Raw genomic sequence first — 121,896 nt, forward strand, 5'->3', positions numbered from 1 at the left:
AAGCAAAAGGATTTCAAGCCCAAATAGTTTCTGCTAACAAAATTATTCCTCTCTTAAAGGATTCAACGGGGCGGGGGTGGGAGTGGGGGGGGTAAGAAGATGTGCTTTTCTGAAGATGTGCTTTGCATAGATCCTGTCTACAAAACTTTATCCTTTCCCACTTCTAGCATAGTTATCAAATCAACAAGTATCTATGGAGAACCTACTATGTTCTCAGATTTGTGCAAACTCTCAGCAGGATACAAAAGAATATGACAGCATCTGCCCTGGAAGAGTTTATAATCCCATTAGGATGATGAGATTAATATGTATGAAACAAAAGAAAACAGCGTAAGATAATATATCATTATAGCACTATATAATAATAATAATGATAATAAATTATCATTATTAATGATATATAACATATGTAATATATCATTAATAATGATAATTTATTAATGATAAATGCTATGGTACAGACAAGGCCATAAGTTTAGAAGAGAAAAAATGAAGGGTGGTGTAGTCAGAGAAGGCTTCATGGAATGAGTGAAGTTTGAGATGGATCTTCAAACAATGGGAAGATTTGGAAAAATGAAAGAGAAGGGAAGCGGCCATCAGGTAAAGGAAGAGCATTCATAACAGAGTGGAAGGAAGAGAAACGGAATAGTTATGACCCAATAAGTAGAATGGGCAGTGTGGTATAATGGCTAAAGGGTTGGCATATAAGTTGGGAACACAAAAGTTCAAGTACTGACCCAGACACACACTAGGTCTGCAATCATGGGCCAATCACTTTAACCCCTTAATGCTCCAATATTGCAAGTTGGCAAACGAGACTAGATGGCACGTTGCACTGGTGGAAAGAGGAGGAGGTAAAGGAGAGGGAAGAGAAAAAGATAGAGGAAGGGAGGAGGAGAGAGGGGAGTGGGGGGAAGATATGGATCTAATTAGCACTTCTACTAAACTGTAGGCTCTGTGAGGGTAAGACAGTTTCTTGTTTATCTCTGTATTCCACTCCAGTGCTTAATTCAGTTCATTGGACACAGTAGATAACAAAAGCTTGTTGAATGAATTTTATAGAATAGGCATCTGAGGCCTCATAGGTGATAAAGTTGGATAAATAGAGTAAGGATCAAATCACAGATATGCTTGAAAAACAGAGAAAGGAGTTTAGAAAATCCAAGTCAGGAAGTTTTCAGAGGAAGCCTAAGTTATCAACAGCCATCTGGGAAAAAAAATGCTCAAATCACTAAAAATTAGAGAAAGACACATTAAAGCAACTCTCAGGTTGCTTAACCTTAACACCTTAAACCCATCAGATTGGCAAAACTGACAAAAAAGAAAAATGGCAAATGCTGGAGAGACTATGGGAAAACAGGTACATTAATACACTCTTGATGAAGCTGTGAACTGGTCTAGTCATTCTGGAAAGCAATTTGGAACTATGCTCCCCAAAACTTAATGAACTTCGTATCCTTTCCTGGTGATATCACAACTATGTTTATACCTCCAAAGAGATCAAAGAAAGAAGAAAAGGATTTGTGTGTTCAAAAATACTGGTAGAAGTTCCTTTATGGTGTTTAAGAACTAGAAACTAAGGTAGTACCCATCAACTGGGGAATGACTAAACAAACTATGATATGTGAATGCAATGGAATACTATTGGGCTGGAAGAAACGACGAGAGGTAGATAGTTTCAGTGGAGCATGGGAAGACTTGCACGAGTGGAGTGAACAGACCTAGGAGAACAATTTATAGATTAACAACAACATTGTAAAGACAAACAACTCAAACACTTGCTCGACAGTAACCAATCATAGTTCCAGTCATGACTCATGATGGAACATGCTACCCACCTTCTGATGATCTGCCCTGTCGGGACGCAGACTGAGATGTGGACAATGGTGGACAATGTGGACAATGTTTGGCTATGCATATTTGTTACATGATTTTATTTTTCTTTCTTTTTATGGGGCTGGCGGGGGGAGGTGAGTGGGAGAGAGAGAAAATGGATTTTTGCACATTGAAAAAAATTTATTTTTAAAAAAACATTCTGGCCAAGCCACAGATTTATTACAACTCAGGAGAAACTTTCTCGCTTTAATATGATAGCTCCACAAAGAACTGGAAATTAAATGGGTGCCCATTAACTGGGAAATGATTGAACAAAGTATGAATGACAGAATGGATATTTCCATAGAAACCTGGGAAGACTTACATGAACTGATACAGAGTGAAGTGAATAGACCCAGAAGGACCAATATTTTAAAATGCTACTTTCCTCCTGTCAGAGATGATACACTAAATGTGCAGCATGAGACACATTTTTGGACACGGACAATATGGGTATTTGTTTTACTTGACTTTTATTTGTTACAAGGATTTTTTTCTTTTTTCCAGTGGGGTAAAAAGAGAAAATAAATGCTTGTTAATTAGAAAAATGATAATTTTTAAAAGCATAGTCATAGTCTAAGATTGAAGGCAGACTAAAAAAATTTTTAAGAACAGGAACAGAGAATCTGCATAAACATATTAATATTACCAGAGCAGAGGGTGCCCAGAGGACTAGCAACCTGACAGGATGGACTATAAAATGCTAAATAGAAAGTTGTGCTCAAAAGTAGGGAGAAATAGAGTGAGAGGGCAGGTTAGGCCTAGATTACAGAAGGTTTCTGAATGTTAAGTTATGTAGCTTGAACCCTTTCCTGTAAATAACATGGAGCTAGAACCAATGGAGCAGTTTTTTAAGCCAGAAAGTGACATAAAATCAGTGTTTGACACAGATTAATCTGCTAACATTCTGAGGCTTGTTGCAATTAGTACAATGTCATTTGCAAAAAAGGAACATTTGGAGAACCTCACCATCAGTAGGAGATCCTTCCAACATTCTGAGGCTTGTTGCAATTATTACAGTGTCATCTGTAAAAAGGAACATTTGGAGAACCTCACCAGCAATAGAAAACCCTTCTGGAGCCCCAGACACAAAATAAAGTATTCTCAGGGAAATCTACAAATAATGTATAGGAAACTGGTCTAACCAACCACTTTGGAAAACCACAGTGGATGAAAAATGCACCAAATTATATAGCTAACAAAATCAGATCCAAAATTGAGCATAAGAATCATGTAGGGTTGGATTTGGGCAACCTCACAGCACTTTTAATGATTTCAAATTGTCTGCTACTGTAGCATCACTACTATCTCAGTAGGGCAAAAAAAGAGATCTGGGCCCCTCTCCCCCCAAAAAAAATCATGCTAGGGTTGTGATATCACTTCAGTTTATAGAATACAATGACATGACAAGACTTAAACACTGATAAACTGTGATATGTAAATGTAATATAATTATTAGTGTACCATAAGCAATGACAAATGAAGGATTCAGAGAAACTCAGGAAGACTTGTGTGAACTGATGCAGAGTAAAATAAGAAGAGGCAGAAGGACAATTTACACAATTACTACAATAATTTAAAGGAAAACACCATTGATAAACATCAGAATTCTAATCAATGCAGTGACTAATCATGGCTGAAGAGGGCTGATAGTGAAGCATGTCTTCTTCCTCTTACCAAGGAGGTGGTAGAAGACGTACAAAATGAGGTATACGTTGCCAGAGATGTCCAATGTGTTAGTCTGTTTTAACTGGCCTGTTTTTGGTACAAAAAGGGTTCTATTGGTTGTGGCTGTGGGGGTGGAGGGAGCAGGAAGAAATCATCAGGAAATGACAATGATGTTAAAAGAAAAAAAAGACCTCAAAAGAATATTGATTCTATTTTTAGAATAAATTTTATTGATGGTTTTGTTTTTACTTCACAGTCATTTCTGCCCCCACACACACACCACAGTAATTGAACTCTACCTTGTAATAAAAAAAAAGATTTCAGCAAAAACAAATGTATATAACAATGAATTCAACATCCTGCCCTTATAGTCCCTGCCTCTCTGTTAAGAAGAAAGAGGTATCAGCAATACAATGATCCAAGACAATCCCAAAGGACGAATGATGAAACATACTATCCACATCCAGAGAAAGAACTGATATTGACTGAACACAGACTGGAGTATGCTATTTTTCACTTTATTTCTTTCATTTTTTTTCTTTTATTTGAGTCTCCTTATACAAAATGACTAATATGGAAATATTTTACGTTATTGCACATGTATAACCTATATCTAATTGCTTACCATCTAAGGAGGGGAGAGGGGGGAGGAAGGGATAGAATTTGGACCTCAAAGCTTTAAATAAAAGCCATTTAAAAATTGGGGGAAAAAGGAAAAGGTATGTTTCATTATCTGTAGAACATTGATTTAGGGGAGAAAAAAAATAAACATTGCAAACAACCCAAAGTGAATGGTAAGACACAGTGGCATTAAGCAGGATGTCTATAGTTCATTAGCAGTGATAAATTTTGCACAGAAAGTCATGTAAAAGCTACCATTGAGACCGTATAAATAGAAGCCAGTCGTGAGATGAAAGTGAGTGATCACTTCGGCAGGGCACTGACACCTCCAAGACACAAAAGAAGGACTTCCATCCCCTTAGGCAGATCTTCTTCGGAGGATTTAGTAAGAACTCTGGACAAGCATTATACTGGATAAATCACAGATATTTGAAAATATCAATACTATCTGGTAGCAATGTGCAGGATAAATTGGAGGGGGAGAGACAGGAGACAGGGAAACTAATTCAAAAGCAATTGCAAGGGTCCAGTTGTGAGGCACTGGGGTCTAAACTAGGATGGTAGCAATGGAAACAGACCAGCACGCTAAAGGCATTGTGAAAGAAAGACCAATAGAACTCAGAAAATAATTAGATTGGGGCGAAGGGGGAGTCAGAAGGGAAGAGAAAGAGGGCTTGAGCACAGGTGACTAGGAGACAAATAATGCCACCTTCTCCAGATCATTTCACAGATGAGGAAACTGAGGCAAAGAGGATTAAGTGACTTATAAACATGAAAGGAAAAGAGAGAACTAATTTGGGGTGCTTGAAGCACATCCAAATAGAAACATTAACTGGGCAATCTGAGATGTGGAACTGAGGAGGTTTGAGAGAAAGAGATCTGGATAAAAATATAAAGTCAGGAATCATGAACACCCCCAAATTGTTTGAAGCCAGTGAACCTGACCCCTTCTTTCTAGGGAGTTTAGGGTGAAAGAAACAGCTGTTCTAGCCTTTCCCCAGAAACTTGCTCTATGGTACTTTTGCCTGCATTCACAATCATTAGACCATTTTGACATCAATCAACATAATAATGTACATAAACACAGAAGCAAATATGATCCAACCCATTTTACATATGAGCAAATTAAAGTAAGGAAAAGTAAAGTAAAGTACTGGGCTTGGATTCAGGAAGACCAAAGTTCAAATCGGGGGTCAGACACTTACTAGCTGTGTGATTCTGAGCAAGTCACTTAACCCTGTTTGCCTCAGTATCCTCATCTGTAAAATGAGCTGGAGAAGGAAATGGCCAACCACTCCAGTATCTCTGCCAAGAAAACTCCAAATGGAGCCATCAAGAGTCAGATATGACTGAACAACAACAAAGTGAATTGGCCAGAATCATGTCATTAGCAAATCAAAACTTGAATGCCAAAATCACAGACTCATAAATCTAGACCTGAAAGGATCCTTACAGGTCATACACACCAATCCTCTCATTTTACAAATGAGAATACTGAGGCCCAGAGAAGTTAAATGGCATGTCCAATGTCACATAGATAGTGAGTGTCACAAACAGGGCTTGAACCCTGGTCATAAAACTCCAAAGTCAGGGCTCTTACCACGTTACTACACTTAGTCTCAGTTCTCTTCACTGACCAGGACCAAGAGAAATCAATCATTGAAGCCAAGCTCAAGTCCCATATTCTCTATTAAGGAGGACATAATCAAGGAATGGAAAGACTGTTGAATTTGGAATCAGAGTATCCGAGCTTGAATCCTAGCACTGCCTCTCTACTACTTTGGTGACCTTAGGCAGGTGAGCAACCATCCTTTCCTCATCTGTAGAAAGAGCAGGTTGGACTAGGTGACCTCTAAGGTCCTTTCTAGGTCTATATCTATGATCCAAGTCTTCCCTGACAACTCCAGCCCTCAATGATCTCTCATCTAAAAACTTTCAGCACTCATTGTACCCCACAATTTTGCAGTTAATCACTTACTAAAATTAGTCTCTAATTGCTTCATATGTCTTGGTCATATTTCCATAACAGAATGACAAATTCCTTGAGGGTAAAAACTATGTTTTCTAATATTCATATCAACTAACCAACAAAAAAAGTCTATTAAGCCTTCATTCCACATTCAGCCATCATGCTGGGGAACACAGAAATAAAAGATTAAGTCCCTGTCTTCAAGGGCCCTGCCAGCTTTCTCCCACAGCACCCGACGCTGTAATCTAGGCTCTAGAGTTGTAAGATATGTTAGAGATCACAGAGTCTAATCTCTTCAATTTACGGATGAGTAAACTGAGACCCAGAGAAATAAAGTGACTCACCTAAAGTCATGCGCTAGTAAATAAGTTTCAAATTCAGGTCCTTTGACTTCAAATCCAAGTTATTTTCCAATATACCCTGTTGCCTGGCTTCTGACACTAGGTTCATAGTAAGAACATAAATATTTGTTGATTGATCCTCTACTTGGCTTTGTTGGTTCTGGCATCTTTTTTTGGCATAGGGCAGGCCTGCACAACCTGCGGCCCTCTGTATTTTTTGCCAGCTGCCAGAAATCCTTTGGTATGCTACAGGTTGTGCAGGCCTAGTATTAAGCTTCTTGGGGCCATGGACTGTTTCATTTTTGTCTTTATATTCCCACTGGCTAGCACAATGCATATAGTAGGCACTTAATAAATGCTTATGGAGTGATTATTGCCCATCCTCTTGTTTCTCCTCTAAGTCCCAAGCTGACCACAAGATGAAGGTCTTATCATCCTTATGTCACTTAACTATGTTTCATTCAAATATTTTAAGGTCAGACTGAAATTCGACTTCCTGCTCCAGTCACAGATCTATGTTGAATGTTCATAAATTACTGCAGCAGGCTTTATTTGCTATAAAAACATGAATTTTTTTTGCTTCTTTTCAACTGCAAAATAATCAATAAATAGAATCCAAATGAAGAATGCCAACATTTAGGAGAACAACTCTTTCATGGTTTTCTTCCTTTTGGGTCTAATTAACACCTCAGGGATCAACTGTGGTGTTACATTTTACCAAACTAAGTCAGTTGAGATACGAATTCTAGTTTTCTCCTATTATAGGTGAGATAGCATTTCAAAACATGTTTAAATCCTCAAAAACCCCAAAATTGAAATTGTTAACAAAACAATCTTTAATGAATAGCATCGACTTGATCCAATTACAACGCATTCATTTCTGCATAAATTTTCCTTGCTTCTCTAAAGAGTGCTGTCATGCAGTAACCATCAAATAAAGCAAAGAGTACCCCATGAGCAGAAGCAGCTACCTCTCTGGCTCTGTTTCTTCCTCTAATGAAAAAGACATGCCTTTTGGACAATGACCACCCAGCCCGTGAAAGTTTCGTGAATCACTTTCAGAGTAGATGACACCTTTTCAATTATAATATTGCTATAATAAACCCCCACTGAGCCATAGGGCATGAAGCCTACATCCAATAAATGGCACCTATCTATTCCCTAATTATGTTGCAATGTATTCTCTTCCTCTATTGATGAAGATAAAATATTCCTTTAAGTCTATGGCCTCCTGGGATGAGGGGGGCTGAGAGACTCATCTCTAAATTATAATTGTAGTTCTGGACTCTGCTAATGAAGAGCTGAGCGCTCTCAAGAAAGACAGCCACCTTCTCTGTGCCTTCAAGCCTTTCATCTATCAGACAGGAAAGAGAAAAGGTTGGATTGATTTGAATCAGAACCAGGGAACCCCTGGAGGTGCCTACCTTTGCTTGCTATTCAATTTTTTGAGTTGTGTGATCTATCTGGAACTCAGTTTACCCACCTGTAAAATCCCATGAGAGGTAGTTCAGGCAGTGGATAGGGTGGTGGACTGGAAGTCAGAAAGATTTGCTTTCAAGTCTTACTTCTTAACACAACCTGGCTGAAAGACCCCAGGCAATTCATTTAACTGATAGTTGACCCAAGAAATTCCCTAAGATGAACAGCAGGTGAGGCTCTACCTTGATGAAGAGTATTTCATCATTCCAAGTTCCTTACACCAATGAAATCTCAGGTCTAGTCTGAAAAATAAAGAGGCTACGGACTTCAAAAATGCAGCTGTGAGAGCTGGGTACTACCCAGCACCTTTTTTTAGGCATATAATATTATATTATTATTACTGTTACCACCGCTCCCTTCCTACTCTGCCAGAGGTACTATTTGCCAAACAATTTGAGAGTCCCTGGTGGAAGGACATAAATACAACTTTCTCTTCCTTATCCATAGCAACAAGAAGGCTGGATCAATTAAACCTACGGATATTCCCCAAACTTCAACTCAGCCAATAGCTTTTACCATCAAGCTTTTCATCAAAGCTAGGCATAAAGAGATTGGAATTACCAGAAGCATCTTTGTTTAGGAGTAAAAAGCACTGGACTCAGATTGGAATCCTTCCCCTCACACTGACCCTCTCTGAGCTTCTACTACTTCTCCTCTAAAATAGAGATGCTAATACTGGGAGCACCTATCTCAGAAAGTTGCTGGGAGAATCAAGTGAGATAATAAGGTATATAAAGTACTTGGCAAGACTTAAAGAGCTACAGAAATGTCAGCAACAATTACACCCAAGAGGGACAGCTTGGGACCATGGAAAAAGCATGATGGCTCTGGAGTCAGGTGACCTGGCTCCAAATTCTACCCCTCATTCTTACTATATGTGTGACTTTGATTAAGGCCCTTAAGCCTCCTTGAGCTTAAATGTCACCATCTATAACATGGCTAGGTTAAACCAGGTAGCCTCTGCAATCACTTCCAGTCCTAGATCTATGATCCAGGTCATGTTGTGTGGGGGTCTGAGCATCTGTGACAGTGTCCTGCATACAGTAGGTACTCCATAAATGTTTGCTGTTGAGGAAGAATAAGGAAATGGTCAAAAGGTTTCAAAGCAAAAAAAAAAAATCAATAGCATCTAATCAATAAAATCCAGTATACATACTATTGGCCCACCCTACCTCGGAATTTAGCCAAGGGCTGTTTGATGGAAAGCTTGGAGCACAAGTCCCAGACCAAGCCCTACATTAAGTGGTTCTACCTTCTACCCAAGGGCCTTGCTCTCTCCTTACAGTCCTAGATTAGGGTCTACTCCTTGTTCCTTAAGATACACATCCTGAGCTTTCCCACATCTGGATCTTTGCTCATTTAATTAACAGTACCTGGAATGCTCTCAAATTTCTGCACATTGAACTACTCTTCCTCCTTCAAAGCTTAGCTCAAATCCCCATCTTGTCCAGCAAGCTTTTCTCCATCCCCTCCTCTGAAGTTCTATACCACTTAAGAGTAGCATTTAACTACAATATAAAGCAGTCCTTACCCTTTCCATTAATTCATAAGATTTGGAGCTGAAAACCCCTAAAAGGCAAGGACTAGGTGATAGGTATCTCTATCACGCTAGCCTATCACTGGTATTTCAAAGGAGCTGAATCAGTATTTGTTTAGGTCAAGAATGATTCTTGAATCACCAAAATAGTTAACATTTCTATGGTACTTCAGAGTTTACAAATCCCTTCACCAGTAACAAACAGTGAGGGCAATATCACCTCATGATTCCCATTTGTTGTTGTTGTTAAGTCTTTTCAGTCATATCCAACTCTCCATGAACCCCTTTTGGGGTTCTCTTGGCAAAGATAATCGAGTGGTTTACCATTTCCTTCTCTAGTTCATTTTACATATGAGGAAACTGAGGCAAACAAATTAAGTCACTTGCTCAGGATCACACAGCTAGTGCCTGAGGCCAGATTTGAACTCAGGAAGAGGAGTCTTCCTGATTGTAGGCCCAGTACTCTATCTACTGTGCCACCTAGCTGCCCCATGATTCCCATTACTGATGAGTAAAAGGCGCCTCAGAGGGGTTCTGACTTGGCCAAGGCCAGAGAGATAGGATTCAAACGTAAGGCCTTTCATTCCAAGACTGTATTCCGTTCTCTGGATTCCCAGGACAGCATCTGTCAAAGAAATAGCACTGCCTGAACCCCTTAACCCATCTTCATCTAATCAAGTGCAGGTCTAACATCACACAGATTCAGCCTTCCAAAGGTCCTCATTGGAGTCAAAAGTTAACTAACACAACTCCATTTCCATTTAAAATTTTAAATTTATAGTCTCTTAAGAGACACTATTTTTTTCACTTTTTTTCTACATAATGTTGGATATATCCGGACTGCATTCCCCAAAATATGTGTTGGTTAACATGTGTGACAAGGTCCAGTGCCTCAGGGGATCTCCAATTCGGTTCTTGTGGAGTATGGTTAAATGACCTCTCCACAAGGCCCGCAGCTGTTATCCCCATTAACCTGAGTTTGATTAGACTGTGAAGACCTAAATGAAACCCACCTGCCTCCTATTCACTGAGACCTCCTCCAGAACAAAGAAAGCTGGAGTTCAAACTCTTCTACAATAAAGTCAGAAGTGAGCTCCCAAGACATGGGCTTTTTAGCCCCTTCCCCTCCACAGAGTTCACTCATTCCTCAAAGGAAACAGCTTTTGAGCCTTTTCCCTAAATCAATCCCACCCAACTCACAAGCAGACTCCCAGCCCACCTTTCTGCCCACCCAACCTCCTCCAGAAACCTCTGCTTCTCCTTCCCAAAGGTCACAGATTCCCTCTGGATGAGAACGGCCTCTGAATCTCGGTCACTGCCTTTCTAGTTTCAGGGGTACCCCCCAAATTACCAAGATTCAAAACAAACCCCGCTCACCCAACCCAAGAGACTACTATTCTCTCTTCTCACCCCTGGGACGATGCCGGCGCTTAACCACTTGGTGACTCTAGCTAGTCTTTCAAAAAGGAAACATGAAGGGGGCGGGGGGAAGGCATTTGGGCCTCAGGAGAGGTTTCTAGAGGGTTACGGGGAATATCTCCGGATAGTGAGCCATGGAGCTGAGATGTCCAGTTAAGCGGAAGAAGCCAGGGCAGCCTGGAGCTGCGGAAGAGCCCGCAGAGCTTGCCAGCTCTTTGCTGTCAGAGACACAGAGATGCCTGAGTCTCAAACACAGACCCGCGTTTGTCCCCATTAGAAACATTCTGGGTTCAAAATCGTTATTACTTCAATGCTTCAACTATCCGTGGTCTCTTCTGTATGGGGAGCTCCCTTCCCCCAGGAAAAGATCGCAACCCTTCTGTGCCTTAGTAGGCGGTCTTCACGAGTAGCTATGGTCAAAAAAAAAATGTTTTTTAATCACCCAGTGACTCACCTTCTGGGTTATTATTGCAAAATAAATAAATCACATTTGGAAAGCCGGCTTCGTTTTGGAACTCTTAGAGAGATCATTACCCCTTTACCCCCTTCTCCAAGTAACACCCCCACTACAGAGGGGAAAAGTTAGGAACTCGGGATCCACTCTTCGGGTCCACAGACAGAGACTGTTCTCAACCCAGTCCCAGAAAGCCATTTTCTTTGGGGATAGATGGTGCTAATGCCTCAGTTCCCCGCCCGAGCTATTACTCCGAGCAAACCCGTTCAACTCTGGGTCACCGTTCTAAAAGGGTTTAGGAATCGGGGTGTGGGTCAAGGCAGGAGAGAAGGAAAGCCGGCAGTAAGGAGACGGAGTGGGAGGGGGAGTATTTTTCCTCTTCCCGCCTGCAGAAATGAAGCCACGGCACGGACCTCCGGGATCAGAAACGGGCAAGGTGCCGCGTTTCAGGCACCCCGGGAGAGGTGGCTCCCGACACCGCCTGGGGACCCGCGTCAGCTGTGCGCCCAACCTCCGGAGGCGCCCCAGCCGCCGTGCTGCCCACGGGGGACCACGGGGCCGCACTGCTGCCAGGGTTCTCTCCCTCCGTTCCTTTCCCCCACGTGGAGGGAAACCTCAACCACCCGCACGCGGCTGCGGGGACGCCCCGAGTCTGGGCGGGTTCTCTGTCCCCACAGCCGTGCTCCCTGCTTTGCTGGCTCACCTCAGCGCTCCCAGACCCCAGCCGGACCCCCAGGCTCCTCCCCAGGTTCTGGTTACAATCCCCAACCCTACCCGCAAAACTCGAGTGCCGCATCCTGGATCGAGGAATGAACCTGAGAGAGGCGGCAAGGGCACGAGTAGGGGGCATGGGTGCAGGGCAAAGTTAAGTCTGGGACCAAGCCCCGGGAACCCTTTATTCCTGAGCCGGCTCGCCCGCTCCCCGTCACTTACCTGCCCCGGCGGCTCCACGCCGATCGGGTCTTCTCCGGAGTCAAGGCGCAGTGGCCGGGAGATGAGGCGAGCTCCGAAGCCTGGTTACTGGGAGTGGAGACCGCGGACTCTTTGCAACCAGCCCTGCGAGCTGGAGGCTGGAGGAGCGGCGGCGGCTGCAGCTGTTGCCGTTGCTGCCGAACAAGCCCCCACCCCTTCCCTCGTCCCTCTGTCCCTCCCTATGCCTCCCTTCCTCTCGCCCTCCCCTATCCTCTCTTCTCTTTTTTTCTCCCTCTTTTCTTCTCCCTTCACGATTCACTCTGACCTTCCTTCTCTATTCTTCTCTCTCCCAGTCTCTTATTTCTGTTCCTCTCCCTTCTCCATCTCTCTTCCTTCCTTCTACCCTCTCCAGCCTCTAAGGGTTTGGAGTTGCGGGTGTCCAAGCAGCGTCTACTCAACGCTGCTGGCTAGTCCGGCCGAGGGGCGGGGCGGACTGCACGTGGGTAGGCGAGGGAGGGAGAACCTAAGTGAGCCCCGCGTACGACCCGCACCTGAGCCGCAGCAAACTGGAGTACACGAGGGACTTTGATCTAGATCAGGACAGAGAACGAGAAAGGGGGACCAGAAAATAGAAGGGAAAGGGGCAGGACATCATTAACACGCTAGGAAGACTGGTGTCAAAGCTAGAAGGTCCAAGAATGGGATGGGACAGAGAAGCCTTGTTTTTCCTCATCTATAACTCTCTTTTTCTCTGTTATTTCCTTCCCCTCCCCCACCCAAGCGTCAACTTAAGCCTTCTTTCTTTTGCCTCTGCACCAACGTTGTCAATGTCTCTCTTGCCTCATCCCTCCTCCCCTACTCCCATTAAAAAAAAAAATGAAGATTTGAAAGAGCCTTGGGATCATCTACTTCAATTCCCTAATTTCAGTGTCAGCCCTAGATGCAAAGGGTCTAGCCTGCCCTGCCCAGTAGAACCCAACTAAGAATTAGGCTGACTTCTCAGTTCCCTACCTCTTACCAGAGAACTGGAATGACAAGGAAAGAAGACACAGTACTTTATAGAAACATGAATAGCTGCATGATGCAGTCTTCTTGGTTAGCTTTCTCTTTCCCCTTGGACCAAAAAAAAAAGTAAAATAAAAAACCTGAAGGACTAAAGTAGGGATAATAGGACTTTCCACATCAGCAGCCAGAATTATTTGCAAATAAAACCTACAGTTCATTGTGAGGCTTTTGGGAACAGTTTCTGTGCCTAAACATTAAGTCCTCCGAAGTCCACCTAGAGTCCACATAAAATCTCTCTCTGGATAGTACCCAAGAAGGGCCCCAGATCACTTCCCTCTCCCTTACACCCCCCACTATCCCCAAAGCAGTGTCCAAGCAGGAAATATTCAGGCAACAGAAACATCGGGAAAGAAAAAGTCATACATTATAGTCATCACTGTCCTTTAAGAGTTTGTGAAGCCCAAGGTTGCCATCTGTCCCATACTGCTAAGCCCTTCATCTTTCCAGGTTGGAAACAGAGCCCCAGATGGTACACATAGAGTGGAGGAAAGAGGACTTCCTTCACCTCAAAAATAGGCCCTCCTTCTCTTGCAGTGGTGTCAAACTCAGATCACTGTGGGCTGCATTTTGACTTAGAAAACCATAAATTAACATTATCTTTGGTGCATTATATTTTTATTCATTCTGTTAAACACTTCCCAATTTTATTTTAATCTGATTCTGGCCACACTAAGGAATTTTGGGCTGCCTACAGCCCAAAGGCTTTAAGTTACATACCTCTCCTCTTGGAAACAACCTAGAATTCTAAACAGGACTAATTTCTTCCAATAAGACTATGGATTGTGAAAGTTCCAAAATAATAAAATGATATCCCAGTTGAGTTCCATCTCATGGATAATTCAGTCAAATAAATGAACCAGTACTCTGGGCTCTTTCCACCCAGCAAATTCTTTTCATCCCAGTAAGACCAGGAAATGTGTCTGGCCTTTAATTCCAAACTATTTTCCATAGCATTATGATATTGTAAAAAGAAAGCTAGAGTAGGAAGTAAAAAGCCAGGCTGGTAGAATGGATAGAACACTGTATTTAGAGCCCAAAGCGCCAGCTTTGGAAAGGAAAAAGAAGAAAGATATGCCTATCTACCAAACTAGTTACTATATAAAAAGTAGTTACAACATAAAAAGGAAAAATAGCAGTAGCAACACGAAATCCAAGAAAGGAGCCAGCAATAAAGTTCATGGTGTCAAATGTCTACACACAAAAGCATAAAGTATGAATAACAAACAAATCAAAATAGATATCCTCACACAGGGAAGCAAACTTGACCTCATGGGTATAGCTGAGATGTGGGAGGTTGGGACCCGTGACTAGAATGTGTCTCTGGAATGGTATTGCTTATTCAAAAGGAAGAGAAGAGGCAAAGGGGAGAAGACAGACTGACATTTACAAAAAGGAGACATATTCATGTATTTATAAAGTGTTTAACAGAACAACAGGAAAGATTGATAGATGGATAGATAGATAGATAGACGGATGGATGGACGGACAGACAGATACAGACAGATATAGATATGTTACCTATTATTGTTATTATTTATGTGATGAAATCCTGGTACCAGAGGAGTAGAAATATGATAGAGAATATTTGAGTGAAGATCAATGAAATAAGTAACAGAAGCAGCATTGACATTGGAGTAGGCCATAGACCACCTGGACAGAAAAAGGAAATAGATGATGAGTTTGATAAGTAGATCACAAACTGACAGGGAGGTATGACATAGCAATGATGAGGGATCTCATTTATGTAGACATCTAGGGCTCTCTTTGACAAAAGCAGAGCAGCTAATGGTTTCTTCATTTTTCTTAATGACAATTACATCCTTTAAAAGGTAGAGGAAGCAAAGAGGGAAACTATGATTCCGGACCTGAATCATCAATAAAAAGGAATTAGTAGCTGAAGAAGAAATAATGAGAACCTGGTGGAAGTGATGGGAGAAGTAACTCCCTCAATCTTGGAATTTGTAATAAATGAGAGAAAAACTGGGCATAGTCTGTTATGTACCCTAGATTTTGTGGGAACATATTAGAGGATTTAGAGAAAAGATTAGAATCCTATTCTACAGGAGAAGAAAGCTCAAGAACTAATAAGCTAGCATTTATTAAATGCCCACTATGTGCCAGCCACTGTATTAAGTACTGGGGAATACAAAGACAGGCAAAAAACAGTCCTTGCTCTCAAGGAATTCATAGTCTAATGGGGAAGCAATTTTCGAATAACTATGTACAAATAAGATATATACAGGATAAAGTGGAGGCAAGCTCAAGGGAAAGACATTAGGATTAAAGGGGATTGGAAAGGGTTTCTTGCAGAAGCAGGGACTTGAACTAAAACTTCAGAAGCCAGTGAACTAGGAGACAGAGATGAGGAGGGAGAAAGTTCCAGGCATGGAGGACAGCCAGGAAAAATGCTCAGTCAAGAGATGCAGTATCTTGTTCAAGGAAGCAAGGAAGCCAATGTCACAGGATGGCAGATTAGGTGGTGAGGACAGTAAAATGTACAAACATTGGAAAGGTAAGAAGTAGCCAGTTTATATAAAGTCAAAGAGAATGTTTGTTTTTTATTTGATCCTAGAGGTAATAGGGAGCCATTAGGAAGGATGGGAAGCTCACAAGAATGAAATTTTGAAGGCACAAAGAGACGTCCAATGAGGAAGAAAAGGAGACATCTAAAGAGAACTATACAGATGAACTGAAAACTCATAAACAAACTTGTATTTTAAAAAAGACATATAAAAAAGAGGGCAATAATGGTGAGTCACAGAGTAGGAATACAAAAGCATAGCTCAGCCCTATAAAAGTAATGCCAGGATTGCTAAAATTCAGAATGAGATAAGATTGGTGGAAAAATGTTAGACAAGAAAATGGGGAAAAGGGGAGTTTAAAACTACATTGAGAAAAGAGGAAGATCAAAGAGGGGATAGAATCAGTTTGAGTGGGCAGAATAATGTTCATGGAAGACTGAAAGAAGGGAAAAATAATTAATTCTTATTCTCTTGCTTTTTCTACCATGGAGAATAATTTATCTGTTGGAAAAGACAGACCAAAAATGACTAATAGGGAAATTCAAATAAATGGGGAGATTGTAAGCAAAGATCTAAACTGCCCTTGATAAATTCAAGTCACTAGGCCCAGATGAATTGCAATCCAGAGTGCTGAAAGAAATGACTGATATGATTCCTGAAGCATCATTAGTGATATGTTTTTACTTACATGTTTATATATTGTATTCCCCAGAGAGCAGCGATCATTTTTAGCTCTGTGTCTCTATCACCTAACATAATACCGTAAACACAGTAGGTGTTTAATAAATGGGGGGAGGGGTTCATTGAATTGAATTGTTGGTGAGTTTGATAGTCTTGGCAAAAGTCTAGAATGTATTATTAAAGGGATGGCTAATGATGGTCTAGAGAATTAAGTTGAGCTTGCAAAAAACCATCTTGACTTATCAAGAACAGGCCATGCCAGACTATCCTCATTTCCATTTCTGACAAAGTTACTAAACTGGTAGATTAAGGAAATGGGAATAGGGAGGACTTGACCTGTGATTTCATGGGAATTGAGAATTCCCAGGTAATGAAAATCTTTTTACCAATCCACGTTGGCACCATTTCTGCATCTCATAGTCTTAAAGAGTTGTCTAGGACATTGAAACGTTAAGTGATTTGCTCAGGCCTACACGGCCAGTATGTGTCAAAGTCAAGACTTGAATCCAAGTCATCCTAACTTCAAGGCCAGCTCTGTGGTTAAGATTTACTTAGATTTAAGAAAGCATTTGCATAGTTTCTCAAGCTATTGCTGTGGACAAGAAAAGAGGCATATGAACTAGAAATGATAGATGGATTTGGAATTGGTTGAATGACTGGGTCCAAAGAGACCCAATGTGTCTGTGGAAGGTTGTCTCTAATGGAATGCCTATGAGGTCTGTGCTTGGCCCTATGCTGTTTAACCTCCTTATCATTGATTTGGGTAAAAGAGTAGAGAACAAAAATAGTTTCTAGTCCCCACTCCTCAAATTACCTTGCATTTAATTTATGTACATTTTGTGTTTACTTACATGTGTTTGTATTACCTCTCCCACTAGAATATAAGCTCCTTTATTCTGAGAGCACAGCTCCTAGTGCGTAGTAGGCATTTATTAAATTCTTGTCAATTAATTGATTGCACAGCTTAGCAAATTTGACAGCAGACGACACTAAGCTAGGGAGCTAACACATTGATTGAGAGAATCACAATCCAAAAGCATCTCAGTGATATGTCATCAGCTATACAAATACAGGATGGGTGAGGTACGGTATTTTAGCAGTTCATGTGAAAAAGATGTGGGTGATCCACAGCACATCACTTGACATCTTAGCACTTAGCACAGTGCCTGGCACATAGTAGGTACTCAATAAATAAATAGCTGACCAACTGATCTTTGGGGGCTCAGTTTCCTCACTGGCAAAGTAGGAATAATACCTGGTCTACCTAACTCACAGGGCAGTCATATGGAAAGCATTTAGTAACTTAGGAGGTTAAGTGGCTTGTTCATCATTTCATTGCTAGTAAATGTCAGAGGTGAGTTTTGAATCTGTGTCTTCCTGACTCCAAGTCCAGCACCTGAATCTAGTCCTATACCACAAGCTCTACATGTGTTCAAAAACAGGGAGAAGTAAGAGAAATGTCAGAACAAAACCCACATCAAATGATTTTGACAATCACCAATCAAATCCTTGATTAACTTGGTTGTATTTATTAAATGGTGTTCAATATTTAATAACATTGAATATGTATTGAATATTTAATGAGATTGGTTGAATGTTGTTTGTGTAAGAACCTGAGAAATGCTGATTGCTTTAAATCAAGAACTGAGTTTGGGTCATTCTCAGAAACTGGTGCTATAAATCTCTTTTCCACATTTTCACAGGTTTGTCCCAATCATAGGCAACATCATGATTTTTATAATTATTATTATCATTTTTTTCTATTTGCTGTAAAAATTAATGCAACTCTTCTATTGGATACTTTAAAAAGGCACCAAGCTTCCCTGGACCCATCTAAACTAAAGGTGAGTTTCTTGGTTTCTTTTTTCTGCTTTCAACTGAAATGGGGACTGACTCAGATCTTATGAGATGCACCACCCGTTTTGAGCCCTTAGCATTCTCAGCGGGAACAAAGAGATCTGGAAGCAATTCATAGAGCGTAATTTGCCCAAGACCCTGGAGAAAAGAAACAGTAGCACTATTCCTCCTCTGTTCCATAACTACTGGTGAGCTGTCCAGGCACAGTACATGAGTTTCCACATCTTTCTCCAAAGTAAAAAGAATCAGTTGCAAAATCCACCTTTCAGGGGTATCATGTGTATTTATGAGGTCCCTTGGAGAATTCAAGAGTTGGAAATCAATGAATGAACGAAGCATATCCATATGAGTATGTTTTTACATAGGTTACAGATATACTATTGATATCTTACAGCTAATAAGCAATCAGAATGCAATTTGACAATCGGCCAAAGTTAAATCATTGGAAATATTCCTCATGCCACAGTGGGATGCAACCCAGCAGGATGTAAACTGCTTACTCACAGAAGAGAGCAATGCATTCACCATCAAATAAACTCATCTTGCCATTGCACCTTGGCCAGATTCTGATTTCTTTCGATTTTGGGACCAAACCAGATGCAAATTAATGCTGCAAAAAATAAATAAATAAGGCATTAGGTAGAGGAGAAGCACTTTCTTGCTGAAATCAATAGGGCCTTGCTCCTTATTATATGCTGCTTGTGTTAGCTGCAACATACACTCACTGCTTCTGCCTCCTCAAAACCCACTCACTCCCCAGCCCTTTGCATTTTGGCTCATGGCCTCTCCAGTCTATGGAAGCTGCTCTCTCCAAGGTCACCAATGATGTCTTAATTGGCAAATCCAGTGGCTTTTTCCTCAATATTCATCATCCTCTTTGGTCTTTCTGCAGCATTCCGTACTCTTGACCAGCCCCCTCCTTCTTAGAGACCTTCTTTGGTTTTTAAATTTCTGTAACACTTTTCTCTGGTTCTCTTCCCTGCCTAACTTATCTATCTTGATCTCCTCTCCTAATTCATTCTCTATCTCCAACCTTTTAAGTGTGAGTGTGCCCCCAAAGTTCTGTCCTTGTCTTTCAGTTCATCTAATTCTAAATTCTGTCACTTGGTCATCTCATCCACTCCCAAGGCTTCCATTATTGCTTCCATGGTGATGACTCTCAAATCTGTACAACCAGTCCCAGTTAGTTACTCCCCTGAGCTCTGGTACCACATCTTTAACTACCTATGGGGCATCTCTTTAAGCATGCCTTGAAAATACCTAAGATTCAATACAGTCAAAACAAAATACATAATCTTCTCCCCAAGTCTTCGCAATTTCTCTCTTTCTATTGATAGCATTACCTTCCTCCAAATTGCAAAGGCCCCAAACCTCAGCCATATTTGACTTCAGTAAAATGTCAACTCCTTGAGGATAGAAACTTTTGGGGTTTTTTTCATATCTCCAGAACTTAGCGCAATGTCTGGCACATTTTAGATGCTTAATAAATGGTTAGTGAATTGACTCTTCCCTCTCTACACACCCTCCCCTCACTGAATCATTGACCATATCTTGTGAATTTTACCTCCACAATTTCTTTCACATATGGTCATTTTTCTCCATTCTTATTTATGGCCATTGTCATTTAGGTCTTTATAACATCTCACCCAAACTATTGTAATAGTCTCCTAACTGGTCTCTCTGCTTCTAGTCTCTCCCCTCCCCAACCTAGCCTTTATATAACAGCCAAAATAGTCTTGCGAATGCTCAGGCATTTCCACATCACCCCCTTATTAATAAGGAGTCCTAGTGGCTCCCTACTGAATGAGTAATTGAGTGAAAAAGCATTTATTAAGCATTTGTTACGGGCCAAGTACACTGTGTTAAATGCTGGGGATACAATCACAAAGGCAAAGACATCCCTTCTCTCAAGTGTTCTAAATGTTAATAGGGAAGACAACACGTATAGGCGATTGGTGGATAGGAAGTGACACTTTGTTCCAGAAAATTATAGGGATGGTAAAGAGGGCTGGAGATGGAAGAGATAATCATCTGCTAGTGGAGATTTTCTTCTGTTGCTTATAGGATAAAAAAACAAGCTCCTTAGCTGGACATTTAAGGTCCTTCATAATCTTGTTCTATCTGACCTGTATTTTCATATTTATTTTGCTATATTAACCTTATATTCTAATCAAATTAATATACTAAATATTCCTTAATCTGATCCTGTGCACTCTTATCTGCATTTCTTCCTCACCTTTGTCTATTACAGTTCTTATCCTCATTAGACTTCCAGTTTAGGTGCCACTTCTTCCATGAACCCTTCCCTGGTTTCCTGACTCCAAATCTATCACTTTCACCACCACATCTATATGCAAATCAACTACCCTCTCTCCAAGACTCATGGGAATTCTCTGAAAGAAAGGACTCCCAACAATCAGCAGCCTATATGCCAACCTAACTGAGCAAGGGAGTGATTTGGTCATTGACAACATCACACTCACAGTGAACTTGGTGGGCATTCCTTGAAGGGAGAACTCTTAGGGCTAAGTTATGTAGCAACCACCTTAAATTTGAGTTCACTCTCCACGGGGGCACAATGGTATATAATGGGGGGGTGGTATTTGATTTGGGGAAATACTATTAAACTTCATGCCTTGCCATATTTTCTCAGTCTGTTAATTATTTCCTTTTGTTGTTAAGACATTTCAGTCATGTCTGACCCTTTGTGACCCCACTTGGGGTTTTCTTGACAAAGATACTGGAGTGGTTTGTTATTTCCTTCTCCAGCTCTTTTTACAGATGAGGAAACTGAGGCAAACAGGGTTAAGTGACTTGCTCAGGGTGACACGGCTAGTAAATGTCTGAGGCCAGATTTGAATTCAAGATGAGTCTTCCTGACTCCAGCTCCAGGTCTCTATTCACTGCTACCTAGCTGGTCCTAATTATTTCCTATTTATCCTCTATATAGCTTGATTTTTATGTACTGGTTTACATTTTGTCTCCCCCATTAGATTATAAACACCTCAAGGGCAGGAACTGTCTTTTGCCCTTTTTTAATATCTCCATCACTTTACATAGTGCCTGGCACATAGTAGGTGCTTAATAAATGTTTATTGATTGATTGTAAAAACTAATTTATGTTACTTGACTAATTGATAATGAGGATGTGTCAACTGCTTAAGTTATACATTAGGGAACATGTCAAATGGGAGGTCATGAGTGATAGTATTAGAAGCACAATCATTCAAGGTCACCCTTACTGCACTAAGGGCAAAAGTGGTAGCTGTTCTTTGGGAACTCAACATGGGAGTACAAGTTCGAATTGGGAGAGTGAGACCATCATTACACTTTGGAAAGGATAACAGTAGGTCCTTAAGACAAGTATTTCTCGACCTCAGACACTTGACACACTTACTAGCTGTGTGACCTTGGGCAAGTCGCTTAACCCCAATTGCCCTGCCTTCCCCCCGCAAAAAAAGACAAGTATTTCATATGTTTAATATGATTGTACACATATAGCCTATACTTGCCATCTTAGAAGGGGAGAGGGGAGGGAGAGGGAAAAAATTTGGAACTCAAAATCTTAAGAAATGAATGTTTAAAACTATCTTTTCATGTAATTGGAAAAAATAAAATAAAATAAAATAAATACTTGAGTGTTTAAAAAAAAGAAAACAAGTATTTCAGGAAGGGTTAAATGCCTGGAACTTAGCAAATTATCTGTAATGGAAAGCTTCGACATAATACAAAAGAACCTTTGAACAAAATCTATCTCGGCTTTTCTCCACAGAAGTCTCTAAGATTCCTTCTTAGAGGACTCCATTGTACCACTATACTGACAATCTGCGGAATGCCCTATAGATTCTCTGCTTCACAGTAAAGCCACGAGAATTTCACTTCCTGAATGAGGCTATCCATCTGGTGACTATGAATTGTCTATAGTTGTGTGAATACATAAATGAATGATTGTGTCTCTCTATATGGGAAGGAGGGGGTGTGCATGTATGGATGCTAGAATTGCTAAAAAGTTGAAGTCCAGCTCTGTGCTCAAGTTTAGGCAGGAAGTGAGATGTTCTAGTCGACTAAGGCGTTACTCTTTTGTCCTTTGAGGACTTCGGTTTTCCTATCTGCATTGCGGAAATAATACTAATGATCTCTCTCTAATTTTAGACATACACATAGGGTCTTCACCAGGTCCTAGTATACTTTTAATTTTGTTAACCAGCTTGTAAGTACGGCTTAAAATATCCATACATGACATTTAAAAGCACCTTTTCTAAGGTTTAGGACAGCTATATTACATAGTTGCACATGATGTATTCATTTTTTTAAGGTCCTATTACAAATCAAATTTTTTTGTGGTAGGCAGGAAGGTAAATTGTATCCTAGAGCTAGCAGAACTGAAGTTCACTTTACATAGTGCCTGGCACATAGTAGGTGCTTAATAAATGTTTATTGATTGATTGTAAAAACTAATTTATGTTACTTGACTAACTGAACTATGCAAAGAAAAATCAAGATGTCTTTATATTTACTAGTCAGATTTTTTTCCTGTTATGCCTACACCCTATGTTATTAAAGAGGAAATTTGTGAAGTTTGAAAATCACACAAGAATTCTATGAAGAGCATTACATACATAGTACATATATATATATATATATGCTACATAAATATATGCATATATAGGTATTACAATAGATAGAACACTGGGCCTGGAGTCAGGAAGACCTGAGTTCAAATTTGGCCTCAGACACTTACTAGCTGTATGACCTTGGACAAGTCACTTAAAAGAGCTGTTTGCCTCTGCTTCCTCTTCGGTAAAATGTGGACAATAACAGCACCCACCTCCCAGGTCTGTTGTGAGAATCACATGAGATAATAATTGTAAAGCACCTAGCACAGTGTCTAGCACATAGTAGGCAATATATAAATGTTAGTTATCATTATTATGCATAGATAAATAGACATAGATATCTGGATCTATAATTTCATCGGTGTAGAGAACTCCTAGGGTTCAAACTCCCTCCATCCATGCAGATATGAAACCTGCCTGTAATTTTTACAATTCAAAAGCTGCCTGGATCAGTGAGGCCTTCTTGACATTAAAGCAGATGAGCTATCTGTTAGGCCACCGTCCTTCTTCTACGACATGCCTGTCACATAGCAAACATTTATATTAACAACGCCTCAAGACTGAGCACAGACTAATATATCTACAATCGGGAAGAACAATTAGCAAATTAATGAATTAAAGTTCTGCCTGTAATCATTTTTAGCTCATGGTTCTATGTTTTGATTATGGGATGAGTAAATAAAAGATAAAATTAAGCCTGGGGATTCTGTCATGAAAGGTAAGAGTGTGAGATCCAAATATACTTTCAGAAAACTGAAACAATTTTTCCCTTATTCCTGGGTGCTCATATCTATAATGATAACAGAACATCTCATGAATATCATCTCATGATTTAACTTGAAAACAAAAGGATAAATGCTATAAATAATATAATGTATAACAAATATGATATATAAGATATTTATATACTATATATTTATTATACTTATATATTATATAAAATATACCATTATAACACAATATATTTATATACTATATACTTATTATACTTATATATTATATAAAATATACCATTATAACACAATATATTTATATATTATATATTTAGTATACTTATATATAAAATACATCACATAAAATAATAAATAAATAAATAATAGGTTTACTAGTTGCTATATTTGGTCTTGAATTTCACACATGATCGCTGCATTTTGAAACAATCTTTGAAGAAAAAGGAGAACAAACTGGAGCCTTTGGGGCCCAATCTGTACACCTAAGCTAGCTGTCTGGATGGCCACTAAATCCAGCCATAAGCCTGATTTCCTCTTTCACAGGAAATGGAGCTTCAGTTAATAATCCAATTTGGAATAATTTGGAAGGCTTTTTGGAGAAGTTTTTGAATCAGTTGAGCTCATCACACATGGGTTTAATGTATAATAATTTGTTCTCAAATGCTAAGATTTTTGTTGGCAATAAAGCTTAAAGGAAGTGGAAATAAGTTTTCTATATGTAAAGCAGATTTATTCCCAGCTTCATATGGAATTGTTCTGGGTCTCAGCTTATGAATCACTCTGTGCTCCCCGCAATAAGGTGCTGTCCACACAGTCAGTAATGATAAATGGTTCGTAATTGTGAATCTGATATTGGTTTTCAATATTGAATTTATCATTCTGTCCTCTTAACAGATATTAAATACTTTTAAGAATTTGTACATTTGCCTGATCTATCTGTGATTTTTCAGTGTGTAAAATTTATTAGTTTTCTAGTTTTTGAGATTTTCAGCTGCCGACAACATCATTAATAACGCTGAGTAATGCAAATGACCTCTTTTAAACCTCGTTTCTTTCCACTAATCCACGACGTCTAAATTAAATCAAAATATATTAGACGTAGGGACCTGAAAAGCCAATGACTGCAGTGAAGTACCTGGCTGAGGCTCGTTTGAATGCAGCTCCCACAGGCCTGGAATGGACATCATATATGCTTCTTCTATCAATGCCCACCATCCCCTCCCCCCACAATCATACACACTCCCAAGAAGGAGAGAATTGATTCAAAGGCGGTACCTGGCTGGATGCCTATTCTGTCTCTGACTATCTGAGAGAGCTTGGGCTGCCTTCCCCTCCTCCCTCCACTGACTCAGTTTCTTCATTGTTAGTGATTGATGATAATAATAATGCTCCCTGTCTGGCTCCCTCTGAGAGCTAGGGGATGTGAATTAATGAGGGAATTCTGGCTAAACACTTAGCAATTTCCAGCCTCCAGAAAGGTTCTTTGTAAACACAGAGTATCATTACTTTCACTTACCTTTGCTCTGAGTAAGAGATCCATTCCTTCCTTCCTTTCATTTACCTTTGTTCTGAATGATTGGCTCATTACCAGAACAGGAAGGCTAAAAATCCTAGACACTCCTTTGAGTCAGCTTTACAAATTTACCTGAAAGAAATTAGGCTGGGTACAAGAGAAATAAGGCTGTGCAGAAATAAGGAATTAGAAGTTAAATGCGGACAGGAGGGGATGAGAAATGATGTTGAATCCCTGCAGTGCTGGAGAGTAGAAGGCAGTCCTAAGGATTTTGTGTCTGGAAGATTCCTTTTGATCTTCCTTACAAGGTTCGGTATCCTATGACCCCTGTGGCTATGGATGAGTTAAGGAACCATGTGGAGTAGAAAGGGCCTGCAGAACTGGGCTTGCAAGGTCAGGGAATGGATCTGCTACCAGCCACAGTAGATCTCTACGAACTGCACACACCTCTGTCAGCCGTACAAAAGGATCGATCTCCTTGTCTCTGCACATATACAGAGGGCTCACCCACCTGGGAAAGAAGCAATGGAAATAATGAGGGGCCAGCAGGGGTGGGCAAGCAGAGGGTCATGAAAGGGAATCAGGGGAAGCAGGCCCAATTAGAGAAAGATAAGCTTCAAATGGACACAGAACCAGCCTTATCTACAGGTGAGATTGGCAGCCAGACATGTGGTACAGGCTGAGAAGAACCCCTTGACCCTAAACACCTCCTGAATTTGTGCTGATGCCTGAAATCTATCTAACAATGGACTAATCACTTTATTCCATCAGAGAAAAAAACTTCAATCAAGTATTTATTACGTGCTTGGTATGTGCCAAATACTGTTCCAGGCACCAAGCATACAAATACAACGGATGAAACAATCCCTACTCACCAGGGTCTTACATTCTAATAGAAAAGAAAATAAGTACATATATTAGTATATATAAAATAAGTATAAAAAACAAAGAAAATAAATACAAAGAGAATAAATTCAAGTAAATACAAACTGTGAATAGCTCCAGTAGAATCAAGTAACTGTGACTTACAGAAGTGACCTGACATAAATAGCTAATACTATTAACTCTTTTCCAAGAGCTATAATTATTACAGCTTAAAAAAAAAGAACCTGAGACATCATTCAGTCCTCAATTTACACATGGAGAAAATGAAGGCAAAATTAGCTTTCAAGTGGAAGAAAGGAAAAAACTAGAGACATGGAGAGAGATATTCTGGGGGTAATAGAAAGAATACTGCAGCAGGGACCAGGAGTACTGGGTTCTAATCCTAGCTTTGATAATAACTTGCTGTGACCTTTACCAAATCATTTTGACACCCTGAACCTTGGTTTTTCTCTTCTGTAGCCCAAAGATAGGGACTAGATTTCATTAGTAGAGAGAGGGAACTCCAAGGTGAGGAAATTCCTTACGCCACTGTTATGGACATTCTCTGCCCTTATAGTCTTAGAAAGCCTGGAGCATGGAGAACTAATTTGTCCAGGACCACACAGCCACTAGATGTCAGGGGTGGGACTTGAACCCGGATCTTCCTGGCATCAAGGTTGGTTCTCTTATGCACTGGACCACTCTACTTCTTATCTGTAAAATGAGAAAACTGGAATGCATGTGCATTTCCAACTCCAAGGTTCTGTGGTCCTATGAATGCCTGAGAAGGAAATTATAATGAAATGTCAGTGTCAAAACTCACCAACCTGACTATTCGTTCCTCCTGGGAGGATTGCCTGTTCTGCTACAAGGAAGAATGTGTAGAGAGCCAGGCAAGCAAACCAGGATTGTTAGAAGACTTGTCCCCCTCACTCTTCCCTTCCTTCTCTCCTCTCCTCTAGGCAAGGGGTCATGGTCATATAAAAAGAAAGAGCTGACCTTGTTACAGGGCTTTAAGATCTGCAAAGTACTTTATAGAACAGAATGAAGGCCAGAAAGAATCACAGACAGACAGGACAGCTTTGAGTTATGTTTCAAATTCAACTTTTGTAAAAAGCTACATTTTGAATTCGTTATATAGGGTGTCCCAAAAGTCTTGATGCATTTTTTAATTATTAAGGCCTGAAATTGGACTAAAACTTTTGGAACACCTAAAAAGAGAAATACCTAAAAAGAGAAATAATCTTAACACAATACAGATTTGCAGTTTCATATGTAATATTCTGATCTACAACACACACACACATACATACATGGAAATGCTTGTTTTACTTAACGTTTGTTAAGTTGAGAATAAAAATTAAATAACAATTTTTTAAAATTTTAAGTACTTTACATGCATTTTCTCCATCTGGTCCTTTCAACATTCTCTAAGGTAGGTACTTCAGGTATTGTTATCCCCAGTTCAGGGAGGCTCAGAGTTGAAGGGAATATGCCATGGTCACACAGCTGGTAAGCATTAGAGGAAGATTCTAAACCCAGATTTCTAACTAAAAGTGTACGAATCAATTGGGGAACTGCTAAACAAATGATGGTACACAAATGTAATGGAATCTTAGCTGGCACATGTTATATCTTTAATAAATGCTTATTTCTATCCTTCCTTCCTTCCTGCTATTGTTCTGTGAGAAAATCATGAAGGGAATAATTTCAGAGAAACCTGTGAAGATTTTGTACAACCTGATACAAAGTTGTGAGCAGAACCAAATAAAATTATGCAATAGCAACAATATTGTAAAAACAAACAACTTTGAAGGACTTAAGAACTCTAATCAACTCAATAACTAGCCATGATTCCAGACAACTGGTGATGAAGCATGCTACCCACCTCCAGACAGAGAAGCGATGGATCTCGGGTGTGGAATGAGACATATTTTTTGGACATGGACAGTGAGGAAATTTGTTTGGCTTGACTAAGTACATTTGCTATGAGGATATTGTTTTTCTTTCCTTTTTCTTTCAGTGAGATGGAGGAGGAGGTAGAAGAGAGATAGTGAATTTTTGTTAATTGAAAAAAATTTCAATTTAAAAAAAAAACAGGTTTCTCCTTGACTCCAAGATCAGCTCTCTTTCCACCACACCAAGATAGATGCCTCTAGGTGAGGCTTAAATCTGATCAACAATTCACATTTCCTCTAATACTTTAGGATTTACAAAGCACTTTCCTCACAACTCAAAGAGGCAGACATTGTAGGCATTGTTAACCCCACTTAACAGATGACATGAAGCTAAATGACAAAGCCAGGATTTGAACCAGGTTATTTGATTCCCAAGTCTGAGGCTCCTTCTGAGCTACCTCTTTTAATGAGTCAAGTGCAAACCAAGCTAGTTGGCACATGGTAGGTACTTAACAAATGTTTAATTGAATCAAACTGAATTATCATACATATATGACTTGTCCTTTTTGTGCATTATCTATGCTAATTATTTAAACCTAGCATCTTTCTGACCTCCTTTCCCCATTGCCATCAGCACAAACTCTTAGAGTTGGAAAGTAACATGTCTTGATCTAGATAATCCTCCCTTGGAATGAGAGTGAGGTGGGGAAAGGAAAGGGGTACCTCAATTAGCATAAAAGGCAGAGCTGCAGGCTGATTCTAGAACACAACTTCATTATCACTTAATTGCCTCAATTCTGGCACATGATACATCCATACTCTGGAGCAGTACCAGCCACAACTCCAGACCAAGACCGATGTGAACATCGCACATTCACTGTAATGAAGACAAAAGAAGAATAAATTCCAGTTGCCCCAACGCTAGAAGCAGGTACCACTATTGAACTGCCCTTCCCAGATTCAGAATGGCAGAATTTCAGAGTGGGAGGGTAATTCAACAACCATCTATCCCAAACCAAGATGGAGAAGGAATCCCTCACTATAGAAGAAAAGAATACTGAATTCATGTCCTGGCTCTGACACTATGTGATATCTTGTATCATCATTGCCATAGATTCTAAGCTCCTTGAGGGAAGGAACTATTTTAATTTTTGTCTTCATAGTCCCAGACCTCTCTGTCATCAGTATAGGTGAGGAAGAATTGACTCTTCAAATGGAAGAATTTATGACCAAACAAGAGATAGAGAACATTACTGAATGCAAAATGGATAATTTTGATTATATTAAATTAAAAAGGTTTTGCACAAACAAAGCCAATGCAACCAAGATTAGAAGAGAAGCAGAAAGCTGGGAAACAATTTTTACAGTCAGTGTCTCTGGTAGAGGCTTAATTTCTAGAATATGTAGAAAACTGAGTCAAATTTATAAAAATACAAGTCATTTCCCAATTGATAAATAGTCAAAGGATAAGAAAAGGCAATTTTCAGATGAAGAAATAAAATCTATCTATCTATAGTCATATGAAAAAAATGCTCTGAATCACTATTGATTGGAGAAATGCAGATTTAAACAACTCTGAAGTACCATATCATACTTATCAGATTGGCTAACATGATAAAATATGAAAATGATAACTGTTGGAGAAGATGTGGGAAAGTTGAAACACTAATGTATTGTTGGTGGGAGTTATGAACTGCTCCAGCCATTCTGGAGAGCAGTTTGGAGCTATGCCTGAAAGTTCTATAATTGGGTATAACCTTCGATCCAGCAACGCCACTTCCAGGTCTGTAGCCTAAGAAGATCACAAAAACGGGAAAGGGACCTACATGGATAAAAATATTTGTGGCAGCTCTTTTTCTGGTGGCAAAGAGTCAGAAATTGAGGGGATGCCCATCAATTGTGGAATGGCTGAATAAGTTGTGGTATATGAATGTAATGGAATACTATTGTTCCATAAAGAATGATGAGCAAGAAGATTTCAGAAAAACCTGGAAAGACTTACATGAACTGATGCTAAGTGAAATGAGCAGAACCAGGAGATCATCTTGTACAGCAACAGCAACACTGTACAATTACCAACTTTGATAGACTTAGATCTCAGCAATGCAATGTTCTAAGACAATTCCAAAGGACTCATGATGGAAAATGCTATCCACATCCAAAGAGAGAACTATGGCGTCTCAATGCAGATCAAAGCATACTATTTTCTTTTTTTGTTGTTGTTTTTTCTTTATTGTGGTTTTTCCCTTTCATTCTGATTCTTCTTTCACAATATGACTAATGTGGGAATATGTTTAATATGACTGCACATGCATAGCCCATATCAGACTGCATGTCGTCTGGGGCGGGGGGGGAGGCAAGAGAGGGGGAGAATTTTAGAACTCAAAATCTTATAAAAGTGAATGTTGAAAACTAATAATAAATAAATAAATTCTAAAAATAAAAATAATAAAAAAAAAAGAATTGACTCTTCACCTTACACTGAGTCTAATTTCCTATCCCTGAGCCAGGCAGATTTCCCATTGACTTTCAATCCAATGCAAATCAAGTAGTGTGGGCACTTTGTCCATGGACCAAGAGCCAACATGTCAAAAGAAATGGATATCTATCAATAGGATCATTCAAAGGCAAAAAAGCTTAAAAATAAAACTTGTATTCAAAGGGAAACTGCTGATTCACGAAATGTCAGAGAGGTAATGATATCTAGCAGAAAGATCCCTGGACTAACATAAATTGACCCGGGTGTTACAAACTTGGAATATCTTGGGTAAGAGAGACCTAATTAGAGGTATCACTTTGGTCAAGTCACTTCACTCCTCTTGACTTCCCTTTTCTCATCTATAAAATGGGAGAGATATAACTAGGTGATTTCTAAGATTCTTTTTCAGGTGGCTAAGTGATGCAACGCACAGACCACCCAGCCTGAAGTCAGGAACACTCACTTTCCTGAGTTCAGATCCAGCCTCAGACACTTATTAGCTGTGTGACCCTGGGCAAGTCACTTAACCCTGTTTGCCTCAGTTTCCTCATCTTATAAAATGAGCTAGAGAAGGAAATGGCACTCCAGTATCTTTGCCAAAAAAAAAGCCCAAATGGGGTCATGAGGAATGGGACATGACTGAAACAACTGAATAACAAGATCCTTTTCAATTCTAATAGTCGATGATTTTAAGGTATTTAGCCACTCTGTGATTCATTTTCCCAACATGTAAAGGGAGGGTGCTGTTACCTTACTTACCTTTATAGTACAGAACTAGAAAATGGATTTTTAAGTGTTTTGAAAATGAAAGTGTTATACAAATGCAAGATACTCGTTCACTCAATATCTATTGACCAACCATGAGCTTAGCCCAGTGACAGGAACTATGGGAGTACAAAGAAATATAAAACATCATCCCTGCCTCAAAGAATATTAGTAGTAATAAATACCAATACTAATCAATATAGCATTTCTTAAATGCCTACTGCATACTTAGTTACCATGCTGTCTGCTCTGGGGAAATATAATAGAGTAATACATAGTCCCTCCCTGGGAACTTACGGTCTAATTAAGGAGATGACTTAAAAGAAAGAATGAGATTATGAGACAGTTTATAATAGACTGCTGAATCATGCGGTACAGATGGAAAATGCAAAATGAGTTCAGAGAACAGACAGATCAATGTATGATGCTATGACTATTATATGGAATTGTCTGAAAAGACTTCAGGAAGGGAGTAGAACTGAAAGCTGGGCCTAGAAGAATAGGTAGGATTTGGGTAGACAGAAAGAGGAGAGGTTATTTCAAGCAAGGGAGATGTGTATCCCCAACATTTAGCACATAGTCTTGTACACAGTAGGTGCTTAATGAATGTTTAGCAAGTAATCAGAAGCCTTATAAATATTCTAATGACCTATGGTTACCTTTCCAGCTAACCACTCTTTTTCATTATGAAAGGTAGAAACAAAATTTGGTACTGTCAGGATGGGAGCAAGAAGGAAGAGATAATAGACCCTATTCATTCATCTTCTCTTTCCCTTTAGGCAAGCACAGTTGGGGTAAAAACAAGGCAGATACCTGAAAAGCAAGAAGAAGATGTGATTAATGTGCCTCTCAAAGAACAACTACTATCACTAAGTGAGTTACTGAACAGAGATGGTAGCAGCAATAATATTGATGGCAGTACTGTCTTACATTTTTATGGCACTTTACCATTCAGGCAGTATTTTCATATATATCTGATCTTCACATTGACCCTGGGAGACACCAAGGGCAGATAAGGCTTAGACCTTGGATAAGTCACTTAACCTAGTAACTAGTAGAGCCAGGATTAAAACCTAGGGTTTCTGATTCCTAGTCCAGTGTTTTTCCACCCACCTTCAGGGACTCCCACAGCTGCCCACTTCCTAATCAATCAACAAGCATTTACTAAGTACCTTTTATGTGCCAGACACTGTAGGTACTAGGATACAAAGAATGAAACAATCCCTCCTCTCAAGAAGTTTACATTCTATGGGGGACACTAGATGTCTATATGTAACTTTGGATTGTTGAGAGCATTCTCAGAGCTTCCCCTCCTGATTCTGGCTGACCAAGCTCAGTGCACGGGAACTTTGAAGATGACCAAGCTTCCCTTTATTGGCCGTTGAGCAAGAAGAGCCAATGAATGACACAGTGGATCTTTAAAAAGAAGTAACAAACCACTTGCTCTTCTTTCCTGCTGAGTATGTGAGCACCCTTCAAGCCTCTCAAAGGAGATGTCAGAGAAGGGCTGCCTGCACTTCCCACCTCCCCCCACCCTGGCTATATGGCAGCTCCTCCCATGTGGCAGCTAGAGCAAGGGGTCTCAACTAGGTGAGCATGAGTTGGGTTGGGCTTCTGGCTACCTCTTCTGTTTTGTATTTGTTTCCTAGTATCAGTGAAAGAACAAAGACTTTGAGAGGGAGTTGTCCAGGCTTGGAGGTGCCCTTGTGAGTCTGAGAGGTCTGGAAGCCCTGCATCCATTAAGCAGAGCTGATCGGAAGCAAAGGAAATTTCTTCATTGAAGAAGATAACCAGTAACAAAAAGAGGAACCCAAGACCTGGCCTGGCTGGCCAGTAGATACGGACTTTGAAGGGACAGTATAGAGCCAAGGAGAAATGTAACAATGCCTATTCAGCAATCTCATAAGCTGCTTTATGTTCTAATGAGGTTTTACATCTCGATTTATCAGGAGAATTTAATAATAGCTCTAAGTTAAGCTACCGAATCCTGTTTTAAGTCTTTCTGTCAATACATGCTTGTGGGTGTTGTGTTTAGCATTTTCTTTTGCATTCTATACCTGATTCATAGCGTGCATTGAGCATTTTTGTAATTTTCCCTTTAGAGAGACCCTAGATATGAGGAGTGGGAGTGTAAGCAGCCAAAGAAAAAGAATCCCAGCACCTCTCACTATAGGCCTGACTGCCCTAGGACTGAACTGAGTCTGACTACACGCAAACGTCCAGACCAGATGGGTCCTTTAAGGGAGAAGGAGAGACTACAGTATTTCAACCCCTTGGGATCAGTAGCATTTCTTAGACTTATATAAGTACATCCAGAATAAATGCAAAATAAATACAAGGTAATTAAATACAAAGTGTTTAGGGAGTAGAGCACTAGCAAGTATATCAAGAAAACCTGTAAGTAGAAGGTAATGTTTGAGCTGCATCTTGAAGGAAATGAAGGATTTTATAAGACAGAGGAAGTGCTTTCTTTCCAGGTATGGGGAGTGGAAAGTCATTGACATAAGAAAAATAGGAGTGCTGTGTGCAAAGAATAGAGAGAAGACCAGTCCTGCTGGATCAGAGGGTTCAGGAAAGGTAGTTATATGCAATAAAACTGAAAAGATAGCTTAGGCCAGGTTGTATATGGGCTTTAAAGGACACCATGAGGAGTTTATGTTTTATCCTAGAAGACAATAGGAAGCCACTAGAGTTTACTGAGTAGAGGAGTAGCATTCTGAATATAGTCCTTGATGACATGTTGAGATATTCCTAACTCATGAAGAGGAAAAACTTCAAGCACTGATCCCCGTGACAAAATTTTATTTTCCATTCTTTCATGATCACCCTCTGAGGGAGCACGCATAACCACAGTTGTCTCATCACTTACCTAAGACAGGACATTGCTAGTCCTGATAATTAGACAAGGATTATTTCTGAACTCTGTCATCTTTCAAGAGGTTGGAACAACAAACTAAAACATCAAATTATGTGGTATGATTAGTAGGAAAATTAAAATTCAAAAATATATAGCTTCACAGCAATTAAATCTGTCCTGTTTTAAGCCAAGACCACTATAACTAAAAATAAGGGGGAATAAGACCAAAGGATACCCCCCACTGTCCTTAATTATAGGAGAGATGAGAAGGAAGCAGCTTTGGTACAACTTACTCAAAACACAACACTGAAAGGAAATGGAAAAAGAGAGTAATTAAAATCAAGACATCATTATTGTCTCTTTAAAAAACTGGTGGGCAAAATGACCTGATTGGCAGGAACACTCATGAGATTGTTTTTAATGTTCTAGCAGAAGTACGTAGTTCAAAGATGAACATGCAGGAGGACCTGCATCCACCTCCTCAGTTTTCCGTGATCCCATTCTCATGTTCCTTTGCTCTCAGGAAAAATGCAGTGGGGCCAAGGTCAGCCTCACTGCAAGTTCTGGCTTAGGATATCTAACTGTCTCATTTCTTCCCTCAGCCTCAATCACATGAAATGGTTAGATTTCTCTAGCCCACTTGGCATGACCAAAATATAATTACTACACCATCATGGTTATTAGTATCATCATTGCTGCTGTTATTAAACATTTATCGAACATCAGTAACGTACATAGAACAGGCACGAAGTATAAAGGAAGATACACCTCCTGCTTTGAAAGTAGGAATCTACACTTCTAACGGTGCATTTATATAACAGCAGGGGATCAGTGTCCTGTGACATGGCATTCTTTTCCACTGGTGCTATCTCAGTTTTCTTACTCAACTTCTGGCCTTCTGAAAATCTCTTGGCACATTAAATCTCTCATTGTTTTCAGGCGCCACCTGTGCCACTCATCTCTAAATTGATCTTTGGAGTCAAAGGTCATTAACACAGAGGAGTTACAGGGTGCAGTGGAGGACATGGGCAATGAATCATAGAACCTCAGAGCTGAACAGAATCACCAGAATTATCTCTTCCATTGACCTTCTGCTTAAATAGGAATTTCTACTACAACAGCCCTGGCAGTAGTCTTTCGGTCTTCCAGATGGTCTCCACTGATTGGGTACTCACTACCTGCTAGAGTGACCAGAGGTGAAAATGGTGTGATCAAATTATTGAGTTGAAAGAAAATAGGATATTTTGCCAGGACACACGGGCAATTTGGTTTCTTTAATTTCAAGGATTCATGATACGGTCAATGTAGAAACTCCCTCCACTGACATAAAATGTAATACACACACACACACACACACACACACACACACACCCCTCATGAGTGTGACTTGGATGGTCTTTAGGAATTACTGTGGCTAAAAAATTCATTAACCTACAGCCAACCTCTTGGTGAGCCTCTCTGACAGACATATAGTATCTCATGTGACAGACATATACTATCTCATCAGATTCATTCCCAAACCTTTCTAGCTTGATAAGACCTCTCATGGCTTGCGCTTTAACTGCATCCCTATTAAGAACCTGGGGCTACATCCACATGATGATGAACTCAGATCAGAGCTTGGTGGATGGAAGTGACTCAGATATCATCTTATTTGGAGTCGTTCTGTTTCGCCTATAGCACCATTTTGAAATTTCACACTTTACAAGCCATAAACTTTTCTTAAAAGTAAAAACTAGCACCATCATAATTTTTATTTGTTTGTGCAATTCCTAGGAACCCCCCACCAAAACACAAAACTCTTACAAAGTGTTCATGGCTATATATGAGTATTATCAGTACACATAGGTTTGTCAAGCAAAGTCCTACTTCCTGCTGTCATGTCGCATTTTACAGCTGCTAGGTGATATAAATGGAAGAATATATTTTACCACCTTGAGCTACATTTTTAGAGTAAGGGGAAAAAAACAAACAAAGCACCGTGCACTTTTATTGCATTTTAACCAACAGAATTTCTGAATGTCAATGAATTAGTCACTTTTATGATTACTGGCTGGCCGACTTCCCTTGTCACAAACCGAGAGCCTGAGTAGTGTACATGACTTGTATTCTCATGAGTACGGGAGGAGATAAATGACTGACATTGCTACCAGTGAATGATGAGATTTGTCTTTATCGGTGAAAATAAGGTCATAACTAAGCTCAGCTGTTGCCTATTATATGTACATTATAGCTATGTTTCTGTTTATAATGTAATGTGAGACAGTATAACATGTTGAGCTTGAGTCTTCCAGTGCATAAATTGTCCATTTTTAAAAGCTGCATTAAGTCTTTAAGGCCAACTAGGGTAACATTTAGTACACTGGTGCCACTCATCAATAAACTCCTTTACTTCTGATCTGTTTTTCTGATACCAGTCTGGGGAAAAGATCCTTTGGAGAGTCCTCTGGTTATTTTAAACAAGAGACTTTTAAATGACATAATGAACTTTTGTGCGGATGGGAGGCACAGGCTTACAAGTGCACACAGGAAACTCATCTACAACTTCAAGTTTTATATACTGGCCTGGGGCATGAGAAGTTAATACATAGATTGTATGTGTTAGAAGCAGGACTTGACTCCTTGCTTTTCCTGATTCCAGGGTCAGCCCATTATACCACATTGCCTCTCCTATTGAGCCATAACTGGGTTTTCTGAGAATTTAAAGTTTGCCCTCTCATTTCAGTGAATTCTTTTTAGCTCTTGGGAATGGAAAGAATGGTGTCCAGTTTCACTCTCTAACCTTTTCTGAAATGTTGAAGAATGAGCTGTATATGGTTCCCATCTGTGAAGATGAGAAAATCAAGAATATTTTATAAAACACAGGATACATAGACACTAAATCCTGGGAAGAATGATACTTTTGGTACCCAGGGTTTTTAAGAACCACCTCCAAAAACTACTAATGGAACTCTTTTTTATGCTCCTCCTTGGTCTGGAGATTTCAAATTGACTTATGTTGTAGCAGCATAATAAGTACGCCCACCCTTAGCTGCTTCTGCAAAAACAAGTACATGCAGGTGTTTGCACAACTCAATAAAGTAAAACGCTAACATCATAATCTGAGTGGATTGGCAGGCTTTTTAGATACAGCATAATACAAAGGAAAAAACATGGAAAGCAATGGTTTAGGGCAGGGTGAGGGAAATATACAAAAGAACCTAACTGTACAGAAGTGGGAGGAAGGTTTGTTGTTGTTCAGTCAGGTCTGACTCTTTGTGACCCCAATTGGGATTTTCTTGGCAATGACAGTGAAGTGGTTTGCCATTTCCTTCTCCAGCTCATTCTACAGATGAGGAACTGAGGCAAAAAAAGTTCATACAATTAATAAGTGTCTGAGGCCAGATTTGAACTTATGAAGATGAGTCTTCCTGATATCAAGCCCACTGCTCTAGCGACTTGGCCACTACTCCAGGAGAAAGGTAGGTAATCAATTACAGATTAGTGACACACCCAGCTAGTTAATCATATGCCCATACTTAGCATTACTATGCACAAGCAGTAGGGGGAAGTGAAGAGCACTAGATTGAAGACCTGGATTCTAGTTTCAATCTTGTGACATCTTTGCTATATGACTCAGGGTAGGTGACTTTACCTCTCAGTTTTTGCCCAAGATGGTGAAGTAGAGAAGCATTCAGCTGAGCTCTCCCAACATCCCCTCCAAACAACTTTAAAACAATGCCTCAGATCAAATTCTGGAGTGTCAGAGCCAACAAAAGGTCAGAGTGACATTCTTTCAGTCTGAGACAGGTGATCTTAGGAGCAAAGAGGCCCAATCCTTTGGGATTTGTTCTGTGAAGTTTGGATACAGTCAAAGGGACACACTTGAGGACCTAGAGGGCCACATGTGGCCTCGAGGCCATAGGTTCACCACCCCTAGTCTAAGACAGCGTAGGAGACAGGAAAGAGATCTGTAGCACAGGGGTGGAGGCTGACACAGCCCACATGGACAAAACACCGCTGGTAATACTAGGTGATGGCAACAGAAGCAGCAGCTTCAGGAGAGCTCAAGCCAGAGACAGTAAGGGGACCTGGTAACTGGTCAAAAAGAGATTATAGGGGACTCCTGGTGCTATCACAGGACACAGGACCAGATGCTATTTGGCAACTCCATTGCCTATACTATCTTTTGGGTCATAGAAGGGATCACTTTTGGTCAAGAGAGAGCAGAAACCCTGAGGGGCAGTTTCTTCCTCCCCCCCCCCCCCCACCGCAAGGGAGGAGGGGCCCTGAGGTATTGATCACAATCCCAAGGGATCAGGGACCCTTCCCAGGTAAGGACCAGAGTTTAGACTAAGAAATCACTGACTACACCTCTCCCCAGATCACACCCCCTTGGAAGAACCAAAAACTTCCAAACCCCCAGAACTAGCTCCAAAAACAGAAGTGTGGGAAAAGCCTGAAGCTTGAGATAGCGCCCCTTTACATAAAAATAAAGATCTAAAAAACTGGAGAAATATTAATAGATCACCAGTAGGCCAAGCCAATATAATATAAATGACAATCTACCTAAGTTAGTTTACTTATTCAGTGCCATACCAATCAAACTATCAAATAATTACTTTATAAAACTAGAAAAATAGTAACAAAATTCATCTGAAAGAACAAAAGGGCAAGAATAGCAAGGGAATCAATGAAAAAAATGTCAAGGAAGGCAGCCCAGCTGTCCCAGATTTCAAACTATATTACAAAGTGGTAATCATCAAAATAACCTGGTACTGGCTAAGAAACAAAGTAGGGAATCAGTGGAATAGATTAGGCACATAATACACAGTAATAAAGGACCATAGTAATCTCGTGTTTGACAAACCTGAAGATCCAAGCTTTTAGGGTAAGAATTCAACATCTAACAAAAATTGCTGGAAAAACTGGAAAGCACTTTGGCAGAAACTAGGCATAGACCAACATTTCACACCATATACCAAGCTAAGGTCAAAATAGATAAATGATTTTAGACATAAAGGGTGATATCATAAATAAATTAGGAGAACATGGAAAAATGTACCTGTCAGATCTCTGAATAAGGAAAGAGTTTATGACCAAATATGAGATAGAGAAGATTACAGGAAGTAAAATAGAAAATTTTGATTACATGGAATGAAAAAGCTTTTGTACAAACAAAACTAAAGTAGCCAAAATTAAAAGGAAAACAGGAAATTGGGAAAACATTTTTTATGGCAGAACCAGAAGAATATTGTATACAGCAACAGCAATATTATAAGGATGATCAACTGTGAAAGGCTTAGCTACTCTGATCAAGACAATGATCCAAGACAATTCCAAAGGACCCATAATGAACAATGCTACCCACCTCCAGAGAGAGAACTGATGAACTCTGAATGTAGATTGAAGTGTACTTTTTTATACTTTATTTTTATTGTTTTACTTTGTGTTTTCTTTTGCAACATGGCTAATATGGAAATATGCTTTGCATGACTATACATGTATAACTTTTATCAAATTATTTTTTCAGTGAGGGGTGGGGAGGGAGGAAGGGAGAGAATTTGGAATTCAAAATTTTAAAAACAAATGTTAAATTATTTTTATATGTAATTGGGGAAAAATATAATAGTAAATATTTTAAAATAATAATCATAAAACCTTATATTTGTATAATACTCTATAGTGTTCCAAAGTACTTTCTATATATATATTACCTCAGTTGATCCCCACAATACCCCTGCAAGATGGGTCAGGCAGGTATTATATCTACCTCACAAGGACTGTTATAAGAAAGCACTTCATAGACTCTAAAGCACTATATAAATATTATCTATCAATCAACAAGCTTTTATTAAGCACCTACTCTGTACCAGGCATTGGGCTAGGTAAGGAGGATACAAAGACAAAACACTAACAGCCCCTTCCCTCAAGACATCAGTGCTATGATTATTTTCTGGATAAAGAAAGAGAAACTGAGATTAATTTTTTTAAATTATTTCATTTATTTCATTAAATATTTCCCAATTACATGTAAAAAAAAGTTTAACAATCATTTAAAAAAAATTTTAGTTGCAAATTCTCTCCATCCCTTCTGTCCCACCCCACGCCTTGAGTTTAGTAATTTGATGTAGATTATTCATGTGAAGTCACGTAAAACATATTTCCATATTAGTCATATTGTAAAAGAAAACATAGACCAAAAAAAAAAAAACCCTCGAGAAAAAGAAAGTTAAAAAAAAGTTTGCTTCCAACTATATTGTAACACCATCAGTTCTTTCTCTGGGGACGGATAGCATTTTACATCATAAGTCCTTCAGAGTTGTCTCAGATCACTGCATTGCTGAAGATAGCGAAGTTATTCACAACTGACCATCTTAAAACATTGCTATTACTGTGTACAATGTTCTCCTGGTTCTACTCATTTCACTTTTCATCTGTTCATGTAAGTCTTTCCAGGTTTTTCTGAGAGCATCCCGCTCATCATTTCTTTTTTTAAATAAGTTAATTATTTATTTTTAGTTTTCAACATTCACTACCATAAGTTTTAAATTTTCTCCCCCTCCCTCCCCTACCTCCTGATAGTATGTGATCTGATATAGGCTCTACATATACATTCCTATTAAACAGATTTTCACATTAGTCATGTTGTAAAGAAGAATTAGAACAAATGGGAGTAGCCATGAGAAAGAAAAATATAAAACAAAACAAAACAAAAAAAGAAAATAGTTTGCTTTGATCTGCATTCAGATTCCATATTTCTTTTTCCGGATGTGGATGGCATTTTCCATCATAAGTCTTTTGGAATTGTTTCAGGTCCTTGCATTGCTGAGAAGAGCTGTCTATCAAAGTCAGTCATCACATACTGTGGCTGTTACTATGTACAGTGTTCTCCTGGTTTTGCTCACTTCACTCTGCATCAGTTCATATAAGTCTTTCCAGGCTTTTCTGAAGTCCTCTTGTTCATCATTTCTTATAGCACTATAATATTCCATCACATTCATATACCACAAATTGTTCAGCTGTTCCCCAATTGATGGGCATCCCCTCAATTTCCAGTTCTTGGCCACCACAAAAGGAGCTGCTATAAATATTTTTGTACATGTGGGTCCTTTTCCCATTTGTATAATCTCTTTGGGATATAGCCTTATTGCTAGGTCAAAGAGTATGCACATTTTTATAGCCCTTTGGGCATAGTTCCAAATTGCTCTCCCCAATGGTTGGATCAGTTCACAACTCCACCAACAATGAATTAATGTTCCAATTTTTCCACATCTCCTCCAACATTTATCATTTTTCTATTTTGTCATGTTAGCCAATCTGACAGGTGTGATGTGGTACCTCAGAGTTGTTTTGATTTGCATGTCTCTAATCAATTGCTTATCATTTCTGATAGAACAATAATATTCTATCACAATCATATACCACCAGAAAAGAGCTGCTATAAACATTTTTGTACAAATCGGTCCTTTTCTCTTTTCTTTGATCTCTTTAGGATACAGACTTAGAAGTGTTATTACTGGGTCAAAGAATATACACAGCTTTATAGCTCTTTGGGCATAGTTCCAAACTCTGATGTGCTACTGCTCCTCCTCACCCTGGGACTGCCACCTAGGACTGTGACCCAGATCCGAGTATGGATGAAGCAACAGAGTCCTGCCCCCAGTGCCAGCAAAGAGACTTCTGTGATCTCCTTCTAACCAGTTGTTTGACCCCCTCACCATCTGTGGGCTGAAAGCTCCAGAAGCAGCCACTGCTACCACTGATTCAGTGGCTCCCAAGGCCTGCTCCTGGTGTGCTAGGGCCTGGTCTGTACGAGAGCCAGGTCTGCACAGGTATAGCCACCCCTGGACTATACTTCACTATTGCCCTAAAAATAGACCTTTCCTGCCAACCTTCTAAGTTGTATTTGGCTGGAAAATTATTTCATCCCATAGTTTTGTGGGTTCTGCCACTCCGTGATTTGTTTTAGGGCATTATTTAAAGGTGTTCAGAGAGGTTTGGGGGAGAACTCGGGCGAGTCCTTGCCTTTACTCCACCATCTTGGCCTCCCTAAGATTATTATTATTGTGCAGCTAATTACAGCTCCATAAAGTAGACCTTACCAAAAATCCAAGGTCAACTCTTTAAAAATCTGTTCTTTCCCATGTGACATAGTGATTCCCTGTTTTGCTTAAGGGAACAATCATGAAGAATGCCATTGATATCCACTGTGAAGCACAAGCCTCTAATTGCAATAAAAATCACATATATAGAGCACACTAGTTGGTGAGTTATTTATAATAATGGAATGCAGATAACAAGTTTTTATTTGTAGCTTTTTCGAATCACTGAGAAAAACTGCTTTGTTGCTCGATTTTTAATGTACTAGAAATCTAGGCGTAAAAGCAGTGGGTCACATTATTGAAGCAAAGAAACAGCAGGAGCTGAGGAGGTAGGGAAAGAAAGAAAGGTCCAAATAAATGTCCCTTTTAGGGGGTGAGTAATTGACGTCTGGGGTTAGGCCACGTTCCAGAAATCCAGACCAAGGACAGAGGGAAAAGAACCACAGCATCTCAAATGTCCACAGAGAGCCTTTGGTTTTAAGTCTCATCTGAAAGACACCCACACACTAAACTGCCTGGTATTCAATTTATTCTCTGCAGAAGAATAAAGGACTGAGTCAATGCTGCAAGGATGTGAACTTGGACTTCCAGGGAGAGGGAAGCTGCTGGTTTAACCACTAAACCAGCCCCTTCAGGCAGGGGAAGACAGACATTAAAGTACGTGGAAGGCAGTCATATCCTTTATAAAAAGAATGTTTCTGTTTTCATTATCATTTAGGACTGAAGTCAGTGTTGAACAATAATAAGAATCTTGCTTGAAAAAAATCCATGAAAATCACAGGCATACACAATAAAAACTCTATTATGGGCTTTTGTGCATATAAATAGTTTTAAAAATGAGGCTGCTAAGACTGGCATCTCAGAGGCAACTAGAGAAAAGTCATGTTTATATATTCCAACAGTTGTACCAGTCACAGATCTCAGCTTTCTCTATCAAAATGAGTTGGGTATTTTTTTCAGAATGTGTATCAGCAAAGACAGGTTGGGAGGAGGAGAAGGGAGATACTAATAGGAGGGAAAGGAGCACAAAGGATATAGACAAAAGACCAGATGTTCTAGGGGGGAACTGGAGAGAACCAAAAAAAAAACCACAAGATGGAATTAGGGCTGGGTTACTAGGCATTCTTTTATATAATTTGATTGTACATAAACTCAGGCTTCCTTCTGTGATTTTGCCTTTAAATAATAACAATTTAATGTGGCTTGGACGCCATCTTCATTGTTTTCCCCTCTATTTGAATTCAAGGCAAGCAACAATTAGTGTTCAGCTGGAACCTAATGATGTCAAAGCTGTTACTACCTCTATTGGGGCAATCCCATGTACACAAACACAATCTGGATATCTTCACGAGGATTCCCAATTTAAAAAAAGAGATAGAGAGATAGAATGAGTATTGTGCCCATTACATCAGATTTAAGGTTCACTACAAGGAATTTAAGATAGGCAGAAGAAAGAACTTCGGCATATTAGTGGTCGTTAAGTGCTAAAATGAATGATCAGGAAGAGAGTGAAATCTCCTTCTCTGCAAATCTTTAGCAGTATGGTCTCATCTGTCTGATGATCCTGCTCAGATAGGAGAAAGGACTGAGTGACCTTTTCAAGGTCCCTTCCAGACCATCAGCTCCCTAACACATATATGATGAGACTAGGACACACAGCTACCAGGTGGCTAAACATGAAAATACACACTCAAGGAAGAAATTATGAAATGAACATTTTGTTTCTTTACAAGTTTGAGCTGAAGGACTCACTTTGGTTTCCATTATGGCAAACTAACTGGTGGTTTGTTTGTTTGTTTGTTTTCTCTGCTTTCTTCTTTATCCATATCTTTTCTTCCCTTAATCCTCCGAAAGAGGTCACTTCTCAAGGTTCCTTACCTAGAAAACCTACCAGACAAGTTAGCATCACTCCCCACTAGCCACCCGAACCCCCACTCCTAGGTAAGTGATTTTCTGGGATTCCCTGGGCAGGGTCAGGGAGAGGACTGTGTTCCTTAACAGTAGTACATCCTTGAGTGTGCTACTCAGGAACTTCTTTATCAGTCCTCTTTACCCTCCCCTTCTCTTAGGCCTCTTTCTCCCAGTAATTTCAAGCCTTTAGTGAAATGAAAGGTACCTTTCCCTAATAAAAATCGTGAAGATCCCTGCTCTGCAAAATTTTGCTTTCAGAATCATTGAATTTGAGAACTAGATGGGACCCTAGCCATATAGGCTAACCCAGGGGTGGAGAACCTGCAGCCTCCAGGCCACATGTGGCTCTCTAAGGCCAAACTTCGAAGTTTGGATTCAGTCAAAGGGCCGCACCTGAGGACCTGAAGGGTCACATGTGGCCTTGAGGCCACAGGTTCCCCACCCCTGGTCTAACCCATATATTAATGAAATCCCTACTCTACACATATCACAAATGGTATTTCCATTTCTGCCTAGGAAAAAAAAAACTCAGGAGGTTCAGTTAGGTGGCACAGATAGAGTGCTGGCTGTGGAGTCAGGAGGACCTGAGTTCAAATCTGGCCTCAGACTCTTATTAGCTGTGTGACCCTGCGCAAGTCACTTAACTCCCATTGCCTCCCCCCCAACCCGAAAAAAATTAGATTAAAAAACCTCAAGACAGAGGACCCAACCAGTCAATTCTACTAGGAAATTCTTCCTGACATAAAACCTAAACGAGCCTCTTTGACACCTGATCTCTGCTCTTGGTTCGGCCCTCTGGGACCAAACAGAACAAGTCTAATACTCCTTCCACAGGACAACCCATCAAATACCTGAAGATGATTATTGTGTCTCTTCCTCAGGGCAGGCTTCTCTTCTCCAGGCTAAATATGCCCAGTTCCTTCAACCAATACTCCTATGACATGGACTAAAAGCCCTTCACCATTTTGGTTGCCCTCCTCTCAACACTCTCCAACTTATCGATGTTTTGTGGTTGGTTTTTTTTTTTTTTGGAGGGGGAAGGCAGGGCAATTGGGGTTAAGTGACTTGCCCAAGGTCACATAGCTAGTGAGTATGTCAAATGTCTGAGGCTAGATTTCAACTCAGGTCCTCCTGACTCCAGGGCCGGTGCTCTACTCACTGCGCCACCTAGCTGCCCCGAATGTTTTTCTTAAACCATGGTATCCAGAAGGAACACAATACTCCAGATAATTTCTGACCAAGGCAAATGTGATAGCAATATTTCCTAGGACCCTGCCACTTAGATAGGATTAGCTTGCCCTACACCCCTACCCCATGTAGTACTGGGGAGGAAAAAGGGGGATAAGCTTTTCTATAGCACCTACTCTGTCCCGGGCACTGTGCTAAATGCTTTCAAATATTATCTCATCTGAGCCTCACAACAACCCTTTGAGGTAGGTGTTCTTATTGTCCCTATTTTACAATTAAGGAAAGTTAGGCAAACAGGTTAAGTGATTCCCCCAGGGTCATATAGCTAGAAAGTATCTGAGGTCAAATTTAAACTCAGGTCTTCCTAACTCCAGGCTCTGTTTTGCCTCCTAGCCACCTCTAGATAGGCTAGGCTAGTTTTTCCTTAAAAGGTATCAAAACTGTCTTAATTGGCTCAGTGGACTAAGGCTCCGATCCCTCATACAGCTTCCTATTGGCCACAGCCACGAAGAACTTCAGCTACTCCCTCAGGCAGACAAACCATCATTGACAACTCAGAGGCAGGGAAATGGTGTTGATCTCAATTAAGACTCTACCCTTCTTTTTTTTTAATAAGTTAATTTATTTATTTTTAGTTTTCAACATTCACTTCCATAAGTTTTAAATTTTCTCCCCTTCCTTCTTCTCCCCCTCCCCAAGACAGTATGCAATCCAATATAGACTCTACATATACATTCCTATTAAACAGATTTTCACATTAGTCATATTGTATAGAAGAATTATAACAAATGGGAGTAACCATGAGAAAGAAAAACATAAAGCAAAACAAAACAAAAAAAGAAAATAGTCTGCTTCGATCTGCATTCAGACTCCATATTTCTTTTTCTGGATGTGGATGGCATTTTCCATCATGAGTCTTTTAGAGTTGTTTTAGGTCCTTGCATTGCTAAGAAGAGCTAGGTCTATCAAAGTCAGTCATTGCATACTGTGGCTGTTACTGTGTACAATGTTCTCCTGGTTTCTGCTCACTTCACTCAGCATCAGTTAGTGTAAGTCTTTCCAAGTTTTTCTGAAATCCGTCTGCTCATCATTTCCTACAGCACAATAGTATTCCATTACATTCATGTACCACAACTTGTTCAGCCATTCCCCAATTGATGGGCATCCCCTCAATTTCCAGTTCTTGGCCACCACAAAAAGAGCTGCTATAAATATTTTTGTACATGTGGGTCCTTTTCCCATTTTTATGATCTCTTTGGGATAGAGGTGGTATTGCTGGGTCAAAGGGTTCTACCCTTCTTGAGTATCCTTTCCATTTTATGCAAGTAAAAATCTCCTTTTGCTAACTGTTAAATGTTCCACATGTGCCTCCTTTCATTCCAATCTTGAGTCTAAAGCACCAGTCTGGCCTGATCCAGGCCAGAGTTGTTCAGTCGTTTTTCAGTCTTGTCCTACTCTTTGTGACTCCTTTTAGGGTTTTCTTGACAAAGATCTCCTTCTCATTTTCCAAGGGAGGAAATAGAAGCAAATAGGGTGAATGAAGTGACTTGCCCAGAGTCACACAGCTAGTGTCTAAGGCCAGATTTGAACTTAGGAAGATGAGTCTTGCTGACTCCAGGCCCAGCACTCTCTGCACTTCACCACCTAGCTGTCTCTACTGTACTATAGCAGAATATAATGGGATTATCATCTCCCTATTCCAGGAAGTTATGCCTCTCTTAATTTAACCTTATATTGAATCAGATTTTTTTTGACTGTCACATCACTCTGTGGACATATTAAGTTTGCAGTCCACTAAAACCCACAGATCTTTTTCAGAACAACTGTTCCCTAACCATGCCAATGTTCTAGCCTGCCAAGACTCCTTTGGATCCTAATTCTTTTATCTGATGTGTTAGCTTACCCTCCCAGCTTTGTGTCACCTGAAAATTTTGATGATCATGCCATCTATAGCTCTGTCCAAGTCACTGATAATGTTAAGCAGTACAGGGCCAACCCCAGATCCCTGCAGTACTCCACTAAGATCTCCCGCATGCTGACATAATGCCATTAACATTTACCCCTTGAATCCAAGCATATGACCAATTCCAAATCTATCTAGTTGGGTTATTATCTAATCTTCATCTTTTCAGGTCCACAAGGATAGTATAAGGTACTTTATCAAAAGCTTTGATAGAATCTAGGTAAACCATAACTGTAGGATTCCTCTCATCTCCTAGTTTAGTAACTCCATCAAAAACAGGAAATGAGGTCAGTCCGGCCTAGCCTGTTATTGAGGAAGCCATACTGACCCTTTTGAATCACCACTTTTTCTATCTAGATGCTCACTAGCCATCTCTTTTACCATCCTTACTAGAATTTTCCCAGCGGTCAAAATCAAGCTCATTGGCCTAGAGTTTACAGACTCTGTTCTCTTCTGCTTTGAGCAAATTAAAACATTTGCCCTTCTCCAATCTTGTAGTACCTCTCCTATTTTTCCTGTTTTTCAACTATCACTGAAAGTGACTCAGCAGTTACATCTTCCAATTTGCACAACCCCCAAGAATGTCTTTTATCTGGGCCAGGTGACTTAACTTCATCCAGGACCAATAGGTACTCTCTTACTGTCTCCTTACCTTACTATGTCTCCTTACTTCCTATAGGTCATTTTTGTTCTATCATTTCTAGTGCAAAAGTCATTCTCCTTTACAGATAAAACATATAAGAATTAAGTAGCCATGTCTTCTCTCTGTTATCATTTATCGTCATCCCATTTACTGTAAGCAAAGGTCCCATCCGGTTTTTTGATGCTCCTTTTTTTTCCAATAGAGTTGAAAAATAAAACCCATTTTTATTAGCTTTGTCTTTCACTGACAGCCTCAGCTCATTCTGAACTGTAGGCCCCCAGGACCTAATGCTTATAGGACCATGCCATGCTCTTAAATTCACCAATTGTTACCTGGCCTTGCTTCCAACTTCTGTAAATATGTCTTTTAAATCTATGTTGGTGATTTCCTAATAAGATGGCATTGTGAAAAGTTGTAGAAGAGCCCAGCTCTCCCAAACCCCAGTCCCACCCCCAGGAAAAATCTGAAAAATCATCCCCGCTAGAGCAATGATAAAGAAAACTGAAGAGAAACAGAAATAAGCTCCTACATCCAGGCTGGAACTACACAAAAGAGTTGCCAGAAGCTAGCAGAGGCTTGGAAAACCAGCATGAGCTCTGGTAAACAGGTCTAAAGTCTACAGGCTCTGAGAGACAGCACCTAGCAGGTAAGCCAGCACAAGCTCCTATAAATGGACCAGAAACCTGCAAATTCTGGGAGAGAGGCTACACTGGGAAAGCCAGTGCAAACTCCAATAATGGGGCCTAGAGACAGATGCCAGTCCTGTTCTTTTAGAACCCCTACAGGTTACTGTGCAATGAGATAGGTCCATTTGTGCACTCCTTAGAACAGTGGGAGCCACAACAGGAGACAAGATCAATTTAACTCCTTCCCCTTCTCTGAATTTTGAACTTCTACTCATCTTTTAAAACCCAATTCAAATGCCATCTTCTCCAGTAAGCAGCTAGGTGGCATTATGGATAGTGTGCTAGAATTGAAGGAAGACCTGAGCTTGAAGTCTGCCTGAGTCGGCCTACTAGGGGTGTGACCCTGGGCAAATAATTTAACCTCTTGGACTCAGTTTTCTCATCTGTCAAACAGGTTTTTATAATTACAGCACCTACCTCAAATTATGAGATAATAAATGAAAAGCACTTTGTGAACCTTAAAGAATTATATGAATACTAGCTATTATTATTATTAAGCTTTCCATGATTCTATACTCCAACTGAGTAATGACTTTTCTCCCTCTCAGATGTCATACAGCACTTTGTACCCCTTTTAAGCTATTATTTATTAACTATATGATTATCATTTTTGTATGTCACATCGTCCTACTAGACTATATATGAGTTCTATATAGGCAAGAACTGTGTCTTATCTATACTTTAAAGTTTCCCTGGGCTTAGTATGTGGGAGGTACTTAATACAATGTTGATAAATTGAACCATGTTACTAGTACCACTGATTCTTCCTTTGACATATAGCTCCCATCCATCTCTTTCTTTTCATTTCTACCACAGTCTTAGTGACATGATAAGACTCTTTTCTGATCATCTTATTACCCAGCTCAAAAACCCTTACTAGCTCCCCTAGGCCAATAGGATGAAGTCCAAAGGACTAAACCTGGCATTCCAGGCCCCATGATCTGGTCCCAATTTCCCTTTCCAGCTTTATCACTTACTACTCCCCTACTCCAAGCCAAATCAGTAACTTTACTATACCCAGAACTCAACTGAAGTTTTCCTTCTTCAACACTTTTGCCTAAAATCTTTCCTCATCTTCTCAGTTTATATAAATCTCCTTTTAAGAACTAGCTTACCTCCTAACTCCTCAGTAAAATCTTCCTGGAAAATCTCAGCCTAAAGTGATCTCTCCCTACTCTGAAGGCATAAGACATTTATTATCTGTATCATTTGGTGATTTCTCATCTTCTCCCTTGTGACATTTTTCCCACTGTTGTCTTATGCTGCTATTTAAGTATCATATCATTTAACTTTTCATGTGATAGATGGATAAGCCTAAACTGGGGTGGGTGGGGGGACGGGTTAAGAGATCACGTCATAGGAGGGTAGGAATCATGACACAGGATTTAGAGCTAAAAGCATCCATATCATATTTCTTTGCACCCCCACAGTATCTAGCACAGTATCTGTACATAGCAGATGCTCAATAAATATTTGTTGATTTAAGAGTGGGAAAACAACAACATTCTTTTCAGCTTGTCTCTTTACATATGGCAATCTCCTCTGTGGATTTCAGGAGAAGGCTATCTATCAGACTGGTCCTGGGGCTCAGGCAACCATCCCTAAATCCCAAGGAAAGACTTTCAACCTTTTTTACCTCCTTAGCTCAAAATTCAGATTAGAAGTTCAAGAGCCTCACAAAAACACGAAATTCTAAAGAAGTCCTTGTTCAGTCATTTCTGACTCTGTGACTCCATTTGGGGATTTCCTTGGCAAAGACACTGGAGTGCTTCGCCATTCCTTCTCCAGTTCATTTTACAGATGAGGAGACTGAGGCAAATAGAGTTAAGTGACTTGCCCAGGGTCACCCGATTATTAAGTGTCTGAGGTCAAATTTGAACTGATGAAGATGAGTCTTCCTCTATTCACTCCACTACCTAGCTGTCCTTAAAGAAGTCCTAAGTTTAAACCAAAAGATGATGAGACTAATTTTAACAGATGACATTTATCCTCGAAACTAGGATCAGAAGAATACAATCTAATTTTTCACTATCTAGCAAATATGTACTTGTAAAGTACATAGCTGTAGGCACACACAGACACACACTAACCCATCTGAAATAGCGTTAACTTTATTGGGCAAAATTCTGAACTCCATTCACGCAGTCTATGGAAGGCAATATTTTGATGAGCCGAATGAAGATGGATATATGGACCTTAAGTCCCTTTACTTGCTTGGACAGAGAATGACACTGTATCATTTAATTTTTCATCTATTAGATTGAAAGCTCCTTGAAGGCAGGACTCATGTCATGTGACCTACAATTATGAAGTTATGGAACAGCTATGTTCCACGACTTCACTTTTATATTGGTCGTCTAGAATTTGTACTACATATTTCCATAGGAATAATACTATGATTTTACAGTCAAGCTCTAATTAACTGTAATAATTCATCTCAGTCATAGACAGATGATGAAATGTACCTCCCTCCCCTTGTTAGAGAAACAGAGGAATACAGGAACAGAGTGTTGCATATACTGACAGTGTCATTTGATTTTACTTAACTGTTTCTCTTTGTTACAAGAAAGAGTTTAAAAATGGGGGCGGGGGATTGGGAGATATCAGAAAATAATTAGATTGTAAAAGCAAAAGGTATTAAAACTTATTTTAAAAAAAGAGAAGGAATACTATGAATGTTAGGTTCCCAGTTCAGCTCACAAAAGCCTTTGTAACCCATCATGTACCTGCATAGTGCAATAAAGTTGCTTCATCTATACCTAATTGCCCTTTATAACATTGTTTCTATGCAGCCTATCTCCCCTCCCTGTTGGCATGATGGGAGAGAAGTGCTATAGATACTCCTAAGTACTAATATCTTATTAAAGCTCCTCATCTGCATCAGAGAAAACATCCATGAAGCACTGAGGCTTCACTAGAAGTTCTGAATTAATAAAAAAAGGCAATTGCCCCTCAGAGGATATGATTTTCAGACTCAATCACCTCTCTAGTAGATGACTTGTAAAGGTGGCTGTTGATAAATCAGGGACCACTTAGCTACTCACTAGAGGCTCTGCAGTTCAGTGATGAATGCTGAACTTGAATTTTAGAAAGATCTGAGTTTGAATTCAACCTCTGGCGCTTGATGATGTGATGATGGGCAAGTCACTAAATTCCTTTGACATTCAGTTTTCCCATCTGTAAAATGAAAATAATACTGGAATTGCTTTGTGGGTCAAACAAGATAACGTTTACAACGTGTATAATGTAATTTGTAAACCTTAAAGGGATTTCAACCTGTGATTTCATTGACAGAGAGAACTTATGGGCAAGGAAATGCCCTCTACCAATATGGGTTGGCACCTTGTAAGTAATTTACAGTCTGAGAGGTCAAGAGACTTGCCCAGCATCACAGAACCCGGATATATCCGAGTCAAAACTTGAACCCAGATCACTCTGGCTTCAAGGCTAGCATCTATCCTCTGTCATGTTGCAGTTAACAAACTTTAAATCACTACAGACATTTTAACCATTATTTGTCATTGGTTTAAACCTAATTACTGAATATAATAATATTCTTATCACTAGAAATTTGCAGGCCAGCCATAAAGAAACAATTTGAATATTGTGGAAACACAATCAGGATAATACAAGATCTAGCAGCTTCTACATTCAGGGATCGAAGGGTTTGGAATATGATATTCCGGAGGTCAAAGGAGCCAGGATTAAAACCAAGAATCACCTACCCAGCAAAACTGAGTATAATGCTCCAAGGAAAAATATGGACTTTCAATAGAAATTGCAGTCCACAAATGAAATGGAAAGAACAAAACATAAAAAAGAGAAAGAAACTGAAAGCAATGTAATTAAAATGCACAAGCTTGGTGCTGAAGAAAGGATAAGAAAAAGTACTTTCCTCTCTTCTTTGCATAGGTGGGGGACTGTGAGTGTGGAACATTGCATATACTGTAAGATTCTGATGATATATTGGTTAGTTTTGCTGAATTGTCCTTTTTGCCTTTTCTTTCTATTTTATTTTTAATCACTTTAATTAATTTTAATTACAAGCAGTGTCTCACTGGTAGTGGAGAGGGGAAAGATACTGGTATGTGAAAATGACATAAAAACAAAAAATATCAGCAATTTTTAAAAATTTCATAGTCCTTATTTAGCTGTTACTTGAACTGTTTTTTATTTATTAATCTAATCTTTTAAAACGTATACTGTGGGTAACTTCTAAAACTCTGGAAAAATTAAGAAAATTACCCTGAAGGGGAAAAGGTATGCTTTAATATGGCTTACTAAATATTTAATTATCTTCAGAAAATAACTATTTACTTTCTATATAATAACTTTTCTTACCTTTTATGTAATCTGCTAAACAACAAGTATTCATTAAATGTCTTCTTTAAGAGAGACACTATGTTAGATGCTGGGAAATAGTCCCTGCCTTCAAAGAGCTTAAGTTCTAAGGTGTAAATTCACAATAGCAAAGAGCAGCTCAGCAGAGGTATAAGTACATGGGGATGCCTCGAAAAGAGCAGAAGAAATTCTCAACAGTGGGAAAAGAACCTGGAACCAGATGACATCACCAGACAAGTAGAGGATGCCAGTTGGACTGCAGATAAATAATCAGTAGCATTAGAAGCAGAAAGATGTTACAGCAAGGATGCTGCCCCAGAAGCATGTTACCCTGGTTATACATGTTCTTTGGCTACATGCTCTCCGTGTATGAGGTATTTCTTGAGAGAGTATATATGACCTTGTATGTGTAGGGTCATTTACTTTGCTATGTTGATTAATTAAACGTCTTTTGCTTTGAAGTAGTATGTTCTCAGAGATATCAGCAGGGGCTTATAAGCTATGAGTTTAACTGCATGCTAACCCAAAGCATGCTTTGAACTTGGGGTTGCTTCCAGGGAATCTTAGACTACATACATAATCATATGTAGTAAATATGTGAATTCATGATACCAGAATAAAGGGTTAAAGTAATAACCACCAAGGCCAATTCCAACTCTAGGTAGATGATTCCACTAAAATACTGTGGGTTTTTTAAAGCTTTTACAAATGATATTTACTTCAAAGACATAGCAAGAACAAATGTGCAAACATTTCCCCCCCAACACCTCAGTGAAACATTCTTTCTTATTTCATCTAGGTCTCTGGGGAAAGTGGGATGAGACTTAGCTTAGTTCCCGCATAGCACCAGAACCACCAACTTAATGTCCAAAGGTGAAATCACTGCTGAAATGATCCTACCCTCAGCTACTTCTGGGAACAGGGGTAAGACATACACTACTAGAATCCCAAGCCCGAGGTACTTTCTGGGCTTTCAGAAGCTTACTCTACAGATGCTTATGCACTAGCAAAGTCAGGGCTTCCAGATTAATTTACTTCACCTACAATGAAAGAACAGAAGGCCCATTTTCACAGGGCTACATGTTAGTCTCAGAGGGAAGAAGACCCAAGACCTCTTCTCTTACAACAAACCTCTTCTCTCAACAAAGCTTTCAGCAAAAGTGTCAAAGCAAGAGCAGGAACAGACTGAGAAAGCAGGCAAAAGAAAGACTGAGGGTCTCGTTAGCTAGTGCTTCCAGTTCTGGCTTTATACCCAAATCAAAAAGCTTCTCCTAACCTCATAGTTAGTAGACCCGAACCACGTGCAGAAGGTCTAAACATGCTCCAAAGTCCTTCCCAGGCAACTCCATCCCACATCATCACAAGTCTTGCAGAAAAGGCTCCTCACACTCTCTCACGGGGGAAGACATCAGGGGTTCCCTCTATATATGCCAGTACCCACTCACTATCCCCTGTTTAAAAAACTTATAGATCTCAGTAAATCACTAGGGATGGTTAAAATTGTCATTGTCCACAAATACAAAGTTATGCAGATTCAACAAGAAATATTTTGCAAAGTTTACCAAAGACTACTGATTGCTTAGTACCCAGTATGGGCTACCTTGGTGCTTGAAATGCTTTCCCCAACCCAAAGGCAACAAAGCAAATAACAGTCAAAGAAAATCAGCTTCTGTCTCAGAGGGAAGCCTGATCTTTAAGAAGCTTCCCAGGCTACTTACATAGCGTATCCCTGAAAAGATTTAGGACCTGGCTTCACCTGGAAGTCAGTCTCTTACTTTCAAGGGAGAAACCAAATGTCCTCCAACTTCTTCCATGATTTTTCCTCAATGCAAAAGGTCATCTAACTTAGGCCAGGACAAAATTTTCTAAGTGTCCTTTTCTTCATGGGAAACCCTATATAGAAATTTTAAGGGGTTCCTGTACCATAGGTAATGCCCTTAGAAGTCCAAGAAAATTTCCTCTGGGTCCCTATTTCAAAGAATACCTAAAATTTCCCCTTATATATCCCTGTCAAAGCAAAGACAATTCTACTGGAGTTTGAGATTTGCCCTAAGAACAGGGCAAGTAAGCTCTAAGGAAATAATAAAAAAGGTCAAATGAGCAATATAGGCAAGGTTTTGAGAAAAGGAATTAAACACAAAATGTTGATCAACTGAGCTTTCTAGGCTTGCAGGCAAACCTAGCCCTACAGACTTGCAAAGGCAAAATGATCTCAAAATAAGGAAAGCAATCTAATCTGTTTAAATGCAGAAGGAAAACATGAACATTTCTCTACTAGGCACCAGTGTTTTAGTAATGCAAAATTCATACTTCCCTAGTTCTCTTATTAGTCTCAATATTAATACGTGTACAGAATTCAGTAAAACATGAGATATCACTATTTAAGCACTGAACAAATCAACAAATTCCAGTTTGCAAATGACATCTCAAATGGAACAACACACACTGGAAAAATAACTGTACACACAAGAAGAGAGAAATTCTTTTTTTTTTTTGGCCAATTTCTCTAGGATCCTGCAAACTGGGGCATTCAAAAATGAAAGTCTAGGGTGGAGAATCTGCCTGAGGTTCCTGCAAATATAAAAGACTTGATTTTATCCCAGATAAGGCCTTAGATGTAATAGGTGTATTCTGTTCTTACTATCCCAGAACCAGGCTGGCTCCTCCTATAGGTACCCCAAGAGGTTGGGGGCATTTCTTAACCAATGTCATTGGCTCAGGCCCTTCACTGTCCATATTCCTTTAGTGTGAGCCAACAGTGACACAACTGTGACACAACAGTGACACCATAGTTCTATTTAGTGATTGAATATCTATTAGCTTTTAGAAAGTGATATCTACTGCAAAGATATAGCAAGAATTAAAGTATAAACATTTCTCCCTAAGCCTCTAGGGAGAATTGGCTCAGATTTAGCTCAGTTCTTAAATGGCATTGCTCCCACCAAGGGTGTATCCAAATGTAGTGTTGCTGAGTTCTTGCTGGTTTGGATCCCAACGATCACTTCTAAAGGTCACTCCATGCTCCTTGGGGCCTTAATACTAGCAAGATTTGCTACAAAACCTGCTGTGGACTCAGACTCCTGGAATGCTGAACCCTAGGTAGCTCCTAAACCTCCAGAAGCTCATTCTCTCGACCTTTTAAACCTCTCAAGGTTGTAGTCACTGATCCCTCCATCTAAGAGAAAAAACAAACACAGAACAAAGGATCAGCTGTAGCCCATTTTCATCGGTCCACATGTCAGCCTCAGAGGAGAAAGAAGGTGATGGCCTCTTTCTTTATAACATTGTCTCTTACTAGACACCATCAAGGAAGGAGTAAAACCAAGAGCAGAGATCCACAAAGAGAGAACAACCAAAAAGAATGCTAATCTACTGTTTTCAATCTGGTAAAAGTTAGCAAATTTTATATCCATTAAGCAATGGATTTTAGGATATTTTCAATATTTGCACATAAATTTGAAATAATAGCAATCTTCAGTGATATAAATTGTGGTCTTAAAGAAGTAGCTTCCTTCTTACCCCCTGGATAAGGGATTTAGACTTGGGAAACAAGTAAGTTCTCTTTTCCCAACAGTGATCCCTCAAGCTGATTAAGGAGCATAATTTAAAATTTTGAAAACAAATTAAAATGCTTTCAGTTCTCCAGGTCTGGAAATATGGGACCTCGAAGGCTAAAAAAGTAAATAGAACTAGAACCTTATGGTTCAATAAAAAGTATGTAAGCCCCAAGCTCTTTTACATTCTAGAAAGAATATTTATTAATGTCATATCTTAAAATGTCAGATTTAATAGAAAATATAGAAAGAAAAGTCTTTTTAAAATGTTACAAAGAGTTTCTTAATCATGCCTTTGACCCTATTTCAATTCTTCACAAAAAATGGTGATTTATACTAGCATTCTCCCAGAGTTGATCACAGTAACTATCTCTCAATGAGATTAGCCTATAATGATGATATTTTAAATTTAAAATTAAAATCTTTTAAGACATATCAGGGACTCCTATCATCTGACACTGTGGGTTTGTAGAAGGTTTCTATCTCTGAATTAGACAGTTATCACTCATTCTTAGGAGTGGAACAGTGAAACAAAAGGTGTGAATCTCACAACACTTTTTTTCTGTACATATTGCTTTAACTACAAAGAACAGTGGGCTTGAGTCTTTGTAATGTCTTCCTGATTATGTTCTGGGCACAAAACAAATCAATTCTGCTTTAAATGAATATAATATGGGTTGGTGTAGGTAAGGTTTTGTTTTAAATTTTCTATCAGCCTGGACTAACCAATCTAACTTGGCCTACATGGACATCATTACCTCTAGCTTTACACTTGTATGGTCTCCTGATGAATGGAATGGCACTCTGATTTCTTCTTAAGGACATTTTTTCTGCTGTTCTACATTTCTAATATTCCAACAAATGTGATTGTCTTAAACATAGTTTATGAAGTTCAAAATGTTTATTTTAAATCAAATTACAAATCATACAGGCTTGTTTCCTTTGGCATGAAGCTGTGGTAGTAGAATTTTGCATATGTATCAGATTTTTAACTTTCAATATTTGCTTCTTCTTCCTTTACATACAGACACGCAGAAATTATTTAAATGAATGACATTATTTAATGATTAAAATTGAACTAATTTGTGAAAATATCCCTCCTGTTTTTAAGGGTCTTAGCTCTCCGATGTTTCCAGGAAGTCTTCTATTCTTTTCATTATAGCATGCATTTCTTTGTAAGCCACAAATACAAGAATTCAGGGACTAAAACACAATATCCATCTTTTCCATTTCTAATCTCTCCATTATCTTTCTATTACAAGATTTTAAATGCATTAGCTGTCATTACAAGATATGAAATGGAATGCAGGTTTTTAGACAGCTATATTCAGTAACAAAAAACTAAAATGAGTTGAGAAATTCTGTGCAGTAGTCATCAAATTAAATTTAACTATGCATAGTGACCATGTCATAAGAATGACAAATGAAAACTTAATTCTGTCAAATAACACCAGTACAAAAAATGTAAATGAAAAATAGGGATGTTCATATTTTAAAAAATTTTCAAAGGCTAATCACACAACTGCATTTTCCCTGCACAGTAACATGTTTCAAGAGCTTGAGACCCACACCTCTCACCATTTCCCTTAAATTCAATGAATGAAACTCAATTCTAATTAATTTTGAAGCAATAATATTTCTGAGCTTCTTGTCGAAAGGCACTGTTAAAATATGGAAGGTTTCTGGAAAAAAAAAAACCTGGAAGCATTCTGATAGGAATAACCTACAAGCCTGAATGCCTTCTCAACAAGAGGCAGTAAGGGAAGTTAGCAATATAACCTCAAAATCAATGAAATAGCATCTCTTAGTGGTGTAGAAAGAAATTACATTATAGAAAGAAAAAAAAAGTAAATTGCACAATAAAAATCCTGCTGAGATACACAACAATTTGCACCCAGAAAATAATTCTTTTTTTTTCTTTTACCATTTCCCCCACCCAAAAAAAAATACCCCTTAAGCAGAACATTTTGCAACAATCACTGCAAAGTGGATTATGGGAATTCATAGTGCTTTCAGAAAGCCAAAGGGGAGTTATTATATCTGTAACAAAAAGTGAAAATCAAGGATTAACATCTTTTAATGTATATGAAATTAAATTACCCTTAATACAATAGAGTCATCCTAGCAACCATTTCCTCTTTAAATGAATTTTCTGCTGAGCTGGGACACAAATGAAAATAACCTTTTTTTGGATAAATTTGGATATTTTAGCTATTTACATGGCACTTAAACACTAACTAGTTGGTTGTAATACCCAACAAATTCTGAAACAGTAGCTGAGGCCCAGGAAAGTTAGAGCAGCCACATAGTGTGTGCTGTAGAACCAGTACTTGAATTCTGTAGGTCCTATTTGTCAGTGCTTACAGAGTTCTGCTGCTGGACTTCATACAAAGATAATGTTTTCATGCCTCCTTTCTTCTGTTTACTATATGCCACTACACATTTGGCAGCCTGTTCAAAATATCTTTGGGTTGGGCATATGATCAGCTTTGAAAAGTTTTGGAGAAAATTCTATGAGCTTCTTCAATAACCCATTCAAGCATTTAAAGTTTCGCCATTAGGCATTTGTTCTTCACATTCAACATCCATCGATATCACCTGAGTAAAGAGTTTCTGCAAGTGTGAATCAGTGATATTTGGCCCAGCAGGTTCCCAAACAGGGGTTCATAACAAAAGATTTATGTGAATTAAAAAGAAAAACCTGATAACTGTATTTCAACGTAGTTTCCTTTATAGTTCTCTATTTTATTTTATGCATTTAAAACCATTACTCTGAGAAGGGGTCCATATGTTTGATTAGATTACCAAAGGGGTCCATGACATAAAAAATGTTAAGAATCTTCAACCTAAAAGAAGCTACCATACTTGGAAGCCTAACCCTTTCCCCTCCTACAGATTCCTTTCTTAGAATCAAGATAGAAGAGCGGAATTGCCAAGGGCTGAGCTAAATGAAGATACCCAGAGATCCAGTAAGAATGCAGAAGTCTTCAGCTATGCACAGGATTACTGAAGGCCAGAATGTTCTATTAATTGATTTTTTTAAAAAAGGGAGACAAGAAATTGTGAGCTAAAGACTGTCAGTTTTGGTATTTGGTTTGGAAATAAGTTCTCATCCTATCCCATGAAGATGGTAAATTTAATGGAAATAAGCCTAAGTCCCTCAGGAGCCAATAAGTTCTTTGCCTACCCTTTGAAAAAATGCACATCTGGTCACCACTCATAGTATCACCCTTCATCAGTAGAAATTCAGAAGCTGTTGTTTGCTGATGACTGCACTCTTGAAACACATATGCAAGTAAGAATGCAAATGATTAACAACTCCTTTGCAGAATAAGCACACTGACGCTAAGCCTGAAGAAGAATCAAGTCATGCACCAGAAGAACCCATTCCTAGTCAACGATTTTCATCAGCAATATGGAGTGAAAAGCTGTCACTGAATTTTGCTATCCTGGCATCACGCCGTCCAACAATACACTAACTGACGATAAAGTCAAAAACCGAAAATTGAATCAAGATGATCAGTATGTCTTTTGTGGGAGCTGACCGATCATGTATTGATATGGCACCATGCTACAGATCAGACTAAAACTGCGCAATCATGTCCATAGGACTATAGAACTTAGACCTATCACAGAATCCAAAATTGGTTTCTTGAGTAGATTAATAATCTACTTAATACATACATAATTTAATACATAGCAAGACTGGAACTAGAGCTAAAATGCTGTTTGAGAGTGAATTGAAATGAAGGTAACTATAAGCTGGGACAATAAAAGACACATTGTGGTTCAACTTTAACCAGTCACATAGGCATGAAATGCTGACTATACAGACCAACCAGTCTGAAACTAAAGGAGCAGAGACAACAGGATAGTTTATTTTAAGAAAAGCATTGTGTAATCTTCGAGGGAAAAAGAAAGACCAGTGTTTTCCATTTTAGATTGTAAATTCTTAGGAAGCAGGGATAGTTTTTCTTTAGCATACTCTGTATGGTGCTTTTTGGTGTAATGAATGCAGTACAAATGCTTAGTAAGTACTTAAAATCGAAGGAGTTTCTCTTTACCTGAAATCACTAATAAACTATTTTGTACCAATATGTGTACTTTTATGTTCTATCACCAAAAAAAGATGATGAAACATAGTGAAGCATAAAACTACATGTAATACTGCAAATTTTTTTGTTAGGTTTTTTTTTTCTTCATTTTTGCCTCTCTTTGTATCCCCAGTGGTAATAAAAGTGCCTGGTGTTTAATAAAATGCTTATTGACTTGACTTAGTGATTTCAAGTACAAGGAAACTCCAAAGATTTTGTTAATCAATCAACAAAATTATTATGCACCTACTGCGTATCAGATACTGTACTAAGTGCTGCAGATACAAAGACAAATAATCACTACATATTTATCAGAGAAACAAAATATGTGTGCATATATTTGTATGCATATGTGTGTGCATTTTTATTTACAGAATATGAACAGAATTCAAAATAAATACAAAGTTGCATTTATTTTGGAGGGCACTAGCATTCATATAGTTCTTTAAACACCATATAGCAAACTTTAAAGAACGCAACCACCCAAAGACTGTCTTATCTAAAATTTCTATCAACTCCATGCCTGGAAGGATTCTACATATATAGTAAGAATTTAATAAATGTTTGTTGAATGAATAAATGAACTAAATCTACCGATGATGAAATACTACCAAGCACATCATCTAAGTTCCAAACTGTTCTGGACAACCTAGAAACCCTTACGGTCCTTTTTTTTTTTTTAAATTAATGGAAAACTTTCACATATATAATAGACTATCTGGCCATACCCAGATAGTCTATTACATATGTGAAAGTTTTCCAAGCTTCCAAATCTTATATAGTAACACCCCCACATGACCCTCAGTAACATCTTGCTGTAGGACAAAGTAAGCAACTCAACAGGCACGCATGCTACCGTACTATCCACGGCTTTCACTAACAGGGCAAAGCTGAGAAGCCCTTCCACTATTCCAAACACAATTAGATGATGGTCAGCTGCTCAAGAAGGGTCTCCCCCAGGTGCCTAGTGACAAAGCTCAGTTTAGATTTGTGGTGACGGGAGGTGTCGCGTAAGGTGTTCCCTTAGTGTCCTAAGGTTACCCTGGGAATATTAGTTGCAAATCATAGCTACAAAAAGCTATAGACACAAGAAACTTCCACCGTCTCTCTCCCAGCATTTTCACAAGCTGTCTCTCGAGCCTGGAATGTTCTCCCTCCTTAACTCCCACCCCTGGCTTCCTTCCAATTCTCGGCTAAAATATCACCTTCTACAAGAAGTCTTTCATCATCTCCCCTGTTATCTCCATACATATATGTGTGTGTATACGTGTATGTGTAAATACTGAGAAAACAGGATATACATACATACACACATGTATATTTATATATGGAGAACAGCCTATACATACACACGTGTCTCCTGTTTGCATATAGCTCTTTTAATATTGGCTCTCCCATTAGAACGCGAGCCCCCTTAGGGAAGGCATTTTTTTTGTTTTTGTATCTCCATGGCTTAACACAGTGCCTGGTACATAGTTGGTGCTTAGTACATGTTTGTTGACTGTCTCTAATTAACACCAGTAGTAATTAACCTTCTTTTCCAAGAACTGGGAGCCTTTCATGTATTTTCTCCTCCCCTTTGTTTCTATAACCTCTTCTTTAAAGGTGGATAGAGTTGTCTCTCCCTGCACCCCCACCCCCACCGAAGGGAAGGTAAACTGAGGCACGGGGCTCCCTCGGGGTCGTGCTCTGGCTTGACCCCGGGCCCTTCCCACGCCCCTCCGCGAGGCCTCCAGACGGAGGCGGCGGCGGCCGTTGGGCCCCGCGGGGGGCAGCCGGGCGGCCTCAGCAGCAGCCGCAACGCGAGCTGCAGCTCCGGCCTCAGGCCCCCTGGAGGCGCCCCGCCGCGCTCAGGGCCGGGCCTCCAGAGGACGGAAGGGGGCGGGCCCCAAGCCGCGGCCTCGCCTCTTCCCGCTGCCCGGCCTTTGACGCCGCCATGCTGCAGAAGCGGGAGAAGGTGCTGCACCTGAGGACGTTCCAGGGCCGCACTGTGCGCATCGTGAGGGAGCACTACCTGCGGCCCAGCGTGCCCTGCAACAGCCCGCTGTGCCCGCAGCCCACCCGCTGCCGTAACGGTCAGAGCCGGGGAGGGAGCAGGAGGGGAGCTGGCGGGGGCGGGGGCGTTAACGCAGGCGGTGTTCCCGGCCTGCCTGCAACTGTGGCTCCCCCTGCAGGGAGGGCAGAAGCCGGCCGCAGTGTAAATACGGGGTCTGCGCCTCCTTGTGGCGGCGGGGACGCGGGATGGCTCTTGGGCCAACGACTGGCTGGGCTAAGTGGTAAACATTGGGCATGAGCTCGCCGCCTCCTCCGAGCTGGGGCCCGGGGGCGCCAGGCGGGACTGGAGCCTGGGTTGGGTGGGGGCGGGCCTGGAGCCTGGGTTGGGTGGGGGCGGGCCTGGGATGTAAACTTCGAACTCCCTTCGGAAGGGAATATAAACCCTGGTTCTGGGCTCCCCTTCTCGTAGCTTAGGCGTCCTCTGGAGGCGGGGTGGGGAGGCAGCGGGAAGCCAGAATGTCAACACTGGGCCTGCGCTCCTCCGCTCGCAGCTCTGGCGCCCCCTGGAGCGGGGGAGGGGAGGTGGCTGCTGGTGCTTTCTGCGGCAAAGCCTGGGCCCCCCTGCTCCGGAAGCTTCCCCTGTATTTCAACATAAATGGGGTGGGGTATTTTTTTCTGATTTTGTGCCTGTAGAAACATCAGTCTGAGACACAAAAAGGTTTAGGACCCCTGCTCATAGAGTTAATTACCATCTCCTCTCTCTCTCCCCCTCCCCTCCCTCCCTCCTCCCTCTCCCTCCCTTCCTTCCTCCCTCCACCTTCCCCCTCCCTCCCTCCCTCCCTGTCCCCGCCCCCACTGGGTACTTGGGTGTACCCGTTGTCTTCCTCATTAGAATGTAATCTTCCCCTCCCCCCACCCCCGCAGTGCCTAGCACGAAGTAAGGCTTAATAAGAGCTTGTTGATTGATTGATTAATGACAAGTCACCTCTTCCATCTGGGTTAGAGATTCCTGTTCCTCAAGAGGAATGGGTTTGACCAAACATTCCGTATTCTTGCTTTAAAGCCTAGGATTCTATGATCTAATTAAAGGCAATGGCCCTACTGTCCCCTTAGGAGCCATTGGTATTGAGTGCATTTCCTTGGGTGCTCCAGTGATGACTGATCCTAACCCTGCAGGGCTTGAAACCAGGGGAGAAATTCCCTTATTTTCTGAAGGCTAAAAGACCATCTCTGACTGTGGCAAGTTCTCCCAGATCAGAGACAAGGGTTGACTCTGCAAAGTCAGTTGGTGTGCCTGAGATGGGCCTTCTGTTGGCTTGAGGGCTCACACTTAACATAAAGCCATGATACCCTAGGCATACTCAAATGGCCAGCTAGGTGCCCACTTCCTCATGCTTTTTATGTATACATACCATTATATTGACAAGAGACTTGCAGAAGGTAACCCTTACTGTTAGTTTTTCCTAAAAAACTGTGGTCTTTGGTGTGCTCTGCAGTACCTTCTCTGGTTCGTTTTTAAGACCACCTTTCAAGTTTATAATAATGAACTTAATAATAGGTTTTAGAGTTTAAAGAACCTCAGATGTCATCTAGTCTGGCCTCCTCATATCCAGACTGAGGCCCAGAGATATTAAGTAACCAGCCCATGGTCACAAAAGCTGTGATAGAGCCCATATTATCATTCCTGTAGTGGAAAGTGAGGTTGGGGATGTCATGAGCCGCTGAATGCTGTTTGGAATCCTCCCCTTCAGGGCTTAGTGGAGCATTAATGGTCAAAGTCGGGTAAACCCATGAGTTAGACAGAAATTATATCATCCATTGCCATCAGTAATAGTTTATTCAATTAACACCTTCATGACCAACATTATACCCTGAAACATAAAGTAGAACTCCTGGCTTGAAATTATATTTAGAAATAAATTTTATGATTATGCATTTTATGATTCTCTGGAAATTGTCTTTTTCATTCACTCTTCAGATGGGTTCCAAGGCAGTGATGGGTTAACCCAGAAAATCAAAGTAATCCTAAAAGTTTGTTTATTTTTCAGAAAATCTATCAACTTCCCCCAATGTGGCTCTGGCACCATAATAAACCATGTTATGCTTTTATTTATCCCACCTTTAGAAAAATGAAGCTGCTAAGTTTACCTGGTCTTTGGCCCTCTACCAAAGCAGATCTGTCTTGTCTTTTAAAAACCATGCAGGGTAGTTAAGGTTGTAAGTTATTTTGTACACTGGGACTCTGCGACACGGCAGTGGCAATAAAGCAGCCTTGGAACTGTTGTCTCATCTCTTAAATTTTGAATTATGTTCCAGATGGGAAACTTTTGTCCAGTGATGTGACTCATTATGTTATCCCTGACTGGAAAGTTGTTCAAGATTACCTTGAGATTCTTGAGTTTCCTGAGCTGAAAGGTATTATTTTCATGCAAACAGCCTGTCAGGCTGTACAGCATCAAAGAGGACGAAGGTATATCATTTTGCATAATTATTTCCTTGTGATTTGAACTTATTAAATAAGAAAGGTTGGGAGGAGGGGCAAGAAATCTATTATTTAAAAGCAATTTTGGAACTAATTTGTTATTTATCTAATAAGGAATTATGAAAGGCATTTTTGCAGTAGTTCTATTTCTCGGTTTTTGTTTCAGCACATGACTGAAGCATAATCATCCGGCTCTAGCTGATGCCCCAGTAGGTTGGTGTTTTAAGGTTACAACCAGTTCAACCTTCACATTATTTGGTCTGCGTTCTTGCAGCAGAAAGCTGATTGGCAGTTTCTTTTTAGTGTCCTTAGCACTTTAATTCTGATATATAGATGGATAGATAGATAGATATAGATATAGATATATATGTACATGTATCCTTAGAGCTCTGTATATGTGTATGTATGTACATATCTGTATTCTTTCAAAAATTTGTAACAGTTTATTGAAGGAAAAACAGTTCAGTATTTTCTTTAAAGTCTATGCTTCTCTATTGCAGGTGCTTACAAATCATACCATCTAATAATTTATAGAAGGAGGCCTAAAATAAACTCATGTTTTGTTCTGAGAGTCTCACTGTAGCTGCCATCCACGATAATTGTGTTTGCTAAACAAAGGCCTTCTGGCAAAAGCCAGTCTATTTTCCTTATAAAAATATTTAAATGAAAAAAATAATTGACAGACTTTTAAAACAGAAATGTTTTAACAATGTTTTTGCTTCATTTAATGTTTTAAAAGGATTCTGTGATTGAACTCGGAGACTATACTTTGTTGAGAGATGGCATATTAGGGTTATATGTCCAATCTAATACCTAAAATCATTTAAATGTAGGAGATATTTATTCTTATTAAACATTGAAGTATCTTCATTACTTGACAGTGAAGGGGGTAAAGTGTTTTTATTTGTATATTAAAATGATAAATTGCCTTTATTACATGTCCTGTTCATAAAAATGTACATTAAGTAGATTGTGTGCGGGTTTTTCAGATAGAATATTATTAAATGAGTTTGAAGATGATTTTGTTCTGACACTAAGATAGAAATGTTTATACATTTCCAAGTTTAAATGCAGCTCCAGGTGTCATATTTCAATTTTTCCAACTAAAATCAATTTGTTGTGATCATTTGGATTGCTGACACAGTGCAGAGCCTGATAATCTTTTGTTTTTTAAAAATATTTTGATTTTAAAGGATTTTTAAAGCAATACCAAATCCTCCACATGTGATGAGTTTTAAATATAGTTTTCACCAAAATGTTTCTAAACAAATCAGTCTGTTGAAAAGCTAATTTGGTTTTCCAATGCTTGACACTGTTGTGAATTCTCTTGTAATTAGGATTTATGCAATAGTCCTACAGATACACCACAATCACTTCTAGTCCATATTGAGCACCTAATACTTGTACCGTCTTTGGGGAGGTATAGAAGGGAGACATGGACCTTACCTTTAGTGACCTTAAAATTTTAGCTGGGAAAACAATGGCTGGCAAACTCTGAGCTCTTCCTCCTTGTGACTTGGTTACTGTCCAGAGGCTTTCTACTGCCTCCAGGATAAAATATAAACTCCTCTGTTTGACTTTTAAAGCTCTACGTGACCTGGTCCTCCTGCTTTCCGGCCTCATTAGACATCACTCATCTCCTACACATCATGATCCAACCAAAGTAACCTTTGCTCTTTGTTCCTCCTTTACAATGCTCCCTCTCTTTGCTTCTGCACTGGCTGCCCCCCACCTGGAGTGCATTCAGTCTCTATTGTAGCCTCCTAACATCCTTTTCTTCCTTTAAAGACTCAACTCGAGCACTATCTTCTGCATGAAACCTTTCCTGATCACCTGTCCCACAACTACTAGTGCCCTCCTTCCCAAACTGCCTAATATTAACTACTCCGTGTGTGTGTGTGTGTGTGTGTGTGTGTGTGTGTGTGTGTGTTTATTCACTTTATATTTGTGCTGGAGGCTAATTGCCCATGGGAATTGTCTAGCCCTAGCAGCCAGCAGAGAGTTTGGAGCATAGTAGGTGCTTTATAACTACTTAATGATTGATGGATTGTTGAGATAAAATCCACTTGCTTTACTCCTATTCCACAGTTTCTCATTCCCATCCACATAAGCTCTACCCCTTCAGAGTTTCTCTACTGACTTCTCATTCCTTTTCGTTGTGTTCCTTCAAACCCCTGTTCTATCTTTAGCAAAGTTCCCTTCCTTTTAGACCTCTTCCTTTCACATTTTTTTCCATCTTCTTGCACTTATGGAAACCTGGCTCTGCCCCAAAGACACTCTATCCCCAACCATTCTCTTTAGTGTGAGGGGACTCTTTTTTTTCACCATCTCTCCTCTCCATCTAATCTTAGCAATTCTACCTCCATAATATCTATTGCATTTGTCCCCTGCTGTCCAGTTCAATTCAATAAACATTTATTAAGCACCAGCTGTGGGCATCTAGAGTCCTGGGCCTGGAGCCAAGAAGATGAGTCTTCCTGAGTTCAAATCCAGCCTCGGACATGTACTAGCTGTGTGACCCTGGGCAAGTCACTTACTCCCGTTTGCCTCAGTTTGCTCATCTGTAAAATGAGCTGCAGAAGGACATGGCAAACCATCCCAGTATCTTTGCCAAGAAAACGCCACATGGGGTTATGAAGAGTTGTACACAACTGAAAAACAACTGAACAAACTTAGCACTGTGCTAAATGCTGGGGGTACAAATAGGAAAAAGGACAGTTCTCGCACTCAAGGAAGTTACAATCTAATGGGGAGGAAGCTGGAAAGGACTGGAGGTGGGAGGCAGGACAGGACACCAGGATTGACCCTCAGGCAGGAGCAGGGCACAGGGGCATCTAATTCCACGACTTCAACCCAGGCAAGACCAGAGAGACTAAGTGAGGTGAGCTGGAAGTCCAGCTTTGGGAGGAGTTGGGCAGGCCCCTGTTCTGCCTTCCAGTCAGAGGGGAGAGGAAGCTGTGGAAAGTGGCATCCCAGGCCTGAGTTAGCCTCGTGGGTGAATTTGGAAGTGGCCAGTTTATCCTGGGAGGGGCATCTTGGAGTGTCCGCACACCCAGCCAGCACCCTCGTGTTTATTACCTTGCCTGAATTATTACAGCAGCCTCCTCATTGATCTCTGCTTCCAGCCTGTTGCCTCTCCAGTCCATCCTTTGCACAGCTTCAGAAATGATCTTCTTAAAGTGCCTCTCTGACCATGTCACCCCTCTGCTCAGAAATCTTCAGTGACCCCTCGTCACCTTGAGGATAGAATGCCAGCCCCTCAGCCTGGAAGGGCCTTTGCTTTCTTCTTCCAGCTCATCTTCCCTCCCTTATGTCGACATTCGTCTCCTTCACATATTCTACATTCCTGCCAAGTCAGCCTGTTAGCTGTTACCTGTACTGAACATTCCCTCTCTTGCCTCTGTGCCTTTCTATAAAACTGTCATCCCTGCCGGCAATGCCCTCCCTCCTCCCCTTTGCTTCTCAGCATCTTCAGCTTTCTTCCAGGCATAATAGAGGTTCCATAGCCGACTACAGCCTTTCCTGTTTCTCTAGTTGTTGAGCGCTCTCTTCCTCCCCAAATTATCCTTCACTGATACATCTATTTCCGTGTAGAATGTAAGCCCCTTAAGGGCAGGGACTGTTTGTAGTTCTTATCTTTGTGTCCCCAGCACCTTGCACATAGTAAGTATTTAATAAATGTTTATGGAATTGAATTGGACTAAAAGACCATTATATCACAATTTATAAACAAATACAAGCCAACACAGCAGCATCTAAGTGCTATAGGGACACAGAGCCAAAGAGTGATCAGAGCAGGCTTCTTAGAGGAGCTGAAGTTTGAGCTAGACTTTTTTTATTCAACTCTATTGAAGTAAAAGACATGGATTGGGGATGGGAGGGGAGGATCAACCTTAGGAGAAATGTTACAAGTTGAGGCCGAGAGACTAGGATCTGTAAAGTCTGGTGCTTCAGTAGCTCTCTTGCTTATTAAGCAGACTTTAGGTGTTTCATTTGCTCATTGCGAACCCCGTGGTTGATATTACTTAGAACATTTAGCTTTGCTTAAATTTTAGAAAGGTTAGCAGATTGAATGTTTATGAGAAGATGTCGAGTCCCAAGTATACACACACACACACACACACACACACACACACACCACTGTATTTAAGATACCCTGCATGGGAAGACAGGCTTGAAAAATTTCAACTTTTAAGATTCTAACTATAAGTTACCTTTACCTTTTCATATTTCTTCCAGTTTGGAATAGCTAAGGCTATGGGTGTGTAAGTATTTTTTATTCTTAATGGGTGACTCTTGTGATGCTTATAAATAATGCGTGTCATTTGATCTGCTTTGGGGAAACTTTTAATTCAGGGCAGACAAAGTTTTATTAATTATAGAGTCTGGAATGACCAGAAGTCAGGAAAGCTGGATTCTACTTTGACTTCCTCCTGACTGACCGCATCCTTGGCTATTCAGTTAATTCCTTGGGGACCAGGCAAGAAGAGTTTAGATAAGACATCGATCCATCCTTTCAAAGGAATGGCACCTAAATAATAATAATGATAGGTGGTAAAGTATACTGAACGTTGTCCCAGGTAAAACGGGGAGAGCAGGGAAAACTTTCCCTTTGTTGCCTTTTTTCTCGAATTTTAATTTTTTTTTCTCAATTACATATAGACAAAAATTTTCAATATTTTTTAAAATTTCAAGTTCCAAATTCTCTCGCTCCCTCCTCCTTGAGAAGGCAAACAATTTGATATAGTTAATACATAGGCAGTCATGCAAAACATTAGGGAAAACTTCCTTGAGAAGGAAGCTTTTGAATTGGATGTTCAGCAGGGGGTGAGAATCCACAGAGAAGACATTCCAGGGTTGGAGAACAGCGTCAGCAAAGCCCAGAGGCAAGCTTTGAACTCGGGTCATCTGACTGTGAATCCAGTGTTCTTTATACCATCACATATTGATTGAATGTAGTAGGAAACCATAGAAAAAGGGATGGTCTTGAGATGCAGAAATAACACTTGTTCTGGAAATCAGAAGGCCTGAGTTTTCATTCCCAAGAATCCTACTTACTAACTGGGTAACAGTGATGGCTTGAGGCTAGGCAAGTCAGTTAAGCTCTTTGAAACTCAATTTCCAAATATGTAAAAGGGTATAATAGAGGGTGGTTGTGAGGAAAGCTCTTTGTACTGTGTCAAATGGAAGATGCTGCTGTTATTATCATTAGGGAAACCTGCTGCCTTGAGGCCACATGTGGCCTTCTAGGTCCTCAAGGGCGACCCTTTGACTTGATCTAAGTTTGGATCCTGTCAAAGGGCCATGCTTGAAGACCTAGAGGGCCATATGTGACCTCGAGGCCGCAGGTTCCCCACCCCTGGTATAGACCTTAAATATCCTATAAGTCCATAATTTTGTTGCTATGAGTACTAATGCTATGATTCAGATCACAGCCCCTCTCTAAGTAGGTGGAATCACCAGGTCTGTTCTTGAATCTTTGCCAGATTTGTGAGAACTTTGCTCCACTGCCGTGGCCTTTGAAAACCATGGCATAGGACATCAGTGGAGGTTTAAGGCACTAACAGTGTCATGTGGCCATGTGTGAGGCCACATAGTGAGGCCTGTGACCTCCTTGGTTTGTCACCTAAAACCCTTTGCAAACCAGCTCCTGCCTGTCTATCCAGGATTATTATATATTATTTCCTTTTGTGTACTCTGCGTTCCATCCAAAGCGTCTTATTTGCCAGTTGTCTTACAAAGCTTCTCATCTCCCCCCTCCACACCTTTGCCTAGGTTAGTTGATCAGCTCTCTTGGAATAAACTTCCTTCTCACCTCTACCCCTTCAGATCTCTAGTTTCCTTCAAAGCTCACCTTAAGTTCTGCCTTCTATGTGAGGTCTTTCCCAATCCCTCTGACCTGCTAATGCTTCCCCCTCCCCTGAAATTACTGTGTGTATATGCATATGTCTATATATAATGTATATCATAATATACTTAACCATGACATAAATATAGAAAATAATCTGTATAATCATAATATGTAACATATGCATGTTATACGCACACACACTCTCTCTTTCTTTCTCTCATACGTGTACATGTTGTTACCTTCTATAGATTGTAAGCTTCTTGAGGGCAAAGACTTTAATTTTTGTCTTGGTATACCCTGTGCATCACCTAGGCATGCTGTGCCCGATGCTTAACTTGTCATATGGTAAAAGCTTAATCAATGAACTTCGACTGAGTAGATTGTTTTCTGATGATGCTCAGTCAGCATTTGTTTGAAAGAGAGACGATTAAGTATTTCATCTTTGCTTTCGGAAAAAGCTTTTTGTTTTCCCCAGTGTGGGTTAGTTGAGCAAGTATACGACCCAAGTGTTTTTCATACTGAACCAGGAGTAAATGCTAATTACCTGCCTTGTATAATTTATATGTTAATTTAACATCTGGTTTACTATGAACAATTCTTACATTTTTCAGAGAAATAATAAATTTTGTTTAAATAGCTATGAATGTCTCCATTCTTCTATTTGCTGTCTCCTGAAAAGGACTTTCTTTCTTATGAACTTGATCCATCCATCCATGACTACAGGCTTGACTTTCAGGTCTGATTGGCATGTCCTCCCTTCTTGGGAAAAAAAATCTTATGACCCTGTGTTAGTGTTCTGGAAAATGTAATTAACTCCCTGTTGTCCATACACTGGAGAAGCAGTGTGCTGGAGAAAGAGCCCTCCCTAGAACAGGGAAGACATAGATAGGTTCAAGGTCCCACATCTGACACATGCTGGCATTGTGACCCTGAACAATTCGTTTAACCTTTTAGTACCTCACGCACTAAGATTTATGGTCTTAGTCTCTAAGACTAAGTTGCAGAACACTTACCAGGCTGCATTGGTAAAAGAAGTTTCCCACTGGAAAATGAAATCACAAATCCAGGTCAAAAGTCATGCTTTACAAGGATGGGCCTGGTGACAGACTATGTGACTGTCAGAGGGCCAGCTGTGGCAGGTGGAAGATGAAATGACTGAAGAAACAAAGGCTTAATCTCTCAAGTATATCGATTAATTAAGCAATACGTGCCAATTGCCTAACAAACCAGGACCAGACCTCTTCAGCTTAAGAGTTGAACCCCAAATACAGGGTGAGACAGACTTTTATACATTAAAAACAATCAAAGAAGCCCAATTAATTAAAAGGAAATAATAAAGCATCAGGTAATCTGATTTTCAATTCGATGAAAGATTATGGACTTTCCAAGTTGGGAGGGAAAAAGCAAATAGGTACAATTCCCTGAATTCAGAAAAAGAGATGTCTCATTCCCCCCAAGTGTCTGTAAACAATTAAAGGAACATGGAACCAATAACTGGTTGATAACACAGGGCCATTTTCGGAGAAAACATATGGGTGACTTGAGATACACAGTGGTGAGAAAACCCTTCATCTCAATCTTTGGATCTGACTGTTTCTGGTCAGCTAACCTAGGTCCTTAGTTAAAGGTCTCATTGAATGGCGACTACTCTTACTTAGCAGAAGGCCTTTTGAATTGCTGTGGCTGAAGGATTCATTATTCTGTAGCCAGTATGGTGATGTGCCTCGAATTTAGTTATTCAACAATGAGTCTAGTCCAAATTCTGTCTTGTGAGAAAAATTTCTTCAACTGTGGAAACTGGGAGAAAACTTTACCTAGTTATTTGTTTTTTTGTTTTGTTTGAACATAGTCCTGTGTGGCTGGGAAACTGGATGATGCCCACCTGCCATTTAGAGACCTTTAACTCAGGACCAAAAGTCTCAGGAGCTAGAAAAGAGAAGAGCTATGCACTTTGGGAGACAAAAGGGCAAATATAACCATGAAACAGTAGCAACATATGTACTGTCTAAAAGTGCCAATCTAAGTAAATATTTGTTAATTTAAAAATAATTAGATGTTTTCTTTGAAGTGCCTTTTTCTAATTTCATTTTTAGCAAATGTAAGTGTACTAGGAAAGCACCTATTTCATTAAATTTTATTTTTCTCCTTTATGTCATAGACAGTATAACAAACTTCGAAATCTCCTGAAGGATGCCCGCCATGATTGTATTCTCTTTGCTAACGAGTTCCAGCAATACTGCTATCTTCCAAGAGAAAGAGGAGAGTCTATGGAAAAATGGCAGACCAGGTACAGTACTGAATCTGTATGGTTATCACTTTTTGGTATGATTATTATTTGCAGCCTCATGACCATTTAACATTAGGATTTGACCAGAGAATATGACAAGCTGAACCAGCACTTATTCTGTAGCCATAATTGGTACTGAAAAGCCTAAAACCTAAATAAATAAAGATTTTTAAATACTATTTCAAGGATTCATTTCAACAAACATTAAACATCTGATATGTACAAGGTGCTGTGCTAGGTGCTAGAGATTTTAAAAAAATGGAATATAGTTTTGCCCTCAAGCAGACTTATTTTCTCCTGGACAAGTACTTAGATATGCAAATAAATGCAAGATAATTTGAGGAGGGAGAGGCCACTATTAATAAGATGTAATAAGGAAAGGATTCAAATAGGAGGTGGCACCACTCCTGAAGTTTGAAAAATGTTAAGGTTCCTGAGAGGCAGAGGAGATGTTTTATGAAGGTATATAGAAGTGGAATGTGGCATGTTGAGTATGAGAAACAGCTACTAGTACAGTTTGAGTGGTAAATAGGGGGTATGAAGGAGAGCATTGTGAAATAAGACTGTAATAATAGATTATATCCAAATTGTAGAGAACCTTAAATACCACACTAAGAAGTTTGAATTTTATCTCAAAAGCAAGAGGGAGCCACTGAAGGTTTTGAACAAGGAAGAAACCTATGCCTTAGGAAGATGATTTTTAGCATCTCTATGAAGAATGGATTAGGCAGGGGAAGAGAATGGAGGCAGGAAAACCAATTAAGAGACTCAGGCCAGTGGGGAAGAAGATCTGAATTAAGGTAGTGACAGTGTGTGAATGGCGTTATAGAGCCAGACAAAAGAGATGTTGTCGAGGTGGAAGCAAGAAAACTTGATATCTTGATTTGGACGTGGTGGATGAGGGAGAGAGATGAGTCAGAGATGGCTTACAGGTGTCAAACCTGGGTGACTAGGAAGATGGTGGTACACTTAAAAATAGGGAAATTTAGAGAAGGAGTAGGTTTGGGAGGTAAGTGATGACTCTAGGTTTCGACGTGTCGAGTTTGAGATGCTAATGGGGGAAATATATGAAGCTGGTAGTTAGGGATAGGATGCAAGCCTGGAGTTCAGGAAAAAGGTTAGGTTTGGATAATTGAGAGGTGATAATTGAACTTATTTTCATGAAAATAGATGAAATCATGGAAAAAGTATAAGACAAAAAGAGAAGGGAGTCTGGGATACCTACTAGTAGGAGATAGGATGTGGATACTGAACCAACAAAGGAGACGGAGAAGGAAATGGTCATAGAGGTAGAAAAAAAGAATATTCATGAGGAGTGGGTAACCAACAGTATCAAAATCTTCAGAAAGCTCAGGGAGAATAAGGACTGAGAAAAAGCCACTGTATTTCACAATTAAGACGTCACTGAATGAGTGGTTTTAGTAGAGTGATGGAGTTAGAAGCTAGGTTATAAGAGGGTGAGAGTGAAAAGATAATGAGGAAAGGGGGGTAGTAAGTGTAGACTGCGCTTCCCAGGAGTGTAGCAGTAAAAGGAATCTTAAGGATCATAAGCTTGAAAAGATGGTAGGTAAAGGGACATTTGTAAGTATGGAAGTAAGTAGGAAGCCAATGGATAAGGAGAGATTGAAGAAGAGAAAGGGATGATCAGTTAGGCAAGCTCCGAAAAGGAATGGGCATGGGAGGGGTTAGGAAGAAGACACAAGTCGAGGGCCTAACCTTGGCAAAGAGAAGGGCTCCCTTATCTTCTGAGTTGGAGCAAAAGATGAGAGGATAGGTTAGTTGTCTACTACCAACCACACAGCAGTGAGAGCTCACTTGAGGTTTGATAACAAGACTTTGTAGTGGGCCTACTCTGCATGATTCCTTCAGAACTGTTCAGAATCTTGGGAGTCAGAGCAGAGAAGGTAGATGGTGGGGAGTTACCCAAGGTTTAGGATTGACAGGATATGAATGACAGAAGGACAAGATGGTGCTTTGTTGAACTGGTTAACTATAGTGTCAAGGCTGTGTAGGGAAGAAAATAAGATTAGAACTAGGGTAATAGATTGGGAAAACATGGAAGGAGAGAGGGATTAAAAGTTGTCATTAGGACAAACAAGTTTAGAAGGAGTGAGGTAATAGGAGAGGTGGAATGATAGAAGACTGTGATCAAAGGGACGAATTTTTGAGTTCAAGATCATGAAGATTGAACCAGTTAGGATTCACCAAAATATGGTTCACCATCATGAGGTATAAGGTATGACCTTGTCATGACCTGGCTTCTGTTTTTTTGGTTGTTTTTTTTTTTAACCTGGTTTCATTGGTTTAGGGAATTCCCATTGAAGAAACTCCCTCTATCAATGCATATCAGCACCTGCCTTGCAACTTAAAGTTTTAAATAATTTACTAAAAGCCCTCAGAGGGGTCCCAAGGTCACACAGCCAGTATGTGGCAGAGGTAGCATTTGAACCCAGGTTTTCCTGGCTCAGAGACTTGGCTTTTGATTTATAGTTGAATAAATAATTTAAAAGCTTCATAATCTGAGTGTTTGTAGCCATCTCTGAGTGGTGGAGCTAGAATGAAAGTGAAGGTCATAAGAGTTGAGGTATATATATACGAGGTCAGAGAATTTAGAGGCACATTCTAAGAATTTCCATTATACCCAGTAGCATGGAAGGTAAGACAAGCATTTCTACCGATCCTATCAACATGTGAGCAAATGACATCACAATTAATATGAAAATATGGCGATTGTTTATACTATTATAAATCAAAAGTCAGATCTGTCTTCCTCTACTTGACACAAGTCTAGTGACTGAGGCCAAAATGGGTTTCTTCATACGTGAATATAGCTTGGCTTACTGGTCCTTAAAGGGTGACCTGGAGACTCACCCCATGCTTAGTCCTCTATCCAGAGGACAAGATTATAAAAGATATAAAAGAGCAGTCACAGTTAAGAAGAAAGTTTACATCGGATGGACTAGGAAAGGAGGTAGACTTATAGTCCTTTATTAGGGAAAGGAAATGAAAAAAAAGTCCAACCAAACATCATAATAGCTGGTGTTTATGTAGAAGCTTAAGGTGGACAGTTATACGACTTCTCTAGCTACTCATGATAGCTCTGTGAGGTGATATATTGGGTGGATAAATTCAGTTGTTGGTGGTACTAGATATTTACCATATGCAAGCTTTTGCTGCTACACTTGTGACATTCAGATAATCAATTCAGATAATGGACGAAACCCACCTAGGCATTGCCCTCCCCTTGCTTGGTTGGCTACGGCTTATCGCTAGGATTTCACTCCCTCGGTTAATTGATTGGTACTGCTTTAATAAGCATATACCGCAAGCATGGCAGGAACTCTGTTAACAAATGGATATAGTACAGAATTTGAAAGGATCTGTCAGATGTTGTCACAGTCTCCAAGTGTACCATTAGAATTTAGTCCCACAGTAGCTCAGTGAAGCTGTCCAGCATGTGGTCATGCCTGCCCTTGAATCTCTACCAGTCCAAAGCTGATTCTGCCTCCAGAAACAAGCAGAGTCCAGGGATGACTGCACAGGAATCCCAACAGAGGACCATCTGAGGAACTGCCAGCCTGGGCACAAGGGCACTTTATAACATACATGAGCAATAGCCTTTGAATGCCATCTGAGCTCTTTGGTACATTGTGAAAACTATATGGCTTTTAAATCATGTGGACAGTTTTCTTGTTATATTTCCACAGCCCATCCTTGTGGTATTGATTGTTTTCTAATGTTGAATGGTATCAGTGTGTGTGTGTGTGTGTGTGTGTGTGTGTGTGTGTCACATAAGATTTTTTTAAGACCCTAATAAGTGCTTTGGGTATTTGAATCATAGATTTAGAGTTGGAAGAAAACTTAAAGGCTTTCTAAGGCTCCTCCTTTTACAGATAAAGAAACTGAGGCCCTAGAGGTCATAAGAATTTCCCAGTCACATATTACTTTTTGGAAATCTAAGTAAGAGTTAACAAACCAAAAATAAGCCAGTGACTTGCCCATGGTCATATGACTAGTTAGCTTTGGAGGCAAGAGTTAAATCCTGGACTTTCAAATCTAAATCAAGCAGTTTTTTCTGCTTATCTACTATATAGTGCCTATCATTTCAGAGCAAAATATGAAATTCTAAGCAACAAGCTGTTTTCTAATGTGTATGTGTTTGGGGGTGGGGGGTGCACATGGTTTATTTTTCTAGGAGCATTTACAATGCAGCTGTGTGGTACTATCACCACTGCCAAGATAGGATGCCCATTGTTATGGTGACAGAAGATGAAGAAGCAATTCAGCAATATGGAAGCGAAACTGAAGGTGTATTTGTGATTTCATTCAAGGTATTTCAGATTGTTATTTAGTGAGTGTGCACATGTGTATGTGCACTCATGTATGTGTGAGGTGTCGTCCCTAAGCAGTGCCCTCAAGGCTCCAGACATCTTTGGCCAAGGGGTGACAGGACAGGAAAGAATAGGGGAAGACACTTTGGGATTTTGTGTCACCCTTGCCCTAGTTCAGCCTGACACTGATGGTTCTGAGCAAGGCTCCCTGGACCCCATAGTTCCCCGGAAGCTTGCCCAAATTGAGAGCCCAGGCCAGCCCCACTCTGTCACTGTCAGCCTCTACACGTGCATCTCCACGGAGAACCCAGTTTTGGATGCCAAAACGAAAGGCTGAATAAGTTGCCAGTGTTGAAGGCGAGGCTTGTGTTTTTCACCTGCTCTTCACTCTTGGTTGCACACGAATGAATGGAGAGATTTGTGTGTGTAAATAATAGAATTGAAGTGTGGCAGCATTTGTTTGAGTCCATCATATCAAGCCACGGTAGGCATTGTTATTGACCGTCTGCCCTGGGCTGCCCTTGCACCATAGTGCCATCTCCTGGGCACTTTTGGAGGCCATAAAAACCTTTTCTTGTCGAGATTTTCAACCAAACAATGTTTGATTGCTGTCATTTTTGATGCAGAGTCTTGAACAAGAACACCCATTTTTCCTTGTCAATTCTCAGAGATTCTTAGTGAACCTTAATTGGAGATTTTAGTTGTCTTATGTTTCTGTTGCTAAAATTTGCCAATTGAATTTCCTTGCACTCCAAAAAACAATGTTCTTGGATGCCAAAGGATTCCAGGGGCCCTGGATATTAATGTTGGTGTCACCTCTTTTTTCTTCTGTAATGCATCATGTCTTGTTCCTGCAGAGGACAGTTGACTAAAATTACGTTTTTCTCCTCGCTGTGAAAATCGCCTTTGTAGTCAAGTGTTACAATGCAGTTTAATTTTGTACAGCTTTTCTTACACAAACCGTGTGACCAAGGGCTTCACAAAGTTGAACAATAGTAGAAGAAAAAAGAAACATGAGGTCAAGATGAGGAGGCTAGTAAGTTCTTTCAGGGGGCATTTGGACCTAGAAAATAACGAGGAAAAAAATTGCAAAGAGATTGGGCGCTAACGACAGAATTTGGAAGAAGGTTTGAGAGGTGAATGTGTTTAATACACTTAAGGATTGAGGACCAAGAACAAAGAAAAGTCATGACTTCTGGGAAGACCTAAAAAAAGAAAAGAAAGCAATTTCAATCAGACACCCAAATGGCTAGGAGAGATGTAGCATAAATTAAAAGGATAATATGGTTTGACTTCCTTATGAACTTAAATAGAGAGACCATATTGGGAGTCCAAAGACTTTGGCTAAACTTTGACTAAAAACTAAGACAAAATCACAGATTCATTAGATAGAGATAAAAATGTACATAGATTCTTTGTGGAAGCTGAAAAATATCATATTAGTGGGTCAGTCAATCAGTCAGTAAGTATTTATTAAGCCCTTACTTTGTGCCAAGCACCATGCTATGCTCTGGAGATACAAAGAAGAGCAAAGCCACTGTCCCAGCCCTTGAACTCTCTTTCTAATAGAGGAGACAACATGAACATAACTACCTGCATTTGATATATAGAGAGAGTAAATGGAAGGTAATTGAAGAAGGAAGACAGGAACTGGAAGGGTTTCCCTCAGCAGGTATCATTTGACCTGAGTCTTGGAAGAAGCCAGAGAAGCTGAGAGCTCTGGAGACGGGAAGGGAGAGCATTCCAGGAATGAAGGACAGCTAATGAAAAGGCATGGAGTCTGGACATGGAGCAGTGGCGCTGGGTCATACTGTATAAGGATGGGAGGAAAGTAGAAGAAAACCAGAAAGGCAGGAAGGGGCCAGAGTTTGAAGTGCCATTTGATCCTGAAGGCACTAGGAAGCCATGAGAGTTGAGTACATGGTGGGAAGGGAGTGATGGGTCAGACCTGTGCTTATGGAACGTCACTTTGGCATATATGTGGAGATGGATTGGAGTAGGGAGAGACCTGAGGGAGGGAGACCAACCAGAAGGCAATTGTAATAGTCAAGGTGTGAAGTGATGAGAGCCTGCACCAAGGGCAGCTATGGGAGCAGAGAGAAAGCATTGTGAACGTACACAGAATAAGATTTGACAAAAGATTGAATACATGAAGTGAGTGTGAGTGAGGAATCAAGTGTGATACTGAGATTTTGAACCTGAGTGACTGGGGGGATGGTGACGCCCCTGGCAATAATAGAAAAGTAGGAAAGAGAGAAGGGTTCAGGGAGAAAGATAATGAGTTTGTCTTGGACATATTGAGGTTGAAATGCCTGTGGAATGTCCATCTTGGAATGTCCAAAAGACATTTGGTAATCCAAGACTACAAATTAACAGTGAAATTAGGACTGAATATATTGATCTGGGAATCATCTCCATAGAGAGGTTCATTGAACCTATTGGAGCTAATCAAATCCCCAGTTGAGATGGTATAGAGAGGAGGGCTTAGGACAGAGAGTTGGGGGAAAGTGGTCAGTCACGGTTACTGGAATTGACCTGGAGGAAGATCTAGCAAAGGAGAATAAGGGGTAGTCACATAAGTAGGAGAACCAGGAGAGAGCAACGTCGTGAAAACCTAGAGAGGAAAAAACGGCAATCTTCAGTGTCAAAGACAACAGAGAGGTGAAAAAGGATGAGGATTTGAGGATTGAGAAATGACCATTAGATTCGACAATTTAGAGATCATTGTTAATTTTGATCAGTTGGATGCTTAAAGGCAGATTACAGAGGATGTAGAAGTGAGTGAATGGAGAGGAAGTGGAAGCTCTTAGGATAGAGAGCTTCTTCAAAGAGTTTAGCCAAGAAGGGGAGGAGATATATAGCCTAATAGCTATTGAGAACAAGAGATCAGTAACCTGTGGCCTACATTCCAAAATGGTGCAAAAATCGAAAGAGGAGGGATGAAACTCTGGGGATTTGAGTGAATTTCAAACTGGCGATTTCAAACTCAACATTATCATCCTTACCAGCCTTCTTCCTTGGATGCTTCCATTTGTCTAGAGAAATAATCATAGTGAGTATACCGACAATGGTTCTATGCCCAGGATTTCTCTGAAGAATTGAGAGCTAAATGACACTAGTATTCATCAGTTGCCTCTTAGGGATTAATGGTACCCTGGCCGCTTACTTCTAAAGATATAGTTTGAAATTAATTTAGCTTAACAGTATTTGTTGACTGCTGTATGCAGACCGCTGTATTAAGTTATCAGAGTAACATAAGGAAGAGAATGCCTAACGAACTTATGGTCTATTCAAGGGAGAAAGGCCCAGTGCATATCTGTAAACCTAGGTGATAGAGACAGAAGTCAGTCCCCCACTTTTCACCTTGTTTCATGTTGGCCACTAAAGATCTGTATTGCTCTCAGAACCAGGAGAGCATTGTACACAGTAACAGCAATGCTGTGCGATGGCCAACTTTGATAGACCTAGCTCTTCTCAGCAATACAATGATCTTGGTCAGTTCCAAAAGACTTATAGTGGAAAATCCTGTGCACATCCAGAGAAAGAACTATGGAGTCTGAATGCAGATTAAAGCAGACTATTTTCTCTTTTTTTTCTTTCTCGTGGTTTTTCCCTTTTGTTCTGATTCTTCTTTCACAACATATCTCATGTGGAAATGTGTTTAATATGATTGTATATATATAACCTACATCAGATTGCATGCCATCTTGGGGAGGCTGGAGGGGATGGAAGGGGAAAAATTTAGAACTCATACTCTTATAAAAGTGAATGCTGAAGACTAATAAATAAGTATTTTTTTCAAAAAGGAGAAAAAAGATCTATATTGCTCTCCCTATCACTGACCCTAAACGTGGCCAAACAGATAAAGGCAACTGGGCCTGCACAGCCAGAATTTAGCTATGTGATGATCTTTTTTTAAAACAGTTTCCAGAAACAGGGTGCTCTGTCTCCTACTGTCTGCCTTCACTAGCTTCGGAGATAGTATGCACACATTTATATGCATGGAAATGCAGAGTAATCAAGAATGCAAATATTAAAACGTGAAGGAGCCTCTCTAGTTCTTCTAAAAAGGCATTGTGGAATGAGAGGAAGTCCCTGACAACCTGCATGACCTTGAATTAGATCTTTCACCTCTCTTAAATCTCAACTCTCTTATCAGTAAGATGAGGGGTTGGATTGAGGATAATGAAAGTCCTTACAGTTCTAAATACGTGATTCTGCTTGTAGTCACCTTCTCACTAACTCCACACAACCTTTCTAGACTAACTAGGAAGCTCATTCATCCATTGAATAAACATTCATTAAACACTTATTATGTGTAAGATCCTTTAGAGGGTGCTGGGGATGCAGAGACAAAAAAACCAAATATCGGCTAATATCACCTCAAAGTTGCGTACCAGCAGCTTTTGTTCAAGAAAATGAGTTTTTAAAATGGAACTGAAATGGAGATTTTTATTTATAGTTTCTTTGGTTGTGTTTTTTTAAATCTTTATTACACAGAACTATCTGGACAACTTTTGGCCCGACTTAAAGGCTGCCCACGAGCTGTGTGATTCCATACTTCAGGCTCGTCGTGAGAGAGAGCTTGAAAGCCAAGAGAACAATGGGAAAGAATACCCAGAGCACCTTCCTCTGGAAGTATTAGAGGCTGGAATTAAGTCTGGGAGATATATCCAGGTGAGGAAAATGATAAAAGACATTGTCGGGAGCAAGCTACCACATACCCTTCTCTGAACGGGGGCATTTAAAACTCTGTTTTCTTCTTTTCGTTAATTGCCTTTGAGGCCTTCTGGAGAGCTGGATGGATGGGCAGTCAGTCTAACCAATAAACAGCTGTCACTGTTGAGTAGTTTGTTGGTAGGGTGTGGGGTCAGACATCATTCCGCTGATAGAACCTAGTTATCTAATCAAATGCTGCCTAATCAAATGCCAGTGAAGCTTTTTAGTTGTAGGGTTACGATTGAAGAGGAGGTTGGAAATGGCCTTGCAAATGTCTCCTAATACTGGGAAAGAAAAATTCCAAATCTAGGTTAGGAGTCTGGGCTGGTTATAAGCAGAGTTTGTCTTATGTATCCTGGCTTCACCTTCCTCTTTTTTCAGCCCTCTCAATGGCAGGTACACAAGAGGTCATTGCTGCCAGAGTTTCTTCTATCAGAAATGGATATGATAAACTTAATCTCACTGATATATTAAGAATTTAATAATATTACACCTCTCAATGATATCTACATTTTCTGCATAATCTGAAGGAATATGTTATAAATGGTAGCATTTTAAATATAAATATATGGGATATATTTGGGGACAGGAGCCTTCTTGGGCTCTTTATGCTACATAGGTAAGGCCGACTCAGTGAAAAATAATGTTGTTATGGCCAGGAAGAGCTCTACTGGGTCATTTTCTCTCAAGGGAAAAAAAATCCTCATTGTTGAAAGCAGTGATCTCACACCTTATAAAAATGTAATATAGTGGTTATTGTCGTATCACTCTCAAATTGTAAAGCTAAGCTGAATTTTCTTCCCCTCATTTCCAGGCCATCTCATTGACTGTTAATTTTGATTTTAGGGAATTCTCAATGTCAATAAACACAGAGCACAAATAGAAGCTTTTGTCCGACTCCAGGGAGCCAGCAGTAAAGACTCAGGTTCAGTATATTCACTTTCTTTCAAATTTTTACCCTTCTTTGCTAAGTTCTTCCACAGTGGAAAAAAGTAGTATTTTTATCCTATTATATTACACTTTTTATTTGTCATCTGAGTCATTGACTGCATAAAATAGAAATTGTGGCAAGTCCACTTTATTGTGGACCAGACGTCAAGGTTAAGAGATGATAGGTTTTTACGGTCTTTTCCCCTTGAAAATGATCCTTTCAAATCAGAGGATTTAGAAGTGAATGAATGGAGAGGAAGTGGAAGCACTTAGGTACATGTGCCATATCCAGCACGTGGTCATGCTTGCCCTTGAATCTCTACCACTCCAAAGCTGATTCTGCCTCCAGAAACAGGCAGAGTCCATGGATGACTACACAGGAATCCCAACAGAGGAGCATTGAAGGGGCTACCAGCCTGAGCACAAGGGCATTTACTTTATTTTTTTATTTATTTATTTTTAGTTTTCAACATTCATTTCCACAAGATTTTGAGTTACAAATTTTCTCCCCATCTCTCCCCTCCCCCTGTTTGAACAATCTGGCTAGCAGCTGTTGTGGGAGTGAAAGACCAACACAAGCCCAACAACAAGAACGCTGCCAGCACACTGCAAAAGCCCAGGTTCTTTTGATCTGCTTTACTAAGGAAAGCAACATTAAGGGGTTAACAAGCTTACTTTAATTCAACATACAAATACTATTCACTTAGTTCAGGGGAAAAAGCCAGCACCCTGAACTTCGGGACAAATACAAACAAATTACAATCATGGATAGACAGACTTTGTCTGATTGAAATCCCAATACGTAGCTACCAGAGTTTAACAAAGTCCCAGCATCCGGATTTACGAGCTGGAGGGCTCTTAGCTACAGCTGCCCGGAGTCTCCACGCCACCAAGAGTGAGAGCCCTGTGCAAATAGCTCTGTCTTCTCTTCTTATACCATTTCAGACATCATCAGACTTCATCTGAATGACCAGAACTTGGGTTCCTATGATTGGCTCTTGAGTTAGCACCTCCCCTTAGTACCCTGGGAGCTTCACACCCACATAGGCTTAGCACCTAACAGGGGTTTGGGCTTGGGGTTTAGCACCTAGTAAGATTCAATGAAATACACTGAATTAATCAAAGGAAACAAAAGCCTAACTCTTCAAGGGCACTTGGTTGAACTGAATACTAAGAGCCCATTTTGCTTACCAACACACCCCGCCACCCCAAGATGGCATGTATTCTGATTGCCCCTTTCCGCAGTCTGCCCTCCCTTCTATCGCCCCAACCCTTACTTTCTTGTAGGGCAAAATAGATTTCTATACCCATTGCCCATATATCTTATTTCCCAGTTGCATGTAAAAACAATTTTTAACATTTGTTTTTAGAACTTTGAGTTCCAAATTCTCTCCCTTCTTCCCTCCCTCCTTGAGAAGGCAGGCAATTCAATATAGGTTACACATGTATCATTATGCAAAACACTTCCATAATAGTCATATTGTGAAAGACTGACTATATTTCCCTCCATCCTATCCCGTCCCCCATTTATTCATTTTTCTCCTTTGACCCTGTCCCTTTTCAAAAGTGTTTCCTTCTGACTACTCCCTCCCCCAATCTGCCCTCCCTTCTATCATCATCACCCCTCTCATCCCCTTCCCCCCTATTTTCCTGTAGGATAAGATACCCAGTTGAGTGGGGCACTTTATAACAGTACATGAGCATGCATGGAAAACTGTCTCTAATGCAGCTGATTGTTCCGATGGAGAGCATGTTCAGTTACATTTAAGTAGGATGAGTTGCTTAAATGTCTTTATAGAGATTCCGACATAGACTTGTGATGTTAAATGGGGATAATAATGCCTGTATACCTTATGGGCTTATTATAAAGCTACCGTAAGTGCTTTGGAGTTGTGACAGACAACGATCTGGGTTCAAATCCTATCTCTGACATTTGCCAACTCTTTGACCATGAGGAAACCACTTAATTTCTCTGAGCCTTATTTTCCTCATCTGTAAAATGGGAGAGATAACAGCCCCTACTTTAGGTGGTTATTGATGGTAACAAGAAGATAATATATGTGAAGCACTTCCTAGACCTTAAAGGGATGTCGTGTTACCCGTCATCATCATCACCATCGTCATCATTACAGTGAGATGATAGTTCTGAAACTGTTCGGTGCTGTAGCAAGTAGCACTGAAGAAATAGGAGTCGATCGTTAACAATCTTCAGAACACAAGTGTGCGTCTTCATCTTTAGGAGTTACTGAGTGCAGGACTATTGCATTTGAAATGTCTTACTGGGTGTCTTTGCCTCCTTGAAAACAGATTTAATTAGTGACATCCTTGTGCATGGTATGAAAGCTCGCAACCGCTCAATTCATGGTGACGTGGTCGTGGTGGAACTACTCCCCAAAAATGAATGGAAAGGGAGGACTGCCGCTTTGTGTGAGAATGAAAACGATGACAAAACACCAGGGGAGTCTCCCAGTGAGCCTATGCCCACAGGTAAGTGAGAGAAGGACGGACAGATGTGAGCCTCTGGAGAGTTTCTCTTTTTAGATGCACGAAATAAAATAACTCTTCTTCTGGTAATTCTTCTTCTGTCAGAGTTTCACATAGATATACCTTTCTCTACATACTTACTAACTCTGAAATTGGTAGATGGGGGCAAAAGAGAGGAGAGAGCAACCATGTGCCAAGTATACATATCAGACATGGCAATAGAAGAACAGAAAGAATGGTGAAAAGGGGATCTCCATCTTGTGTCCAAGAGTAACTGCTTCAGGGGAGCAGAATGCTGAGCTAGCCCCTTCATTCCTTCTATGCCGCTTTACAAGCATTAATTTAAATATCATTTGTTCGTATGGTAGACTGTTCTATCTTAGCCCCTAGGTACACCTGCCTCACCAGTCAATATTGTTTCTTTTTCAAAGGCAGAGTGGTAGGAATCCTTCAGAAGAACTGGCGGGATTACGTGGTGACGTTTCCATCTAAAGAAGAGGTTCAGTCCCAGGGCAAAAATGCCCAGAAAATCCTAGTGACACCTTGGGATTACAGAATTCCCAAAATCAGGATCAGTACTCAACAAGCAGAAGCACTACAGGTAACTAGTAGAAATTCATTTTATTTTACCCAAATTTGGTTAGCTTTGTTCAGTAGCAGTAGACACAGGTATTTCCTTTAGCAAAGGAGGAAATAAATTATGAATGACCCCAAACCATACATCTAGAGTTATGGATACTGTTTTTAAGATGTTCTAAATATAGAAGAATCAGCTATCGAGTAGTGTTCAGTTAATAAATGAAGGGCAGAAAGAAACTGTCCTAGAAAGAACTGTGTAAGACCAACCAAAGAGAACATGTGTTATCCAACCGTCCAATTCAGAAACTAGTTCTGTATGTGTACACACACACACACACACACACACACACACACACACACACACCCCTTGTCAGTATGGTTGGCAAAGTATAGGTATGTATATTTATTTACATACATTTGTGTGTTTGTATGTATGTATACTTTGCCAGCAACACTAACAAGCTTTCCTTCAACAGATCATAGAGAAATAATTTTAATGCCTATAGTGGTGATTTGATATGTTACTTCACAGAATCAATTGCCTAGAGAAGACTGTAGCAGTGAAAACAGACATCAGTGGAGGAAAAATTGGAAACCTCTCCCTTGACTCATAGACTTCAGGCCTTGCCTGCCTTAACTCATGTAGTATTTCACAAAGTGTGAGAATTGTCTACTCTTCACAGTGTAATGAGGCTCATCACCAATAGATTCGGCCACTAGGTGATGTTGGCTGCTACCACCCATGAAACAAAACTTCAAAATGGCCCTTTAGTCCTGTGTACCTCCTTCTGTCTCTGTAACCTGTTGCATAACGGCAGAAAAAGGGACAGATGCTACTAAACATCACAGTTTTTAGGCCCTTTATAAAAATTAATTCACCTTTCTAAAAATTAATTTTAAAATTTATTTATTGGTATTCTAAATGTGAAACTCTTGTCTAATGATTAACAAGTTGACATTTTATTAAAGAGAAATAGAACCGTATCAAAATTGACATTCTAAATGTGAAATCCTTGTCTATTGATTAACAATCTGACATTCTATTAAAGAGAAACAGAACTATATCAAAATTGACATTCTTAATAAAAATGAAACTGAAAGACATAAGGAAATTGAAGCTAAGTGGTAGGCTTACAGCGTATCCTTGGAGAAACAGAGGATGGATTTGACAGGGTTTTATTGTTCACTCAAAGGCAACAAGAATCACTGTTTTGTAGAAAACAGTTCTCATGATCAACGATTATAGTCAATCCCACAAAAAAAAAACAAACCTGAAGATAGTTATACCAAAATCTGTTGTAGAAGGGCAGCTGGGGCACAGTAGATAGAGCACTGGCTCTGGAGTCAAGAGGACCTGAGTTCAAATCCAGCCTCAGACATGTGACACTCACTAGCTGTGTGACCCTGGACAAGTCACTTAACCCCAATTGCCTCAGGAAAAAAATAAAAACATAAGAATAAAAAAATATTCTGTTGCAGAGAACAAAATCTCATACACCAAAATGTTGCAGAGAACAAAGAAGTAGAGAAATTTTATAGAGACCTTAATAAGGTCCTCTAATCTAAATGAGCATTATTTAGTAATGCCCAGTGACTTCATTTCAAAAGCAGGCATCAAGAAGGATGGTTTTAGAAAATACGGTTCAGGATTAAAAAATGAAAAAGGCCAAAACCTTGTCAACTACTTAGAGCCTCCTACCTGTATGTCGTAAGTCATTCTTTCAAGAAACCACGCAAAAAATGAAATTGATTGCATTCTTAATAGACAGAACACAACTGGTTATTGATTTGGAGGTCATTTCTAAATGATTGTGTTTTCTGCAGATGATCACTTAATTAGAGCAAAGGTCAAAACCAATGCCAAACTATAAAAATGACATTGTAAATAACTATAATAGTTTCAATCTGACACATTCATACAAGCTGTTGACTCTAAAAAATAGGAAATGGATGAAAAAAGACATAAACTCCAGTTATCAACTTTTTGGATATCTTGTTTTTAAGGAAATTTAACTAATACAAAACAGTCTTCTCAATTATGAGGCCAAAAGGGAATTCAGCACTCAGTAAGCACCTCTTATGTGTAAGGCCCTATGCCAGGTTCTGGGGACACAAACGCAAAACCAGAAAAAAATTCTGCATCTAGAAACCTCAGCCAGCAAAACGTGATTTTGCCGAGAAAGACATAACAAGGACGGTATTAATTTAGAATGAAAACACATTTGAAAAATATTGTAGTGGGAGGATAGTGGAAATTATGAGCAATATCACTTCAGACAACAGGTAAGGATGGTGGAAGAGAAAATGATTGTGTAACAAGCTTGGCTTGAGACCTAAGTAAGCCTCACCTTCTCAAAAACACTGATCAAATTGGCAGAACAACACAGAAGAAAGAAAATTAGAACAAATGTGCCAAAGTTCCTTTAGCAATATTTTTATCATTGACAGTGGAATCATCATATCTAGACTCTTAACTCATTCTTTTGCGTATTATATGAGAAAATGGAATTGATACATCAGAAGGCAGCAGTATCAGACCAAATACGTACAGAGTAAATCTGTGCTGGAAGGATTGCAGTTTTGAAAGCATTAAGAGATTGATTTTCAGGATCTTTTGAAAGAGAATGATTTCAAAAAATAAGGGATGCTATCATTACCATTGGGCAGCTAGGTGGCAGAGTGGGTAGAGTGTCAGGCCTGAAGTTAGGAAGACTCATCTTCCTGAGTTCAAATCTAGTCTCAGACACTTACTGGCTATGTGAACCTGGAAAAGTCACTTAATCCTGTTTGCCTCAGTTTCCTCCTCTGTAAAAATGACCTGGAGAAGGAAATGGCAAACAATTCCAGTATCTTTGCCAAGAAAACCCAAAATGGGGTCACAAAGAGTCAGACATAACTGAACTGAACTGAAAAAAATCTTTGAGAGTGATAAATATACCTATTGCAAATCCTCTTGAAGAATGTATGAGAAGCCAACAATTTTGGGGATGTTATAGTCACACAATTGTCTGAAAGTTAAGAGATTGCAATACCCTCTAGTTCGAGAACATCAAGGCAGTTTTGCTTGATAATTTCTTGAAAGATGATGTCTAGGCTCTTTTTTTGATCATGGCTTTAGGGAAAATTCTCTCTCCTGGATCTATTTTCAGTTATATTTCAGTTGTTTTTCCAGTGGGATATTTCACGTTGTCTTCTATTTTTTATTTTGATTTTATTGTTTCTCGATGTCTCGTGGAGTCATTAGCCTCCAGTTGCCCAATCCTAATTTTTAAGAAATTATTTTCTTCAGTGAATTTTTGTGCCTCTTTTTCCATTTGGCTAATTCTGCTTTTTAATGAGTTCTCTTCAGTGAATTTTTGTGCCAATTCCGTTTTTCCAGGCATTCTTCTCGCTGGATTTTTTTTTACGCCTCTTTTACCATTTGGCCTATTGTTTTTTAAGGTGTTGTTTTCCTCAGCATTTTTTGTGCCTCCTTTACTGTGCTGTTGACCCTTCATTACTTTCTTGCATCACTCTCACATCTCTTCTCAATTTTTCCTCTACCTCTCTTGATTATTAAAATCCTTTTTGAACTCTTCCACGGCCTGAGACCAAATCATATTTATTTGAGGCTTTAGATGTAGGAGTTTTGACTTTGTTGTCTTTGTTATTTTAATTTCAGGAATCTGAAAGAAACTGTTGGTTAAAATGCTGTTCACTTTGGATTGTGGTACTGCTTCATCCAGTTCCCAATCTGTGCTATGATATGGTGTCTGTGCCAGCCCCATCAGCTCTGAAATTTCAGAATACCCTGAAGGAACAGGTTATATCAATTGATGCAGTGCAGTTTTGTTTGTTTTTTGGTCATTAAGGCAAAGAAAATAGAGATTGGGTGAATTTTTTCATTTATTTCAAAGTAAAATTAAAATAAAATTTTTGCATCAGTTGATACACCTGGTCCTTCAAATGCTGCCATGCCCTGTAGTGGAAAGAACACTGAACTTGAAGTCAAGAAAGAGCTGAGTTTGAATCCTGCTTCTGACACTACCTGTGTGATGTATAGACCAGTTACTTAACCTTGCTAAGCTTTAATTTCATCATTTGTAAATTGAGGATACTAATGGCTCCAGTATATACTTGGTTGGGTTCTTGTGAGAATCACATGATGATACAATGTGAAGCAATTTGCAAACCTCCAAGTTCTATATAAATGTCAGCTATGATTACTTTTTATATTTAAGTTTGAATGCTTCTTATTGACCAAATTAACATCTAATCCTGGAATGTCTGTGCTTTTTCCTCTAACTTCAGGACTTCAGGGTGGTTGTACGTATTGATTCCTGGGAGTCAACATCTGTATATCCAAATGGACATTTTGTACGAGTTTTAGGAAGAATACGAGATCTTGAAGGGGAAATTGCAACGATCCTGGTAGAGAACAGTATTTCTGTTGCCCCTTTCTCGGAAGCCCAGGTTAGTTCCTCTTGTAATTCTATGCTCCAATGGCTTCTAGTGTTTCTTTTTAATTTTTTTAATGTTGCTGTGAAAACAAAACTCTGGAAACAAAACTTCTTGGACCCATGAAAAGAGAAAGCCCACACTTCCCCTTGTTTAGTATTTGAGACAACTCATCCTACGCTTCTGGTACAGAGTCATTATTCGATGGTCTATGTTCCTGACAGTGATCAATTTTAAAATTTTTCCATGTAGCTAAAAAATGGCTTCCACATAGGGCATGTAGTAAGGATGTAACCTTCCCCTTGTACTATCTGATTGCGTTTCTGACTGGACTACACCCTCTACACAAACTTACAAGTATGTGAATCAAGTTCTTCCATAACCTAAAAATACAAGAAGATTTTTTTTGTTAATTTTCACAAGTCTCGTCTCCTAGCCAGACGAAGGATAACAAAATCAGACTTAAAGAGACAAAATGGTTGCTCTAATATTATGCTATTTCAGAATACTTTACATTATAAAATCAGAGTTTTAGTATAAATATAGATCTTAACTTGAATACAGTGAGCCAGGCTTGACAAGACTAGAATGCTTTTCATCTCTTAGCAAAATTAGCTGGGATTTGCCAGGTCTGAACAGATGATAGCAGAGAGAAAATAGTGTATCGGTCTTGGTCTAAATGACATTGTTGTAAGTGGCTTTTAAAGAATATTAGCCTATCACAAGGGTGACATGTTGATTTTTCACTACTTGGACTTGATATAAAATTCTACAAAATTTGAAAAAAGTATAGTAGCCTTTGGGAACAGTAGGGAGGGGAGGAGAACACTCGTTAACCATCTGTACATTCACATTCTAGCTTCGGTGTTTAAAGTAGCAATTGGAAGGGAGTAAAAATGTCTATAGGAGGTAATTGGGCAGGTACAGAATTAGAGTAATGTGTTAAGGGATAGTTGGAGTGATACTTAATGTGAGAAAGAGCAGATGGGTGATTCTTGAAGCCCGAAGCCCCTCAGTTGCTGACTTAGTTCTCCTCATACAGATGTGCGAAATGCCAGTCAACAACCCAGAGAATCCCTGGAAAGTGAATCCTGAGGAGGAACAAGAACGCATTGATTTGAGGAAAACCCATCTTGTGTTCAGCATCGACCCTAAAGGCTGTGAAGATGTGGATGATGCTCTCTCAGTCAGAACCTTAATTAATGGCAACTTGGAACTTGGAGTTCACATTGCAGATGTAACACATTTTGTGACAGCAAATTCTTACACTGATATTGAAGCTAGAACCAGGTAATACTCTTAGTTAGGTGTGGATCAGGAAATTAAATAACATTTTAAGTAAGCATTATTATTAAATGTAGGTGGCTGTGCTTTAATCTTTAGGATCTGGTAACTATGAAAGTTGGATCTTTACAAAGAAAGAATATGCATGAGGGAGAGAGCATTGGATCCCCCAATTCTGAAAATCCTTGGAGAGGGAAGTTGGAAGTCTACTTCCCCCCTTTTCCCTTAGGAAAATAGGATCTTTGATAATCCTACCTTTTGTTATATATGGCTAACCTCTTCATGTCTTCTTTTATAGTAAATTAAAATAAGCTTAATATTCCATGAATATGGAACTGTTTTATATAAATACCAGATTATTGCATTCTAACTTTTCCTGATATTCAGAATTTTAGCAAAATCCATATCAGCAAAGAAAGCAATTTTCTAATTTCTTTATGCAAAGTGGAAAAGTATGAATACTAAAAGCATTCACCCACAGGATGGCATGCTCTGTTATAACAGACTAGCTCTCTCAAAGGGCGCGCTACATTGTGTGAAAAGCTGCCAGGCTGTGGCGCATTGTACTGGTACTTTGGTCCTTTGGCTCACTGGAGACCAGACTATTTCCTAAAGCAATAAATACTTTTGTATTCCTGTACTAACTGTGTCATGTATGTGTATGTGTTATTTACAGGGCAACCACTTACTATTTAGCAGATCGTCGATATGATATGCTGCCTTCCATCCTGAGTGCTGATTTGTGTTCTCTGCTCGGAGGAGTTGATCGGTGAGATTTGCTCAGACTACTGACTCGTCTTTTTCTTCTTCTCATCTCTCCACAGTTCTGCTTTTTATTTGCATCCTAAACCCTATCTTGCCCTCCACTAATCCTTGGCTGGTTCACTTTTCTGTTCCAGTCTCTTCTTCCACACATATCCTCTCAGCCCTACTTTTAGTGCACAATTACTTTTAATTCCTACTTGTTTATTTTCCAGTTAAGTCCAGTAATATATATGGGTATCTATGTGCATATATACATTTCTTTGGAGGACTCAGTGAATGCAATTTTTTTTTGTACAACAGCCATGTGTCTTTTAAAAATGCACTGCCACTATGGTTTTTTGCTTACTGTATGTTTCTAATTATTATTCCCTCAAAACTACCGGGCCATCACAAACACTGTGGACTAGTATGCTTCTACACACTTAGTTCTGTTTTCCTTTACTATGGAGTCAACGTAAACAGGTTGATCTCAGTTGGAAGCTGTTTTAATCAAGATGGAAAACTGTAAGCTAGAATTTGTAATCACTTACCACTCTACCTCCAAATTAAATATGAGATAAGCAAGGGTTACCACTCATTTCAATTACATTAGGGCCTCATTGGAGCCAAGTTTGATATTGTTTTGTTCGTTTAAAAATTACTGGGTTTTTTTTTTGGTTTTTTTTTTGTCAGGGCAGTTGGGGTTAAGTGACTTGCCCAAGGTCACACAGCTAGTACATGTGTCAAGTGTCTGAGGCCGGATTTGAACTCAGGTCCTTCTGACTCCAGGGCCGGTGCTCTACTGACTGCGCCACCTAGCTGCCCCAAAAATTACTGTTTTAGTAGTGCACTGAAGTCCATCCTATTCAGTGTCTCATTGTGGCACAGATGGAACCCTGAATTCCAGAAGGCTATACCCATAGATCACAAGCCCTAGCAGGTCCTGCCAAGTTAAGACAGAGGAGAGGTTAGATGATAGCAGAGAGAAAATAGTGTAGAGGCCTTGGTCTAGAGGACGTTGTTTAAGTTGTTTTTAAAAAATTAGCCTAAATACAATGATCCAAGACAATGCCAAAGGACTCCTGATGAAAAATGCTATCCATATCCAGAGAACCGATGGAGTCTGAATGCAGATCAAAGCATACTATTTTTCAATCTTGTACTTTTTTGTGTTTTCTTAATTTGGTTTGTTTCTTCTTTGACAACATGACTAATGTAGAAACATGTTTTACATGATCGTACGTATGTAACCCATTTCATTGCTTACTGTCTTAGGGAGGGGGGAAATAAAGGAGGGAAGAAGAAAATTTGGAACTCAAAAGTTTTAAAAGGTGAATATTAAAAATTATCTTTACATGTAATTGGGAAAAGATAAAATACTATTTAAAAAAAAAGAATTAGCCTATCATAATGGAGGCATGTTGATTTTTTTTCCCTACTTGGAATTGATCTAATATTCTACAAAATTTGAAAAAAAAATAGAACAGTCTCTGGGGAAGGAGGAATACTCATTAATCATCCAAACATTCATTTTCTCGCTTCTGTGTTGAAAGTAGCTAGTTGGAATATAAACCCAGCGGTGATGCTATTAAAAGTATAGAGATATATGCTATTAAAGTATAGAGATAATAGTGTGAGAAACTAGACCAGAATCTATAGAAATGACATCTGTTCTAAATTTTAAAAAGCAGAATTTATAATTCAAGGTAAGCTGATGCTCTGAAAAACTGTAATTTTTTTTCAGGTATGCTGTAAGTGTCTTGTGGGAATTAGACAAAAATTCCTTCGAAGTAAAAAAAGTATGGTATGGTAGAACCATCATTCAGTCAGCATATAAGCTGTATTATGAGGCTGCACAAGATCTATTAGATGGAAACTTTAGTGTTATCGATGATATTCCAGAATTCAAAGAAATGGATGAGAAAAGCAGACAAGCCAGACAGGATGAATTGGTGTGGGCAATCGGAAAGCTGACTGATATAGCCCGACATGTGCGGGCAAAACGAGACAGTTGTGGTGCCCTAGAACTGGAAGGTGTAGAAGTCCGTGTACAGCTGGATGATAAAAAGAACATTCACGATCTCATCCCTAAGCAGCCCCTGGAAGTTCATGAGACCGTTGCCGAGTGTATGATCCTGGCCAATCACTGGGTAGCCAAGAAGATCTGGGAGAACTTCCCTCATCAGGCTTTGTTGCGACAACACCCACCTCCGCATCAGGAGTTTTTTTCTGAGCTCCGGGAATGTGCTAAAGCTAAAGGCTTTTCCATAGATACACGGTATACCTCTGTTTTTTGGGGGGTGGGGGGTGGGGAGGTGGGGGAAGGGTCCTTAGGAGTTTTGTACCTACTTCAGTTTGTGGGATTGTAATACACTACTGCAGCTTTGGTTGAGGATGGAAGACTTAACTTTGTTGTTGTTGAGTCATTTCAGTCATGCCTGACTCTTCGTGACTCATTTGGGGTTTTCTTGGCAAAGAGACTGCAGTGGTTTGCCATTTCCTTCTCCATGAAAGACTTACTGGCTGTCTTCAATTCATAACAATGTTAGATATTTTGTAGGTGGGGATTTAAAATAAAAGCCTGTTCCCTAGTTACTACATTCACCCATTTCATCATGTAAGATGGGCATGAGAAGTGTCTGGCCATTGGCTTAATTTCATCCAGTCTATAGAGCAAGTACTAAGAAGTGATCCTACTTGTGCCTAAACTTGCAGAACCTAATATCCTAAGGTGGTACATGCCAAAGATACTTAATTTCTCCATAAAGTAAGATGTTACTTAAGTAAAGTAAGTAAGTTACTTAAGTAAAGTAAGATGTTACTTACGATTTTCTGCTTTACAAATAAAAAAATCTTTTAAAATGAGCTTTAGTGAAGACTAAAAATACTTCTCTCTGGTAGTAATTGAAACATGCTTTACAATATTCCCATGATGTTTACACACTTAAAAACAAATTTAGAGGGTTGTATTTTAAAATTAATAACTTAAAAATCCAAACCCCTCAGCCAGTAAAAAAGAACTCTCAGTCAATGAGTTAGGCATTTTACCTTTCCCCTCAGTGATATAAATCTCTCTATGTCTGTGTGTGCGCGCGTGCGCACGCGTGTGCGTGTGTGTGTCCATTCTTCCTTCTCTCTCGGGTCCCTTTCTCTGTGTCTTTATCTGTTTCTCCTGTTTACCTAGCTGTATCTATAATCACCTCTTTACCCTCTTTTTTCCCCTCCCCTCATGTCTTTCTCCCTTATCTCATTATAAGGTAGAACCAAAGCAGTTTCTAAAATATGTTTGTTATATTTATCGAATAGAGTTTTGTGTTTCTCATTTTAAATTTTAAAACAATGATAGAACATTTTACATTTTTCTCTCTAAACAGAATTTTAAAACTGAATTTAAGTTGCTTCACACTTAGATAAGCCTTAATTGCTTTTCTTTTTTATAGGTAAAGGTTCTTGATATGGAAGAAAAGTCCCCTGCTTCATATTAGGGAGTAATTAACTTAAGAAATGTAATATTCCTGTCAATAAGTATTTATTGAATATTTAGCAAAGAATTGAGAGCTTGAAAGAGGCCTTAGTGCTCATCCAGGTCAACCTCTCATTATACAGATGAGAAAAAAAAGAGACCCAGATATTCGAAATGATACACCCATAGTGACACCCCTAATTAATGAGAGGACTGTATCCGGGACACAGGTGTACTGATTTCTAGCTAAGTAGTCTTATTGCTCACTATGCCATGCTACGCTACCTTCTATGCATATGGTTCTAGGTTAGTCACAAGAAAGAGAGACCTTGCTGTAAGAGAATTGAACTGTTTAATTTTATATTGTTCTTTGGGGACCATTATTTTGACAAGTTTAGTTCTAGAAAGTATACATGTACTTTGTTAAATTAAGTATTAACTTTACCACCATATCAACACATTACTCCTTCCCAGATGGCTTATTTAGAATTTGGTCCAATTTATCTATTTTAACTGTAAAGAAAAATTAGATTTTTCTACTTTTAAACATTGCCCTCCCAAAATGGAGACATCATCAAAAAAATGATGATAGCTAAGCAGATCAAAGCCAAAGACAAGACTTGCAGACTAATACTTGAGCCCTAAGACATTTTCTTTTTTTGCTTGGTAGGTCTAATAAAACTCTAGCTGATTCCCTGGATCATGCCAATGACCCAAGGGATCCCCTGGTGAACAGAATACTGCGTTCTATGGCTACCCAGGCCATGTCCAATGCATTGTACTTCTCAACTGGCTCTTGTGCAGAGGATGAGTTCCACCATTATGGTAGGATACTGACATCTCCCTGACTTACAGGATATGTTTTTAAAACTATTTGTTTAATGTTCTTTTCTCATCATTTGAATCTTCTTTTTTTTTTCTTAAGGACTTGCATTAGATAAATATACCCATTTCACTTCTCCAATTAGAAGATACTCAGATATTGTTGTGCACCGATTATTAATGGCAGCAATTTCAAAAGATAATAAAACAGAGATTAAGGAAAATTTGTTCAGCAGCAAAGACCTGGAGGAATTATGCCGACATATCAACAACAGGAACAGAGTAAGAATGCATATTAAATGTTCTACCTGTCATACTACTTTCATTAGTAATAATGATGATGTTATACTCATCACAATTATATTAATGATAACAAAAACAGCATAGTGCTTTGAGGTTTGCAGAGTTTACCTTTGTTATCTCATTTGATCATCATAGCACCTCTGTTGGAGCTATCATGACCCCGATTTTACAGATGAGAAAATTGTGGCTTAGAAAAGTTTAGTGACTTGCCCATAGTCACACAGCTAGCAAGTGTCAGAGGTGGGATTTGAGCCCAGGTCTTCCCAATTCTAGGTCCTTCTCTCTTTCACTGCTCCACGCTTCCTCTTCAGTTTTACCGTACAATGGGTTTAACAAATACTTGAGCTTTTATTTAACAGCATTATATTCTGGCAAATTAAAATTAGAATTTTTAATAATCACAAACTCATATTAAAACTTTTTCAAGTTCTATGAAATAATTTAATAGATACACAAATGTTCTCTAGTGGATATAGCCAATAGCCTGTGGAAACTTGGAAAGACTTTACTTTGGGGCACTGTTTACAATAGAGGTAAGACCAAGGTGTTTCCCCTATATCTACTCTCTTCTTGGTTTGGGCTATGCTGACTTATGAGAGGTCACGATGCAACATTTTATTTGTAAGTCAGTTTAGAACTTGGAATATATTTTCTCATGGGAACAGTATTAATAATGGCTAGTTAAGTTCTCTGGTTGCCCACAACAGTCTATTTACTCCGAAATGTAGCCTAGCAATTACATTAATATTTTGTTACGTGCATGTATATGACTATATAAAGTATGCACACATATATTATACTAACTGTGTGCATATGTGGGAATGTTTTCTGTGTGCACATTTATAAAAGTACATAGACTAATGGGTAGAATGTACACATGCTATTGCTGAATATTATGGTTATACTATTTATGTATGTTCGTATGTGTGTGTAAAACTGCACTAAGACTTTTTCAGTCACCCTGTGTGTGTGTGTGTGTATGTATGTGTATATATATATATGTGTGTGTGTGTGTGTGTGTGTGTATGTGTGTGTGTATGTATGTATGTATATATATATATGTATATATATACATACACACACATACACACACACATGTGTATGTGTATATAAATCAATTGTATTATGGGTTAAATGAGTCTTTTTAGAGCCAGCTAGGTGGGGTAGTGGATTGACTGCTGGGCTTGGAGTTAGGAATTCCTGAGTTCATATCCAGTCTCAGATGTAGCTGTATGACCCTCAGCATGTCATTTAGCCTCTGTCAGCCTTGATTTTCTCAGTTGTAAAATGGAAATGATAGTAATACCCACCTCTTAGAGTTGTTGTGAGGATAAAATGAGATGCTACCTGCAAAACACTTTGTATTAGTAACTGCCGAAGTAGAAATGCTATAAACTTACCAAAAAACCAACATTTGAAAAGTTATTTAAAATAGTGGTGTTTCTTATTAAAATTCAGCATAACCACCATCATGCTTGTACATTGCTCTGAACATTGCTGCTCAGCGACTGAAAAGATTGCTTTTGTAATCCTAGCTTTAAGATCATCCAAAGGAACAAGGTTTCGATGCATACCAGACAGTTTTGATGTCACCTCACAAGAAAAAATCTAATTGAGGTGGATATGGTACCAGGGGTGGTGAATGAAGAGGACATCCTCTACCAATAGAGCTGAAAAAATGGTCACAACACACCATGCTTAGTGAAAGGGCGCTGCAGCTTGTTAAAATTAAAATGAAACATTTATTATTCAAAATTCACAAAACTAAGTATACAAGAAATTCAAATTATTCAATTTTGAGTTCATGGTTTCTGTAGGTTAATAGCATTCACACTTCTGAGAGCCTAAAACTGCACTAAGGCTTTTGAGACACTCTGCACTGGATTTCTATTGGGCATCCTGCAATAAATAAGTGAAGTGTGGTCCAGTGGAAAGATCACTGCCTTTGGAGTCAAAGGACCTGAATTCAAGTACCACCTCTCACACCTATTACCTCTGTGACCTTAGTCAAGTCACTTAATCACTCCGGGCCTCAGTTTCCTCCTCTGTAAAATGAGGGAATTAAGCTAGATGACTTTTCTTTAAGGGAGATTTTTTATCTTTTTTGCCAATTATACGCAATAACAATTTTTAACATCTTTTTTAAAAATTTTCAGTTCCAAATTCTCTCCCCTTCCTTGAGAAGGCAAACAATTTGATATAAATTATGCGTATGCAGTCATGTAAAACATGTTTTTCCATACTAAGTAGCCATGTTTCAAAAGATAACACAGACCAAAAAAAGGGCAAGAAAAAAAGAGTATGAATGCAGATTGAAGCATACTTTTTTTAAACTTCATTCATTTATTTATCTTTTGGGTAGATGTCTTCTAACGTTCCAACCAGCCTCTTCACTTGGAATGGAACTAAAGAATCCTGACTACCGTAAACACAATATTCTATCCCATTTAGTGGACTTCCTCTTAATTCCCTGGACAGCAACTGGCTCCTACAATTGTGCGGGTGGAAAATGCTTCTGATTCCAAGACAGTGGTATAGATGGAGGGGCTCTTTCCTGGCTAACCAACACAGGACTATGAAAATTTAAGATTGATCTTTATAGAGATGGAGTAGGTAGCTAAATTAGATATATTAACCTCTCTGACACACCAGATCATCCTAGGGATCCCTAAGGTTTGGGGCAGAAGAATGGAAAAGGTGGTGGTCAGAAAGGAACCACTCACTGGTCAGAGGACAGGAAGTCAGCAAAATCTAGTAACAATCTGGAAAAGGGAGAAGAACGATGGTAAATTCTTTCCTCCCCAGAAACTGTCTAACTTCTAGGATTAATATCTGCCTAGAAATGACAACTTTCAGGTAAATGTGGATATTGTTGCTGGAGCTAAAAAATCCATTATGGAAAAGAAAGAGTAATTACAGCTGGGATCTGATGGTTCAGGTGCCACACTCCCCTGACTTCCCTTCCTCAGAAGTCTAAAGGAGAAAAACGAATTGCAGAAATAAAAAGTTTTAAAACCTCTGGGTTTGTTTTTTTTTTTTTGCTTTTGTTTCAGTTATGTTCCAGAAGCAGCTAAGCTAAGCTAAATGGAACAATTTGTTTGATATGGTTTTGCTGTGATTGTGGCTGTTTATATAAAGGAAAAGAGATACATTCTCTTCTCATTATGATATTTAACAAACCAAGTGAAGAATAAAGATTCAAACTAGGTACCAGGGCTGAGCTGGGCCACCCTCTGGGCCTTTGTTGAAAGGTAGTATTAACCTAAAGTTTAAGTTGGAACTTGGTGCAAAAAGACATTGATTGTATCTATTTTTATAAGGCGTGTGCATGCCAGTAGTAGAACTCAGTGAAAGAACTTTCTGAATTTGAATGGTTAAATGATACTGAATTCTGTCAACATATGGCATAATCTCTCTCATGAGTTTTTGTAGGGATCACATGAAAATACACTTTGTAACCGTAATGAATGATACACTTATCAACTATTATCATTGTAAACTCTACTTGTTAAAGCGATCCATTTTAGAAAATATTGTTTCCCGTTAGACTAACTTGCATCATCATAACTGAATTAGTTTAATTAGGCATTGTTTACTGTTATTTAGTGTTTTTTCTAGGAGTTCAGTACTAATGCTTACAATATATTAATTTGTGAAACACATCTTTCTGATTCATTTTTAAAAGCTTGCTTTTGGAATTGTCCTTATTCTCATAGGCGGCCCAGCATGCCCAGAAACAGTCTACAGAACTTTTCCAGTGTATGTATTTCAAAGACAAAGACCTCGAAATTGAGGAGCGCTGTATAGCAGATGGTGTCATTTATTCAATTAGAACAAATGGTGTGCTTGTATTTATACCGAGGTAAGTTATATCCACCAAAATATTAATACAGAATTGTATTTAAAATAAAGTCTGGAGGATCAGTGTTTAGTACTCCTAAATTTATTTCAGGCTTTGACTCCATGTGATTTGATCACAAAGCAGAATACTTTTTGGGGGGGAGGAAGATAGAGTAGTGTCTCCCATCTTATTCTACTGGGGAAAATCTGTGTAAATTATAATTGTAGTTCATATTTATAATAAACTATATACGAAAAATAGTTCTTCATATGGCATTTTGGCATTTACAGACACTTCATATACTTTATCTTTTTTGATCCTTACAATATAAGGACAGCGTAAAATAGTGGGGGAAAAAACTGATTTCAGAGTAGCTGAGCCGGTCGCTGCCACCTGTCGCTGTTTTTCTGGACCTAGGTTTCCTCATTTATAAAGTGGGGGTTGGGGGTAAATAATCTTTATGGCCCCTTCCAACTCATAGTGCAAGTGTTGTTATACCCATTTTATACATAAGGAAACTGTAGATCTGCTGAGGTTGTGATTTCCCCAAGTCCGGGGGGTGCTGGAGCCAGGTCCTGCCAGAGCTGGTTATTAAATTTTCAGCGTGAGCATTTACACCTTAGAAACTGACAAACGCTACAAATCAGGGCTTGATTTATCATTTTGTAATTGCTTAGGCTTAAGCAAAGTGCAGGTAGTGGGGTGGGGTGAAGGGAGAAAATGTCAATAATGCAGATGAAGATTGAAAATGTGGAAAGCCAATTAAACATTTACCTGCACACCTCTGCCAGGGTCATACAGAAAGTGGTAAAAACCAGGATCCATTTTTACTGGACTTGTACTCCCTAAAGGATCAGAAGTATCCAGTGAGGCCCATGGGCCATATGTGGCTCCCAAGTACGGCCTGAACCAGATTAAAATGAAATCAGTATTGAATGTTAAGATTCAGTATTAATATTGCAATGAATTCTAGGGGAAGTTAGGTGGCCCAGTGGATAGAGCACTGGCCCTGGAATTAGGAAGATCTGAGTTCATATGGCCTCGGACACTTGACACTTACTGTGTGATCCTGGGCAAGTCACCCAAAAAAAAAAAAGAATCCTACTACTAAAATAAAAATGCAGTAGAATATATATAATATTAATAGGTGGTTTTCTAAGTCATTATGCAGTTCACAGGGGTCCTTCTGTATGGTGTAGTGGCCCACATTTCAATTTAAATTTAACACCATTTCAAAAAATAAGCTCCTTGATAAGTAGGCTTGCCTACTTATAATATGACACCTCTGAATTTGTATTCTCCATCTGTAATCCAAGGTTTGGGATTAAAGGTGCAGCCTACCTGAAGAATAAAGATGGCTTAGTTATCTCATGCTGTCAGGATGGATGTTCTGAATGGAAACCTGGATCACTTCAACGATTTCAGAACAAAATCACTTCCACCACAGCAGGAGGAGAATCAATTACATTTAGCTTGTTTGATCACGTTACAGTAAGTCCAGCTCCATATCAGGTGTGTTTAATGCAAAGAGCACAGAAGGCAATAACATAACATGGCCCTTTCTTCTCTTTGACAGGTAAGGATATCTGTGCAGGCCTCTCGTTGCCATGCTGACACAATCAGGCTTGAAATCATCAGCAACAAACCATACAAGATATCAGAGACGGAACTTTCTCAACAGAATTCCCTTTTAATGAAAAATGAGCTAGTGAAAGAAGTAACCAAGTCTGTTGAAGAAGCTCAGCTTGCCCAAGAAGAAGCCAAAGTCAAAATCATTCAGGAAGAATATCAGGAATATTGCCAAACAAAAGGGACTAGCTTGTACACACTTCTAGAGGAAATAAGGGACTTAGCTCTTCTGGATTTGTCTTCCAATTATGGAATGTAAAATACACTTCTTTGTTATTCCATCTAAGGAGTTTTGTCTCACAAATTTTTTTATGCTTTTCTTGAAATATATAATTATTTTACATAGATGGTATCATTGATTATTCCAGTTAGGATTAGGTAAATATTGTAGTTTCGTTTTTGGACTGAACAGTTTCATTGACAGAGGGAACTTCCCATGAGGCACCTGTTCTATTATTTATAGAGTAGCCTGGGAAACAAAATTTAAATTGGGATTTTTAATAAGTTCGTGCACCCCATGTAAAGAACCCCTTGGGTTGATCGATGTGCTTTGGGTCACATGGCCAGCATGAGTCAGGAATTCAGGTCTTCCAGACTCAGAGGCTAACTTTTCCCACTATACCACCAGCTATCTCTCAAATACTCTTTGCATATACAGATTAGTAATTTTTATTAGTCACCTGAAATTCCATTGAGTACAAATGAATCTTTTGTAAAAACAGTGAACATATAGAAAATGATAGCTCTAAAAGCCAGATTATCAATCACGTTTTTAGAAACCGTCAGTATCAATTTCCTTTGTCCTGACTCACTAGCTATGTCATTTTTATAATTCTAGAAAGATTTTTTCAGGAGCAGGAAGAACAAAATTTTACCTTTGTGCAAGAATGGTCAATTCTTAACATTCTAACTAAATGGGGGTCAGAATCTATGAACAAGATGTGAGGACATCAGCTCATCATAAATACCAAGTATTGCATGTAGGTTGGTTGCTACCACATGTTCCTTCAACAGATGCTAAGCTTGAAACACTGGAGGACACAGAAGAACATTAGATGCAATTAATTCCTGCTGTCTTGGGGTTTACTGTACAGGGATGTTCACAAATTATTTATCTGTAACTTAACTTTGGATTCACAGACTATTCAAAGTGGGAGATATTTTAGAATATAAAACATCAGGGGCAGCTAGGTGGCGCAGCGGCCGTGGAGTCAGGAGGACCTAAGTTCAAATCCGACCTCAGAGACTTGACACACTAGCTGTGTGACCTTGGGCAAGTTACTTAACCTCAGTTGCCCTGCCTTCCCTACTCCAAAAAAAAAAATAATATAAAATGTCAATAAATTGAATCAAACCTCCATCTGGGAATCGTTTCAACTCAGTTTATACCTTTCTAGATCAAACATTTAATCAGAATTTAAAAGTTGGCAAATTGAAAGGATTACATACTCTTAGTTCCTAGAAGGGATTTTTAAGAGGGCCAGCCAGGTGGTATAGTAGATAGAGCACTAGGCCTGGAGTCAGAAAGACCCGAGTTCAGAACTGACTTTGGACCACTTCCTAGCTGCGTGACCCTGGGCAAGCCACTTAACCCTGTCTGCCTCAGTTTCCTCATCTGTAAAATGATCAGAGAAGGAAATGGCAAACTACTCCAGGAACGTTGCCAAGACTCCAAATGGGCTTCCAAAGAATTGGACATGACTGAAAAACAATCTGACCCTCATTTTATCTATCAGTGAGGAACTAAGGCTCAGAGGTTTTGACTCATCCAAGGTCAAGTAGGTAATAGATGACAGAACTAGGAATCATGCATAGCCAGATCCTCCTCTTGATTCCAAATCCAGCACGCTTTTCTCTGTACCAGACTCAATACGCACATCCACACATCCCAGAGTTTGGAATCTCATCCTGAGTGTCCTCCAAGACAAGGGAGGGGAAAACCCAGGGGACAATACCCAGACTCTTGAGATAACATCCTTCAAAAGAACCTGTTTTGCCTGTGTACCATTCCTGTCAGGCAACTAGTGGGTAACGTAACGGATCTGGAATCTGGAAGAATTCTGGGTTCAAGTCCTAAATGTAAACTCTTTTGATGAGGTTGACCTGAGCAGGTCACTTTTTCAAGCAACTCTAAAGACTATAAACTGCAGAACTGATGGTGGAGCATCCTAGAATGACAAAATCACAGGCTCCAGTTTGGAGACAGCCAGATTAATGCTAGGAACACCTAGAGGTGTCACAGGACAGCGACTGATTCCCAACATATTTATTTCTACCAGCTTCTCACTTACTCTTAGCAATAGGCTGTCCCATGTTGCCTTCCCTTTTCCTATATTAGAATGCACATTGGAATCAGATTGACCTTGGGCCTCAAGGGAGAAATTGCCTATCAATATATGAAAATGAAATGGTTATTCCCCTTATGAGTTAGAAATTACTAAGAACAGTTTCTTGGTTAAGAAATGCTGAGGAAGCAGAGTTTACCCAGAATTGGAAGTTAACAAAGTGGGTACTACCAGAGGTCTAGGGGCTGAAAACATAACAAAAAGACTGAAATGGCTGATGAGGAAGAGGAGGGATCAGGTGCTTAGGGAAATACAGCAAGACAGAAATAGATTGAAGAAGTAAGAGTATGTAGGAGCATTTTTAAAATTAGTGATCTAATAAGACTGTAACTGGAATTTGAGAATTCTAAATCATGGAGATACATGTTTCAGCTGAAAATGTGGCTGTGCTTATGGGTGGCTGAAGTAAGAGTAGAAATGAAGGTCACAGCAGTCAAAGAATTTTAAGTACAAATTATCAGATAAACCATCAAGATTAATTCACTGATGTTACTATATAATCTCTAAAGACAACTGGATGCCAAGCAGTGTTGTCTCATGTGTTTGCGTGGCATACATATAAATGCCAACATAACTTATCTTACCTCTATGTGACCATTTAAATGTTAAGATTCCCATTAACTTTCAAAAATATAAGAAAATTACCAATATATGTACCCTAATGTAAAGAATGATTTCATTATATTCATTAAAATTTCACGCTCTTCTGTAAAAGAGCTTTTATTTATTCACATTTTACAAAAAAAAGACATTAGTGTACAGTCATTTACAGTCATCTTAACACTTTTTGTTAAAACATAGGACCCTTAAACTGTATGCTAGCAGCAGCAATCACCTAATTGTCAAAAAATCTGTTTGTATAAAGAAACAAGTAGAAGAAGCTATGGGAGCTATGACAACTTAGGCTAATATAAATAAATAAATGGGATAAATGTAAACAAGTGCCAGATCTTTAAGAAGCTAATAAAGTTAGCCACTTAAATGTTTCCACCCACTATGAAAAATATACAACAAATCTCTACTTTTTAAATTGGAGGACAAATAGCTATTAAGACTATTCTTCTAGTCTTAACTGAGGCTAATCCATATTTCAGGATGAGGCAACCCATTGTTGGCACGTAAGTACTCCTAAAAAGATTGGTTGGCTAGTCATTGTTGCATATTTTAAATGGCTTCATCTACTCCTGAGTTTTGTAGGTCGTCATCTATATTTGCAGTACTGGCAGCACCGTCTGAGATTTCTAGATTTTCTTCATTTAATTCATTTAAGTTCTTTTCTTGAGCTTCATTTGTACTATCTTTTTCAGATGCCTGTGTCCTGGGCATGATAACTGACAAATCTGAAAAAAAAATTGTCATTAGCCACTATAATTTTAACCTGATTGGTCTTATTTTATACATACATACAAAATCTAACAATTATCACTAAGAACAAAATATTTTGATGTGAACATAGTTTAACCTAAATAAGTACAAAAGTCCCTTTGGATTTCTCAGTCCTTTTAGACTTGTCCAAAAGTGGAAAGAAGTAGTGAGTTTAACAATGGAGGCTGGTCTTCAAGGGTAGGCAGGGGGTGTTGAACTGTGAATGACCTAAAAGATTCCATTGAGAGGCTATATTCAAAATCAGAATAAAGAACTTCATTATGAATCACTAGACAATGATAGCACCAAATGTTCCATGTATTTGATTATAGGTTAATAAGGAAGTTATGTAGATAAGAAAGTCTCTTCAAGTTGGAAATATTTTAAGGGGGGTATGTGTGTGTGCACATGTGCATGCACATGCTCATGTACTCAACTGTCTGCTAGGCTGGAATAAAGAATAGTTATCTCCCACCACTCTGCTGTTTTAGAATAGACAGAAGATGAGGGGGAGGGGAGATGGGAGCAAAGATGCCACCACGTACTGGCTTTATTCTATATCAAGGCTGTCCAACCTTAGGTTTTTATTGAAACAATAGACAATATATTTTATTTGCCATTTTAGTGAGAGCTCTGAGGTAGCTTGGCTTTGTTTACTAAAGCATTTATGTAAATTTCTATGCTTGTAGGCGGGCTGCATAAATCACACTGTGGGCAGCAATTTGGACAGCCCTGTTCTATATAGTTCCTTTCCCTAAAAATCACTTCCAGTACAATCAACCAGTGTAAACAAATATTTTAATGACATATAAGTTGATTGAAAAAAAGCCTGGAGGAACTTCATGAGAAAAGTCATGTTGTGTTCAAGGGTCTGAAGGAACACCTGTATTTCTCATATTGCAGTGACGTTGATATTTTCACTGCTTGCATTAACCATGGAACCACAGAAAGAGCTCTGAATTTTGAGTTAGAAGATCTGAGCTTGAATCTTGGCTACAACTTTACTACAAGTGTGACTTCAGATAAATTTATTTACTTAGCCTTTCTGAGCTTGGGTTTCATTCTGGACCCCTGTACAGTCTCTTCCAACTTTAGATCTATGATCCAAATCATACTTTCTCACTTCAAAAAAAAACAAAAAACAAAACAGAGACAGGAAGCCAGAAAGGGCACCTAAGCAGTGAAAAAAGATGTCAAAGTCTCTGTATTAAATTTATACTAAAGAGTGAGGATTTCATAAGCTTTTCATTCATACTCAATTTATACAAAATTCTAACCAATTTATTTAGCAAGGGAACTGGAAAGCTGGAAAACAGTTACTGGTAGGCATCCTGACAGCTGCCAACCGTAATGGCAAAAAAGAACCAACAAACAAAAGGCAGCAGAAAAAAACCCTCAAAATCAGAATCCAAAGTTTAAACACAACATTCTGAGACCTTAGAGGAAAGGCAAACAGCCCTACAGCCCCTCACTAGGTTTTGAAGGCGTCACTGCAGTATTCAGTACATTAACTGCCATTCATGAGGATGGCCCTGAGTGACCAAGAAAAAGCTAAATTGTTCAGAGTGCAGTATCTTATTTTCCAGGCTGTTTTATCTTATCTTCCAGGCTATCTTTTGATCCCTAGTATAGTTCTTGGTTCATAGGTGCTTGATAAATGTTTAGTGAATTTCAAATATTTCCATCCAAAATCGTCAAAATTTTAAAAAGCTCTTGGGTATAAATCCATTCCCTCCAGCCCTAAAATTGTGAGGCTTCCAAGAGTTCCAGCTAGTCGAGGTTTTACTATCTTTTAAAATTGAACCTTTATCATCTTTTCTTAGATTTATTATTTTGGGGGCATGGAAAAAACTTAGGTTAAAAATTTCTAACATGTCCTTGGTATGTTACTGGCAGCACATATAACAAAATTTATAATTTACCATTTTCTTGGGAATGACTGTTATTTAACAGTTTTGCCTGTCTCCTTTCCAAGGCTAGTTGTTTGTTCTTCTCAATTCTTTGCTGCTGTTCCTCCGTTAAACTTGTGTTTGCCGGAGAAGTAAATATTTCTCTATCAACCGGGTTTGCAAACAAGGCATCGAAGTCTGTGGTAGTTGTATCTAGTCTATTACTTTCTGCTTTATCACCTAAATTAAAAAACAAAAATAAATCCACACAAGTATACTAATTGTATAAATGACTTATTAAAGAACGAAGAATCCCTGAGTGAAAGCTAGTTTAAGTTTACTAAAAAACAGTAATTCTCCTGATCGGGATAGAATGCATTCCTAACACATTCCAGACTGCTGATATTATAGACCTGAAGGTTCTGTAATTTCATTGGCAGAGCTAGTCTCTCCATTTACTCAGATAAAAACCTCTCTATGACTGACTCTTGAGCTATTGTATCCAAAAAATTTGTTACCATGAGACCATACTTACTAAGCTAAGTGAGTTCTCAGACAAGTCATAATGATATACAGTTGGTCACTAGACTATCACTCAAAGCCTTTGCAACTTTCCAAGCGGCCAGTCAGAGATTTCAGCCGTCCTTCCTTCCCACAAGAAAGACTGTCAGCTTTCAAGAACACTGAAGGTCAGGTCAAGAATCTCAAGGGCAGTAATGAAAACAAGAGGGAAGGAACAGAATCTATAAATGTCAAACTGTAATACAAAGTAGTAATCATTAAAATGTTTCATTACTGCTGTAAAAAGAAAGAAATGTCAATAAGTATATAATAGATTAGGTATACAACATATGGAAGAAAATAAACACAAAAGCATAGTAACTTGATAAACCAGAGACTCAGTTTACTGCGGGAAAGGACTCACTATATGACAAAAACTTCTGGGAAAACTGGATAGCAGTTGGACAGAAACTGAAATTTAGACTAACACTTCATATCATACACTAAAATAAGATCAAAATGGATACCATAACCTAGATTCAAAAGGTAACATCATAAAGAAATTAAAGGAGCAAGGATGAAACTACTTTTCAGAATCTGGATAGAAGAGCTTATGATTAAACAAGTGATAGATTGATCACACAATAAAATGGACAATTTTAAGTACATAAAATTTTAAGGTTTTGCAGAAACAAATCTAATGTAGTAAAAATTAGAAGGGAAACTGGCAAAAAACTTTTGCAGCAAGTTTCTCTGATAAAGGTCTAATATCCAAGATATATAAGGAACCGATTCGAACTTATTAAGAGCCATTCATTCCCCAATAGATAAATGGTCAAAAGATATAAGCAAACAGTTTTTTTAAAGGAAGAAATCTAAGCTAATAACAAGCACAAGAAAAGAAATACAAATTAAATGTTGGAGAAGTGACAGGAAAACAGGTACTGTTCTGATAATTATCCAGCCACTATGGAAAACAATTTGGAACTATGCCAAGAAAGTTACCAAACTGTATATACTCTTTAACAGAGGGAAAGGATTCATATGAGCAAATATATTTATAACAGCTTTTTTCAGAATAACAAAAAAATGGAAACTAAAGAAGTATCCTCTTATTAGGTAATGGCTAAATAAACTGGGATACATAAATGTAATGTCATATTTTTGTCTCATAAGACTGATGAAGCAGTTTCAGAAGAAACAATCTGAGGCTGAATGAAATGAGCAGAAACTAGGAGAATTATTTTTATAATAACATAGAGGAAAAACAAATTTGAAAGCCTTTAGAATTCTGATCGTGGCAAAGATAAACCATGAGTCCAAAAGATGAAACACAACACTTATAAAACGCAGAAAGACGTAAATTTTCAGACATGCTCAAGAAGGAGGAGGTAATGGGTACAACAGATTAATTCTTAAAAGCCTAATTAAAAAACAAAAAATAGTAATTTTTTAAAAACACAAGGTTATCTTCACACCAAAATGAGGCATCAGAGGCCTTGTGGAGGAATGTTAATTGAGGTTATTTGCCAACCAAAAAAGCATTTTAAAAAGACTTTAAAGTTAAATAGCCACACTGATTAAAAAGGCATAAGGTAAAGGATAAAAAATGGGCAAAAATTCTTAAATTCTAGAGTCCTGGTTCTCTTTATTTAGAGGTCCTTTTAGTAGTTCAGTAACTACTCCAATCCTTACATATATGAAATTCATTCCTCTCCTTCCTTCCTTCCCTTCCCCTGCTTTCCTCCTTCTTTTCCCTTGGTCTAATACATGATATCATACCTTTACCCTTGGGCACTCTGGACAAAGGAATTTGATCACTGAAACCCAAGAAAGACATCTTGGGGTTTATGGGCTATCTTTCTTTCTTAAGAACCATGCCTTAAATCCAAACCACTCTGGCTCTCCTAGATTGGCCAACAACAGGTCCCAGCCCAAGCCTCACTGGGTCACTGTTTTGGGAGCAGATGGCTCAGAATGAATGTAAATAGCAATTGTTTCTGTTTTGGCCAGAAAGCCTGAGGATCTTCCCCTCTCAGATTGACTTTTTTTTTTTTGACTAGGTAAAGGAAGCCATTCCTTGCTTATTTCTTACCTAGCCTTAATCACTGAATGAGTGTTGCCTCAGTCAAACTGAGACCTAGGAAAGACTTCAGCTTAAAAAGGCCAAGGTCTCCCACTGAATCTGGGGCCCTCTCCAATTGTCCTGATCTTTATCTTGTCATTGGACCCAGATGGCTCTGGAGGACAAAGTGAAGCTGGTGACTTTGAACAGCCCTCCTTCACTTAAATCCAATTCACTTGCAAATCACAGCGTCATTTCCTGAGGTCATGGTCCTCTTCCAGCAGGAAGGACAAACAACACATGAAATCCCACTGTATGCCACATATCTTGGCAAGAAATCCAGTTCTGGTATTGTGTTAAATTATTCTTGGTGATCCTGGGGAATTCTATATTGAGCCTATGTTTTCCACTATGTTTCTTATAAACAACACAAATACATTGAAAAGAGATAGATGTGCAGAACCATCGCACAGGAAATCTGATAACTAGACAGACCCTGTCGGCAGGAACCACTTGTATTGATTGATATATGTGACTGACTGTGTGGTTACACTGAGTGACTAACAAATGTAACCAATACCAAGTACAGTCACTTTGGTCTTGTTGCAGCCCTGCCACCAGAATGACCTAGGGGAAGTCATTTAGCCTTCCTGCGCCTCAAATTCTTCTCCTGTAAAATAAGGGGCTGAATCAGATGTCCTCAAGGCCCCTGTCATGATCTTAGGCTCAGCTCTAAATTGAGTAAAAGACAAACTATTTCAACATCAGCTTATTCCACTTAATCTTCCAAAAAGCACCTTTTCCATATTCAGTCACTAGGATGCGGACATCAATACCTCTTATCTTGACATCATCCTTTTACTAGCTTCCTAATCTTGACTAAATCATGAGTTAACCAAGGATAAACAGTGTCTACATCAACTCTTAAAGTCTTTTAATATCTTCTACAAAATAGCACTCAAGGAAGGACACAATAGACTTTACATAAGCATCTTATTGAGCACCACCACATTCTGGATTAGCAGTAATTTGCATTTACAAGGCTATTTTAACCTGACTTCTTATTTGTTAGATTGTCATTTTTTGCTTTAAAGATATATAAAGATAAATGGATATATAAAAATATATCCATTATTTGCTTTTTAAAAAAACGCCCCAATCCATTAGAACATATTCTAAAAACAAAATGGAGTATAAAAACTTTTCCCTCAACTGTAACTACAGCAAATACTTACCATCATTACTAATAAAATCCTCATGTACAATAGGAAGATCAAGTCGAATTCGCTTTAAGCAAGTCTGAAAATAAGAAAGCACATGTTTACACTTCAACACTGTCAGTGTAGAATGTCAGCGTAGTGGAAAAACAAAAACTACTTAAAGTTGAATATCACTCATTCTACTCTAAGTTTCATGGGATAACTTTATTTCTTTTATTATTCTATATTAACATTATGGATTATTTTCTTCCCTAGTAGGCTTAGCCAATTGAAAATACAGAATAACAATGGTAGCTCTGCTGTGCTTAAAAAAAGCTTAAAAACAACTGCTTTTATAGTGTCCTATTAAAGTTCTACGATGCTTCAAATTTATATGAAGGTTGTTCTAGGATTCTTGAAGATTGTATCAGTACAGTGCAAGCCCTCAGTTTCTACACTTACCTAGAAAAGCCTTGACTCTGGACCTAGGAAAAGATTATGTAGAAAGTCTAATATATGAGGGTCACCCTAGCTAATTTTGGAGCGCCTTCTCAGCACACTGAGTATCAGTTAAGTTAAATTTAAAGGATAAAAATTCAAAAAAGGCATAGAAGGGATTACAATTTGTATTTGTGGAAGAATCCTTTAAGTTTTTAAAATAGTTGTAAAGTACTCACAAGTACAGTAATTACAGATGCCTTCTTAAATCACTTCTAAACATTTTAATTTAAAATATCATTTCTTCCTTCCAATAAGTCTATGCTTGTACTATATGGCAGGGCAGTCCAAAGAGCAGCCTGCAGGCTTCATGCAGCCTGCAGTGCGAATTTATGTGGCCCACCTGTGTTTACTATGGGCATGGAAACTGACATAAATGCTTTTGTCGATTTCTGTGCTTGTGGTGGACACAGGCAGGCGTCCTGGGGGCACACGACCTGTGTTTTGGACAGTCCTGCTATATGGTATTGAGGATACCTATCATAGTCAATACTCACCTGAACTTCTTTCTTATTTCCCAATTGTTCTACTCTACCAATAAAATCCTCAAATTGCAGTTTAGGGAATAGCCTATGTGCCCAGTGCTCCATGTGTCTGATTAATGTCTTCAAATCTTCTGCCTAGAACATAAAAATAAAATTACTAAATAGAAGTTTCATCCAAACATTTGACTACATCAGCAGATTTCAGAATAAGGAGTATTGCCAAAGACACTGGTGTCATTTAGTATTTTTAGAGTTGAGAAACTTTTAAAAGGAAAGTAGTCAGTAAGGAGTTACTAAATCTAAAAGAGCCTAGAATATTTATTCACTTAAAGGTAAAATAGTGAATTTCAGATAAATATTCTAATAAGCATTTTCAAAAAAAACTTATTAGCTTAAAAATACTTTAGATATAGTTTTATATAGGCCAGGAAAAATCCCCAAATAAAATTTATTCCAAATGCTACAGCAGTTACACATGGATCATATTAAAATCATATAGGTATAATTATATAAATGTTTATGTCAACGGAACTTTCAGAAATAACTATTCACAGAAGGCTCAGGAAGCATTCAAGACTCAAGATTTTGAGGGGAAAAAAACATTCAAAATTCTTAAAAGGAAGAAACTGGTAAGAGTATTTCCATCGCAAAGACTGCCAGAATAAGGGTGCTTTGGCTACAGTCTAATCAAGGTGCTCTTAACTGGGGGGTAGGGTGGGGGGCTGGGGTCAGATCCATGAACTTTAAAAAATATTTTGATAATTGTCAATGTATTTCACTTCTCTGTAATTCTATCTATTTTATGCATTTAAAAACGATATTGAGTTGATAGGCTTCCAGCATGCCAAAGGGTCTATGATACAAAAAAGGTCTAATACATCTTCTTAAGCCCTTTCCATAGATGTATTCTGTGTTTTCATTAAAGGATTAGGACTTCTTCCTACTCAAACCTTCCTAGTTGAATGTGAACTGGCATAAAGAACTTGCTGAAAAAAACTAACTTTTTAATATGACTTTGACTTTTTAATAATGAATAACAGCTATAATTAATTTGCAGGGTTTACTGTGAAGTATTTCATTTTCTGTTTAATAATTTTTTTATAACAAGGACTAATTTTGAAACCAAAAGTCAAGAAATCAAGTTCTAACAATGGCTAACTATATAATCTTAAGTAACTTAATTTGTCTCTCCATCTATAAAATGAAGATTATAACCACCTTCCCAAATAAATTGTAGTGGCATGGAAAGTCTATAAAGTTTTCTGGGCTTCTAAGGAAAATAGCTAGCATGTTATGGCCTATGGGATCACAGAGTTGGACACAACTGAACAATAACAGGAAAATGATGCCATTTGAATTCAAGATATTATTAATAATAATAATATAAAGGCAAGTATATCAAAATTAGCTGTTTCTTACCTCATGGCCTTTACCTTTGAATTTTACCTTATCAAACACATGCCTTAATGCTGGAAGTCCTCTTTCTGAAATTAATCTGTGAAATCATAAATATGTACTGTGACTATCACTAAGTTAAAAAGTAGACTTGCATGGAAAATATGGAAAGTTATTTCTTAACAAATCAAAAATCTCTTTTACACTAGGCAAGTTAAAATTTGATCAGTAAAATGAAACAATGTACCCAAAACCACCCTAACAAACACAAACTATAACATAATCAAAGAAAGTTAAGAAATACCTCTGAGCATCTAACTTAGGCAAATTCCTTTTTACAGTTTTCCTTGTAGCTACAGGCATATCTCCCATCTGATCCCTCCTTGCATCTGAATGAAGATAAGGACATTTAAAATTATTTCTGTAATTAAAAGATAATGTGGAACGTTGTATTTACTAGAAGTGAACATCTTAAAATAAGAACTGCCTTGTGAATAATTTCACTCACATCCACTCGGCTTATCTGTTAAAGTTTGGGTATACGTTCCCTAAAAATTAGAACACCCACTTAATTACACTGTGGTTTTCTCTAGCTTTGTTAAGAGTCTAGTTGCACTCTGGTTTTGAGATGTCATCAAATACAGTTTATTCCCAAGTAAGCATTATTGATAGTGATATAATTTCTAAACAATATTATTTACATGATAATGATTACTTAGGCATTTTTTGGAACCACTCCTTTCTTACCTGTGGTAGGCTCATTTTCTCCAGCATCATCCCTTCCTGGAGAGGCTGGAGGTGGAAAAGGTTGAAAAGTTTCATCTTCTACTGCCTCAAAATCAGGAAGGTCCAGCAAATTGTTCTCCTCTGGTTCCATCGGTCCTACTAGGAAAAGGAGATGAGAGAAGTAAAGATAATTAAAAATAACAAAACACTTCTTCCTAAATAGAAATTTTTCATATGAAACCTATCCTCTCCCTAGTCCTTATCAGGATGACCATGTTTTATGATTCAAGTATAGAAGTACCATTAAAATGCTAGACTTGTTAAGTCAGAAGACCTGGGATCAAATTCTGTTTCTGACATTTATTTTCTGGGTATCCCTGGGCTACTCATATTATTACTTTTTTAATATGGCCAATCCAGAAATTTGTTTTGTTTAATTACACATATTTGCTGTAAGGATTTTCTTTTTCCTTTTTTTTCTGGAGGGCAGAGAGAACAGAGGAGAAAGGGAAGTGAGTAGGGGGGCGGGGTTAATTATTGAAAAAATTAAATTTTAAAAAATGTTTCAACAAAGACAATCTACTATGCCCAAGGTGCAGAGGGTGGGATTAAAAAACACAAGCCAGTTCATGCCTTAGACTACCTTATTATAAACAGGGGAAAAATGCATATACAAGATGACAGTTTAAGAGGGGTGAGACCTGTAATTTCATTGGCTATAAGGTAGCTTCAAAGTAAAGAAACTCCCTCTACTAACGCAGGTGGGCGCTTCCTCTAAAACTCGTTGTCTCAGAGTTGGTAGGGCACTGAAAAGTTATGTGACTTGTCCAGGGTCACACTGCCTGTGAGAGCATCAGGACTACAACTCCTTCTTGGCTTCCAGCTCTATAACCACTCGCTGCCCCTCGGAAACTGGACACAAAATAATGATTATCCCTTTATGTAACACTTAACAGTTTACAATGGCATAAATAGATAAACACGGAGAAGGGAGGGTGTCCGGACCTAGTGCTGAGAAAGAAGAGCAATCAGTTAACAGCGTATGATCTAGGTGGTTACTTTGCCACCCTAGGCCTGCGTAGTACCCTCGGAGAAGAGAGACACCCAGGAGTTTCCTATCTGTAATCTGCACGCCAACATCATCTAAATAAAACTAAATGCTCCCAGCGGCCCCTCCAAGACTTTGGGCGAGGGGTGGGTGTGTCCATTAACATTTCACTCCACACTCGCCAGGCGGCGAGGGAAACCGAGGCAGGGAGAACCGGCAACCCAACACGCCCACCTCCAACCCTGCCTCCGCTCCAGGCCCAGCCCCGCCGCAACCACAACCAGGTGCTGAGCGGCGGGCCTCGTTGCCCCCAGCTCCCTCGGCGGCGCCCGCTGCATGTTCCGCCTGGGCCTCGCCCAGACCCCACACCAAACACCTCCCGGGGTCCCCCTCGTTCCGCTTCGGCTCCCGGCAGCCCTCACCGTAGCCCACCTGCCCCTCACCGACGCTCTGCCCGACCGTGACCAACTAGCGAAACCAGACTACCGCGCGTCCCGCGCCTAAGTTGCTCTCGCGAGAGCTCGCTGCGCACAGGCGCAGAGAAGCAGGGATTCCCACCTTGGCTCCGCCCTTAGCCTCGCAATTTGGCGCCAAACGTAAGAAGGCGGGGCACTTCCTCCCGGAAGAGTCGCCCTCCTTTCAGTGACTTCATTTCCGGTGGCCCTGAGGCCAGAAGTGAATGACAGATTCGTGGCTGTATGTGATCGGAAAGACCTTTAGAGAACAAATTTCTAAATTGGCTATATCCAAAAAAAAAAAAAAAATTATAATATAACTAGCCCAGGGATACCCAGCAAATCAATGTCAGAAACAGAATTTGATCCCAGATCTTCTGACTTAACAAGGCTCCAAGGGGCCAACCCCTTATTTTACAGATAGGTAAACTGAGGCAGCTGGTGAGGGGCAGAGCAGGACCTGGAAGCTAGGCCTTCTGATTGCAAAGTTGAGAAAAGAACGTTAGGATTGGGTTCTGCATAATTCTGTCCTTCAGTAAATGTGTCTTCCACCTTTAACAGGATACAGATCCTCCACTTCCCAGGAAGTCACCAGCTTAAGAGAGTTATTTGGAGCACTGAGCAGACATTGGTGACTGACCCATGGTCGCAGAGCTAATTTGTGTCAGAGGCACATCCCACCTTATGCAGGCCTTTCTCAGACCTGCCCCCCAAACCCCCATCTCCCCTCCTAAGGCAACGTTCTACCTACTCTATCTTGAATGTTCCTATTGATTTAAATATCTTCATTTATTACATGATCTCCTTGAGGGTAGGAACTATTTTTGCCCTTCCTTGTATCTTCAGAGATTCTTCACTGGGTTTAGCACACTCTAGATGCTTCTTGTTATTCAGTCGTGTCCATGGGATTTTCTTGGCAAAGATACTAGAGTGGTTTGCCATTTTCTCCTGTGGAGTAAGACAAACAGAAGTTAAGTGAGTTGTACAGAGTCACACAGCTAGTAAGTGTCTGAGGTCTCATTTGAACTCACTTCTTCCTGACTCCAGGTCCTGCACTCTATCCACCGAGCTGCCTAGCAAATTCCAAAAATATTAAAAATTTGAATAGCTAGCAATTCTATAGTATTGTAGAAAAAGTAAACCTAAGCACTAGAAGCCTATTAAACCATTTTATTTCATCCTAGGCCAGCCAATGTGAGGTTATTCCCTATAATATATAATAAATTTATTTTTAATTTATCAAATAGATGCCTAGCACTTTTTTTGCTAGCCTTTATTGTTGGGGAATTGTTCACAAGATTTTAATCCATAATTGATCTTAAAATTTAAAACTGGAAGCAGTCTTGGAGATCATATAGTTGAAGGTTCCATAAACTTTTCAAGGATGAGAGCCCCTTTTTTTTCTTTTTGAGAACCCCTTTTTAAGATGACAAGATTTTCTGAACACTTGCATAACAGGAGGTATACAATTAGCATCCAATGATTGATAAAATACATAATTAAATCATATAATTAGTTGGTTTTGCTTAACTGTTTTAGAGGAATGTACTTTGCAAGGGATCTGTTTCGATGCTTGTTGGGAAGTATTTGTTGCAACAAACAAAATATATGAATACAAAATTTTTTAAAAAGAAAATACATGACCAAATGCTGATCTATTGACAGGATGAAACCACTGATTGTGTTCAACTCATTTTGTAAGTTAGGTAACTGAGGCCCACAGTACTCTATCAATAAGTATGTATCAAATACCTACCATATAGGTTCAATTACTATTCAAAACATGAGGCTTATAATCTACTGGGGAAAGCATTATTAAGACAAATGAGAATATACAATGCAAAATAATATGTAACTATATGCTATGACAACCATGTATCTTATATTTGCTAGCATGATATTTTTTTCAATGGGGGAAAAAAGGCCTGAGCCACCTCCTAACAGAGAAGTGATGAACTCAGGGTACAGATTGAGACATATTTTTTGGACATGGCCAAATCATAAAGTTGTTTTGCTTGACTATGTATGTTTGTTAAGGCTTTTTTTTTTTTGCCTTTTTTTCTTTTTCAGTGGGAGTGAGGGAAGATGGGAAGAAAATAAGGTGGATTTTTGTTCATTGAAAAATGTTTTAATTAAAAAATAAAAATTCTCCTATTCCTTCCCCAAAAAGGCCTGAGACACAGGCACTAATAGGGTAAGAACTTATTCTTCCATATTACTGTGGGCCCAAGGCACAGTTGTTATTGGGAGAGGAGCAGGAGTTTCTGGGAGAAAGAAAACAAGTGATGGGAAATTTTCCAATAGTCACAGTGTCTATTAAGAATAAAGAACCAAACAAGCCCAATCAGCGGCAAAGAATATACGAATCAAGCAGAACAGACCTGCAACAATTTGCCTGTGTTAGACTATGACGAATGCTACTGTAACAGAACCTGAGAAAACTAGTAATCTAATACAATTCCTAAGGGAGGCAAGCAGGAGGTAGATACAAACAGTCTTTTCACACCAGTTCATAATTCCTCTCTTATGGCTGGGACTTACCCTATTAGTGTGGTGAATTTCTTTATATGGAGAAGGGGACTGACCCTACATTCTCTCATCCCTATTCCTTTGTTATTGGCAACTTAGACAAAAATTCCATTTCTGTTGTTTAAAAGTTCTAAATATGTTTTCTATCCAAATGTTTATTAAGTAAAGTGGTCAAAGTATCACCCAAGGGCTGCCCCCCCAAGACTGGTTTTGGGCTCTGATGGCCTGAGTTATATCTTGGAGGCCTGATCCAGTAAGAGGTTCGTTTACCTCTCTCTCTTTAGTGCTCCTACCTGCATTTCTCTAGGAAAATCTCTAAGCCACGGCTGATGTCTAGGGTTTTCCCATCCCATGTCATAGGGTTTCCCATAGGGTAACAGTGTCTCTTCCTGCAGAGATACTTAATATATGATGTGGGTGGCAGGTAAGGGAGAGTTTTTTAAATTTTCTATACCACAGAAACGGCAAAAGACATACAGTTCTCACAAGCATACATGACCAAACACAGCTAGGAGGTAGATTGGATAGAATGATGGATTCAGGAAGACCTGAGTTTGAATCTTGTCTCAGATTCTTACTAACTGTGTGACCCTCAGCAAGTCACTTAACCGCTAAGTCTCTGTTTTTTCATCTGTAAAATAGGGATAATAATAGCACCTACGTCATAGTGTAGTTTGAAGGCTCAAATGAGATAATACATGCAAAACACTTGGTAAACGTTAAAGTGCTATGGAAATGTTAACTATTTTTATTATTACTCTTATTGGAACCATAGAATACTCAAATAGTCCACTATATTCAATAGACTGTTCTGTAAAGTAAAAGACTATTTGTGAGATTGTCAAATAGATATTTCTCTTCAACCTCAGACCTGCACTGTTTGAGTAATTCATAATAGTTAATTCTGAAAGGCTGACAAGGTCTGCTTCTCCTGATTGGCCATTATATGGCTTTAGTCCTCCAGCTATAGGATACTCCTGTTGATATGAATGAATGAATGAATGAAAAAGAAAGTAGTGAAAGATAGTATTATAGAAAAGGCTCACGTGCAGTGCTACCACAGTTACTTAATGTAAAGCAAGAGAAAAAAGGAAGGCAAAAGTAATAATGGGGTCAGCCTGGATGTTCCAATTTAGAAACAAGGGATCATAACTAAAGCCTTCCAATTAACCATATCATCATTGATTTTGCCCCACACTGATACATGGAGAATGTGGCTCCAAATTAGCCCAGTTGATCTCGGTTTGGAAGTGAAGCACTGAAAGAGCTAATGCAATTCTCATTGTGCTGAATTTATGCTCAATAGCTTACTTGCTCCCAAATAGTTTGATAAAGTAAATTGCTATGCACCAATGAACAAGTATTGTTAAGTACTTACTATATGTCTGATACCAAAATATTAGACATGTCATCTTAGATCTTATAATCTTGTTGGGGAAGCAAGACCTATTCAATGATTGAAAAGGGTCTTGCTCCTTTAATGTAGATCTCGACCCTTCCATGTGCAAATGATCTCATTCCATGCTGATTCCTCTAGCAGGTTGCCACTTTCTCACTTAGCTTCAGTCTTTTCCAGTCTGCTGGCTGCTTCCCTACTGCCTACAAACATGTCCATGTCTCCTCTGTCCTCAAAAAACTCATTTGATCCTTCTGTTCCTGCTAACTCTCATTCTGTATCTCTTCTGCCTTATATGGCTAAGCTCCCTGAGAAGGCCATCTATGTAAGTGTCTCTGCTCCCTCTTCTCATTCTTTTCTAACTGTAATCAGGTTTCTAAGCTCATCATTCAGCCAAAACTGCTCTGTCCAAAGTTAGCAATGATGTTTCTTTTTAAAAATATATATATATGTATTTATTTTTAACATTCTTTTTTTTTAATTTTGCATTTTAAATTCTCTCCAGCCCATGCCCTTTCCCCACTCATTGAGAAGATAAGCAATGTGGTATCAATTAGACACGTGAAATCACACAAAGCATATTTCAATATTAGCCATATTGAAAAAAAAGCAAGAAAAATAAAGTGAAAAAATTATACTTCAATTTGCATTGACTTCATCAGTTCTCTGGGGATAGATAGCATTTTCATAATGAGTCCCTTGGAACTGTCATAGATCATTGTGTTGATCAGAGTAGCTAAGTCTTTTAGAGTTGATCATCTTATCTCCTGGTTCTGTTCATTTCACTCTGCATCAATTCATAGAGGTCTTCCCAAGTTTTTCTGAAACTACCCCCCTCATCATTTCTTATAGCACAATAGTATTCTAATCACAATCACATACCACAACTTGTTCAGCCATTCCCCAAATGATGGGCATCCTCTCAATTTCCAATTCTTTGCCAACACAGAGCTGATATATATATATATATATAGGTACTTTTCCTTTTTTCTTTGATCTCTTTAGGATACAGACCTAGTAGCAGCATAGCTGGGTCAGAGTGTATGCGGTTTTATAGCTCTTTGGGCATAGTTCCAAATAGCTCTCCAGAATGGCTAGACCAGTTCATAATTTCACCAATGGTGCATTAGTGTCCCTATTTTTTCCACATCCCCTCCAACATTTTTCATTTTCTTTTTCTGTCATGTTACCCAATCTGATAAGTGTGAGGTGGTACCTTAGGGTTGTTTTAA

The 121,896-nt window shown here is 39.2% G+C and overlaps 2 protein-coding genes and 1 non-coding gene across 6 annotated transcripts; 1 reads left to right on the plus strand and 2 right to left on the minus strand.

The window, feature by feature from the left end:
* Positions 1-62,327: 62,327 nt before the first annotated feature.
* Positions 62,328-103,054, plus strand: DIS3L (DIS3 like exosome 3'-5' exoribonuclease). The gene is made up of 17 exons (XM_036736395.1): positions 62,328-62,662; positions 64,899-65,052; positions 73,074-73,202; positions 77,398-77,533; positions 82,034-82,210; positions 83,099-83,177; positions 85,490-85,669; positions 86,098-86,267; positions 90,536-90,697; positions 91,725-91,972; positions 92,643-92,735; positions 94,455-94,988; positions 96,844-96,998; positions 97,099-97,277; positions 101,015-101,160; positions 102,456-102,630; positions 102,716-103,054. The coding sequence occupies exons 1-17, from the start codon at positions 62,524-62,526 to the stop codon at positions 103,025-103,027; spliced, it is 3,168 nt and encodes a 1,055-aa protein (XP_036592290.1). The 5' UTR covers positions 62,328-62,523; the 3' UTR covers positions 103,028-103,054.
* A 2,743-nt stretch (positions 103,055-105,797) lies between these two features.
* Positions 105,798-116,822, minus strand: TIPIN (TIMELESS interacting protein). 4 transcript variants are annotated; one of them, XM_036735570.1, is made up of 8 exons: positions 116,707-116,822; positions 115,258-115,395; positions 114,815-114,899; positions 114,535-114,610; positions 113,128-113,250; positions 112,169-112,232; positions 108,401-108,607; positions 105,798-106,453 (listed from the first exon to the last, which is right to left on the minus strand). In XM_036735570.1, the coding sequence occupies exons 2-8, from the start codon at positions 115,385-115,387 to the stop codon at positions 106,278-106,280; spliced, it is 861 nt and encodes a 286-aa protein (XP_036591465.1). In that variant the 5' UTR covers positions 115,388-115,395; positions 116,707-116,822; the 3' UTR covers positions 105,798-106,277. The 4 variants fall into 4 exon arrangements, with proteins under 4 accessions (XP_036591465.1, XP_036591463.1, XP_036591462.1 ...); XM_036735568.1 differs by having other exon boundaries at positions 115,258-115,392; positions 116,707-116,810; XM_036735567.1 differs by having other exon boundaries at positions 115,258-115,392; positions 116,717-116,807.
* Positions 111,385-111,526, minus strand: LOC118830394. The gene has a single exon (XR_005009039.1).
* Positions 116,823-121,896: the final 5,074 nt, after the last annotated feature.

The sequence above is a fragment of the Trichosurus vulpecula genome, chromosome 8 (genome assembly GCF_011100635.1).
Source record: "Trichosurus vulpecula isolate mTriVul1 chromosome 8, mTriVul1.pri, whole genome shotgun sequence".
NCBI lineage: Eukaryota > Metazoa > Chordata > Mammalia > Diprotodontia > Phalangeridae > Trichosurus > Trichosurus vulpecula.

Excerpts from the sequence above, each read along its gene's own strand:
- DIS3L (XM_036736395.1), top strand. The coding sequence starts at position 62,524 with ATGCTGCAGAAGCGGGAGAAGGTGCTGCACCTGAGGACGTTCCAGGGC. Across the intron at positions 62,663-64,898 it reads GCCCACCCGCTGCCGTAACG|ATGGGAAACTTTTGTCCAGT; the intron begins GTCAGAGCCGGG and ends ATTATGTTCCAG. Across the intron at positions 101,161-102,455 it reads GTGCTTGTATTTATACCGAG|GTTTGGGATTAAAGGTGCAG; the intron begins GTAAGTTATATC and ends CTGTAATCCAAG.
- TIPIN (XM_036735570.1), bottom strand. The coding sequence starts at position 115,387 with ATGGAACCAGAGGAGAACAATTTGCTGGACCTTCCTGATTTTGAGGCA. Across the intron at positions 113,251-114,534 it reads TCAAAGGTAAAGGCCATGAG|GCAGAAGATTTGAAGACATT; the intron begins GTAAGAAACAGC and ends TTTATGTTCTAG. Across the intron at positions 106,454-108,400 it reads CAGTCATTCCCAAGAAAATG|ATTTGTCAGTTATCATGCCC; the intron begins GTAAATTATAAA and ends TTTTTTTTTCAG.